General features: G+C 37.2%; 10 protein-coding genes, 1 long non-coding RNA gene, 1 other non-coding gene and 3 pseudogenes across 16 annotated transcripts; 9 read left to right on the top strand and 6 right to left on the bottom strand.

Annotated features, from left to right (window-relative positions):
• Positions 1–5,689: 5,689 nt before the first annotated feature.
• LOC137711863 (protein LATERAL ORGAN BOUNDARIES pseudogene) lies at positions 5,690–8,084 on the top strand (annotated as a pseudogene). The gene is made up of 2 exons (XR_015955433.1): positions 5,690–5,980; positions 7,082–8,084. The product of XR_015955433.1 is annotated as a protein LATERAL ORGAN BOUNDARIES pseudogene (transcript).
• Positions 8,085–16,449: 8,365 nt separating this feature from the next.
• LOC137712075 (uncharacterized) lies at positions 16,450–17,512 on the top strand (annotated as a pseudogene).
• Positions 17,513–18,892: 1,380 nt separating this feature from the next.
• LOC137712357 (lysM domain receptor-like kinase 3) lies at positions 18,893–21,646 on the top strand (annotated as a pseudogene).
• Positions 21,647–22,548: 902 nt separating this feature from the next.
• Positions 22,549–25,957, top strand: LOC137712547 (AP-1 complex subunit mu-2). The gene is made up of 11 exons (XM_068451624.2): positions 22,549–23,005; positions 23,204–23,350; positions 23,483–23,545; positions 23,640–23,816; positions 23,901–24,004; positions 24,346–24,453; positions 24,569–24,665; positions 24,858–24,955; positions 25,077–25,218; positions 25,331–25,453; positions 25,547–25,957. Exons 1-11 carry the CDS (start codon positions 22,877–22,879, stop codon positions 25,643–25,645), a joined length of 1,287 nt encoding a protein of 428 aa, XP_068307725.2. The 5' UTR covers positions 22,549–22,876; the 3' UTR covers positions 25,646–25,957.
• A 134-nt stretch (positions 25,958–26,091) lies between these two features.
• LOC137712548 (uncharacterized) lies at positions 26,092–29,053 on the bottom strand. Of its 2 annotated transcripts, none has more exons than XR_015955773.1 (2): positions 28,060–29,053; positions 26,092–26,284 (listed from the first exon to the last, which is right to left on the bottom strand). It is a non-coding gene; the product is annotated as an uncharacterized LOC137712548 (transcript). The 2 variants fall into 2 exon arrangements; XR_015955774.1 differs by having other exon boundaries at positions 26,092–26,801; positions 27,151–29,047.
• Positions 29,054–35,044: 5,991 nt separating this feature from the next.
• Positions 35,045–44,319, bottom strand: LOC137713221 (tryptophan aminotransferase-related protein 2). 2 transcript variants are annotated; one of them, XM_068452498.2, is made up of 5 exons: positions 43,492–44,319; positions 39,710–40,013; positions 35,993–36,273; positions 35,573–35,877; positions 35,045–35,468 (listed from the first exon to the last, which is right to left on the bottom strand). In XM_068452498.2, exons 1-5 carry the CDS (start codon positions 43,749–43,751, stop codon positions 35,281–35,283), a joined length of 1,338 nt encoding a protein of 445 aa, XP_068308599.2. In that variant the 5' UTR covers positions 43,752–44,319; the 3' UTR covers positions 35,045–35,280. The 2 variants fall into 2 exon arrangements, with proteins under 2 accessions (XP_068308599.2, XP_088540650.1); XM_088684524.1 differs by having other exon boundaries at positions 35,993–36,305; positions 39,706–40,013; positions 43,492–44,255.
• Positions 36,767–38,540, top strand: LOC148691101 (uncharacterized). The gene is made up of 3 exons (XR_015955824.1): positions 36,767–37,136; positions 37,907–37,975; positions 38,106–38,540. It is a non-coding gene; the product is annotated as an uncharacterized LOC148691101 (long non-coding RNA).
• Positions 44,320–51,985: 7,666 nt separating the features above from the next.
• Positions 51,986–53,228, top strand: LOC148691100 (uncharacterized). Its single transcript, XM_088683833.1, has 2 exons — positions 51,986–52,410; positions 52,493–53,228. Exons 1-2 carry the CDS (start codon positions 52,120–52,122, stop codon positions 53,090–53,092), a joined length of 891 nt encoding a protein of 296 aa, XP_088539959.1. The 5' UTR covers positions 51,986–52,119; the 3' UTR covers positions 53,093–53,228.
• Positions 53,229–62,468: 9,240 nt separating this feature from the next.
• On the bottom strand, positions 62,469–65,291 carry LOC137712930 (uncharacterized). The gene is made up of 3 exons (XM_068452134.2): positions 64,919–65,291; positions 64,309–64,590; positions 62,469–63,813 (listed from the first exon to the last, which is right to left on the bottom strand). Exons 1-3 carry the CDS (start codon positions 65,108–65,110, stop codon positions 62,761–62,763), a joined length of 1,527 nt encoding a protein of 508 aa, XP_068308235.2. The 5' UTR covers positions 65,111–65,291; the 3' UTR covers positions 62,469–62,760.
• Positions 65,292–67,848: 2,557 nt separating this feature from the next.
• LOC137712464 (galactinol--sucrose galactosyltransferase-like) lies at positions 67,849–73,017 on the bottom strand. Its single transcript, XM_068451533.2, has 4 exons — positions 71,574–73,017; positions 70,122–70,299; positions 69,127–69,491; positions 67,849–68,573 (listed from the first exon to the last, which is right to left on the bottom strand). Exons 1-4 carry the CDS (start codon positions 72,780–72,782, stop codon positions 68,001–68,003), a joined length of 2,325 nt encoding a protein of 774 aa, XP_068307634.2. The 5' UTR covers positions 72,783–73,017; the 3' UTR covers positions 67,849–68,000.
• Positions 73,018–75,315: 2,298 nt separating this feature from the next.
• LOC137713597 (D111/G-patch domain-containing protein) lies at positions 75,316–78,484 on the top strand. 2 transcript variants are annotated; one of them, XM_068452919.2, is made up of 9 exons: positions 75,316–75,652; positions 75,809–75,902; positions 76,110–76,170; positions 76,258–76,370; positions 76,464–76,562; positions 76,738–77,010; positions 77,138–77,358; positions 77,703–77,912; positions 78,137–78,484. In XM_068452919.2, the coding sequence occupies exons 1-9, from the start codon at positions 75,455–75,457 to the stop codon at positions 78,260–78,262; spliced, it is 1,395 nt and encodes a 464-aa protein (XP_068309020.2). In that variant the 5' UTR covers positions 75,316–75,454; the 3' UTR covers positions 78,263–78,484. The 2 variants fall into 2 exon arrangements, with proteins under 2 accessions (XP_068309020.2, XP_068309021.2); XM_068452920.2 differs by having other exon boundaries at positions 75,323–75,652; positions 76,470–76,562.
• A 7,921-nt stretch (positions 78,485–86,405) lies between these two features.
• LOC137713756 (short-chain dehydrogenase TIC 32 A, chloroplastic) lies at positions 86,406–89,591 on the top strand. Its single transcript, XM_068453107.2, has 7 exons — positions 86,406–86,620; positions 87,382–87,613; positions 87,725–87,804; positions 88,501–88,654; positions 88,744–88,822; positions 88,930–89,017; positions 89,110–89,591. Exons 1-7 carry the CDS (start codon positions 86,491–86,493, stop codon positions 89,337–89,339), a joined length of 993 nt encoding a protein of 330 aa, XP_068309208.2. The 5' UTR covers positions 86,406–86,490; the 3' UTR covers positions 89,340–89,591.
• A 940-nt stretch (positions 89,592–90,531) lies between these two features.
• Positions 90,532–93,157, bottom strand: LOC137711879 (kinetochore protein SPC25 homolog). The gene is made up of 8 exons (XM_068451036.2): positions 92,891–93,157; positions 92,613–92,678; positions 92,225–92,371; positions 91,899–91,997; positions 91,732–91,821; positions 91,505–91,627; positions 91,116–91,342; positions 90,532–90,945 (listed from the first exon to the last, which is right to left on the bottom strand). The coding sequence occupies exons 1-8, from the start codon at positions 93,057–93,059 to the stop codon at positions 90,934–90,936; spliced, it is 933 nt and encodes a 310-aa protein (XP_068307137.2). The 5' UTR covers positions 93,060–93,157; the 3' UTR covers positions 90,532–90,933.
• A 2,791-nt stretch (positions 93,158–95,948) lies between these two features.
• Positions 95,949–100,176, bottom strand: LOC137713895 (cell division cycle protein 48 homolog). Its single transcript, XM_068453247.2, has 9 exons — positions 100,011–100,176; positions 99,216–99,381; positions 98,894–99,122; positions 98,006–98,772; positions 97,686–97,907; positions 97,482–97,553; positions 97,115–97,396; positions 96,620–96,979; positions 95,949–96,373 (listed from the first exon to the last, which is right to left on the bottom strand). Exons 1-9 carry the CDS (start codon positions 100,067–100,069, stop codon positions 96,071–96,073), a joined length of 2,460 nt encoding a protein of 819 aa, XP_068309348.2. The 5' UTR covers positions 100,070–100,176; the 3' UTR covers positions 95,949–96,070.
• Positions 100,177–101,422: 1,246 nt separating this feature from the next.
• LOC137713667 (2-oxoglutarate (2OG) and Fe(II)-dependent oxygenase superfamily protein) lies at positions 101,423–105,022 on the top strand. The gene is made up of 9 exons (XM_068452996.2): positions 101,423–101,791; positions 102,186–102,356; positions 102,626–102,788; positions 102,901–103,018; positions 103,153–103,222; positions 103,318–103,398; positions 103,617–103,673; positions 103,786–103,897; positions 104,090–105,022. The coding sequence occupies exons 1-9, from the start codon at positions 101,582–101,584 to the stop codon at positions 104,530–104,532; spliced, it is 1,425 nt and encodes a 474-aa protein (XP_068309097.2). The 5' UTR covers positions 101,423–101,581; the 3' UTR covers positions 104,533–105,022.
• Positions 105,023–116,287: the final 11,265 nt, after the last annotated feature.

Raw genomic sequence — 116,287 nt, 5'->3', positions numbered from 1 at the left:
GTATGCAACATTTTCAAACACGAAAACGGATATTTTTCATTCTCATTTTTGGATGATAGACTTAATTCGACCCTGATAATTAAATGGCCTTCCTACCGACCTGCCTCCTATCTTAGGTTAGTTGGGCCCTTCAATTTGGGAGGAAAAACTGACCAAACAAAAAAATTTGGGAGGAAAAACTGCCTTCTATTTAGGAGAGAGATTTTAGATATATATTGAATATGAAAAAAATAAGTCATCAAGAAAATTACCAAAAAAAAATAAAATTGGGGGCATGTGACTGCAAAACAAAGAATCAAAAAGATAGGAGTAAACATTACACATCAAAGTGAATACCTATCCTCACAGCGTTTGGGGCATCATATTTTTTCTACACGAAGCTTCATGCTATCAATTTTTGTTGGAGTTGACTCACATGCTAGGTTGAAAATACCATGGTTTGAAAGGGACTCTTCTAGTGTGATATCTTACTTTGCTTTTGGTTTTTTTTCTCCTCCTTGATTGCTCCGGACTCTCTAGAAAAATTGTCTTTCTTATTTGAAGTACATGGTTTCCGTTGCTCTCATATATTTCGGGAAGAAAAGCAATCCGACCCTAACAAAATAGCCAATTTATGACTGCTCTCATCTTCACTATTTTGGCATGGGGCTCCACCCTTAACCTACGTTGTTGTTGCTGCTGTTGTTTTCAAAAACAGTTTTGGATGAACAGGCCTCCCATGTTCCACAATAGTTTATAGAGATTCATGGTCATAGATCGATGAATTCCCTTTTGAATATAAATCTGCGATCATTTCAATAAGAGTGAACCAACCTTCTCTCACCATAGGCTTTGCTTTGGGCGGGAGGGATCTAGAATCTATTATCATCTTTACGATTCAAGTTTACCTAGCCCTTCAAGGACTTAAAAAATAAAAACCCTTTAACTCAAACTCTTCATATTCATGAGTAAAAACTTAAATGTAATTGAGCGTATATTTCTTTTTTGTTATTATTTTTTAAGCAATTGTACGATATTTATTGATAATGAAATTGAATACATACGGATAAAAAAAAGGCAAACACAATATATATATTGTTTCTCTTCATATTGATGCACCTTACACTGACTAAATTTATATTTTCCTTTAAATCCATCTCTTCCTTCTATCTTTGTCGACAGAATGTGCAAACCCTAGCTACATACCTTTTTTGGGGTGATAGCTACCTATTTGACCAGAGCCATCATCATACAAATACCACCCTTTTCAGAGCTCTTCCAAAACTCCCCGTTTCTTCCGTTTCAGGTGAGCCTCACGGTCATAAATACTAAAGCTACTATTTGGGTTTTTGGTTCTTTCTTTATTTCTTTCAAATTTGAATTGCAATTAAACAGAGTATGTTTAATTTGATTAAACATATTGAATTTGTTCGTTCACAGTGTATGGTTGGGTTGTTTTGAGTGAAGGATAAAACTGAAATTCAGCTACTTTAGTTGAGAGAATTTGGCAATTTGGTCAAAAGTGGTGTTTTATTTTAATAATCGTTTTCAATTGGATTGAGCTTTAATATGAATAATCTTTTGAATTAGGGTATGTATTTGACTATATGATTTCGTTGAGAATGAATCTCATATTGATGAGATGAGGCACTGTGCATGTGCTTATAAGTAGTTGGGCTACTCTCATATTGTAAATTGGTTTTATGGTAGAACCTCAACTTTTTTCATGGTATCAGAGCAGGTTGTCCCGCGTATGAAATTCAACAACCACACGCACTCAGCGTCACCCTGCTGTGTTGTCCACGTGTTAGGCTTGAATCACATTAATGAGAGGATGAACCTTGCATGTGCTTATAAGTAGTTGAGCTACTTACCATATAGTCAATTACTTTTATGGTGGAATCTTAACTTTAAAAGAATTGGAAAGGGTTTATGGGCAGTCAGTATTTTCCTATCATAAAAGAAGCATATGTATAATGTTTAAACCTAATGTAAAAATCAACGAATGAGAGAACGAATTAAGCACTAGCCAGTAAGCTCTCCCTAATCATTATGGTTCCATTTTTAATTATTAATTATAATAACCAAAAAATAAAAAGGATCATGATAAGGAGATCATAATTTTAAATCAAATTTGCAAACCAAATATTATATCATAAATAAGAAATAAGCACGTTAATTAACACTCAATTAATAATTCAATCTCATTTGATTTACAAAATTTAATTTAAAATTTTGATCTTCTAGCATTACCCCGATAAAAATATTCAAGTTGGGTATTACACCCTCTCCATCAGTCCATTGGCCCCATGAGCCGCATGCATGTTTGAATATCGAGAAACCGCGGCAGGCTTTCAAAACCGATTTTCACCCTTATAAAAAGGAACAAATTAACAAAAACAAAGTTTCAGATAATACAATTAGTTAAAGAATATTGAGAAAAAGAAACATGAGAAAGATCAAGAGACAAAAATTGGAAATTGTCAAATTGATGGGGACTAACAACAAGGATAGTCCGAAAAACATTTCACTCTAAGGCCCCCGCCAATTTGGAGAGGCTACAAGCCTGTCTACATGTCCTTTTTCTTTGTGGCATACAGTCCTTTTATGGTACGTAATTTGCATACTAAACTAATTCCATATAGCAACCCTCACCGTTTGACCTATATTATTTACAGGGACACATGCAAGTTACTGCAGAAGAAGAATGAAGTGTGTGTGTGGGGGGGGGGGGGGGGGGGGGGGAAGAGAAATGTGAGACTGAATAGTTAATAATCATGTCATTTTTACTTTGATGAGAGTGATATAGAAGAAATGTATAAGAAAAAACGTACAAAATGAAAACAAAAAATAAAAAACTATTTTGAGTTTTTTCACTTTTAAGATTTGTTTTCATTCATCGTTTTTTTTCTTTCTTCCTCTCTCTCCCGTCATCGGTGATGGAGCCAATAGGGATCATTGGTTACTCATGACCCCAATAACTTCATAACTTCAATGTATATTTATCTGTATATTTTTGTATGAACTCTATTCATAATTGCGACAAACAAAAAGAATGAGTAAAAAACACTGAATTACAAACTGATGCTTCTTTTATGCAACCCCATGTATTGTTATTTGTAGATTTTCTTCTTCTTTCCTTTGTCTTTCTTCTCCTATTTCTCATGTTCAATAAAAAACTTCACTCGATAAGCCCTCGGCAAAATCAACATAATGCGGCATAACTTGGTATGTACTCACCAGAAGCTCGACAAAATGATCCAATGAATTTTTTTTTTTTTTATTATAATTATATGACCACATTGTCATGAAATTCTAGCTTCGCCACTGACTTCACTCAATAAGCATTGGCAAAATAGACATAATGCGACATAAATTGATGTGTACTCACTAGAAGCTCGACAAAATGATACAATGAAGTTTTTTATGTTAAAATTAGATGACCCCATTTTCATAAAATTTTGGCTCCACCTCTCCGCCACTGCCCATCATTCTTATTTATATCCTTCATTTCTACCTATGTTTTCATCATATCTCAATCTCAAAAACTAAAAATTAAAAAACTAAGAATAAATTAATTACTAAACGAGCTCTAATAAGTAAATTACTAAGATCACTTAATCTTAGATATTGATTGTCTGATCCTGTTTGAAAAGTGCACATTCTAGCCACAATGGAGTGCATGACTAAAGTCAGACTTCTTCTTAATTTCAACATATGAAGACCACTTGTAAAACTACCATTTTAACCTAGTCAAAGGTATGACTGAACCTTCAAGCACCCAATATAGATTTAGCTAAGGTATATGCATGCATGTTACCTTAGGGTTAAAGCAAATTGGGTTGTACTCGTCACAATCATGTGGTCACGTCCATTGTCACAAATCTGGATCGATCGATCTCCTGCAGAAAGCAACCAGTCTGCAAACCTTGGACCATCCTATTTCACTTAGAGCTGTAGATTTTCAAGACATATATATTCATGTTCAGTACTCAATTACATGCATGAATCTCAATGGATGAGGCAACTGAACTCGTGCCATACAATATTAAAGGACCGTCATTAGTCCATTGACTATTGGGAAGTACATATTTTTCTTCCTTTTTGTTTTTGGCATCTTTGAAAAATACGCGGAAAAATTGATGAAATGTTTAATCTCGAGCTACATAAATTTGAAGGGAGTACTAGTGTACTAGTGGCAGTTAAATTGAGAAGAAGATCCCCACAATTCGTTGAAAATGACGAACAAGTGTAATTAAGGTACCGTAGACAATATAATCTGATTGTAATTTCTTTTTTTAGCTTTGATACCTTTAATAATAGAATAATGACTGCAATTTCAATTGAAGAAGAAGTAATTAATTAAAAATATGGTTAGCAGCAATTATGATAATTATTTTTTCCGGAGAAAGAAGTGAATAAGGGCGAAGTAAGGATGGCGGAAAAAATGTGTATGAGTAATATTATTCCAAATGCTTTCACTTTCAAAGTTGTTTCAAACTTTCACTTTCAAGATTTAATTTCTCATTTCTTCCAAATGCTTTCCTTTTCTTTCTAACACAAAAAATGAAAACTAAAAACTAAAAATAGAATTGGCATCAAACAAGCTCTATATATTTCTAATTCGGGCTGAAGCTATATGAGTAATATTATTCAGTTAACTGCCGCATATTTAATGAGTGTTTGAGTTATAAACTTAGTTAAGAATGTGCACAATTATTATACTTGTGAGTATCATGCATGCAGCTGTGTTATGACATTGGATAGGACTGAGGGAGATGTGATATTCAAGAAATATTTAAAATTGCAGTGGGAGTGGCCTTATTGCTTACAAAAACCATTTTGTTGGACTCACTATTGCACTGTTTGTTGGTGATGTTCGATATATATCAGATGTTCAAACAATACATTAATTGGACTATTTTTTGCTCTTATCTAACCCTAAATATATCTCCAAGACATTTATATACACCAATGAATATGGTTCTTTTAAAGATCAATCTTGATGCTGAAGAGTTTTTACTATATGCTTTGACCTCTTGTCAAAATTACACACATATATACACTTCTCCTTTTAATTAGTATATGAAATAAATTTAATTAATTGTGCAGTGGGTATTAGCCAATTAGGGATATATGTGTGCGTATCATGTATACACTACATAATAGCAATATAATATCACCAAACCAAAAAGCAAGTGTATATAAGTATATATACATACATAGATTATCTTCGGTGATCATCAATATTATTATACATGGCTTAAGGTACTAATCATGCAAGATTATTATGGTATAGTTTTAATGTTTGTTTGCAACTACCCTCCTATTAGAGTCATGTTCCTCATTTGTAATAAATATTTTGTCTGCTTCTTTCATGAATGAAATATATCTTATTCTAATAAGAAAAGAAACAGATCATTGCTTAGTTATGATAATCATTTTTATATTTCTCCAAACGTAATAACTGAAATATTTCCTTTCTTGTCTCTGTATGTGTCTGTATATTTGTATGTGTGTGTTGTGACTGTTGTCTGAATGAATGAGATTAAAAGATGGGGTGGAATGAGATAGCTAGAGAGGAATTGGAGACATCCTCACATCCTTTGATATTATTATTAGATGCAAGGTCATAGTCATTCTTTTTTAGTGTACCTCCCATTTATTACTTTGTTTTTTGCCTTCATTCCTTCTCACATCCACTAAATACTCTACTCTTTGCCTCTTACTCCTAGCCTCTCCCCCCATTACCTTTTGTCACTACATTTTCAGCTGCTCTCTCTCTCTCTCTCTCTCTCTCTCTCTCTCTCTCTCTCTCTGTTCCCTCCAATTAGGGCTTCCTCTTTCAGGTATATCTCGCCTCCAGTAACAAATCTTTTATGCTTTCCCCTTCAATTGGCTAAGTCTAGCTAGCTAGTAGATATATATCCTGGAAGGAGCAAAGAACACATACAACTAGCTCTTAATTACTTGCAAGAGCTCCACAAGGGAAAGAAAAAAGGTATAAATTTCCCTTTTTACATGTTAATTATATATATTCTACATAATTCCATACTGTGGTTTCTATTTCTTTTGGAGGGCCTGCGGAGCCTGAAGGCTAATTAAAAAGATATATAACTAGATCGATCTTAATTTTGGGTTTAGCTTAAATTAGATCTTAATTTCCATGTTCTTGGACCTTAACTCCAAGATGTGTAAACATATACCTATGATGGGTGAGTTTGCACTAGTCAGATCCCAGTTTAACTGATTAATTTGGAAATTAAGGATTTATGATATCATATGCTGATGACCCTATATAATTTGCTCACGCATTTCAGTTCTGCGTCTAATGAAGTGGCTGAGTGGATGGTGGGAGAAGAGAGAGGGGGTAAAACTAATAATTAGAAAAGACAAAATTGGAAAACGAAATTAAGGAAACATGAAGATGGCCCTGCAGGTAGAGCGATCAAGGCAGCTATCACATGTAAGAAACTAAGAATTAACTAAACTACCTTAATTCTATTATTAAAAAAATGGAAAAGGCTAGATGATGAGAGCCAAGAGAAATTAATTGAGAATTTCCAGATTCAAGAGATAGCTAAGTTGCATGAATTAGTAGAATATATATATATATATATATAGAGAGAGAGAGAGAGAGAGAGAGAGAGAGAGAGTGAGAGAGAGAGAGAGAGAGAGAGAGAGAGTAAACTGAGAAAAGGGAGACGGTGGTGGTGTGGTGGGTTGGATGAGATGGATTTTTTTATTTCTTTCATATTAGTGTTTCATTAAACTCTAGTAAGCACATAGATTATATACACACCTATTTTTGTTGTTGTTCTGATCGTCCTTGATGCATCTAACGGATCAATTATACACAAAAAGGGAAGTTAAAACTCAGAAAAATAAAGGAAAATTATATAGTAAAAGTTTCAACTGAGTTAGATTTCTAATCTAGTTGTTATAAACAAAACGTTCACACAAAAATAAGAAAGAATGAAATAAATAGTTCTTTGGCATTAAAATAGAGAAATGTTCAGTAAAATAAAATGCATACATGTTTTTTTTTTTTTTCATTATCCTAAGAAATAATGGTGTACGGTGTTAATTGTTTAGAGATTAGTTTTGGTGTGCAGTGAAATATTTTAAAATGGCATCCTCCAGCTCCTCCTATAACTCTCCATGCGCTGCCTGCAAGTTCTTGAGAAGGAAATGCATGCCGGGCTGCATTTTTGCACCGTATTTCCCACCAGAGGAGCCCCAAAAATTTGCAAACGTCCACAAGATCTTCGGGGCTAGCAATGTCACCAAACTTCTTAACGAGCTCCTGCCTCACCAGCGTGAGGACGCCGTGAATTCCCTGGCCTATGAGGCCGAGGCACGTGTCAGGGACCCGGTCTATGGCTGTGTTGGTGCCATTTCTTTCCTCCAAAGACAGGTCCAGAGGCTCCAGAAGGAGCTCGATGCCGCTAATGCTGATCTTATTCACTATGCCTGCAATGAACTCACAACAACTGTGTTGCCTCCTCCTACTACTGCATCAATGGCCGGGACATATTCGGTAATTCAGCCGAATATGGATCCTCAGAGAAGGTTGGTTGATCAACCTCATCATCATCATCAGTATTACCAACAAACTAATACCACAACTAGTAATGCTCCTGGAGTCGGTTTCCCAGTACCTTATCTTCCATGGAATGGAGGAGGAGGAGGAGGAGGTAGTGGTGATGGAGGAGGAGAGGGCAGAATGTGATTTGAGATTTGGGGTTTTGAGGTTTGAGACCCTAGCTATAGCTCATCAAAATAATTGACAGAGGTAAATAAAATCCAATTTAGCTAGGGTTTGGTGGTGTCAGTCATGTGTGGTATACTATAGATATATGTTTATAATTTGTTGTAGTAGAACTCAGCTGGGTCTCTATGCCTAGCCTCACGTGTAGTAGTACTGCTACTGTGATCTTCTATATTTATAGCCAAATAGATGGCTTTAGTAGTTTCATTGTTTCCCAAGCATAACTTGGTGGGTTCGTTGCTAGCTGTATACCTGAATTATATATTCTTCCACCTAAATAAGGCTTTGCTTAAATCAATAATATTGGATCATCTAAATATGGCAATTGTGTCATTATAGTAGTGCAACTATACATATATGTGCAGATGCGCATGGCATGCAGGGTTGACATTCTCTGTCACAAATGAAGTGTTTATATGTACTTAATTATAACCAGCAATACAAGTTTGTATAAACATTAATTAGTATTGATAATTCTTTTAATAAAACCATTGATGATCATACGGATTAAAGAGGATTATCTTGTGTGTGTGCCTAAGTATATAGATGGGGTTATAAGTATATAGATGGGGTTAGTTCTCTTTTCACCCTATATATTCTTCCCATTGTTTCTGCTGCTCCTTTAATTGCATGTTGTGATGAGGACCACTTCACATGTTTAAATAATTTGAGTAGCTCTCACTCATGCCGCTGGTTTTTCAATATTAAATATAATTAACCTAACTAAGCTAATCATGGTCCTATTTATCTTTTGATCACAAGTTTCATTTCATGGAGTGTGTGTGTGTGTGTGTAGTGTGCATGTGGCGAAGCTAGTTGAAACTTCTTAAAAGCATTAGCCTTTTGGATATTTGAAAGAGGAACAGTGTGAAATTCAACCTTTTGTGCGTGCATATTCCAACTTGTTTGAATTGTAGTGTTTATCATGTAATTGACAATGTGAATCTGTTCCTCCTCCAAATATCAATTCAATACATTATTTATTTTGTATATAGAATAAGTATAGTTGCAGAGATATCTTAAACACTAGCACGTACAGTCTCTCCCTCATTGGATCCGATACATAAATCACTGTAGTTGTTGTCTTCCAAGTACCAACTGGTACTGACTCTGTCCCTCACTCATCTGCCCCCAAAGATTACCAGACATAACAGTAAAACCTTTGATATAAAAAAGTCTCAACACAGTACTAACATTATCATACCTCTCTCTCTCTCTCTCTCTCTCTCTCTCTCTCTCTCTCTCTTAATATAATGATTAGGTTAATTACACTAAGCAAATGTCTAATTTTCCAGTAGGAAGCAAAAATCAAAAAATATTTATAAACCCTTCAAAGCTGCTGTTGAAACCCTGCAAAGCAATCAGGTTTTCTTTTCAAAGCAGAAATTGGGGTTAGGGTTTAAAACGAATTAACTGACGAAGTCAACGAGCAGCATATTCTATCCTTTACTCAGTAAATTAAGGGTATGGCAACAATTGATCAACTAGTGCAAAATAAGGCATCATCATATTACGATTAAACTTTCTGAGATTCGACCAAATATTGTATGATATCTGATGGAGAGAGAGAGAAAAAGAGAGAGACATTGATTTGAATTTCCTTATATTCTTGGACTACTACTGTGAAATTCTTTTCATTCCATTCTCTCTCTCTCTCTCTCTTTCTCTCACATGCATACATTGATATGTTTTTCGTATTCTGTAGCGGCACCAAACTTTCATCATAAAAAACACGCACACCATCTTTTTTTTCTCTCCACTTTTCTCAGTCCTCTCTCTCTCTCTCTCCCCCCTCTCTAGAACAAACAAACCCACAGGAATTTACACTCATTAAAATCAAGAAAAGTTAAACGTGTCATCTCTCTCTCTCTCTCTCTCTCTCTCTCTCTCTCTCTCTCTCTCTCTCTCTCATACAAAACACACATGTACACGAACAAATACAAACAGAGAGTCTGAATGAATGAACCATCTGGAGGTGGGTCAGCAGTGGTTCCAGTGAGAGTCACGTCCATTGTCCTCCAACTATAGTCGTCGCCTCACCTTTTTCTTCCTTGGAAATTTTGGGCCAACCAAATCCAATCTTCTCATCTCAATTCCACATACCCCATATTCAATAATTATTTATACTTCAACAGATGAGTAATTGGCTGGTAACCTGGTAGCCTGATACCAATATCAAGTTACAATACGTTAGAGAAAAACTTGGGTAAAGGTATCAATATCACATGATTAGTGAGTGACTTTGTCCACTGAAATAACAGAAGTAGAAGAAGAAAAAAATCAAGTATATTGTATGTCACGTGATGTTACTAGCTAATTCATATGCGTGCCTGTTATCTTTTAACTAAGCAATGACTTGGACAACTAATCTTTCTATGTGATAGACAGGGAAGTTCTTACACTCAGGTGTTTCTTGACTAGTATACTAGTTTATTGACCAAATATAGTCAAAAGATCAATAAAAGATCAACTAAATATATATCTAACTGTTACCAGCTTCTGAGTTTGGTAAAGTAATCATCAAAACACTTTCTTACCATTTTAAATCATCTCCCAAATAACAGATTTGCAACGTAGGTATGATACTTGATCGATATAGCTACTGTCAACTGTGGGTTGAGAGGACCCCTCCGCTGTGGGGAACAAGTATGGCTTTCTGAAATCGTTGTTTGCCTTTTTTTTTTATTGGGTTGGAGTTTTTTGGGTGCAATAATTATTATTTCAGAATCCATCAACCCATCAATCTTCTTCTCTGCAAAGACGTGGAAAAGAAGCAAGGAGCTGGTGAAATATGGCAGGAGAGGCTTTTTACTATTAGCTATAAAGGACAAGGAAGACAACAGGACGTGGAGCTCCTATTTTCTGCCCCCACCAAAAATTCTGCATGTTCCTACCGTTCGATTCATGAGTTTTACCGAAGAAAGTACTGGTGCAGCGCTATAAATATACTCGGCGCATGTATCTTTTAACTTAGGTTGTAACTTCTTTTTCACCTTAAGGACGGCATACACAATTACACATTACCAAATCTTGAATGTTTTGCAGATATATATAAGTTATTGATTAAAGGGTCAAGAATGATTATTAGATTAAAGAGATCGTGAACGACTTCTCTTAGAAGATTATAGAATATCAGAAGTTTGAAAGAAACTCTCAACTTTTAATGAATAATGATGATAAGATCATTAAAATACGACAATGTTGTTTAAATAGTCATAATAATATGAGAAATTCCCAGACCTTCCAAGAATTCAGAAGTTAGTGGAAAATTTTAAAAGCTAATTCTGACCTATTAAACGTAACTAAAATCTAAAAATCCATCTCATATTATAGTAATACAACGAGTTGGAATTGTCTCGTCGTGCCCTCTAAAAGATATCATCGGCTAGAAACGGATACCAAAAATTCAAAATATAATATTCCCGGCCCGTACAATCACTGTTAGCGTCAAAATTTGCCACGTCAATATCGATTTCTAGAGTCATAAAACAAAATGACCTTGTCTTTGATCAACAATTATTAATAGGGTTGGGATTGGTGAACACTTATTTTTTTTACAACACTTTGTACTGCTTATTTCGTAATTTCATTTTAAACATATGCCTATATTTCAGTTTATCATTTATGAATTATTTTTATAAAAAAAATTAGATAAATTAATATCTAATTAGGCATTCTTTTGTAGTGCAAAAAATGGATAAATACGATTTTGCAAAGAAACATTATAATGATTATCATTCAATCTAACGGTAATATGATTTCAGATTTAAACGATTTTTGGTATACATGATTTTTAAGAGAATACTTAAAAGATAGACGATTGGATCAATAAAATACATTACAAAAAACAAAGAGTGCTACTATTGCCACCCCTCTATCTTATTTCTACACCCACTCTTTATTAAAAAATTTAATTACCAATTTATACTCACGTAAAATGTCAAACAAGGACTAAGGGAAAACAAGATCATATTGTTCACTTCCACCCACACTCCCAGCAACTCGTAATCTCAATTCCCAAACATCTCGTCGTCACTTTATTCCTTCTAAATTTTAATTTATGTTTATTGGATCCTAAATTATTGAATCACGAATTGATCTGTGTATTCGTCGAGTTCGTCATAATACAAATCCCAAGCACACTGAATGCATCAAGCCTTATATGGATGTCATCAAAGTTTCTTTCTCTACCGATTTCACTTCTTATTCTTTCGGTTTTGATTCTATGATTGGTTGAGCAACTGATTCTTCGTTCTATTGTTGCATCGCCTCCGTAGTCAACCATGGGGATCGTCGGGATGGTGGTAAAAAGTGCAGAAGGGTGGTTTGTTTTACTTCCCTCTATTTCAATCACATAAATATAATCATTTTGCTTATATTAAAATATTATTTAAATAATTAAAAAAATAGATGAGAGAACAGGCTAGAGAAGCAATATGGATGTCGGTTTCTGTGCTTCTCATCGGTCAATAATGGCTATGGGAAGGGGTAGGATGCGGTGGTGAACGGTGTCAAGGGTGGAGATTGGAAGGGTACTTTGGGGATAATGGTGGGTGGGAAGATAGTAGGTTATTTTTCTTATTTTTTATGGTGGGTGGGATTATAACGTCGGTGTAGAAATAGGACAATGGGATGAGCCTAATATGTGTGTCAAAAATTGTGTGTTCCCCATCCTAACCCTTATTATTGAATAAATGACTGCCATACACGAAAACAGTGAATTATATTTCATTTCCGTTGTCAACTCATCATCTTCATTTGCACTTCTCTATTCACAAAATGTTGAATACTTATTTCTTTTCTTCATTTTAATCAGGAAAAATGCCATTAGTAAAATGCAATAAATAAAGGTAGAAAAATGCCATTAAGTGAGTCAAGCTTCACTTTTGATCATGAAAGGGTGGCCCATGCAAATAATCATAGCCAATCCTATTTTCCATGCTCAATTATCCGGGTAGCCACTGTACCTAGCCATATGAACATGATGGAGAAGCTCAAAATCAAATATTATTGTAAAGATATATACCGGCGTTTTCCAGAGGCCGACATGCATATTTGCATCCTATTAAAAAAAAAAATTATATATTTGCATGCTTTCCCTTTCTTTCACTTTTTCAGTTAAAGCAGTTGATCCAACAAATATAATTAATTTCTATGGTCTTACCTAATTTTTCAAACTTATATCAGCAGCAATCAACTGGTTTGAATCTCACTTTTTCTAAATTTTCCACTAATTAAGCAATTATATGGAATGCTTCTGTCGACAGAACCATATTCAATATCTAACAGGGATGCAGAAATCGTTTTAAATTCAAAATCAAAACAAAAAAAGAAAAAACCAAAGGAAAAGTAAAGAAATAAGAACTAAGAGACGTGAGACCCAAATACAGTTAACATAATATCACAATTTCCAAGTTGATATATGGGATGCTTGGTTTTTACCCGTGCATCTCGAGTTTGAAACTCCCCACTCTTCCAAATTATTGAAAAAGTTTCGAACTATCTTCCCTCTCCTTAATAAAAAAAATGGTAATCATACACATATTTAGAGCCGCGAGTGCATCATGGCCTGAATCTAATGGATAATATATAACTACGATTTTTAAGAAATTTTTTAAAATTAATCTACTAACTTTTCTAGCTAAAATAAATAAAATTGATCATAGAGACACACACACATATATATATATATATATATATAGTACTACTCAATCATAGAAGTGTATTTAGGAATTAGGATACATATATCACAACACATGCACGAGGTTCTAGAAGAGGTGTGTGTATGTGGCTAACAACCACTGAATTGTAAGCACATCGATCGATCTTTACATTATTCCCTACAATGCTGGTGTTTATTTTATATGAATATTATAAGATGAAAAGTGCTTCTTGTTTCAGATTACCAATGATGGCAACCATGATCATATGGTGGCCTTCAAAGCGATTATAAACAAATAAACCCAAGATTGTGGGTTCAAGAAAAATTACACTTTCTTTGGGTACATATTCTGCCCTTGAGCAATCATTTTATCAAGTCAAACCGTAATCTTATGCCTAGATATTACACAAGAATCCCAGCTGATATATCTTCATATCTTAATCAAGAATATAAGTATATATTTCGTTATTCCAAAGTATATAACACATATCAAGTAGTGCTGATCCCTTTATAATTTTACTGTTAATTAAGGGGAATTAGGAATACTAGCTCTAGACTCTAGTCGTACGTTAAGTGTTACTTTCGAATAGCTATGGATCAAATTTTGACCAGGGAAAGAAACACCATTTGTAATAAAAATTGCATCAATCTAATAATATTTGAATTGTGTAGAGATTTACAAGTTTAATAGTAGATCCAACATAGTCCATTTCATAACGATAATTACTAGTTGTGAGAATGTGAGGATAAAGTCTTACATCGGTGAGGAACCAAATCATGTAAGAGCTTATAAGAAGTTGGGTTGGACCCCATATTGCCAAGTGATTTTATAGTGAAACCTCAACTTTCTCCATGGTATCAAAGCAAGTTGTCACATATGTGAAGCCCAACGACTACATGTGCTCCACATAACCGATTTATGATTTCTACGTGCTAGGCTTGAAAGTTCACCACATGTGAGGGGTGTGTTAAGAATGAATCTCACATTAATAGGAGGAAGGACCATGCATAGGTTTACAAGTAAGTTAGGCCACTTCCATATTGCCAATTGATTTTATAGTAAAACCTCAACTTTTTCAGTAGCCGTTATATTCCCATTATAAAAAGAAAACACAGTAATAATTTGAGTGGTACATGAATATATTTTCGATCTTAAGGAGAATAATGTGATGCAATTTGATGTCATCAAAAGGAGAACAATGTTTTTTGACATTAAAAAAAAATAAAAAAAAATAAAAAAAAGAACTATGCAAAGGTCAAGGCATGTACTGAGGGCCAAGCAGTATCTGTTTATGGATGATGCTTAAACTTGGATAATAAGTACATTCCCAAACGCAGCCCACCGACGGACTTGTGTTGAAGTAGGATCCGACCCAAATTGTATTTTCTCCACTGTGTAGCCTTCATAACAAGGGAGCGTAACTAGGGCGTAACGATGATCTATCAATTCACATTTCAATAGTTGAAGGAGAGATTAAAATCCAAATTTGTGTGTTTCTAAATTGTTTTTAGATTTGAACCCAATGCTAGCAAACTTCACATATCTGAACACAATTTTATGTGCTTTCACATTTTTTTATAAGAGATGAGAGAATATGAAGTGTAGGTATTGGATTCTAAGAGATGAGAGAAGGATAACGCCGGCAATGAACAATTTTGTTTGTTTTTTTTTTTTTTTTTTTTTTTTCCATTCCAATTCGTGTTTTAGGTTTTAAAACTGGGTGCTTTTGATCTGGTTAGACAACAACATCCAATGACTCATAAATCATAATATATTAACATATGAGTATTATACTAGGCTTACCATTGTTTTTTTTTTCGTTTGAAAATGAGGCTTGTTGATTTTAAATAAAACCAATTTGATGAAAATTATGGGATATTTTTTTCCTTTTTACAAGAGATTAAAAATCATCGGTTATCAGACCATGTGTTCGATATTCTTTGTAATTTCACACCAAGCTCAAAAACATGCAAGTTCCAAATGCACACTCTACAATTCCAATCCCCAATTTCACACCAGCAAATTGGAGCCTTCATACGTTCCAATTTTCTTTGGGGCTTAGGATCCTTAAGACGCCCGCTTTTTTATATATTTGGCACGTATTTTATAGGTCTTCTTCATAATGTATTTTAACGATTTGAATTACTATGTTTTAGTACATCATTCATAGATCGTCCTTACAAAAATTAGAAAAATCCAAAACCATTAGACATTCATTTATAGTGAAAAAAATATACAAATATGGTTCTACGAAGAAACACTAAATTTAATCTGACAATCATATGATTTTGGATTTGAATGATTTTTGGTAGATATGATCTTTGAAGTAAGACATAAAAGATAAACGGTTGGATCATTGAAGTACACTGCGGAGTAGGTCCACACAAACGTGTGTCAAAATATATGTCAAAAGCACGTGTCCCCGAATCATAACCCTTTTCTAGAAGACTTGAATTATTTATTTTTTAAAATAATAAGCATTCAAATGTAAATACACCTAATGTAGCAAACCTAAAAACATCAACAACCTATCAAGGCATCAATGCATCATAATGTGAATAAAATTTGGTTAGACAAACTATGTAATTCATACAGCACCTCTCTCAAAAATATAAGATTCAATCTCTGATTTTTATTAAATGTAAAATCTATCTAATTAGGGAACTTAACAGAAGTTTTTCTCTGTAATATAACACCATTTGCATGTCATTAAAAGTTAATTAAGTATGAGCACTAACTGAATTTAACTTGATTCGTATGCTTACCATTGTTGAAAATAAACCAATCGGTTCATCAAACCCTATTAGATTTGGGTGTTCCTTGCCAAAAACGCACATTGCCATTTGCACCAGACCACATTATCCATCCTTCACAAATTAAAATTCTAAAACGCAGAAACCAACGAAAGATTGATGACATATCACCGAACACTCCAGCTCCTCTCTCACCATGCAAAGCCTCACTCTCCATGCATCCAACAAGTGTCCCCCACTCCCTCCACGTGCCCCCCTCCACAGATGTCTTTCTCTTCCTTTAAAATCCAAACCCTCCTCCTTATCTTCCTCTCAGTCTCTCATTTCACATCCTCCACCGATCAACCAAACCCAGCAAACCCTAGCTCTCTCAATATCTCATACAATGGCTGATCAGCACCACTACCGCCAGCAGCAACCACAGCACCAAGGTTACCAAAGTCGCATCCAGTTCGACAACCCACAACACCAAGGTTACCAAACTCACTACCAGTATGACCAACAACAACGCTACCCCTTCGAAGTCGGGAAAAGCTTCCGTCCACAAAATGGCTCCTCAGCTTCAAATCTTTTGACAATTGCCACCCTGGTTCCAGTAGGGGGAACTCTGCTCTTGCTTGCAGGGCTCACACTGGCCGGGACCATCATTGGGCTGGCAGTGACCACCCCGCTTTTTGTTATCTTTAGCCCGGTTTTGGTCTCGGCTGTTGTGGTGGTATTCTTATCTGTGACGGGGATATTGACTTCGGGGGCTTTAGGGGTCACGGCCCTATCGTCTTTCTCTTGGTTGGCCCATTACTTGAGCCGGTCTCATCTGCCCCAGACGATGGGCCAAAAGGTGCAGGAGACAACGGGATATTTGGGCCAGAAGGTGCAGGAGACGACGGGGTACTTGGGCCAGAAGGTGCAAGAGACAGGAGACTTTGTGGGCCATAAGATGCAGGAGACTGGAGGTCAGGTGGGCCAGATGACTCAGGATGTGGGCGAGACTATCCAGAACAAAGGCCGAGGAAGTTGAAATGACCCAGGAAGCCAGGAAGGTGGCAGGGATCTAATAAACAGAAACTGGCAGGGCAAAAGAAGGCGGCCGGAGCCGCGACGGTGTTAATGTTACAGTCAGGACATGAAGATGGAGAGTTGATCATGCATATATATTATGTATATGGGCCTCAATGGCTAGTGTCTCTCTCTCTTTTGTACGTGGTTATCTTTTGGTGTCTGTGTTTGTATGTGTATATCTTTTTGGTGCTTGTGTTACCTGGTACCGGTATGTACTAACCGTTTGGAGTCGATAGTTGTGGTTCTATGGATTTATGATGTAATAAATGGCCGTGCTCTTTTTTTCAGCGCTTGGTTCTTTTGTTTTGGTTGGATTATGAATTTCCAATTCTTCCTTGTCACTTGCTAATGGATTTTGATGCAACTAATTTTTGGCTTGTATCTCAAGTCATGTTTGGTGATATTAACGTTACTCACACTAATCAAAATAAGTCAATCATCAATAATTACATAATTTAGTTTAAACATTTGGTCCTCTGCATTACTCAATATTTTAACATTTAACATTTATACAGTTATCCTAATATAAACAAGGAAGAGTCACTTAGTACTGTATAGTGATATTCTTCTTTACTTCTTCTTTACTTGTAAGTAAGTAGTTTTAGATTTGATTTTTGTCAAAAGCATATTTGAACCACGTTAGTGCAAATCCAAAAAGGCACTATGGTATTACTAGCCATTGTGAAGCGATTTGCACTATGGTATTACTAGTCATTGTGAAGCTTAACGGCCTTCTTTTAATGTAGATAATATTATTTGTTAGAGAAAAAAATTATATATATATAAAACAAGGAAGAAAATGAAAGATGACAAATAATAAGAGAGCAGACGCATGATCGCCTACAAACTTCCATGTAAACCCAGCCTGCTTTATTCTTTTTTCAGACCGATTAAACAAAGCACAGAACTTAATCCTCCTTTTTTAATCCCTTATTAATCCCAAGTCTATGTCTTAAGACATTCTTTATCTTCAACTACTTGCATGTTTGACATAAAAATATTTCGTGAGTAAGATTTAGCTCTGAGTACTTATCAAACAGACATTAAGATGCTGCCAATCCTCAGACTGCAGCCTATCATCATTTGAACACTTGTTCAAGTTTTCAGTTCTTTAGATTATTATTGGTTTTTATTACCTAATATCTTTGGAACTTTTTTGTTGGATGTGCTTGTTGTAAAATACTTTTAAGGTGTGAGGTCATTTTGAAAAGGAGACACCACGTTTGATTTTTATTTTTTTTCATTGCTATCTAAACAATTAAAAATTTAACAATTCAAGTTATTTTTGTTTCTGGTAAAAATCTGTGCAAAAAATATAATTGGTCTGTGGTGTGGCCGGATTGCCTTTCGAAGTTGGCCTCCCACCGGCCACACTGCTACGTGGTAGTGTGAATGTTATTCTTGTGTAAAGTGGTGAATACTTTAAGTAGTAATGCGAAGAAACTCAAAATTGCTTTTCGTTTTTCTTTTATACGAGCGATATTTTACACTAATTTATTTAAACGATGAGAAGGAAAATTCAAACTTAGGTGATTGAATCATCTTCACATTTCATTTAAAATTGACCTCAAACATAGTATAAAATGACAAAGCATGTAAAGCCAAAACCAGAAGCTATTCTTACTCACCTCATTTCCAATGCCAAAGATCATAATTTCAGCGTGGAAATGGCTCCTTCAAACCAAAAGTTCCATTTTTTTCTCAATTCTCCTGACCACTTTGTTCCACACAAATGTTCTCTCAGACAACACTACTGGAATAAGTTCACTCCATCTTGCTCTACTTCTCACCACACCCAGACTTGCAATTCCTCTCTATACCACGTCTCAAAAGGCCACACAACGGAGGAAATAGCCACCTTTTACTCAGTAAACCCATCCAACATCCACCCAATTGTTCATGACAACCAACACCCACAAGACTATCTTCTTTCTGTTCCTTGCACTTGCAAGAACATAAGGGGCACCCAAATTTACCTCTATGATACAAATTACCTAGTGAAAGAAGGAGACACTGTTGGAAATGTGGTAAGTGAGTTTTACAGTGGGCAGGTAGTGAAAATTGGGGGAGAGGAGCAGCTATTTACTGTGGAAACATGACTACTTTTCACCTTGTTTGTGGATGTGTAGAGAAAAAATCACAGGAGGTTGTGACATACACAGTTCAAGATCATGGCACTCTGTCAGATACTGAAAAACTTCTCTCTGCATATGAGAGTGAGATTCAGAATTTGAACAAAAACTTCATTCAATCCCCTAATTTTATAGATGTTGGGTGGGTTTTGTTTGTGCCAATGGAGCTCAATGGACTTCAAGCCCAGCAGCAAGGTAGTGCCTCTTTTTTTTGCTTCAAAATCGTAACGAAATTGCTATTGACACACCAAAATAGTCATACTTCACTCTTTGTTCTTCGATATTTCTCTTAGGGGGAAGTGCATGATGACTATTTTGAAGTGTCAATTACAACTTCTTGTCATAAATGCTCATTTTCTTTAAATGAAGTACGATAAATTGACCAATTTTCTCGGTCGAACCAGGGAAGACACTCAGTTTGGCTGCAATTATAGGCATAGTGTCAGTTGTTGGGTTTCTTTTGGTGGCGACATTCTTCATATTTCTTCTCATAAGATACAGAAAAGGTAAGATCACAGAAGAAGAAGAGGAAGAAGAAGAAGAAGAAGAAGAAGAAGAAGATGTGAACCAAAATGCAAAAAGGCGCTTTTCAATGAAGCAACAGTTTTTCAAAAGGCAAATGGAAGGTAAGACAAATATCTCAACTCCATCAGAAAACAATTTTATTGGGTTCACTCATATCAATTTCTAGATTAATATATTAGCATAAGAATGTGACACAATATTTGCGCTTGCTACAGAAACTTTTGAGAATGAAAGGCCAGTTATATATACGATGGAGGAAATCGAGCAGGCCACGAGTAACTTTGACGACACCAGGAAGATTGGAGAGGGCGGATATGGCAGTGTTTATTTCGGTGTATTAGGAGAACTGGAGGTAGCAATTAAGAAGATGAGATCTAGCTGAACAAAGGAGTTCTTTGCTGAGCTCAAGGTTTTATGCAAGATCCATCATAACAATGTGGTAAGAAGAAGAAAAAAGAATGTAAAAGATTTTGGTCCCATTTGGGACTACTTTCCATAGGATGCACTTTTGGAAAGAAAAAGAAAATGATTGTGAGTAGAAGTGCTTCCTAGGTGCTTCTCCAAACGCGCTTCTAACATCGAAGCACTTTTAAGTTTTTCTGCCAAACATAGTCAGAAACGCTATTAACCGTTTCAAAAAATTTTGTAAAAGGAAAAGTATGTAACCGAATCTTTATTCTTAGGTGGAACTGCTGGGATATGCTAGTGGAAGTGAGCATCTATGTTTGGTATATGAGTTTCTTCAGAATGGCTCTCTCAATGATCATCTCCATGATCCATTGCTGAAAGGAAACCAACCGCTTTCATGGACAGCAAGAGCACAGATAGCACTGGATACTGCAAGAGGAATTGAGTGCATTCATGATCACACGAAGAAGCGCTATGTTCGCCGTGACATAAAAACGAGCAACATTTTACTTGATCAGGGACTCAGAGCAAAGGTAGCAGATTTTGGCCTAGCAAGGTTAGTAGAACGGTCAAACGAAGAAGATATTGTAGCAACACGCTTGGTTGGGACGCCGGGTCACATTCCTCCAGAGTAAGTAATGCAGGCTAGTGGTTGTAGTTTTAATTATGTACTTACTTGTCAAGGGATTAAACCTATGAACTCACCCTAAACCACTACTTTTTTTTTTTTTCTGCAAGATCTGTGCGGGAGCTACAAATGACTGCAAAAACTGATGTTTATGCATTCGGAGTGGTGGTAGCAGAGCTAATAACCCGTCAGCGTGCAATTTTTTGTGACAACCGAGAACCGAAAAGGATGAAGTCACTCATCTCAGTTGTAAGTCAGCTAATTAAATTCTTAATCAAAGAACCAATCTTTGTTCCAAGTGACTCGGAATTAGCAACATTTTTCTGCTTTTTATGCAGATATACGCAGTTTTCAAAGAAGAAGATCCAGAAGCTGCTTTGGAAGCTCAAATAGATGGTAACATGAAAGGAAGTTACCCTATGGAAGAAGTCTACAAGGTTTGTGCAACAGAAAAACGAAAACTAAAAACTTATAACGAAATAGTTAACAAACGGACTCCAAGTTTATGATACGTCTATTGTATATGTCAGATGGCGGAAATAGCGTTGAGGTGACCAGAGATGAAAGACATTGTGCAAACACTCTCCCAAATATTGACGTTCTCAATTGAATGGGAAGCATTGCTTGGAGGGAAGAGCCAGGTCTTCAGTGGCTTACTCATGAGTGGAAGATAGTACTTGAAGGTCAAGTACAAATTGACTATTTGAGCAAAGGAGGTGTACAAGTGTTTAAAGGTCGTTCATGTTCAAACATGCCAAAATCTTCAATTGATATGTTGAAAGTATCGTTCTTTTTTTTCAACGGTCCAAGGAAAACTGAAATGCTAACGTCACATCCAGTTTAACAAAAATGTAATACTTGTCTCGTTCCTTTGAGAGTAGCCAGTACTACTTATATGTCAATCACAATTTGACATAATTTTTGCGTAAGTGCCAAAACAATGATTTGTTGGAAGAGAAAACAACTCGTTCTAGAGAATGAGCCGAGTAGTGTTCTTATTAGCATCCAGAAATGAAAACTTCAAATTAGAAAAAACACCGAGTCCATTAAACAAAAAAAAAATGGTGTCTGCATCTTATATAACAAAATGGAAAAAAAAACACAAAATTTCGCCATAAATTTATAACTCAAATAGTTAAAAATAAAGATGGTTTGACCATTGTTGCTGGAGCTAGAAATCTGGGAGAGAACAGCATCTCTGTAGCTGAGGCTTTAGCTTTGAGGGATGCTCTTTGGTTGGCCAAAGTAAAGGGCTTCAAGAACGTTTGTGTGGAAGGTGACTCTAAACTAGTCATTGATTAAAGGCTTCTGCTCAACCCCTTTCCGATTGAAAAACATTGTTGAAGACATCAAGTGGTTGACAACCGCTTTTGACTCCATTTCATTGAACCATGTTTACAGGGAGACAAATTTTGTTACGAATGCAGTCACTAACATTGCTTTTAACTTTAATAATTTCCATGTTTGGGATATGACTTTACCTTTAGTAGCAAGAAAAACTTTCTTATTTGATTGTTTTGAAATTGGATGTGATTCCCATCATACTATCTAGTAATTTATTTTTCCATGTAAAAAAGTTAACACAAAACTTTTGCATAAACCCACTATAAAAGCCCACATAATTTGCTAAGTTGGGCAAAAGAGAAACCAGTTTCATTGGGCTTTTCTATATATGGCTATTCAGAAGACTGAAATATGAAAAGTATGACTAGCGGCAAGATCCATTGAATTTCATCACCAACAGCTCAAATTTGCCCGACTTTTATTTTAATTGATTAATTACATTGCTCTTGATTAATTCAAGCTTCAAAAATTCATATCCAAAATTTCATTGCTCTTGATATGTATAGTGTTTATGCCATAGAAATCAGAACCAGAGAACAAGATAGATTGGTTTGAATGATCCTTGGGTGGTGGTGAGTACTGGGTCGGATCCAAATCTCTCGATCTTCAATCCGATGGCCGGCGCCGCCTCGGCGCTTTTTCTGTTGGACATCAAAGGACGAGTTTTGATTTGGCGCGACTACCGTGGCGATGTCTCTGCTGCTCAGGCTGAACGCTTCTTCACCAAGTTCATCGAAAAAGAGGTAATCTTTTATATGTATATATACACACTCATATATATCTATATCTATATATATATATATATATATGCACACACGCATATATTCAGCTGCAATTGCAATTGGGTTGGCATCAATTTCTCAATCGGAATAAAAAGTTTCAAACTTTGGCAAAATGTAGCTGAATCGTTTGCGTTTACTGGAAAATTTGTATTTTTTCAGGGCGATCCGCAGTCGCAAGATCCAGTGGTGTACGACAATGGAGTCAGCTACATGTTTATACAGCACAACAATATCTACTTGATGATTGCATCGAGGCAGAACTGCAATGCTGCTAGCTTGCTGCTGTTTCTGCACTGTGTAATCGATGTAAGCACTCTTCAAACTCTCTCTTGCTAGATTTTTTTAGCTGTCTTTGGTGTAATGTCGCCGCCATTTGTCATAGATTATTGCCCGTGTGGAGGTTTTCATGTGTTCCGATATGTTTGTTCATGTTTTCAGGTGTTTAAGCACTATTTTGAAGAGCTTGAAGAAGAATCGCTAAGAGACAACTTTGTCGTTGTGGTAATTGACTTGTAAGGTGTTTATAGGTAGAATGATGCATAGAATTTTGATGGTGGTATGCGAAATTTCTAATAAAACCCTTGTCTGTTGACAGTATGAGTTGCTCGATGAGATTATGGACTTTGGTTTCCCGCAATTCACTGAAGCGAAGATTCTTAGTGAGTTTATCAAGACTGATGCTTACAGGATGGAGGTGACACAACGTCCTCCCATGGCTGTTACAAATGCGGTGTCTTGGCGCAGTGAAGGGATACAGTTCAAGAAGAACGAAGTAGGTTGATCCTCTTTTCATGTTTACCGTTGATTTATTAAATTGCAACTGCAGTGTCATGAATCTCCGTTCATTTTCTATCAGGTCTTTTTGGATGTGGTGGAAAGTGTGAACATACTTGTCAACAGCAACGGACAAATTATACGGTCAGATGTCGTAGGAGCCCTAAAGATGAGAACATATTTGAGGTGCAGTAACTGCATTTGCTACAAAGCCCACTGAATGAAATGTTCTTGGACCAACCCTTCGTAAATGATTAGGATTTGGAGATTGCAGCTCCAGCATAATTATTAGCATGTTCCTTCTTGAGTTCGTCACTTGATTGACCTTTTTTTACATACGTCACTTGATTGACCTAGATCGCACCTAATTATAAGGCTAGTGATGCTAACTTGAGCCTGGAAAATGAGTAATTATTGAAAAGTAACCTAAAAATTTGTAAAGACTATTGGATTTTTCCCTGGGATAGTGTAATGTTTACTAACGTCATGTCGGAAACTGACTGGTTAAACTTTCTCCATTTTTTTAGTGGTATGCCCGAGTGTAAGCTGGGATTGAATGATAGAGTGCTGCTAGAGGCGCAAGGTCGAACAACGAAAGGAAAAGCAATTGATCTGGATGATATTAAGTTCCATCAGTATGTTGCCTAACTTGCTTTGCATTACTAATTCATGTCTCTATTGCTTCATTCATAAGCCATGTTACATGCTTGCAACCTTTTTGATTTACTTTACTTTTTCCCACCCTATTAGGTGTGTGCGTTTGGCTCGATTTGAGAATGACCGGACTATATCCTTCATACCCCCTGATGGAGCATTTGATCTGATGACATACAGACTCAGTACTCAGGTACATTTCATGTTTTATTCACCGCTAATAATATACTTATTTCCCCATGTTTATAGATTCTTGTTAAGTTTTTGGTAACTAAAGGGAGCATAAGTTAATCAATTGCGGAGATCCAACCCCTATTTACATGTACGTTTACATTTGCTCAAAATATGAAGCAGAAACGACCATTTGTTCCTTGGATGATTTCAGGTGAAGCCTCTTATCTGGGTGGAAGCACAAGTTGAAAATCATTCTAGAAGTCGTATTGAATTCACGGTAAAAGCAAGGAGCCAGTACAAGGAGCGCAGGTAAAAAGAACATTTGTTGGGTTTTCCAGCATAATGAAAACTAACATTTTTACACATTCAAAAGTTCATTCTCGAGTGCCACTATCCGGTTCTCACTGTAAGCTATGGTTACTTCGAACAGCACGGCTTCAAATGTCGAAATTGAGTTGCCTGTGCCCGCTGATGCTACAAATCCTAATGTCCGGACATCAATGGGATCTGCTGCATATGCTCCTGAAAGAGATGCTTTGGTCTGGAAAATTAAGTCTTTTCCCGGTAATAAGGTAACAATTCGTCTAAACCTCCATATGCTTTCTCCTCCCCTTAAGTGTATTATTGATTGCAAAAACGCTCGCAAAGATAATTTTGACCTTGTTTCTGTATTAAATTGCTTAGGAATACATGTTGAGAGCTGAGTTTATGCTCCCTAGTATAACCGCTGAAGAAGCGGTTCCCGAAAGAAGAGCTCCTATTCGAGTGAAGTTTGAGATACCGTACTTTACTGTCTCAGGAATTCAGGTACGATATGAGTTTCATTATTGTCTCAAATGGGTTCCATGGTGTGATTGGTTCAAACTAATGTGCCTATCCCCCCCCGTTTGAATCTTTTAGGTCCGATACCTAAAGATCATCGAGAAAAGTGGCTACCAAGCTCTTCCATGGGTGAGGTACATAACAATGGCTGGCGAGTACGAACTGAGACTAATGTAAACGCAACTTACATATCTTGCTGCATTCAATCGCGTAAATAGAATACATTGCGTGGAGAGTTTTCTTTCGATACTTCTACTGTTACCGGTACAGTCCTGTATCCGGTGATCTTTCTTCCAAAAATACACAGCATCGATGTACTAGTTTCTTCATTCAAATTTGTTACAATCGATAGCAGGAGATTTTGTTTCGGACCCAAAACTTGCTTTCCTAAAGTAGGTTATACATCGTGTCGAAGAGTTGTGTTTTTGACTCAGTAATTTTGTTATTGTCATGCTTGAATTATAAATGAAAAGCTCTTATTTACTTTCATGTGAAGCTGTTTTTGGTTATGCTTACTTGGAATACAAGCTACATGATGTACCATTCCACGTGTTTTCAGCGGAATAGAAACCCCATTAAGCCGCGTTATGGACACACCGAAAAATTGCTCTGAGAGAGAGAGAGAGAGGAAAAAGAGAGAGGCATTTCAATATTAATTGGCAAACCTACAAATATCTTTTAGGGTCAGTAGTTTAGCTACATATCATAGCACTCCAAAGCTACAGGATGAGGAAGGTCCGCACAGGCTCAAACCCATTACAAAAACTGAAACAATATGCAAGGCAGCAGCATTCCTCAAAGTCACATCTAATAAACCTGCAACACGAAAAAAAATACAAACAATGGGTTCAAGTCAACTTCCAAGCAAGAAGAGAATGAAAGATCAATCTGACAAAAAAGTGTAATTTTCATAAATGAAAGTGGCAACAGCAGCAATTCGTTAAATAGATAGTAGAAACGATCTTACAAAATCATGATTGTAATGGTAATATAAGTTATACAATCGCGCTTCTTTACTTCAACTGATTTCTCCAATTAAAAGAGAATGTTTGGAAAAAAAATTGTAAAGCTAAAAGAAGCAAAACGTCTAATCTAACAAAATCGTTTGACAAAAAACAAAAAACAAAAAAAAAACAAAACAAAACGTCCTAACCTCAACTCCTATGTAAAAATAAAGATTCACAAGAATTTTATATAAACCTAAAAACTAAATGCTGAAGTTTGTTATGACTATTACAACTGCAATTTTAGTGCCCGAATCTTGAGTTAAAAAGGATAAGAAGTTGTGAGGGTCGTGTGTTTTGACTCTTGAACGATGACATATTGGGGGTTACTAAGGGCTGGTTTGGTATTGCTATGCTTTGAAAAAAAACTGCTTCTGCTGTGCTGTGAGAATAAGCAGCTGTGAAATAAAGCAGCAGAGTGTTTGGTAAACTTTTTTGTAAAAGTGCTTTTGAAAAAAAAAAAAAACAGTATTATAGTGTTTGGTAAACTTTTATGTAAAACAGATGTGAAAAAAAACCAGTTTTTCAAAGCTGGGTTTTGCAGCTTCTTATTTTTGGCTTTTTTTCATTCAAAACTATGAAAAAAAGCTGAAGCTGAATGTTTACCAAACACAAAAACAGCTCCCAGCTTTTTTTGATACCAGCTTTTTTCAGAATCACCTCAGTACCAAACCAGGCCTAAGAATCAGGATATTTGTATCATGATTTATTTTTGTTTGTTCGGGTGTTTCACCCCCACCCCCATTTTACCAAGACTGGACATTCTTACAGCAAATAGAGGGACAATTGTACAGCAACGTTCGCTAAACATGACATCCAACAGCTATTCTATTTTCTAATCACTTAAAAGTTAAGATGAACAAGCCCAAGACTTAAAAACAGGATGTACTAACTGGTTCTACAAAAAAGGAGAGTAAAATTAGCATCTAAACTTTACAGTGACAACTAGAGGGAGAGTAAAATAACATACCAAGACTACTACACAATGATGTTGGACAATGACACAACTTTTTGCAACAGCAATACGACCAATACCATGCGATCATACCCCATTTCTATAGACTATAATATGACAAATCCTTTATATATGTTACGCATATAAGTGCAATTTTCCCATTAGTGGACATCAAAGGCTGTCAACTTGTGAGTATTTAGACTAGAACAGTGATATAGGATGGAATATCGAGTTCCAGATGAGTTGTGTGCAGCAGAATATAACATCATACTATTTCATAAAAATACATTATGGCATTCACAACACAAAGAATAGGCTTGCAGGTCTTGAGATTTGGTGTTAAAGAGGAGAAAGAAATCTCCTTCAACAAACAACATAGAATTCGGCAGCAGAACTAAAACAAGAATAGTCTTGGTAGTTCTCAATGGTCCCTCTCGTCGCAATGTCATAAGGTTCCATTCAATAACTGAAATTGCTATAGAAACCATTAACTTTAAAGACTACCAATGACACACATAGCATATGCCAAACATCCAACACCACAACAGGAGATTATGTATATCATCATTCAGAAACAGATGCCAAATCCAACGGTTCAGAATTGAAACAAAACAAATGAAGTGAGGAAGTACCAATCACTGTTGCTGCTGATTTTGCTGCTGGTTCTGAGGGTTGGGTGGAGGTGGCATTCCAGGACGAGGCGGTCCAAACATATGCATTCCACCGCCAGGTGGAGGAGGCATTCCGGGACGGGGTGGGGGAGCTTGCATTCCGGGGCGAGGTGGAGGCGGTGGACCCCTCATCATCTGCCCAGGCGGCGGAGGTCCCATAGGCCTCTGCCCAAACTGCATCTGTGGCGGGCCAGGGAATTGCTGAGGTGGACCCCCACCAGGAGGCCTAGCAAACTGAGGGGGCGGAACACCAGGAGGTGGACCACGACCCATCGGAGGTTGCCCGGGATATCCAGGCATCTGCCCGGGTGGACGAATCACTGGAGCGGCCGGGTACGACATAGGCGGCGCGGAGAGGTTCGGAACTGGCGGACGCGAGATCTGGGGCTGCATCATACCTGGGGCTGGTCCACCGACGCCGCGAACCGAGCCAGAGAGACCGGGCTGGGCCTGGGCGAGAGGAGCAGTGGGGATACCTCGTCCAGCGGCGCGGCCCAATCCTGGACCAGCCAAGGCGGCGTTACTGGCTGCCTTAGCTCGAGACTCTTCCTGAGGAGGCGGGCCCTCGACGGTCATTGACACGACCTCTTCGCCCCGGAGGAGAACGAGGCCTAGTGTCCGGCGGTCGTCGCGCTCCTCGTTGGTCTTCTTGCCTTTCAGTGGTGGCAACTTCCGGAACTCCTCGCAGTCGCCGAGGACGAGGTTCATGTGGCGATCGAAGGCCATGAACTTGCCGACGAGCTGCCTGCCGTCTTGGATCGTCACTCGCATCCGATAGTTTATGAATTGCAGCATCTTGGAGCTCTTTGACATCGACATGGTGGCGGCGGATGGTGGCCTCTGCCGTCCTCCGCGCTCACAGCTTCTCGGGGTTTTGGAAACGGAGAGGAAGAAAAGAGGATTTGAAAACCCTAGGGTTTTGGATGGGGGTTTTTTTTTAATTGAATTTAGATTTAATCCAAGATCGGAATGGATTTAAAATTCAAGTTAATTGTGCAGTTGGTTGACCCACGAGAAGGATTTGGGCGTACAACCGGCCCAGGATTTGGGCCTACAAACCCCAACTCTTTTAGTTAAGAGAAAATATTTGTGGATTTGGATTTATCTTTATTGAATTTACATTGCTTATTTTCAAGGGTAAATTACATAATACCCCTTTAGGTTTAAGGTCTATTACAATCACATACAATATCTTTAGGGGTCTGTTATCCACACATCCCATTTTACTTCTCACACACCTCTTGATAATTTATATCCGTTGATATTATTCAATTCATCCGATCCGACGGTAAAAATTTGAAAAGGTGTGTGAGAAGTAAAATGGGATGTGTGAATATCACACCCCATTCTGAACCCCAACAAGCTAGCATGTTCCCAAAAGGATATCCAGCTAGTAGCAAAATAATAGTTCCTACTAAGCTACAAATCCAATTGAGAGCAAAATAACAATTCATAACTAAGCAAAAAAAAAAACAGTTCCTAGTTGCTGCCAACATTCACAAAAAATTCCAGCCACTAGCAAAAAATTCCAATATCAAAAAACCCAGTTTGTTCTTGTATAGCAACACTTTTCACTTTCTTGGTTGCCTTTTCTTTCTCTTCTTCACTCCTCCATTTGTTTGAACCTCTGAATTACCTCATCCAGCTATGTTTGATGCCTACATCCAATGTTCAGTACAACATATCCAAATCAACAACAATATAGGCCACAAGTTATCACAAAAGAATATGCACATCCAATGCATACAAGAGAATCCCTAAGTTATCACAATATAGGCCACAAATTCATTTACAAACCCTAAGTAAATAAAACAAGTGAAACAGTGCTTACCTTAGGTTTCATTCCCCTCTTCCTTGGTACACCACCTGGATTACTAGATGCTCCATGTGCAGAACTTGATGCCTAAAACAAATTAAAGGATTTCAGGATTAATAAAGTCTTAAATCAACTTAGAAATCATATAACTTTATACAAGGTTATATGTCACCTCTTGTCTTGTAGGAAAATGCCTATAATGAGTCATGGTATTGTGGCCCTTTTTTTTACATATTCCACATTTGACGGTCCCTTGGCCTTTCCTTGAGAGCTGTTGTGACTGTGGAATATCTCCACTTATGTTAGTGGCCTCATTTTGTGTAGGATTAGCTTCTTTCTCCTTTTCTACAGCCTCTTTGTTTCTCTTCTTCTTGGGTCTTCCAAGTTGTCTAGTATATAGAAGGGGCTGGATAGGTGGATTTTCAGTGACCTCCCACATTGACATCCTATTCATTGGCTAGATCAAGTGTCCATATATTTCTAAGTACATGACCTTGGGATAACAAACATCCACATAGTCTTCACCAACTACTTCATCACCCATTTCATTAGGCACTTCTTCAACAACTTGAGTCACACATTGGGAAGGCACACTGCATTCACCACCAAGGCCACTGACTGGATATTCTATGGCTAACTTGGCCTTTCCTCTATTCACTTGCATTGGCCTTTCCACTATCAAATTGCATTTGCCATCCTCATTACCATCAAGTTCTTCAATAACCACCCTACTCTGAGCAACCGGTTCAAATGACTTCATAAACTCCATCTCTTGAGAGACATATTCTTCATGTGTTATCTTCTCAATACACACATCATTCAAAGTGTGGTTTGGCACAAATGTGCACATGTTGATAACATCTTAATCTATCATCAAAGGCTTCAACCCATTTCGAATTTCCATCCCTGGGATCCGATACTGGTAACTCATGAAGACATTTCCATATCCCAGTTCCTCAACCATATTGTCAACCTTGAACAATGACATGAAATCTTTGTCACAATTATCAAAGAAATCCACATTCGCTCCAACATAGAAGTCTTCACTAAGTTATCCACCGTGATACATTTTGATTGTGAATAGTTCATTATTCCCTGAAATTGTAGCATAAAAAATCTTATTATAAACTAATGAAATCCCAATTTCTCCATAAAAAAATTCCTATTTTAAAGTGATGAAACCTAAAATTCAAGACCTAAGACCACAAAACAATTCACAGATAAAGACACACTACAAATGACAATGTGGTGTCCCAAATAAAGGCATAGCTAAATGCATAGATAAAGGTATAAATAAAGCATCATACACACAAGACACAGATAAAGGTATAAACAAAGCACTGCCAAACATACATAACCCACAAGCTTTTTTCCAACATGATTAAACAAAGACAAAAGTCCTCCATTAACCGACAACACCAAACAATTTTTAGTTCCCCTCCATTTTCGAACAAAGCAATTTAAAATTAGGAAGTATAGATCCAAAATTACAAAGTACACACAATTTCATATCCCCAACATTTTCGAACACTCCAACCATTTTTGAATAGTCCAAGCATTATAGAACAACACAAAATAAAGAAACCAAAAAGCACTAACCGTATGTTAGGAATGGATCCAACGGATCCTCCCTCCTTTCCTAGGTCATTTTCAACCTTCAACTTCGAAGCACTTGATTATCGTTGCAATCGGGAGTTGGTTCTGGGTTGTGGATTGTGGGTTGTGGGTTGCAGGTCGCGGGTTAAAGGTTGTTATGGGTACTGAGTACGACGCCAATAGGACATCGACGGGTAGAGAGTGATGGAAATAGAGTTTCGCAATGGAAGTAGGGTTTCACTACCGGGGGCTAGGGTTACCAGAACTTTATCCTTCTCGATTCTGGGTTTGGGAATGGTGGTGTGCTCGATGATAGTGGGGTTGTGTTGGTTATTGGGATGGGAATAGTGGGTTAGAGATTCAAGAAACTTTTTAATTTTAAATTTACCATAATGTCAATCCACGTGGCTCCACGTGTGCAAGTTTTGGAGGGAGAGGGCTAACGTGTAACAAGGTCCACTAATGCCATGTCAGCATTTAACGGACAAATGAATGGAAAATGTAACGGAGGTGTTATTTTGAAATAAAATGGTATGGGATGTATGAAAGTGAAATGTTTTAAAGATGTTCTATGGGGTTGTAATAGACCTCAAACCTGATGGGGTATTATGTAATTTACCCTATTTTTAGCTACAATACTTAGAACTCCATTTTAATCTCATTTTACACTCTATAATTCAAAAATTACCGTTGTACTCCTTGAAATTCAAAATTTGTCCCCCCTTGTGGACTCTCTCTTCTACCTGAAATTTATAGGTTGTCTCATAAAACATATATGAGACCCAACACCCAGTAAAACTATATTACATATACAATAAATTTGATTATAAATTTTCATTATGCATCAATATTCAACCATCAGAGAATAATAAATTTAAGGAAACGACATTAGATTGAAGAAATCAAATGAAAGCCAACAAGATAAAGATGAGCATGTATCACTTGCCTTAATATAAATATAATTTTCATTTCTAAAGGTGTTTTTCAACAACTTTTACTTGGAGGATTCCATCACGTGAAAGTGACATAAAAATAAATTTTATTATCAATTACCATAATTCATTTCGACTAATTATCGTATTGGAATTTTGTAACTATTATATACAGTGTAATCTCTTCTGTCATTTTATGTGAAGCTGCTGATGCTTTTTTTTGTAGCCAAATTAACTTTATTATTAACATCAAATGAATTGATAAGAAAATTAATACGTGTATTAAAAACTGTTTCGGTTAACTTTTACTTATATAACTATTGCTTGCCTTCTATGTATGTACACGTGAAACAAGTTAATGATATTTAAATTTTGTAACTGTTACATGCATGTGTCACCTCTTCTGTCAGTTCACGTGAAACTGTGGACGCTTCTTTTGTCGTCAAACAAACTCTATTATCAATATCACGTGAACTAGCAAGAAAATTAATACGTGTCTCATAAACTGTTTCGTTTAACTTTTACTTTCTGTAGCTATTGCCTGCCTTCTATGTATCTTCACGTGAAGAAAGTGAATGATATTTAAAATTTGTAACTGTTATATGCATGTGTCACTTGCTCTATCATTTCACGTGAAATTGTTGATGCTTCTTTTGTCACCAAACTAATTTTATTATCAACTTCACATGAACTAACAAGAAAATTAATACGTGTGTAAAAAATTATGTCGATTAGCTTTTACTTTCTGACACTACTGCATGACTTCTCAGTATGTTCGTGTGAAACAAGTGAATGCTATTTAAATTTTGTAACTATTATACGCATGCGTGACCTCCTCTATCATTTCACGTGAAACTGGTGAATGTGTTTGTCTGTGAGTAAATCAATTTTATAACCAACATCACGTGAACTGACAAGAAAATTAATAAATGTATCATAAACTGTCTCGATTAGCTTTTACGTTTTGTAACCATCGTTTGTGTTCACATGAAACATGTAAAAAGAATTAATTAGCTTTAGCTAAACAAGTTTTGACCCCATATAGGTTTCATCGTCCAATTTTCTATAAGTACCTCTCAACTTTCTTTATGAATGTGATAAATATACTGTTCACAACTAGTCTTTTCATTTTATCATGGTCGTCAACTTAGAGAGTAGGTGTTTAGGTTTTTGAGGGAGAAGGAGAGGGAGAGAGGTGAGAATAGTTGAGAAAGAGATATATTTGAGAAAAGTAATGGAAACGTACTTTCACTATAGAAATGAGTGGCATGGGAGAAATTTGACCAAGTTTGCCATGGCAGTTTTCAGTCCCCGGCAGAATTCGTGAACCATGATTCAGTTGGTGGAAGTACTGAAGTGGCAAACCGTTGAGGCACATCATTCTTTGCTCTTCGATCGCCTGATTATGTTAACGGCGGTGGCTCCGTCACGTTAACAATGCATGCAGATTTTCGATCATGCAACTTCCAACAGGAAAGTGCATGATTCTTATGACTAGAAGCTGCTAACTAGTGAATCGTGGAAGAAACTCCAGACGAGCAGCAGGCACATGAAGCAGCCCAAGCTGGTGATGTGTGCTCATGAATTTACTTATCTAAATTGAATTCTTCTAAATTGGGGTAAGAGGATACGCAGACTTGTGGTAAATGCTAAAAGAGTTTTGCTTTAGACAAGTGAAGCCTGGGAGGCCAGGCTTCAATTGTATGAAGCATCTTGCTGTTATTGTTGATGATGAATGAATAACTGGAGAAAGGCCAAGCAATATGATATCCTATCACCAAGATATAAGCGGCATGCATCACTCAGTGCATGCTTGACTTCATGGAGTCAGACTAGAGATGTGCAATGGTTATGGCGAGCGGATAACGTTTAAAATGAGGAGGGAGACGTAGGACATGGACCAGATAATTATCGAGATTTTTTTTGTATCTCTATTCGGTTTGATATTTGTGTAAGCAACATGAAATTAAAATTGGTGAAATATTCGTCTCTGCATATATCGTAATCTCATTTAAAGAATTTATCCCCAAATCATTTTACATAATTTTGTTAAAGATAAAAGATAAAAATAAATAAAAAATAAAAAACAAACAAACAAACATTTACACAATATTCATTAGTTCCCAGTTATCACTTTCTAGTAGTGTTTTAAAATATAAAGAACAAAAGGGATTTGTAATTCAACCACACTGATTGAACACAATCAACAATTGTTTATACATGTGTGATTTCAGATTTCACGTGAAATCAGTAAATTTTTTGTCTGTAGCTGATTAGGTTTGATTTCACCATCGTTTTTATCGGTCGAACTTTTGTCATGGTTGCCAACTTAGAACCTTGAGTCGATTTCTAGGTTTTAGTGGAAGAAAGAGAGGGAAGGAAAAGCCTAAAGAGAGGAAAACTTGAGGGAGTTGAAGTTGGGATTGTAGAAATGAGTGGCATGGGAGAGTGGGAATGCGCTCTGAATCTGATGGTGGGCATGTAAGGAGCTACAACCTCCTCCTTGGCTGGAAGGTATATTCATTTACTTATTCATGGACTTCTTGCTTAAGTTTTTCTGCAAACTTAGTCCAAAAACTTCATTCTTCGAAGGACCGATGAATTTGGACTCGTAAATTTCATTGAAAAATCATATCATTTAAATAGATGAATACAGTTTGTATTACTTTCCGTTACTACTCTACATATGAACGAATATGTGACACTCCCCTCTCCTTCCTCTGCAACAGGTCCACATCAATATGTGACACTCCCCTCACCTTCCTCTGCAACAGGTCCACATCCACCTTTGCGCCAAAAGATAGAACATGATGAGGAAGAACATAGCGTTCCATTCTGTCATGACTGGATCATGGACAGTCGCTTAACAAATAAGTCGAAGTTGTTGTCCCGATCCAACATGCTTATGCGGACGTACTTTGGACCAACTCCAAAGTGCCTTCCTCCTCTTGTTAATATCTTGTATCCTCTTAAGAAGCTCTCACAATCTTCCACGTGATCGTCCTCACATTTTAGCCATGCGAAAGCTGCAAAAGAGGTAAACAGTAAAGTTCACTTTAAACGCTTCAGAAATGTTTACAAGGTTATGTATGGTGACTCTTAATTAATCGTTTCATGATTTTTCACTTACCAGGTTGAGGCTGGGAGTCCTGGTTGAGGAAGTGGCAGAACCCTGGTGTAAAGTCGGGCAGACTAAACTCTCTGCTCCTGTTCACCGCCGCTCTAAGTAGCTGCCACCTCTCTGCCATGAGGTGGTAGCTAATCTTGAAGAAGGATTCGTGGGAATCAAAGCTGCCAAGGTTTTCAGAGGTGTTGGTCATCACCTCTAAAATCTTGGCAGCTCGGAGCTGCGAATCCCTGGACACGCCAATGGTGTTGAGCTCTATGAATTTGATCATCTTTTTTGCAACTTCCAGATCTTTAACAAGAGCCCACCTGGAAGAGAAATTCAAGTAGAGATCATTTTTTCGTAATGCGAAAACTAGTGTTCGTAGAGCAACACAATCAGGACACAAGAACTAAGACTCTGTGATTACAGCATTGAGCTTACCCAATGCGTGTCCCCGCATGGCCAGTAGCTTTGGAGACTGTGAACAGGGTCAGATCATGGTCTGCGGGAGAAGAAATCGGGGTATATTGTGGCCAGTAGTAGGCCAAGTCATGAACCAATATACCCCCTGTTCGATTGACCATGGAATGCCTGACGAATCCATCAGGGTTGTTTGGGGAGGTCACTAGCTCTATATAAGGCACCTCTTTGTTGAAGCTTCGGGCATCACCGGCCCATTTGTACAAGCCAGACTTCAAGCAGTCTGTCATAGAGGGGTAAGACTGCAAAGAAACCATCAACAGCCACCTTACATCTTAGAAACATTTACAAACGAGCAGCAAAGAATGCAATTTCAAATTATCGCCAGCACGCGATGAATTATCTTTCTAGTTTCCAAGGAAAAAATGAAGTGTGATCTTCGCTAAAACTAGACACACTAAAATGTTACGGATTTGAGTTGATAGCAGACTGTAAAATGTGATGTAAATTTAAAACAAAAACAAAAACAAAAACAAATATATATATATATATATATATATATATATATATGAAAGCTTAAGATTCCAAAAAATATATATCTGAAATGTTAAGCTGAAATTAGAAAAATATTTAAGATTGCAAAAATCAAAAGCTTCAAAAGCAAGGCAGGCAAATTAAATACCATATTATTAATGTCACACAAGTGAACTAACTCAAGCCTTCTAGGGATGAATACTCGTAACTAACTAAAGGGGGTGTAGTCAAATTAGGATCTGATAGGATTTTAATAGACTCTAAAATCTGAATGTAGTCAATTAAAATTTTAAAAAGGATTTTAAAGGACTTTGAAATCAGGATGTAGTTAAGTTAGGATTTAGCAGGATTTTAAATAATACATTCAAATCCATGGGTAGTCAATTACGTTTTAAAAAAGTTCATCCAAATCTAGGTGTAGTGAGAATACTAAAGATTTACTAGGATTTTAAGGAATGGGGGATTTCAATGGATTTGAAGATGGGTAATTTAAATACCAAATGCTATCAACAATCCAACCCTCCCCCCCCCCCCCCCCCCCCCCTCTCTGATTTCTTTCACGCCAGACAACAGAAGAGGAAGAGTCATGCTCGCAAACTGAAGATACATCATCCTGAATCCACACCTGCAAGTACGTTTTTCTTACCCATTTCTCATCTACTTGGATTATTCTTTGCATTCTGTTTGTTTGCCGAGAAAGTTCAGGAACCCATACAGAATATTGAAAGTTCAACAATAACAAGAAACCAATTGGAATTCAGCGCTAATAAAGCAGAAATTTCAATACCATGATCTAATTCAGTACCAAGGTCTGTTAGCTTTCAGCGCTAATAAAGCAGAAATTTCCAACCCTCCCCCCTTGAATGTATGTGTAGAAAATGTAGTGCAGAGATAAAGGAACAATGTTATCAAAATGAGAATTTGTGGAAGACTTTCTTTCTTCACTGATACTCACAGTATATGTAGATTTCAAAGGATGAGTCCTAGACAAAGTGATACATATCTAAACTGAATTATCTACAATTACAGTTAAATGCAAAGCTGTTAAGTAATTGAATAGGACTTTCATGTTGACTTGGTTTCTTGTTTAACAGTATGATCCACTTGGATTATTCTTCGGTTTATGTTTGGTTGCCGAGAAAATTCAAGATATAATAACGGTCATGGTTGAATTGGTTTGCCTGGAATAGCTCGCAGGCCTTGAGCGATGGTATTGAGTTTCTGCTTTATTTGGCTACCAAATTAGATCATGTTTTCGATATGAAAAATTCATGGTTGAATTGGTCTTTGGGTGTTTTATGAATTTGGTTATTATGATTAGCATTTTTTCATGAATACAAAATGACGTGTTTTTAGCTCCTTAAAATTGATAATTGGTTTAATTGTGGTTTGTGTTTTTAGATGGTAAGAATAATGGGAAAGAAGAATTACTAGGGCTTACTGTATTTATGGTCGGCTGGAGCAACTGAGGTTTCTTACTGTTCTTAATTATTTTGTGTCTTTGACGTTATCTATATTTCTTTATCTCTTATAGTTGATATTATATATATGGTTTTCAGTTTGTTAACTTCTTTATGGTTTTGTTTATTTGATTGGGTAGTTTATGTAATGTCTCAAACAAGCACAAAAGCCGAAGGTGGGGAAGAAATGGAAGTGGACGAAGTGGACGAAGTGGATGAAGAAATGGAAGTGGAGCAAATGGTGGAAGAACAAATTGAAGAAGAAGAAGAAACTGATGAAGAACAAATTGAGGAAGAAGAACTTTATGAAACCATTAAATATTCATTGATGGCAATTCAAGCTGTAGTCCACGTGCTAAAAGAGCTTATAATTACATTTGGACAACCTATTGAACGTCCTTTAAATCGACGATCAATTACTATGGAATGATACAATTATATACATAAAGTATTGAAAGAGGACCGCCCAGAGGATTTCCGACAAAGGTATAGAATGTATCCTGATGTGTTTGTGAAGTTGTTTGGACCCAAAATTACACCATCGGTTCAAATAATCGAGGTCGTCGGATGATTAGAGATTTTTCTTAACATTACTATTGTTTTTTTTTATCATAGTAATTATCTTGAAAATATCCTTAAAGTGTACAAAGTTGTGATACGTATAAAGCTCCATGCAGAAGAGGTTATGTAAAATGCCGTGCAACATTAAAGTCCTATCTTGCATGCAGAACCACGTGGAACAATACCACAAGGATGCAATTAATATTGGATGATCAGCATGTGGATATGTCTTTTGGATTAGTTAAAATAAGGTGATGTGATGGGATTAGGATGGTTTTGCAGATAATGCAAAACTATCCACAATGGTATTTTAATTATCATGCATGCACGGTTGCACTTGGACCAATATAGTGGAGAAAGAGAAGTTTCGGTTGGAATAGGATGCATTCATTTGGTCAGGCCACGTATGTGGGAAGATATATTTAATCTTTTCAAGGAAAATTACGAGATAGCCTTTATCATATCTTGAAGATATTGGACGGCTAAGGTGATGGGACACAAGTTTGAGTCAAGTGATGTTCTACAAAGTTATAGCGACAATTGGACTCTACCAAGCTATCAAGCCATGCCAAGCAAAAGACAGCTACTATAAATATAGAGTCGCAGACAACATTTGAGGGCCCCTCCAATTCCACACACAAATTGCACTGCGTAAACCTCTCAAACATCTTAACTAATAAATCCTAAGAAATTCACGAAAGAAATCCATACAATTCCATAGAAATCTATAATAGAAATCCATATAGAATTGAGAATCTTTTAAAATCCTTTGAAATCTGTCACTTAAAAAAAAGTCTATTAAAATCCCATGAAATCCAAATTGACTACACCCTCTAACTTACAAGCTTCTTGCAGATGCTCTTTATTATGCACAAGAAGCCGAAAGATTAAGGAAGATGACGCCATCACTTTCACACTAAATATCTGACTTATGGTAATTAATTTTCTAATTAAAGTGGACGCCATTGAAAAAAAGCATGTCCACAAACAAAAGTGATTATATAAACAAACAAAAAATTAGGAGAATAAACAATGTGGTTTCATCACTGATGCATTTGACTTTGCCTTGATTTGCCAGCAAGTGAACAAGTTCCTAGTGACCTTAAAGAATTCGAAAATCTAAAAGTTTAAAGCACCAAACAAAGCAAAACGCGGTTAAACACAAAGTAACAAACAAGCTCACCGAGTAATATGGGGCTGCCGAAACCACACTCATTGGCTCGGATCCATCTTTTGGAGCTAGGGCATAGAGGGCAGCTAAAAACAGCTGGGATGAACCTGTCCCGACCACGATTTGGCGGCCGTCAGTGACGGCGTTGCCAACCACATTGTGTAGTCTCACAACTTGTTTGGCAAACGCTGGCTCCAAAAACCAGCAAGGGTTTTTGACATCTGAAAAATAGCTCATAGACTGCCACCCAGGGATCACAACCGTGGTTCTTTCACCCATCTGCTGCCAGTAATTTTCGTACATTGTTGGGTCACCACTGCATTCACCAAAAGTTAAAAACAAAGTAACATGTAAACTCATGGTTACAAAATAAAATTACTACAAACTACAAAGCTGGCAGTTTGATGTGGGATCACTGTAAAGTCTTCAATTTTTTTCTAAAATTCACCTTTTTCCATGTCAAAAGGTTGAAAAAAACACATAATGAAAGTCACAAAAAGCAAAATATTGCGCGTGACTGTTGTAATATCTCTTCTATAGAATGATTATCTATCACTGTCACATGATGAGATACATAAAAATAGAAGATACTTCAACAATTATATGGTAAAATCTCTCCTCATAAAACCGACAAAAGAGTAGAAACAATGATCATAAACATAATGTCCCAAAAATTAAAGTCTGTCACACTGCAATGAGATTCTCTAAAATTGCAAGGAGCCAAGGAGGTAGATCAGCAGCAGCAGATCAATGATTAGTGTATCCATCTAACGTCAGACCTTAATCAGATGGGTTAAATCTTTTGTGGGTCCCAGAGGGTGGTAAGATCCAGACAATCTTGATATGGGGACTAAAATGAAAGGCCATGAAAAGTAGATTTACAACTTGGGCGGCCAAAAGTTTTACAGATCTCAGACAGCCCACGGCGCACTTTAGTCTTTTATGCACTTCCCAGAAGGCCTAAAGGCAGCCCCATATAGTGCCTCATGCCAACATGCACTTGGGGTAAGAGTTGCCATAAAAAACATGCACATCGGGGACTCCAACTTTGGCAGCTTTGCTATAAACTCTAAAAAAAATTGGTGAGAAGAACTTGGGTGAAACAAGTCGGTATTTTAAATTACTCAAACATGCTATTTGAAAAGTTATAACACATGATATTACGTGATTAACTTTAGATATCGATACAGTGATATTCCGACAATCCGATAATCAACATGAATTTGTCTCAATTACCACCATCTATTGTGCATGTTGAAATCTTTAAAAGGATTCTTTAGATATAGACCCTTGCAACTATTATTTCCTATATAAAAACTCACATAATTATAAACATCCAAATAAAACCCAAATTTAAAAGTGATTGTTATGTAGGAAAGTAATTTACCTATTAATACAAAATATTTACAACTTGTACCACAATATTCAAAATAAATTAATAAATATTATTGCTCACCTTAATTACAATGAACAAATAATTTATTGCATATTATTACCCCTAACACACATATATATACATATATACGTTCAAATGTATATAGTAATACCATAAGCTCAATATATATATAGTTTACCTATATATATATATATACACACACGTTCAAATATATATATATATATATATATGTATGTATGCACAGTACTACATATATGATCAAACATATTATACTAATTAATCTACCTATATGTAAATTTATGATGAGCAAATAACATATATTTTGTAGGTATTTTATTTTGTATGCATCATCATATATATTGAGCACATTTTATTATTATATGTACAAAATAATGGGTACAATAGTATTGAATAAAATAATAAATTTTTTGTTTATGTAGGTACATTATTTTGCATGTATTTTGCATGCATTGGGTTTGCTTTATTATGTAGGTAAATTATTTTGCATGTATTTTACATATAGTGGGGAAATTATTTTGCTTTTTTTTAAGCAATCTAACATTTTAAAATTCAAATAGTAGGTCCACTGAATCAAATAACATTTTCTGTAGGTAAATTATTTTGCATGAATTTTTACGTATACCAACCATGTTTTTTTTTGGTTATATATATGTGTGCGAAATAATTTACCTACATTTATATGTAAAATATAATTTGTAGACTTAACTAAGCATATATTATTACATATATTAGGCATGTTTTGTTGTTATTATATATTAGGCAATAAATTTATTGTTTTTTTTTATTTTCGTTAAACCATTAATTCTCCCCCTTACAATCGGTATGGAACTAATTGTGTACATCAAACATTCAAATAGGAGTGTTTTGGGCATCAAAAATTTTTAAACGTGTAAAGTCAAATATAATTAATGAATTTGCTAATGCGGAATCTAATCAATGAGTTTTATTTAAGTAAAAAACTTATGACGGCTTTTATGTAGAAAAAATTAAATTTCAAGGTTAAAGTTATATTTTGAGATCTTTAAAATACAAAAGAACTACCACCCCTATAGCTTGGGAACAGGAAAATGACTGACAGAAAAACAATGATCGAGTACAAAAGGGTTGGCCAACTCTAACATGCGCCATGGGAAATCTCTACCCGAAACAAGGACCTCTCCTGCCTTTTCCTATCCTAGCCCTAAATTGTCAGCACAGTACACAGTAAGCAAAAAATAATCAGAAAAAAAAAATGAAGAAAGCAATAATATTTGAGTCAAAAACTGAAAATTGCTAATGTTTTGAGGTCTTTTTCGCAAAAATATCAGTGACGTCAAGTGAGGTTTCTGACATAATATTCCATTATTTTGACCCCCACCCCTTTATTAGATTTCATATGCCATCACACACTTGCTATACCTGACACTTCCCCATGCCTCCCATTTTATCACGAAATTCAAAATAACAATTTTGCCCCTGGTCGAGCTATTCATTTTGACCCGAATTTGGAAATGAAGTGTTAATATATCCATTCTTTTTTACTTCTTAAATATCTTTATTAATTTCTGTTCATTGATTTTTTTCAATTTATCTAATACGACGATCAAAAATTAAAAAAGCATGTGAAGTGAAAGGTGGGTATGGATATCACATCCCAATTTGTAATGTGCTTAATCATAGTGTTAATCTTAATTGTTACTTAATTAAACACCCTCACAACCGTACAGAGGTCATACACTCGAAACAAGTATGACGTAAGTTGAGTTGATTATGACGCAATTTTACTATTAAAGACTAAAGTAGTGAAAAGATATTTAGAATAGGATTCTCTCCGAATCTTTTTTTGTAGAATTCGAGAGATCAATTAATCATGTATGTTTATTATATATTGTACGTTTATTATAAATTATACAGTTAAAAATTATTTTAAATTTTATATTTAAAATTAAATATAAATATTACCTAACGAAAACTGATTGGCTCACACTGAACAGTCAAGAATGATTCATCTCTCGGATACGGAGAGAATCCTTGTCCCTTAGAATATGGACCCCTGTTTGTTTGTGGTCTCGAATTTTTACAATTTAAAATGCTCGAATAAATAGAATTGTGCATGAGAAGAAAACGCGTATGTAAAAATCACTTCACAACTTTAAAACATACTTAAGAAATCTTAGTGGAGGGATTAGATGATATAATTGAAAACAAATTTAAGGGTGTGTGGATTTTTATTTCTTCTATACTCCTAGTTAATTTTTACCCGTTGATCTTCTTCAATTCATCCTATTAGACGATTAAAAATAAAAAAAATATGAAAAAAATAAAAAAAAATATATGAGGATATCACATCCTCAAATTTAAAAAGTTAAAAAAGAAAACTGAGTCTTGAAGCACTTACTGGTCGAGATTGATAACTTTCTCCATTACATCTTGATCAGAAGATGAAGAAACAGACAGACGCGTCCTCTGCGTCGCCTGAGCTTCCTTCCCAAAACCCATGTCCGCCATTGACGGCACTCTCTGCTCCTCCACAGAGAACCCATGTGGGCCCCCATCCTTCCCGCCCTCGTAAACCACCCTCAGAACCAAGCTCAGATTAAGAGCCAGAGACAGCACGAGCAAGTTCCTTATTGTAAAAATCCCCAGGAAGCTGGCCATTTTTGCAAAAACAAAGAAACTGGAGGACCGCAAAAAAAATAAAAACAAAGTGAGTGAGTGAGTGTGTGTGAAGAACTCAAACACTCGAGGACGGATTTATAGCAGAACCCAGATGAAGAAAACCGAGTTTGATCGCCAGATGGACGGTGAAGATTGAATCTTTAACGCAAAGGCCCCGGGTTGTCAGGGTTGCGGTTCAAATCGAACAGAACAGATGAATTAACAAAGGACGGTTTTGGAGATTTGGAAGGACTTTGAAAACGTTAATTAAAGTCGCGGGTTCAAAAGTTGTAACTTTTGCTGAAAATTTGATGGAAGTGGTCGAAAGTTTTTTTTCTCAGAAAACGAGAAATCCCAGAACGATTTTCCACGAAAATTGCAGGTTTCCGATGCTAGATCTCGAACATAATGAAAACCCACTAAGACTGGATTTATATAGTTCCATGTTTGCGCGTGCGTGTATATATATAGATAGATAGATAGATATACGGGTTAATAAGGAATCATAAAAGCTGCTCTTACTTCATGCTCTGTCTCCATCTTTCTGTTTGCCTTTAATCTGCACTTCTTTTGATTTTCTAATTTTTAAATTTTTTAAATTTGTTTTTGTTTTTATTTTAGTTTTATTGATTTGATTTTGAGGATTTTGTTTTTAAATCTGCTTTGTTAAGTAGTTTAATAAATAAAGTGTTGTTTGATTCGGTAACAATTCGAAGTTATGATTTGGACTGGGAACTAGAAGACATGGTGGTGACCACTCAGAGACTGAGAAAATTTGGTATCCATTTCGGATTTTTGCTAATTACGTTTGAAAGTGAAATGGTGCTTTTTCTTTTTCTTATTTTCCTGCTTTTGTTTTATCTTTTCATTGAAGTGGGTTTTTATCTTTCTTTTTTTTTTTTTTTTTTTAATGATCAGTTGGTAGTTTTACTAATAACCTTCATGGCCATCATGTAATTCATTAACATCAATAATCGAATTCATAATGTGTCGTGTGAAATACGGGTCTAAAATTTATCCACAACAAATAAGTCACCTCATGTTGATTATTTAAGTGAGTTTTTATGTTTACATAGATTAAGATTTTTCATGTTTAAAATATTATAGAGTGAGTATTTTATCTATGAATCATGTGTTCTTAACTTCTTAGATTACATTAGCATAATCTTACAATTAACCATATAGTATCATTGTCACATACAAAGATTTAGGGCAACTCTTACAAAAACATTGTAGCTTGCAATCGTAAAATTCCAACTTCCAAGAGAATTTGTTATATATAGGTCAATCATTTACAAAATATCGAAATAAAAAGTTGTCTTACCTGTATTATGCTTTCGTATCCTTTGAGTTTTTTTTTTTTTAAGTACATCTATTTTTTTACACTAAGGGAGGGGAAGTTCGGAAAAATCACACAATGGACAATTTAATTGGGTATTGAATTCGCCATCTATGAGATTCGAACTTAAGACCTTTCACTTTCAAGTGAAGAGGAATACCATCAGATCATACATCGTGCAGCCAATTTTCGTCAGGTACTATTTATATTCAATTTTAAATAAAAAAATTACAATGATTTCTCACTACACGATGCATGATAAACGGATGTAATTTGAGAATCTTCAGAATCCTCACAAAAACGATTCGATGAAGATCCTCAATCTGAAAAATTAGATTAGATGGAAAACTTATGTCATGTCATGCTTACATACTAAAAATCGATAACTTAAATAAGAAGAAAGCTTTTCAAAATTTATAAACAAGGACAAGATTTCACTAAGAAAAGTTGATTCCTATCAAAAATATTTTTCAGTGTTATAAAATCATATAAAATTGGAATGCAATGAGCAAAACTACGCAAGAAAATGACGCGAACTGAGCTGAAAATTGGTTGACCAACCCTTGGGAAATGCCGTCAAAATCCTAAGTCAAATGTTTGCCATGACCATCATAATGCAAGACAATAGCGTAGCCATAAATTATTCAATAGCTGAACTAAGCCAAAACTATTACTACGAAATCAAATTTTTAATCCTATGTTGCCTACATAAAGTTATATAATAGTAAAAACTTGAATGTAGTAATTTGAAGTAAGAATTTTATGCTATGTTTTCTAGGTTTCTAGCCTTCAAAGCTTTTAAGTGAATAAAATAAGGAACCATTTGTAATAGGGAAGTTTTAATTTATTACTATTAAATATAATATTGGTTAAAGTGATGAGTTTATTTAACATCTATTAGCTCTTATTATTCTTAAAAACAGCCTTAGTAATAAAAAATTTCATTTCTTAAGCAAAATATGACAATTAAAAAATCATAAACTAACCCAAAAATTAATATTTTTAAGTTTGAAGAACTAAACTCTCTCCATGCTATAGCCTAGGAGAGCCTTGTACTTGGCTCCGCCCTTGATGCAAGACAATATTGATGAACTAAGAAAACTCAATAAGGAAATAACACTGTTTTGCAAGAAAATGACACAAAAAAAATTATTGAGATAAATTTGGAATAGTATTACGGATGAGTTAAGTCTAGTAATTTGTTACACCACTCATTAATTCGACACGAAAGAATACAAAAATAACAGGTTTTCGGTCAACCCGTTAAGGAATCAGTTCATTATCGGATCACCTGTTAAGAACCTATTAATGAGTTGGATCGTTATCGGTCACTTGTTAAGAATTCAATATGATATCGTTTGCCTGATTTAGACATTTTGCATGATAATTTTTTGCATGATCCATCAACTGGACACAAAATGACACAATCCTAACAAATTGTATTGTTAGTGGGTTATCTATTAAGAACTAGGTCTAGGTTGAGTACTGCTGATTTATGTGAGGTATATACTTATATATGGTACCTCCTTGATTAAGTAAACATGTCATACTTAAAAGTTTGACCTCGATTAATTGTTGAAAAGCAAAATCTTTATGGATGTTCCAAATGTATATCACGTACATTTGAGATTTCCAATGAGAGATTTCTCTGTAGTTTTAGAAGTTAGAGTTTAATCCTTTTGTAATCTTTTAATTTTTCCACCAACTAATTTTTAGCTGTATAAATTTCAACTTGGACTAATCATCTTCGTTGATTAAAATATTTTTCTAATCAACGAATGAGGAATAGTTCAACACAAAATCTTTTTTAATTGTGAAGAGAGAATCATTACTAAACTAACCGCTAGTTTATCAGTTAAGATAAGTTAATTAACAATTATTGGTCATATATTTTTTGTGTGTGTTTTGCCTAGTGATATATGATGAAGGCATTGATAGACACAAGTGCCCTAAATCTATGCTGTTGGTAATGGTCGCAAATCATATATAATTAAAGTTTTTTTAGTCAATTTTTGTTTAGATTGGAGTAATTCCTAAAATTATGACAACTCGAAATCTAATTTTACGATTTTATTAATTTTAAAAGAGTGAATTGATGAAAATGCCCGTAGCGGCGAGATTGTTGACTTTCATTGACCGTCATTTCGTTACTTGTACGAGCTACTATTTTATCATATTCTCGAAGTGCTCGATGGTACGAACGCGTAGGTGCAAGCAGAATCGAATTCGGAATTACGATAAAGATTCTATGGAACTATGAATCCGAAAATACTTTTGTATAAAATTACTATTTTATGTTTTACATATTTCTTTTAATTATTATATTAATATATTATTATTTTAATATTTTTCTGTTGGGATATTTTAATTATTTTAATTTTTTCTAGCCATGGGGCCCACACCCACATCCATACCAAACCTCCACTTCTGTCTTGCCAAGTGTTCTTTCTCCCACACACTCATCTCTTTCTCTCGACACTTTTTCTCTCAGGCCGTCTCACCTTCTCTACTCTTTTGTCCCCTATCTCTCCTCCGTGTGCACCAACACAATCGCACGCGTCGCCGCTTCGGCGAACCTCACCACGCGTCGCACTTCCCTTTTTCCTCCTGATCCTAAACTCTCAGTGTTCTTCCCCTCTCTATGCTCACTGCACATGAACACTGACAAGAACCCAGTGAGTTCACGGCGTCTCCGATGTTGGTAAGTTTTGAAAACTACCCAAATCTTCGGGGATCGTGTTTTACTATATGTTCCTAGTGTTTTTTTTAAGGATTTTAGTGATGTTTGAACACAGAACCACGTCTGGGAAGAACTTCCCAAATTTTCGGCGAGAAACCCAACGACATTGAGCCATTTTTCTGCCACGACAGGACCTCGTGCTGGTATATTTCTCTTCTTCTCATCTTAAGCTTCAATTTCATATATTATATGCTAGTTTTAGTTGAGTTTTGAAACTAAACGGAGCCAAAGAAGTTTCCCGGCCAAAATTCCCAGTTTTTTGCTTTCTCCTTCGTTGGGTCCAACAACCTACGAGTCCAAACGGGTCAACCCTACCCGGTACAGGAAAAAAAAAGGGGCTTAAGCCCAAACATTTCGCCTGCTGTTCCAGCCTAGCCCATTTCAAAAATGGGCTCATAATATTCTTGAAATATTCTCTAAAATATTCTTGGAATATTCTTTGAAATATTCTTAGAATATTTTTTATGTTGACTTTTTCAAAATTTTATCGGAAACCCTCCTAAGCTAATTTTGATGCCTCGAGTCCGTTTTTGACATCCATTTAGTGAAATTTCGAAGTTTTAACATAGTTGACAGCTGGGGTGTCTCGGTTGACTTTTTAGGTTGACCGTTGACTTTTTCGTTAACTTTTTATAAAATTTGCTGTGGACCCTTCTTAGTGTATTTCGACACATTGATTTTAAATTCATCGTTTATTTCTCCAAATTCAAACGTTTTAATTGAGTTTAACTAATGAGTCTCTATTATGCTTAGGTATGATTAGCATCAGCAATCCGTATCTACTCGTCTGAACGACTACGACTTGCAAGTATTTGTGAGTGGGTATTTTCTTATATATATTATTGGTTTAGTTTCCATATATATATATATATTCCCAATAACGAATTTTATAGGTGATGTAATGATGAGAATTAGGAAATCATTATAAATCCTACGAGATGATCTTAATTAGATTTACGGCTATGAATAATATTATGTTGACTCGAATTATTATGGCATGACTATATTACGGGTTACGATAAGTATTTTCATGCCATACGAAGTATGTACTATTTTGGAAACCATACTTGTTTTACGACGAGGGGTTATTATGTTTTCAAAAAGGTTTTTACAAAACTTTATTTTTAGGCCCACTCACCTTTTTTTTTCACCCCTCCAAGTTTTAGTGGCAGTGTTTGCGTGTCGATGAGGATTCCTGGCAAATCTTGGTTTAGAAGATTACCTTCGATGGTATAATTCTCATCCTAGCTCTACTGTACTTTACTTATGCTCTGACATCACGTGTGAAATGGGTTCATTTCCGCTCACAAGCGTACTCTTATATTTTGTCATTTTTAGGGTTAGATTTATTCACATTTTTCACATCACTACACTTTATGGCTTCGTCACCTTTATGGTGTCGGCCAGCACAGTTCAATTCGGAGTTCAGGTGGACATTCCTAGTCAGGTTGTGTCAAAAATCGATAGAAGCGGTCTTTGAATTAGTACACCATAAATCATTTTAATCTTAGCGTGAAAAATCTATCAATATCTTCGTTAAGTGGAGATGTTGGTTAGACAAAAATACCCTTAAAAAGGTGATCACGTGGTCGTTCACTAGACAATTTAACGAGAATATTGACAATTTTTTTATGAAATGACCAAAATGATTTCAGTGATGAACTCAAGGATCACATCTATCAATTTTCGATGTCAAAGACTAAAATGAAAAGTTATGTCAATGTCAAAAATCATTTTAGCTAAAAAAACCTTGACTAAATTAAGCAGTTGTCGTTTTAAGTAAAGTACTGGGAGCACATGCATCCTTACTATCAAGTTAAGATCTGCTGGAGATGGCATTGTGGGTGTGGTACCACTTGCATCCACAAAGTTTAAGCAAGCAAAGCTTTCATGGGTCTTTTCTCACTTGAAATAAAGTGCAAATCTTTACCACTTCGGCCAATGAAAGATGCTGGTATCTGAAAATTTGATCAAGATATTGACATTTTATGTGATGAGGGACACATATCATCTCCGGATCTGAGCCTAGGGATCAATAAATTCGGGCCATTGAAATTTGATCAAACGACTACAATTATTATAACTTTTAGGGAGGGCTCTCTTTTGTAGTCATTGGATCAAATTTCAATGGTCCGGATCTATTGATCCCTAGACTCAGATCCGGAGAGGATCTGTATCCTGTGATGAGTTCAATGTTTTTCAGATAAACTGAAGTATTGCCAAGTTACTACAGTAACTCTTGAATTTAGTGTTGATGTATCATCTCTGTCAATCCCCGTTAGGAATTCATCACGTGTCATTATGTGTTGCGCAAGTAAGAATATTTTTCATGTGTATCTTTACCGGTCCAAGACCTTTAAATGGCTTGGAGTAAGAATTTTGTTGACTACAACTCGTCTTTGAAGAAGCAAAACATGCATCTCACGAGCTTTAGCCAATCGAATTTTTATAAAAGTAATCTTAAAAAAAGAGTTCACGTGCATTGCATATGATATATATTTTGACTAAATTTTTAATTGGTAAGTAATGGAGATGGTACATTCACACTAAAACACGAGTTTGGATAGTATTTGCGCACACCTCAAATAGTGTAGATATGTTTCTGCAATTCTCTCTAAAGATCTGTGGGTCACAATAGAAGCAGTTATTTAGTATGATTGTCATATTACCACATGACATTATCAATCTACTTACATTATATCAAGTGAATTTATTTATGAATATTATATTCAAAATTCATGATGCATCACCTTATTTTCATCTATACCAAAGGCTCATCAGTTTAAGAATGAGGCTCTGCTCTCAGAGAGGCCATGCTGGGTGTTCTTGAGGGTGGTTGCCGCCCTCTCTGAATGGCGGTGGAGCCGATGATTTCCACACACCCGACCTTATGTTACTCGCACCCAAACAACTCTCTCTTCTCCTCCCTCCACTTCATCATCAACATCTATACCAAATAGCGGTGTGACAAGACAACCTATTAAAAAACATGTTTAGTTTACACAACCACACCAATTTTTTTACCTTAAAGTCCTTGAATCCCAAAACATCCTTATTAAATACCTTAAAAAGAAGATATAAGGCATTAAAACTTAAGAGTGGTGGTGGTGGTAGATGAAACAAATTATATTTGTTGGTTTTGGAAAAAAAAATAGAGATGGAAGGGGATGAGACACATACATTCCTATACTCTATCACCTATTGGCTTATTTCATAGGTCCACAAAATCAGCACCATCAATAATAGCTGAAAAAATAAATAAGACAATCCGCTTTGTGCCTGTAAATTTTTGGGACCATTATTATTTAGGTTACTTAGAGCTCAGTAATTTTGGATTGAGATCCATTCTGATTGAGAGATTTAAACTACTCAATTTCAACTCTACAATTCCCATTAGCTCATCTCAATGACCTACTTCACAAAAACTCAAATTTGAACGGACCCAAATCTCTGTGCCTCTCTCTTGAACAGTCCAAATCTCCAAGTCCAAATAAGATCTAGAGTGGAACTCATTCCAGTCATTGTAATCTAATCTAATAAGAAATCTCCCCTTCTTCCCAAAGGGAATGAAAGATTGAAAACAAAACCATCCTTCCTAGTTCACATGAGCATACTCACCCTCACGGCATTCAAGTCTCTGATCACTATCTTTCTTCCCCCCAACCCCCCTTAGACCATCTCCAATGGTGACTTATAACCTAAAATTTCCCATTTTTTCCCCCCAAAATCCACTCCAACCCATGACCCAAAATTAACCTAAAACCTAAAACTCATTTGAGGGTCAAATACCATCCCAGTTTTAGGCCACAAATCAAAATGGGCCCCACCAACTGAGACTAAAATCGGGGTTGTGAAGCCCAGTTCCCTTTCCCTGCTCGCCTACGCGCTGCACGCGCTAGGCATTTTTAGAAAACCAACAGCTCACGTGGGGGTGTTCCCTCGCCTGTCAGTGCAATAAGTAGCCCAACGGCTACTTTTTATAATCCAACAGCCACGTTTAAATGGGCCGTTGGTTAATCCAACAGTCCAGGTTCAAATTTTTTTTTTAGTTTTATATTTATGTATTTATTGAATCCAACGGCTTAGATCAAATATAATTAAATATAAAACGGTCCAAATTTAAATCCAACGGCTAGAATAATTTTAAAAAATTATTTAACTTAAAATTCAACCAAAAACTCTATAAATACCCATGTATTTGTTCAAACATCCACACAAAACTCACTTTTCTCCTACAATTCTTCCAATTTTTCTTTATACCATTTCTTCTCATTTCTAGAATTTTCAAGATGGCAAAAGAGCATGTTAGAGGTCGTAATTGGACCTTTGACGAAGATATTGCTTTATGTTTGGCATGGATTTCGGTTAACCAAGATGGTGCCGTCGGCACCAATCAAAATAGAAAGGTTTTGTGTGGTAAAATCATTGATAAGTTCCATGGAAACTCCAACACCGGTCGAAGGGAAGTTGGCGGTTTTTATGATCGGTGGAAGATTATCAACAAAGCGTGCACTTTGTGGAAGGGAAGCTTGGAGAAAGTCATGGTTGACATGCCTAGTGGAAGGGGTGCCTCAGAAATTGTGAGTTTCTTTGTTAATATTTTAGTTGTCATGTACATAATAGTATTTTGCAACTAATTGTTTTTATGTATTTGTTGCATAGGGTGACAAAATAATGGCAATTTACAAGACAAGAACTACACCAAAAAATCAAGTTTTTAAGTTGCATCATGCTTGGAACATCCTCAAGGATTGTCCGAGGTGGGGAACCGATGCGAACCAACAATGTGGAAGATTATTTTATAATGAATCCACACCCCCAAATGATGTCAATGAAGGTGTGAATTTTGCTGACAATGAAGGTGTCGACCAAATGAGCCCAACTTCTTCTTTTCCAAGGCCCCCGGGTAGAGATAAGCAAAAGGAAGCAAAGAGAAAAGGGAAGTCCCAAGATCCAATATGTGCACAATTTGCTGGCGAAATGGCAAGAATAAACGAAAACCAGTGTCGTCAACAAGAAAAATCGGCCCAAATATTTTTGGCCATGAAGGAAGAAGGGGATAGGGAGCAAGAAAGGTACGAAACTAATTTGATCATGGAAGACCTCGACAAATACACTCCAGAGAGGAAGAAATACTTACGTGGTAAGCAAAAGGAAATTTTACGAAGGAATGCCACAAAGAGTATATTTCAAGATGATGATTCATCTCAAGACTATCACCCAAGTCCATCACAAAGTCAAGATGGTGGATATCATTATTAAGTTTATGTAGTCTATGAGTTTTCGATTGTATTAAGTTTATGTGGTTTGTTAATTGTCCTTTTTTTTTTTTTTTTTTTATTTTAGTTTATGTGGTTTATCATGATTTTCATGTATTGATTTAGTGATTTTTCAAAAATTTATTGGAATTTAAATATTTTTAGGTTAAAATGTTCATAAAATTAATTTATGATAGTCTACATAATTTTTTTTTTTTTCAGAAGTTAATTTTAAAAAAAATAGCCTTTCATTCTTTGATAATTTGGGGCTAAAATTTTAGGCCAGAAGGGTTGGAGTAAAGAAGCTGTTTTTGGACTAAAACCTAAATTTTTTGGGCTAAATAATTTTAGGTTTTAAGTCACTATTAGAAATGGTCTTAGCAAATTGTGGTCCTATTTTTCCAGCCATGAAAACCTCTCCATTTTCTAGCAATAAAGGACATGGTCCTTTTTCCCGATAGAGGAAAAATGACTTTATCATCAATAAGAATTTAAGATGCGTGACAGAAAATGATTTCCATGATGTTTATTTGTTCATGGCTTTTGTTGTATCATTGAATTTTATTAGTGGAAATTGAATTTCTTTTAAAGAATAAATATGATAAACCAATCGAGACTTTTAATTCTTAATCAGGAGAAAAATTTACATGAAAAAGTCTCATCTTTTAGTCTCTCTTATCACATGACTCGCGTAAAAGAGTAAATTGCGAAAACGGATGCTTAAGAGTAGAAGTGTAACAACACTCAGTTTACGGTCTGATGGTATTCCTCTACTTAAAAGTGAGAGATCATAGGTTTGAATCTCATGGATGACGAATTCGACACCAAATTAGGTTGCTCATTGTGCGACTTTACCGAACTTCTCCTCCCCTTAATGTAAAAATATCACTGTATTAAAAAAAAAAAAAAAAAGTGAAAGTGTAACAGCACTACGTAATGAGATAGAGGTTACATGAACCTGTATTATGATCTGCTATCAACCCTCAGTTTTTATCATAACTTCACTTACCCATTTATTTAACAATCTAACCCTAACTTACTCACAATCCACTTACATTGTGAATTTGTGATGAAAGAGCATAATGAACGAACAAATTGACATATATGACGAAGAAACGATCAGACTTTTGAGTGTATTACAACTTTTAGTTAGGTTTTTGAGTTTGAAAAAAAAAGTATGTGTTAACCAAAGCCGCAAAAACCTTGCATTTAGTTGTCAAAGGAGATTGCACATTGCTAGGAGGTTCGAGGGAGAGGCGAGATGAAAGATCTAGGTTTATCGCGAAAGAAGTGAGAGTAGGGGTGGGTTCAAAAAACTGAAAACTGAACCAAAATTGTTGTACCGAATCTGATTGTGTTTGGTTTGGTTTATGGGATTTGGAAACCGAACCGAACCGAAATTTTTATAATTAATTATAAATTAATATTTTTATTACTTAAACGGTGTCGTTCTTTCAGTCTGAAAGGTGACCCACCTTACCCTTTTACCCTTCGGGCTTTCTGTTTGGACCTGATTTTACATTATTGGCCCAAGCAATCGAGGTCGTTGAATGAGCAAAATTTTAGACCATTGAATGACCAAATGGTTGAAATAATTTTCAATTATTATTGAGAAATAATATTGTGATTTTAATCATGATATCATCTTAGTAATATATTAACTTATTTAAACCTAATATGTGTCTAAATCCCAATTAATTTGAATGATGGTGGAATATTGGGATATGCACTGCGTCAGATAATGAAGCAAGCAGTACAATTCAAATTGATTTGGATGTCTGGCAGTGGATGTGTAGATTGAAATAGCTTGGAGTGGAGATCAGCATTTGGGATTTGATGATCTTAAAATCGTGGTCTTGGATAATGATGAGATAAGGAACCTAGGTAGACTAGGCCTTTTTGCATGATGATGAATGTTGTTAGATGGGTTTAAAAGCTACTGATGGAGTTTTGATGATAAGAAGCCTAGGTTAGCTAGGTTTCTTATGAGATGTGATAAACCCAACTTTTTTTAGGTTTGAAAAGTCAAAGGAAAAATCCTATGGATCAATTTAAAGGATATGCCTTGGTTTCTGATGCGGATCAAGTTCAGTTCCGCGAATTAGAGTTGTAGTTGGACTCTTCAAAATTATCTGGTCATGCCCAGTAGAAGATATGAATGCTATAGATACAGGGGCAATCGTAACGAGAAAAACTCTCCAATTCAACACACAAATTGCCCTGCGCAAACCTCTCAAACATCTTGAGATTTTTTTTTTAATTTTCTTTTTCCGCCAACACATCTTCAATTTGGATAAACAGTACTGTGAAGGCAACCGGTGACATCTTCAGTTTGGATAAACAATACTGTTGCCGTAGAATCAGCCCTCTCGAAGCACCTTCAGTTTGGATAAACAGCACTACGTCGAAGCCGATTGGTTATCTATCCAAGTCTTGGTCGAGAAGGATATTTAAATCCTTATTGGTAGAGGTCATCTCATTAGCAATCTCGGTGAAGTGAGGTGTTACAGGTTACTACATTCGGCACATTGAAAGTCGAATTTGATATTGAACTTCGCAGAACTAGCAGCCTTGTCTTCAGGCTCTAGAACCCGAAAGCCGAAGCGTGTTTCTTCCTTGGCTGCAGTCACAAGATCAAGAAGTCAGCAGCGTGCTCAACGCAACATCAACAAATTTTACTCCTCGGCCGAGGTCGATGGATGAGTTGGCACGCCCCGCATCAACCGAAGGACGTAGTTAGCTCATTAGTTACTCGGCCTGCGCGCCACGTAAGCATGGTAATTTTTAGGGTTAACATTTTGGCACGCCCAGTGGGACCCAGTGCTAAAACTAAGAAGTTCACATGATATATCAAGATCATAATTAGGATGAGACCCGGCGCCTATTCAAGGAAATTGTCGAGCAACAAAAACTCCTTGACCGGATCGTTGAAGTGAATGAAGAAAGGCAAAAATCATTCTCTCAAATGATAAAGGTGAAGGTTCATCACAGCTTACAAGATCAATGGTTAAATAAAGATAGAGCTCGATTTTATGAGTGGCTGATTAAAAAAAGGCCATTTGGGTTCAAATCAATTCCATTTGAAGAATGGTTGGATCAGAAGGCCGGGGGGCAATTTTTTGCTTCGACCACAACCAACATTTGGCCTAAGAAGATTGTCGAGACGGCCGAAGAAGAACCTAGGCCACCTGTTTTTTCGGTCGAGATTGAAATTGTGGTAGGCCTAGAAGCAGAAGTTCAAGTTTCTAAGCCACAAATCGACTTAGAAAATGATTCGTCAAAGGAGTGCTCTAATAACGAACAAGGCCGAGACATAGGCCTAGCCGAAGAAACCACGACAATCGATATGATTATTGGTGATAAAGCCGATACGGAGAAATCTCATTTGGTTAAGTTGTTCGAGTCAAAAGCTGAAATTAACGGAGTAATTATGCCTGGAGGGCATAATAATTGTTCAACACATTCGGCGATCGAAAATGAAAAATATTTTGCCCAGTCAAAAAAATTTGGAGAAAATTCTTTATTCAGCCTGGAGCAAAATCAATTTGAAAATTTTGTTATTACAAGATCTCGACTTGGAATAAAGCATCGTTGGCTTCCTTCTTATGGTGACTATTTTCATTTTCTTTTGCTAAAAATTATTCGGTCTTTCAGGCCGATACATAAGAATAACGGGGTGCACACTGTATGTTCAACGATTAGGCAATTAAAATTTAGTCTTGCCAAGACTACATATTATATAGAGTTTTGGTGTTGGACATATATTATGCAACATTTGTAGGTTTGTGTGGTAGTGTCAACGAAAATAAATTATTTTCTTAATCTTTCAGCAGTGCAGGCTGATGCTTAAGAACATAAAAAGGGGTTGAGGAACATCCCATGCGGCACACTTAGTCAGCCTACGTGATTGACAGCCGTGTAGATCAATTCACACTAGACTTGTTTAAATAATGGTTGTTCTACTGAGTCGAGGGTCATCTTGTGCGGCATCGAATTATTCGTTGATATTCAGGACAAGCTCCTCGAGATTTGGTTCAGGCAATCATGTGCTCTACACACACACACACACACACACACACACACACATCACACAAGCTGAGCTTGGCACAAGTTCATGTTATATATATATATATGTATGTATATGCCAACGACATGGCCGACAAGTCATATCAGGCTATCGGGTTACCTATATATATATATATATATATATATATATATATATATCTTGAGTACCATGGGAAGCAGTGGGCAAGTCCTCGAGACTTCGACCCCAGTTGGTTTTCCTCGGCTCAAATTTTTGCCGAGCCTTGTATAGAATTGTGGCAGCCGAGGAAGACCACAACGTTGGCAACACAGAGATGTTATTGCCGAGGAACAAAGTTTCTTTTTCGACGATACATGATTTTGCTGGCTACAAAATAATTAATTTCCTTGACCATTCGGCTTGCGCGCCGAAGTCCAAGGAAACTGGGGGGGTAATGTTTGGACCCGATTTTACACTATCGGCTCGAGCAATCGAGGCCGTTGAATGAGCATAATTTTATACCATTGAATGACCAAATGGTTGAAATAATTTTCAATTATTATTGAGAAATAATATTGTGATTTTAATCAAGATATTATCTCTAAGTAATATATTAAATTATTTAAACCTAATATTTGTCTAAATCCCAATTAATTTGAATGATGGTGGAATATTGTGATATGCACGGCGTCAGATAATGAAGCAAGCAGTACAGTTCAAATTGATTTGGATGTATGGTAGTGGATGTGTAGATTAAAATAGCTTGGAGTGGAGATCAACATTTGGGATTTGATGATCTTAAAATCGTGGTCTTGGATAATGATGAGATAAGGAACCTAGGTAGACTAGGCCTTTTTGCACGGTGATGGATGTTGTCAGATGGGTTTAAAAGCTACTGATGGAGTTTTGATGATAAGAAGCCTAGGTTGGCTAGGTTTCTTATGAGATGTGATAAACCCAACTTGTTTTAGGTTTGAAAAGTCAAGGGAAAAATCCCACAGATCAATTTAAAGGATATACCTTGGTTTCTGATGTGGATCAAGTTCAGTTCTGCGAATTAGAGTTGTAGTTAGATTCTACAAAATTATCTGGCCATGCCTAGTAGAAGATATGAATGTTATAAATACAGAAGCAGTGACAATGAGAAAGACTCTCTAATTCAACACACAAATTGCCCTGCGCAAACCTCTCAAACACCTTGAGATTCTTTTTAATTTTCTTTTTTTCGCCAACATATCTTCAGTTTGGATAAACAGCACTATGAAGGCAACCGATGACATCTTTAGTTTGGATAAACAACAATGTTACCGTAGAATTAGCCGTTCCTGGAACACCTTCAGTTTGGATAAATAGCACTGCGTCGAGGCCGACTGGTTACCTATCCAAGTCTTGGTCGAGAAGGATTTTCGAATCCTTATTGGCAGAAGTCATCTCATTAGCCATCTCGACGAAGTGAGGTGTTACAGGTTACTACATTCAGCACATTGAAAGCCAAATTTGATATTGAACTTCGCAGAACTAGCAGCCTTGTCTTCAGGCTCTAGAACCCGAAGGCCGAGGCGTGTTCCTTCCTCGGCCGCAGTTGCAAGATCAAGAAGTCAGCAGCTCGCTCAACACAACATCAACAAATTTTTCTCCTCGACCGAGCTCGGCCGACAAGTCGACACGCCCCGCATCAACCAAATGACGTAGTTAGCTCATTAGTTATTCGGCCTGCGCACCACGTAGACTTGGTAGTTTTTAGGGTCAACAACTTTCCTTTGTACTTTGTAGTCTGTTACTTTTCCCTTATCATTCCTAAATCCCAGGTTCCTCTTCATTCTCATCCACCATCGCCACCATTACTACTGCCACCACCATGGTCTTCTCCTTTCTCCCACAAAATCTACGATCTGATTCTCTCTCCTCTTCCTCTTTCTCTCTTTCGCTCTTTCTCTCACCTCTTCCTTCCCATCTAATCATGGCTGACGATAAGGTACTCTCTTAGTCCCTCATTACTTTCTCTAATTTTTGTTTATGTTTGGTTGCGAAAGGTAGAAACTTTCTCAGCTGAGCAGCAGTTCTGTTTCTTTTTCTCTGATCTGGATTTTTGTATGAGCTTGGGTTCTTCAAATTCAAGGTTTTTATTGGGATACTTCCAGTTTTAGCTCAGATCATAGTGATGTGAATCAACTGGGTTAGATTAGATTAAAGTCGGAAGGTTTTGTGTAATTTGGGTTAAATTTGGAAGTTTTCAATTTGCATCGCACTTACATCATGTGCTACCGATCTGTGAAAAAATAGCAAAATATTTGTTTATGTTTTGGGTGATCTTTTAGGGATTTCATTTCATGAAACTTTTGGGTTTTTTGGGGTGATCCGTGGTGTGTTTTGCATGTTTCTGGTGGCTCTAATGGTGAATTCCATATATTTTGTGGTAAATTTGTTTACTTCAAAGACTTTAACTTTATGTGTTGTGCAGGAAATTTCTGCTTTCGTTGTAGACGGTAGCAATCCGACCGGTCACATCATATCCACAACCATTGGAGGCAAAAATGAAGAACCAAAAAAAATAAAAAATAACCGAAACCAAACCCAAAAAAACCAAAACCGAAAAAAAGAAAAACCAAACCAAACCGATTTGAACCGAACCTAGCCCTAAGTGAGAGGGCTTGAGGGAAAGATGTGTTGCTACATATGGATGAGACGGGGTTTAATTTTTAGGAAAATGGTAGAGCGACCACGCATGATGTGGCAGCTTACATGTAATGCCACATCATTAAATTTAATGAGTTAACATATAATTTTATTTGTTATTTTTAATCAACATAGTTTATCCCAAATTATTTTCAATCCCCTTGTTCTTCTCATCTCCAAACCCTAATCTCTTTATCATCCTTCCTCACTAGCCGGAATCACCCCACCCTAGGGGGTGGGCATTCGGAACAGGATACCCAAACCGAACATGGACCGTCTAGTACCGAATGAGTATATAATGGTACGATATCAGTTCTGAATTTTCAAAATTGAAAAAAAAAAACTGTACCAAACCGAATAAAGCAAATGCATAGAAGAAGAGGCAGGAAGCAGCATGTGTATTGTACAGTAGCGACGACGGAAGGCGATGAGAAGTCTGGAGGAAGAAGAAGAGGTTACTAGGTTATGCAAGACGTCGTCGTTCTGCTTGCAAACATAGAGATGGGCTTCATTAAAAATCAAGATATAGATGAGCTTTTTATAAGGTTCTACGGGTCTAATAGATTTATAAGCTTTTTATTTTTATTTTTTGTTTTAAATTCTTTTTGGAACATCTATTGGCCACTTGGTACTAACGTTAAATGGTATTCCTCTTCACTTGTAAGTAAAATATCTTAAGTTTGATTCTCACTAAAGGTGAATTTGAACCACATTATTGTCACCGCTACCATCTCACAAAAAAAATCATTAAATTGAGTAGTCGACTCAATCTCTAAGAAACCCAAATCACCTCCAAACTGAAGAAACCCAAATCAATCCCAAACCGAAATGTCAGTATGAAACCGAAATATTCTCAAGACCGAACCGATACCATCGGTATATTCAGTACAGACTCTTGAACCGTACTGTATTGATATAAAATTTCGGTTTTTGTCAGGGACAAAGCTAGAGAGGGGCATCCTCAAACAAAAAATTTACAAATTAAAATGCTCAAGAATTTACTTAACAAAACACTTTTATATATATATATATATATATATATATATATATATATATATTATTACATAAAACTAAAAAGTAGAGGTCTCGAGTTCAAAACCCATTATGGTGTGGAAGCCAGACTTGTGGCCAAGGGGAGGCTGAAATGCACCATAAGATTTTTCATACAACATATTATAATATTTCTCGACGCATTTTCATGTTTTGACAACATTGCATGAAAACTTCATTACCAATATCATAAAATATCTCTTTTTTTAAAAAAATAACCATGTAATAATTCATCCATTGATCTTTTATTTGATATTTTGTAGAAATTTCATAACTGAAAATGTTCTATCATGTGAAATTATTGCATGCAATATGTACAATTTTGGGTAAATTACATTTTCATACCTCAGGTTTGGAACCTATTTCAATTCCTTACAACATCTTCAAAACATTTCACTTTCATATCTTAAGTACTATTTTATTTCAAAATAATACATCCGTTACATTTTCCATCTATGAATCCATTAAATGCTGACGTGACTGACAGATGCCAAATGTTTGTCACGTGGCAAGTAAAATATTTTTTTTAAAAAACCTGAATTTTTTTTTTCTTCTTCTTCTTCTGGGTTGCAGGGGATTCCCTTTTTTTTTTTTATTCCGTCTTCTTCTTCCTTCTTCTTCTTCTTCTAGGTTGCAGGGGGTTCGAGTTCCCTTTTTTTTTTTTTTCTTCTTCTTCTTCTTCTTCTTCTTCCTCCTTCTTCTTCTCTTCTTCTTCTTCCCCCTTCTTCTTCCCCCTAGCGACCCACATCCCTGAAGAATCCAAAAACCTACGAGAAGAAGAAGAAGATGAAGAAAAATAAATAAATAAAAAGGGGACCCGAACCCCCTGCAACCCAGAAGAAGAAGAAGAAGAAAGAGGAAGAAGAGGAGGAGGAGGAAGGAGGAGAAGGAAAAAAAAAAAAAAAAAAAAAAAAAAGGGAACCCCCTGCAACCCAGAAGGAGGAGGGAGAAGAAGGAGAAGAAAAAAAATTTTCAGCCTTTTAAAAATAAATTAAAAAATTATTTTAGTTGTCACGTAGCAGACATTTGGTAGCCGCAGTCACGTCAGCATTTAACAGATTCATGGATGAAAAATGTAACGGATGTATTATTTTGAAATAAAATAGTACTTAAGGTATAAAAGTGAAATGTTTTGAAAATATTATAAGGAATTGAAATAAAGTTCAAACCTGAAATATGAAAATGTAATTTACCTTACAATTTTTCACCAAAAAACTGAGTCGGGGCCAAAGTTGGCTCTGCCCATGGTTACCGTACAACTCCCATCTCGAACCCAAATCGTACCATGCCCAGGCTGTATATTATAACTCTGCAGCCACTAGCACGCCCCTAAAGTCTGCACAGCTTTGTGAATTAAAAAAGCCCGGCTGTCACTCCTTTCAATGCTTCAAAGTGTTCCTTTCCAGTTCAGGTCCATCTGCATCACCCCAAGCAACACTACAGATAGCCCACCATAAGATACTCAAAAACACCAGGATATAGGCTCCATGCGTGTCCTTGAAAAACCAATTGGTTTTGGGTCCTTCCACCCGTCATCGTCCAGTCAATCGGTCAATTGATTTTGAGTTGGATGCTTATGTATTGATAGTAACATTCGTAATTCAACTCAATCGACCGAAATCAATCCAAGTTTGAACGATTTCCTCGTGAAAAATCCATTACAAAACATCCAAGCAAACGTTTGGTGAAAGTTACATTCACAAATACAACACAACAAATTTCAATGTCACCAACCATTTCATATTTACACGCTATTTAGTATTTACATTAAGAAAAAAGGAGAGAAAAATGAAAATTGGAGGTAATTAGACATAGCACATAGAAAAACAGCAGATTAAGAAGAAAAAAGAATTGAAATAAAAGCATACTGTTGAATATCACACTCATAAATCATGAAGCAAAGTATAAACGGCAACCACGTATTACCGGCCAAATCCACCACTTTGAGGCTGTTCTCCATTGTTCATCAGCTTGTCCAGCACAAGATTGACGTCCACCGACTGCCCATTCTCAGTCATTTTCCTCACTGTTGCTCTGACCATGTCCCTTCGGAATCCCATTGCTACAACCTTATCAATGACATTATCAATTGGTACTCTGTTTCCAGTCCCACTGGAACTCGATTCCTTATCCACACTAGCAGCCATGGGTATTGCATGTGGCAAAACCTTGGCAGTTGGCAGTTTCGAAAAGCTGCTTCCACCAGAACGGTCTAATGAGGCTGGCAAGACTAGTGAGTGTTTCATGTTTGGACCGCTGTTGTCAGACGGAGATCCACCGTGGGAACGAAAATCATCAAAATATGAATGTTGAACTGGCTGCATATGGCCAGGGGAAAACTCCGGGTACTGATTGCTTGCGGTTTGATCATGCGTATACTGAATGGAACCCGCATATTGCTGTTGTTGGGTTGGGAGAGCCATGCCAGGTGCATTAGAGGTCTTGTGGAAGCTTGGAGGATATCTTTGAGATGGCGTGGAGGTTTCTCTGGGATTATGAACCAAAGAAAACTGGGCTTGTGGGTCAACAGCATTGAAAGGAGCGTGCTGTTGAGGCAGCTGCTGTAATTGTGAGGTTAGTGAAGGATGTGGTGCTGGAGGAGAAAGATGATACGGTGCAGTGGGCGGCGGTTGAGACTGCTGTACTTGAAAGCTGTAGTACATCTGAGGTGTGGGTTGTGGATTTTGCACAGGTGACTGGGTGGGGACCTGTGCTGGTGGAAAATTCTGATGGGATAGAGTTTGGGGATCATCAGTAGGAAGCGAAGGAACTTGTTGGGTAGGACCCTGAACTAAATGCGGTTGGTAGCTTTGCTGAGGCGTCGAGGACAGTACTCCTGGAGCTGAAACTGTTTGTACATTGTTCGTTTGGTTTTCTGATTGCTGGTAACCCTTTAACATTTGAAGCTTTGCAAGCTCCAACTGAGCCTCTGTTATCTCTTGTTTATCTCTCAAATCCTGCATACCACCGTCAACCTGCAGTTTATTTAAAAGCAACACAAACCATGTCAAGAAGCTGTTGGCAGGTATTACAGAATCTCCTGCACACTACTTTCTCCATTTTTTTGTTTATCACTTGCAACAAGAATTAAACCTAGTTCCCTACCGCCTTCAACATGATTTTAATCATTAACATCTCACAGTTCAAAACGAAAAATCCGACAACTACTTGAACACTATTGTCACAGTTGTTGCTCCAGTAAATACAATCATGGTCACTTGAGTACATTGTGCCTCGTGTTACTGAAGTCGAGCTTCTCACATGCACACATTTAAATCAGATAATTTCAATTATCTGGCTATGGACCTGCTAAATACGAACTTCGACGTAATAAGTTTGCCATCAATATCAATTCTGTGCCCCTAGGATCCAATATGTACCACCCAAGTTATCCATCCGCTAAGCTTGACTCATACAACAATGCAACCTAACTGACCGGATAAACGACCAAACAGATAATTTCACAATACCTCTCTTAGCATATTCTCTAGTTGCCTCAGTTTCCCATCAGCCTTCCCCTGGTTGATTTCAGTAGAATCCTTCAAGTCGCCAACAGAATTCTCCAGCCGGCGTAATCGAGTCTCCAGCTGAGAAATTCGCGCACTGAGACCCTCCACCCCGTGCAACAGATTGCCAAAATGCTCGTCCATCTTTCGTTCTATCACCGAAATCAATGCTGAATCCTCGGAAGCCCTGTCAACATGCTTGCTTCCGGATTTTGCAAGGTTGAGGAAGTCCACAGAACTGCCACGCTGTGATTCATAACAGAAGCAAGCAAGCACTCACTTGAAACTCCACAACAATCACGAACACCAATCGAAAGATAAAACTTACAAAATTCAACCACATCTCACTTCAAATTGCAATTTTTACATCGAACAGAATTTAAAATTGCATCAATGTACAATTTTACATTGAACTGAATTTAACTTGATTAATTAATACAAAATTAAACTAATTAATTCTATCCAACACCCACAAATAATTTAACTAAGAACAACTAATTCCAGTTAAAATTCAAAATTTCCAAGTTACCTACAGAAAGGTTAAAGCTTTAGCTGAAACTTGAAATGCATATACCTCGAGAGCGGAAATACGCGGCTCCTGCGAGACGACCCGTCGTCCGGGGCGGAACTGAAAGCTGGAAACGAAATCTTCGTCGTCCTTGTCGTCGTCATCGAATTGTTGAGGGTACGAAAGCTGATAGAAATCGTCGGAGTGGGATCGAGAGAGGTCCATGATCTGCTTGTCCATGAACTCCGTCGTCTTCATCGTGCTCGGATTTTTCTCTGCGATTTTCCGGTGCTTTCCGTCATGTTTTCTGAGCTTCCAAACAGCTGATTGTGTTGGGGTTAGCGCCGCGACGGAGCTGCCGAAGGAAAATTGACCAGCGTTTGAAGCGGAGCCGCAGAGGCTGATTCCTCCACTGTTCTTGATATGTTTCCTTTTTCTTTTTGGGTTGGATTGCGGGTGGGTAAAAGCCCAAATAGTAAAGTTTTTTTTTTTTTTTTTTTGGGGAAAAAGCCCAATAGTAAGGGTTGATTTTCCATTTTTTTCCGTAAACAAAAGAATTGTGAGCAAGTGGTGGATTATCATAGGAGTTAGCAATTTTTTCGTCAACCTATTACATTTTGTTTCAAACTTTCCTCTTTGTTTTAATGTTGATTAGTGTAGAATATGATTTTAAATACAAAAACAATTGGGAAAAGATGTTCAAAATTCCACTAAAAGTTTAGTTAATTTTGACGGGCTTGAAATTCATGTAATTAAAGCATTGATTGTTACACGCGAGATGAAGTGTTTGCATTTGGAGAATAGAGTCTCAACATTAGAAATTTCACAACTCAAATTATAACTTATATTAAATTGTTCTAATCTTATGTGGGAGGTTTTGAATTTGATGCTTCGAGTTGGTGAGTCTACTTGGCTATAGGCAAGGTGAAATTCCCCCACCTCTCCAAACCAAGAGGAATGGATAATCGTGGCTCACCACCAATTGTCCCTTTTTTTTAGGGAAAAAAAAATTCTAATCCTAAGTGCAACTTAACTTTTTGTGATAAAATACAACACATGCTTAACACCTTGGTGTTATCTTAGTTGTTCATCTTATGCCTTTTATTAATTAATTTTTTAATTTTCTTCCGAATTTTTTATACCGCGACTTGCAAATCTCTTTTAATTTTTTTTTTTATAAACATACTCGACAATGTGTTTAATTTTTTTTGCCCATATGGTCGTTCGTTATTTTCTTTGTATGCAAATGGATGAAGAAAAATATAGCACCATGGAAAGAAAGAAACAACCACCCACACTTGTAAAATTTCATGGTTCTTTCATGAAAATTTAAAAATGGAAAATTTATGAAGTGATATAGAAATGAATATTTTAGGAAATCCCACATAAAATATAATTTTCTAATTTTCAAGGGCAAAACCATTATTTTCTTCGTACAGTCTATCTACCTAATCAATTACACATTTATCCTACGATATTGAATATAAATATTAAACGTTAGTCGTTCAATTGTTTTTAAATAATTTCGAAATTGGTGGATAATTATAGTTTGTCATCAGTTATTTCTTTTTAGAAGAAAAAAAAAAACCTACTTTTAAACAATAGTATAGCCTGAGACATAAGAAAATCTCATTCTTTATGGACATCTTGTACACTTGAGACTTTGTTTTCAAAATAGAGTTAAGGGTGCCAAGTCAATTACAGCTTTTCAAGAACTCATTGGTGAAGAAAGGTACGTGACCTCGGTGGTTTCAATGAGACATTATATATAGTGATTTGAACATGCAGCTAAAGTTGGAGGAATTGGATGTCATCCGGGTTCACTTTGTGGGAATCTTAGAGATCTTCACATCTTAGTCCGTTATCGTATATCGTGCGATAAAAAATCATTTGACTTTTTTTATTTAAAATTAAACACAAATAATATCTGACGAAAACTAGTTACACGATGTACAATGAATGATTAGAATGTGGAAATCCATAGGAACCCACAAAATGGATCCGAAGAGAATCCTCTTCCAATGTTGGAGGGCTACTAAAGTTCGTCAGGATCCAAAACAATTACAGTCAAATGGGATCTCATTTTGAAATTGATTTTCTTGAAGCTTGCTGCTACACTACAACATTGGCTTATTGGCTTATTCTCTACTGGCTGGTGAATCCATTAATTGGGACGTACATTGATATCAATTCTAAAGCTTCGAAAAGAAAAAATGAACATCTTCACGACCGAAGGAAGACATTGATGCTTTTCTGTCAACCAACTGAAAGAAAGACATTGATATTTTTCTGTTGACCAAGAGGGATTTGCCGCCGTAAGTAGGTGGTTGATATTGAAAATATTTTCAGGAGATACAAACATCCTATTGTTAAAACATGTAGTTTAGCAATTGTAATTCGTTGATGCACAAAATCGAGACTTTGGAATAACGTAAAGTATCAAGTTTGTGACATTTGCTCAGTTGCTTCGTCACTAGTGAGGATAAATATATAAAGAGATAGAAATAGGGAAGCAAACACAAGATGTATTTGGTTCACCCTAAGTTTGATTACGTCCACGGAGTAAAGGAGTTCTCATTAATAGTGAAGGGTTTACACAAATACATAGGTTTAAGCATAATCATCATTAGTGAGTTCTAATGAGTAGTTTAAGTACAATAATGACATTAGGGATTTGTTGTTGGGGAATGGTCTTCTTTTATAGTTAAGGAGAGTCTCCAGCTTTTGTCTGCAGTCGATGTGGAACTCTATGAGTTTTATTCTAACATTGACATGTGTCGTGTTGTGATTAGCCTCTTGGTTGGAAGAAAACTCTTGTGCTTCCGCAGGGGTGCCTCAGCATGAACCCCTCAGTGAATCCTTAAAGGTATGAAGTTTACCGGTGTTTGGTAATTTCAAGATTGGTCAAGTATGGTGCAAACATAATCATTATTACTTTTTGCTATGTTAATTGTCCTCCTACATACTATCAAATGTAACATATTGAACATGTTATATTAGCGTAAATTTAAAACACATTCCTCATATAAAATCCAGAGTTACATTACCAATCTGAGAATCTAACATATCAGATTGTTTGGTGAAAAAAAAACTCATTTGAATTTCAGATTGAAATTGCAAATAGCAAAATCAATTTTTTCCTATTCGCTCAAAACAGGTACTCAACTAAAGTTGACCTTGAAGAACTAAGCCATGGCACCTGGACTTTGACCATCTTATCAACGTAATGAAACTTCACTCCCTCCCCATCGATCTTACAAGCAATTGGCTTTTCTGAAGCAAACATTCTCATTTCTCCACAACCCTTCATTCCAATTCTCACCAAACTAAGGGAATCTTCATGTTCCTCAAATTCTACTATCTCAATTGCACCGCCAGTGTTAAGCATGTTGACCAATCCAATCGGAGCAAATTGGATTGGTTTCTTCGGCAAGACCCTCACCGGCGAAACGGTGAGGAGCTCAAAAGTAAAAGGCTCAAGTGAAATCTCTATGTTCTCTGATGGCTGCAAGAGCTTCAGCTTGTTTTGCTGGAACATATACACAGCAAAAGTGTTCACTCCTTTCATTGAAATTGGATTCTTCCCTTGATTCCATTCGACATCTTTTGGGCTAGCCAAACAGGTCACAGACTTTGAGCAGTCGGGGGCAATTTTGTTACTCCTGGATTTAGAGCACCATCCTCCGCCTTGACAATTAAAAACACCTAAAACTCCAGTGTACTGTAAATACATGCAGGAAAACATTGAGTTGGCACTACAACTAAGAAGGGTCAAGCATTTAGGCTAGGGAAATGATTTTCACCACTCATTTTCTTCCTCTTTACATTCCTCTCAATCTCTAGCATTTGGATTGAATAAATCAAAGAATGATCAAGGAACATAAATTAATAACGTAGGTGTTCAGAGGGGTTTGTGAATTTCATTTCCCTAGGGTTATATTGTTAGTTAGCTTACGAAACATTACTACATTTTGAAAGGAGAAAAGCCAATGTCAGTGGTCACAATACTCACAACCTATAACAGTTGTAAGTCACACAAGTACAAGACTTACAACCATTAACAGTTGCAAGTTACGCAAGTACTCACAAGTCATATGACCGACACTAGCTTCTCTCAAGGAAATAAGTTTTAAAACATTTATTTTTTCTGTTCACGCACCAATGTTTATTTCTATTCTTTAAAAAATAACACATGTATGTAAAAACGAAAAGAAAAAAAAAAAAAAAAAAAACTGTGGCGAAATGACTTCCCTTATTTCTAGAGGGTTTCTTACTTTGTTGAGGTTCCATATCTTGAGCATTGTTTTCCCATCATGCACAGGGTCTTCAAATAGGCAATCCCTAGAAGGAAGGGCATAGTGTTGGCATCGCAGTACGGACCCATCTGGCAACACCAGGTTCTTAAGAAGCTTGAAGTTGTGCTTTCCAACAGAGTCACTAATGTAGATTGGTCCTCCAGATATGGCTCTTGATGCAGCGTGGAACTCAGCGCACGGGTGCGTAGATTGAAACATGTCCCAATCTGGCTGTATGATGTTGCCTATCCAAAGGCTATTGTAGGCGCAGTGCACCACGTGACACCCTTGCAACCAATATGTCCCACCTGCTTGCTCCATCGTCTCAGAACAGAAATCATCTCCTATACAAAAAAAATAATGTCGTGTAGACGTTAAGAAATTAATTAGACCTTCGATTTATTCTCTTTTAACTTGTACCACTCCATTAATTTTCACAATAAACATTCATTTCAGCTAATTACGATCCTGAAATTTTACAAATAGTCAATTATCTCTCTATTTTTTCAATCAATCAAGATTACATTGAAAATTCCATCTAAATTAGTAACGTGTTTTGCCGCATGATCACCATTCTTCCTCCATTGAGGTTGAACACGATCACCATTCTTCCTCCATCGAGGTTAAATACAACTTTCACCTCACTAAAACCCCTCACGTGAACCCAATTCTTCTTTGTACAGGTTTGATATTGGCCTTAGAATAGCAACAAATATTTAAGAGCGGTAAAATGATGTTTTCACCCGCTTGATAGGCTCATGCTTTGTCCACGTGACAACATTTAAATGGAAATGTAAACTCTAACAACGGGAAAAGATAATTGGTTATTTATGAACGTTCAAAAGAATAATGGACTAAAATAGAAGTTCACAATGAAAATTGACCACTTACAAGTTTGGGATGTAAATCAACACAAACCTCAAATAAATTTCAGAGTGCAGAATACATGCTTGGAATATAAAGAATCTACATACCAACACGTCCAAGGGCTATGGCCTCGGTTCCGAGGTACATAAAGTAATTGCTGTGCTGCATGCTAGCAATCACCCCATTGCCATTGAAATGCTTCCTCCCAGAAGCAGTCAGTGCCTTGTAATATGCTTTAGCCAACTCAACTTGACCGCCAAAATCCTCGGATAACATCTCAAGCAACTGCACCACGGCATGAAATGCTTCAACTAGAAATTAAATCTCACGATTTAACTTCCCAATCTGATATACAAATTCATCTTTGCAATCTGACATTACCAATGATGATGATGTTTTTTTAGGCACTACAAATGGTGCACTAGTGACCCGTTAGTAATAATGGATTATTGACCCCTTAGAGCATCTCCAAAGGAGATGTCAAATATAATATGTCAAAATTTTATTTGATGGCTGATGTGACAAATTGAATACAAGTACTAAATTCTCTTCTTTTCCAATGGATGTGTCAAATATTTATTTTATTATTTTATTGAGCCTAGAGTTACATTAACTATTAAAAAATAATCAAAATTAGTTTTAGTTTTTGTTCTATTGGTTGTTAATGAGACCCATGCATTAAAAATTAAATTAAATATATTTGACTCCTTCTTTGTTTGCTGTCAAAAAAGGCATCTACAAAACAAGAAGTCAAATGACTCACATACCACATCATATATGGTATATTCATTGGAGAACCCTTAAATGTCTTTTAATCCTATTTGACATCTCATTTGGAGATGGTCTTATACACCTTTATTTGTGACTATTGATCCCCAATCGTCACCTTTGCTGCTGGCAACTAGTACCATTAGTCACCATTTAGTCAATATAGAGTTAGTGACCCTAGGATATATAGTGACCCATTTGGTTTGTCACCAACTTTCATAAACTTGGTGACAAGACAATAAATTTGAGAAAATACCAACAGTCATAAATAAATGTGAGAGAATACCGAAATACTCACTAACGGTTAAGAAACTATGAAAAATGCCATGTTTTCTACCAATCTCTAAGTTCATCTTGATTTGCAGGGGATAGAAATTCAACATCATATAGTATAATGACGATGTAAACTAGGTTAATTGGTGTCGATAAACTCATGAAATGTCGCATGACAAATATCAAACGCTATTAAGTAAGACATGTGACTCGTGTCCAAGTAATTAAGTTATAGAGGCAATAAATTATTGTAATAGCTTCCGCCCATGCGTGTTCAAAAGTATAGTCACTTGTGTCTTAATGGATAATGAATATGATTGTGTCTTAATGGATAATGAATATGATGTTGGTTTCTACTCATAAGTGTCTGCTTCAAAACTCCATCTTTCTTAAATTATTGTAATAATTTTACACTCACCCTCCTTTTAGTAATAATAAATTTAAAAAAAAAGTTGCAAGAGGCAAATAACAATACCATAATTAATAAAATAGTATGTAAACAACAAAAGAGAGCTTACGTTTATGACATCAACCTTGACACCATCAATCCCCACCGACTGAAGATGAGAGTGAATCCCCTCATATAGCTTGTGGGCCACCTCCGGCAGAACCAACCCAACTCCATTCCTCACAATCTTGTCCACCGCCGGGTCCTCCATTGTCCTCTCTAATCCCGGAGACAACTTAGGACTAACCACCCTGCAGCACTCTTCGGGCATCCCTGGACTATTAATCCCAGGCTTAATCCCACCCCAATACCCACAAAGCGCATGCCACACATACACATGCTCCACACTCCCAAATTCCTCCTTCAAATCCTTAACAAAGCCACCCAAGCCCTTGCCAGACGCCCCCTCATACTCCTTAAATTTATAATTCTCTTTAAAACTAATCAGCCTGCATGGCATTTGTTCCCCAGCTGATATCCTGGCCATGCCTTCTTGGCCCTCCACTGAGTCCTCGTCGGGACAGATTGATTGCCACCCATCATCAATGAGGACCAGTCCTGGAGGGCACCCACCCTCCACCAGGCCCTTCACACCTTCCCACACCCCTCTGGGGTGCACATTAAGATAGAATGCATCCCACGTACACCACCCAAACTTGTCCACTATTTTTGGTACGGTTTTTTCCTCTAGGAGCTTGAACGTCCCCAAGTGCGCCCTCACCACCTTCATTGCCTCCTTGACCAAGCTATACGGGTCATCACCGCTACCTTGCATATACAAGCAGCTCCTGAAGTTCGATGCGCTGACACGTGTCGAGCCGCTTTCCATGCAAATGTCCACGTAGTCATCGTTTGCATGACTGGGTTGGAGAGAGGCTCTGAATGGTCCTTCCAGAAGTGGAAGAATCACAACGTAAGGGAGCCCGGAGTCGTTTTTGTCCAAGAGCATCATCTGGGTCTCGTGCTCCAAGTCGTTTCCGGTGGTTCCGGTCCAGCGGGTGGCCCACCAGACCTTGAACCGGAATATGCTCATGAACTTGATCGAAGTGAGTTTTCCGATATGGACCACGTGGCGGCTCCTAGACTCGTCGGCGTCGAAGCCAAGGAAGCAGCCGGAGGGGGTCTTGTTAAAAGGTGACAGGGTAGCTGTGATGTTGAGAGGGACTTCAGTGAGGATTGGGTGGCCATTAGCGAGAAGGTTGGATCCTTTGAGAGTTAGTGGGAGTGGTGACGTGTCATTCACAAGGGCTACATTAATCTTAGTTATGCTTGAAGCCATGGAAAGCTAGCTAGCTTGTTTTTCCTCTGAAATCGATAAGGTCGGATTGACCAAAACAAAAAGGTTGGAGATGAAGATTGAGAGCGATAGCGGTAGGTTGGCAATTAGAAGAAGTAGTAGGGGGAGGATTATAAAGAGAAATGTTTTGTAAAGAGATTGTGATAGCTTGGTTATAACACTCGTAACTATAAAGGGAGGAATGACATAGGCACATTGGGTGAATATAATATCTTATAAAATATACATGCTATTCCTCTTCTAATATCACAGATTTTTTTTTTATTTGCTGTATATATATATATAACACCACACGTAGTAACAGTGGACGAATATGTGCATTCTCTCAAGAGGAATACAATTATTCTCTTATACAATTTATGTATGTGATGCTATTCCTAATAACACTGATACTTTTGTGATGTACACCTAATAAGAAATAGTTAAATTGAAGACAATATCAATTATGTCGATGGTGGTCATGATGACTAAAATTTTAAGCTTCTTTAGATAGAGACCTACAACTACTCATGATTTCTATATAAAAAACCACCTATCTATAAACATTCAACATACGCTTACATTCACGCCTTTGTGGATGATCTCATTCTCCTAGTTGTAAGTAACGTATCTTCAACATAGATTTTTCATAATTGGAATCGTTCAATCTCTTAATCTTTATTTGAAGATAGTAGGGCAAGCTAAGGTGACTCCTTATCTTCATCGAAGAAAGTGAGAGAAAGAGCATAGCCCAGGAATGAACCATATCGATCCAGCGATTTCAAAGAAAGAAGGAAGGTGAACTAGATCATAGGGATCTCTTAACACCTTGGATCCGCTTACTTACACTGCAAGACTCTAAGTCATGTGACTCGTGTCCCACAACCCTTGAGTCTAGCTCAAAGCTCTGATATTAAAATGATTGTGTTTCTGCTCAGTGAGACGATATAGACACAAAAGGTTTAAGCTAAGCTTCAAGGCAATCTTTCTATCAGGCCCTACTGCTTCAGTCTCTTTCATCCTTACAAAAAGTCATTCGAATCGGTGATCCTTTAGCTATCCAATGTATTAAGCATACAAAAGATGTGTGCATCAATATATTTGGAGGACTACACTGTCACCAATGTGAATAATTTTCTATGGAGATAATCTTCATGAAGATTAAGAGATTGAACTATTTTGATTATGAAATTTCTACGTAAGATACCTTATTCAACAGTGGAAGAATGAGCTCGCCTCCCTAAAGAAAATGGTATTGTCCAACCGAACACCCTCCACCTTATGCCACATAATATGCAAGTATTTGCAACTCATGCTACGACCCGTCTATCGTTTTCTCACCCAGAAGCCTTCAATTTCAATCATAATACCCACATAATACGGGCATTAAAGTCTGATTACTCCTTACATTTTTCCTTTTTAAGCTACCTATAATTATATAGTTAGAATTAATCCTATACTCGAGCGCTATAAAATTTTGGAAGGAGTTTGCCTCAAATTAACTACCACATGTAATCCAACACACGATGGAACAAATTAAGTAGACAAAGTAGTGCGTAGTGTCTATTGTCTGCTAGCTCGATGAAGACACGTGTGTGACAAAGATGTTGCTCTCAAATTTTCAACGGCCTTTATCCATGCATGGTAAACATTAGCTAATGCCACGCACAGACACATCAGCCTACACATGGCACCCCAATAGCTTCTCCACACACTCCCACGTCCAAAAGCCAACCGCCCACAGCGGTGCTTAACACCTCAGCACATTGTCATGATTTGGTTATCTTTAAAATAGATAATATTAAAGAGATCAAATTTAGAGACTAAATATACAAACTAAATTATGTATCACAAATAAAAATAAGTATGTTTATCAACGTATAAATAATAAATCAGTCATCAACTTTTATGTCCTTTAGATTTCAAAATTTTGTCTATAAATTTAGTCTTTCTGACATTACTATTTTAAAACACTAGTAGATTGCGTACTCGTTAAAGAAGTGTTTATAAAATAGTTAAAAGGGTTTATGTTGAAAACGTTTTTATAGCTAATTCTTACTAAAATACAAGTAAAATCTGGAAAAAAAAAATCTTATTAAAGGAAGTATTTTAAATACTTTTTAAAATTTAAAAATATTTTACTAAAAGCATTTTTAATTATTTTAAAAGTACTTCTAAACAAATCTGAATCTACTAGTATTCTAAACATAGCCTTGGTGGTTAATATACTCCTTTGTAATCCTTTGTGTCTCTGTTCAAAATTTCTACTCTTTTTTAGTATAGGTTAGTACCTATTAAATGCCGTTTGTATTTTTTTAACAAACAATATTATCTATATTAAGGAGATGGGGAGTGAGATAAGTCTCACAATTAGCTCAAATAACGAGAATCGATCTTAAAATATCCAATTTATAAGTGAAGAAAAATATCATTAAATCATAGATAAATGGTCTTGTATTAAAAAACAATAACTATTCTCCTATCAGAAAAGAAAAAAGTTTAAAGGACTTAAGGCTGGCCCAGTTATAGTCAACATGGCCCAACTTGAGCCCAAATTCATCATCTTTCCTTTGGCAGGCGGTTCGTGCGAGCATACCGTCGTAGAAAGAAAGCCACCTAGGCCGCTCCGACGGGTCTCTGCTGATCTCGAAACATGCACGTATAGAACAAATCAAATGGCGAGTCCGAGTCCCTCAGAATCCGACCCGCAAGACGCCCACAACTCCTTTGTTTGGGACGAAAGCTCTCAGCTCTATTTCCATGCCGGTAGTGGATTTTACCACGACCCAACAGCCGGCTGGTACTACAGCACCCGAGATGGCCTTTACTACAAGTTCGAAGATGGAAGTTACGTCCTTCTTCCCTCTCCCCAGGTACCCTCTTTCGCTTTCCGCTCTTTTAAGTCTTGGGCTGACTGAAATTTTTGAACTTGTTATTGGTGTTCTTTAAATTTATGATTTTTGTTTCTTCTTCTATCTGTCTGGTATTAGGTGGAGTGATTTCTAGTTTGGTTGGAAAATTATTTTCAGGATGGTAATTTGGAAAATCCCAATCAAGAATATCAATTTTCACATGAAAATCAACGCATACAAACTGTTCCGCAGGAACCCAATGAAGTTGCAGGTGTGCCATTGCAATTCCTATTGCTTTCTGTTTTTGTGCGTGTATATATATGTGTGTGTGTGTGTGTGTGTGTGTGTGTATGAATATATATATATATATATTGATTTACTACTATTGGAGCATATTCAAAGTTTTAGACTTTTAGTCGTTTGGACGTGTAATGTTGATCTTTGGTTTGGGGCAGTGAATTAGTTGTTTTGTAAACAGGGGATACAGATTGCCGTGGTAGCAGTGATGTACCCGGAATTCCCCCTCCTGCCTCGGAATGGTATTGTTGCTCTCGTGTTGCTCTCCCTTAGTAGTTTGATTGATTGGTTAAATGTTTTCCTAACTCGTGTTTTATACTTTTTTCTAGGTTGGAAGATACGCTTATTGATCTTTTCTTGACGGGTTATTCCAATTTAAAACCCAATGCTGCTGATGATATGACATTGTTTCCAGAAACAGATGTTGAGTTGCAAGCAGACGGTTTGTCCTGAATTCTGCTATCCTTTTTTTTTTTTTTTTTTATAAAAGATTGCTGTGGTTGGAGCAGGATTTAAATGGTTTTGTTTGGTGTAGTTGCAGGGAACAATGATAGTCACGAGCTCAATGAACGTGAATTGACTCCCGAGGACCTTGATGCTGCAATTAAGTCAAAAGAAAACGTCTCTGATGAAGGTATTGCAACAATGTTGCGGCTCATTACTGATGATTTGATATCCACTTTCATTTCAATAAGTAGCAAGTAGGTAATCTGTAGGACTTTTGGTCTGTCTGTCTTTCACTGCTATATAAATATATGTAAGTGATGATACCCCAACAATATTGAAACATATAAGCATATCTGGCACAGGTGCTTCATGGGACGAAGAGAACTGGCGAGCACAGTATGGTCAGGTCATTCAATCTGAAGAAGCGTCTATCCCAGAGTCTTCCCTTGTGAGTTTATGGGACTGGGAAATGATCACAAAGCCCAGAAAGGATGGAAAAGGTGAGGAAGCAAGGCTTGTTGGGAGATTAGTGAGACAGTCTGCTAAGCTTCATCCTGCTATGCCTTCTGGTGGTGGCCGTCTAAAAACTGCTCCAATATGTGAAGTACATCTTGATCTGGTACGAGTTATAACAGGTTTGCATTTTCCTCTAACATAAGACCTACTTGTATTTTGTTTTGTGCTGTGTTCTGCCTGCTTTTTTCAGTTACCAATTGCAAAATTTGATTGTTACTTGCAACCACCTTCTTGTGATTCTTTCAGGACAAATCTATAAGTTGCGGAGTCCCAGTAGACGATACCTATCTTCCTTGCCAACTTATGATTCTTCAAATCCAACAAAAGATTGGGGCTTCCCTGAATTATCAGTCAACAAACAAATTCTCCCCAACTCAAAATCCAGTGTAAACTGTGAATCAGAAACTTTAGATGGAGCGGCAGTTACCAAGGATTCATCTCTGTTGCGTGGCCAAACATACGAAAGGGTAACTTACACATTTCAATTTCTGAAGTTTTACCCTTGTTAAATATCATTTTTTAAGTAGTCCACGTAGAGCTTTGAAGTTTTGCCTTTTTGCCCTTGACATAACCAATCTACATAAGCAGTCCCATTACATCAATAGATAACTTTCAACTTCAAGGAAGATGGTTTTAGACTATCGCTCGTATGCTTGTTTGTCAAGTAATTACTAGTCAGGTGCAAGAGGCTCATAGCCGAGTCTGTCAAACTGTTAACGCGTTTGGGCTGAGTGATTTAATCCTCATTTGTCTGTTCTTGTCTATATGAATCTGCATTTCCCTGATAATTTGTCTCCTGTCAATTTGACAGCATGAGAGCTATGCATATAAGGATAGAGCTGCTGATAGAAGAGCCTTGCATGGTGGTTTCGGAGTGGGTCCAGGACAAAAGAATTCAATAGTTGGTGATGGTGATCTACCAGATGTCTCTACGGAGGAAGCCGCGGCAGAGGCCTTGAACATGTCATTTGGAGAGGGTAGTTATGCGAGAAAAATTCTAGAAAGCATGGGCTGGAAAGAGGTATTTGAATTTCTGAATAGTATAGAGCTGCCCAATAAATTATAGTTATAAACTTAGAAATGGCATAGAGCTGTCCAGTGAATAGAAGACCCGTTTACTTGTTTTAAACTCGTATAGCAACGTATCTCCTGGTTCGCTCGGTGTCTTAATTCGGTGATAGCCATGTTTGTTCGCCGTTTTTAAGCCTTGCTCATCTTTTGTCCCTCCGATTCGAATGTGCGCAGGGAGAAACGCTTGGCAAAACTACAAATGGATTGGCGGAACCTATTCAGGCACACGGCAACATTGGTAGTGCTGGATTAGGGTGGCCTCAGGGAAGATTTACGCACCACGACAGCAGGGCCTTGTAAATTTACTAAATTAATGTCTTTTGTTGGCTTCCGACGGTTGCTTAGATAACACAGCTTTTCAATCCCAAACAACGAAGAACTGTGCTGTTTCTCGGTGCATTTGTGACAAAAGACCACTTATTTGCATGTACATATCTTGGCATCGAAAATGTCTGTCTAGTTAAGCATTGCAAGGACATTCTACACGTTCATTGACGAACTTTTCGTTACGCTTTTATCAAATTAGAGTGTCAATAACAGCTCCTAGAAAAATAACTCATTTTACCTTAGCACTAAGAGATAGTTTCATTATTATCCAGTGCTTGAGGACGTTAAGAGTGACAGCTCTTTTTAAACGTGATTGCAAGGTCATTCTACACGTTCATTGACGAACTTTTCGTTACGTTTTTATCAAATAACAGTGTCAATAACAGCTCCCAGAAAAATAACTCATTTTACCTTAGCACTAAGAGATAGTTTCATTATTATCCACTGCTTGAAGACGAGTGACAGCTCTTGTTAAACTTGATCTTCAATATTTGTCCAGTATTAGTGCTTCGAGTTTGAACTGAGACTAGTATGCTCGCTTTTCAGCCATCTTCGATAAATGGGTCAGTTTTACGCGTTTGGGTCGATTTCAATCGGTTTTATGAGTTTGCGTCGATTTCTATCTCACCTTTTTAAATCAATGGGTTACAAATCCAACCCCTTCTACCAACGGGTCACTCAAATCTAATGAATTATGCTAATAGGTCATCCGTTTCGCCTTTTAACACTCGTTCGCAATTCTTTTTGAAACTTTAAAGTTTCACCCGTTAGTATCATGATCCTCATCATCAATATCCATTTGCATTAGGCATAAACAAAAATCATTTGTTTACTATAATCATGCAAACACCTAGACTAACCATTCAATTCATTAATAATCAAAGCAAAGATATACTTAGACACATAATTTTTAGTACCAAATAAATAAAAACCCTACTTGGAGTTAAAAAAAAGGTACGATTCCTCAATCAAGAGAGACGCACACCTAACAAAAAAGATAAGCTTCAAAGGCCTAACACTGGACCATCACCTGAAGACTGCAAAGACACAAAAGTTCTCCTCGACAAAGCGAGAGAGTGGCCCCTACTAAAAACTAGAAAGAAAGAGAGGATCAAGAAGGATTGTCGACCTCATAGAAAACTACCAGCCTCATATCGCTGCTGCCGGATTTTCTTTTAACTTCTGCTCCGTAAATTTTGGCCACGCCCTCGTCAAGCACCTCCAATCTTAGTTGTTGAGTGAAATATTCAAAGGAGCGCCGGTCAAAAGCAGCAACAACTCTCACAAGATGCAGGTTGGCATTCTTTTCCTTGTTAATCTCATCCACGGTGAAACTGGCAGGAGCCATGATCAGGTGATGATCCACAGGATATGGAGAAGGACGGGGACGAGGAAGTAAGAAACCGTAAGTTGGCAGTTTCTATAACACAAGTCCGTAGTGTTACAACCACACACAATTAGACAATCCTCTGCAAAAAACAAAAAAGAAAAAAAAAAAAAAGCTATACCTCGATAGCGAGGGCCAACGTATACTTAGAGTCACACATTAAAGTTGAACCTGTATCAGAAGCAGCGGTTCTTGAAATTGTAGAATCTGCTACAAAGTATGCATCTGCTCTTAGAAAACATAATACAACAACAACAACCCGGTCTTATCTCACTAAGTGAGTTCGACTATATGAATCCTAGAACGCCAGTAAGTGGGTTGGCTTTATTGATTCACTTGTGTTGAATGGAGATAATTATTCATATGCGTTGTTTTGCTCGCATAGTTAAATTGATAGTTAAGGATGAATTGGATCTGAATAGGAATAGTATTAATTTGATAGTTAAGGATGAATTGGACATAAATAGGGATAGTATTGAGACTATTCGGAATGGTGTTGCAATATTGGTTTAGGTAGCAAAAAGATAGGAAAAATCTGTTGAGATAACAAATGAGAAAATTAGGAAGTTAGTCCTTGACTGCAAAACTAGACTAGGTGGTATATAAGGACGTATTTCCTCGTTTAAAGCAGCTTGAGCCCTCATAAAAATGTTCCAAGTATAGAAGATTGGGTGAAGACCTAATATGGTGGATAGCAAGAAGTTTGGTCGTGTGTTTGTTGTTATAGTCAAAACTCAATTTGTAATGATAAATTAACAAGCTAATTGAACATATATATAGCATAAAACAGTTACCTTCCACTTCCAGAAAGTTTACGAGCCTCATATCGTTGCTGCCGGATTTGGTTTCAACAACTGCTTCGTAAAATTTGGCCACGCCCTCATCAAGCACCTCCAATGTTAGTAGTTGACGGAAATAACCACACCTGAGCTCCTCCAAAGCACCAACAACTCTCACAATATGCAGTTTGGCAATTCGTTTCCTTGTTAAACTCTTCCACGGCGAAACAGGCAGGAGTCACATGCACGGGATGATACACAGGATAAAGAGAAGGACGAGGAGGGTAGACACCGTAAGTTGGCGGGTTCTGTAACAAAACTCCGTAGTGTTACAACCACACACAATTAGACAATCCTTATTGCCGAAAGAGAAGAAAAAAAATGGTAGTACCTCGCCGGCGCGGGTGGAGACATGTTCAGTACCTGCAATTCCAGAATCTGCAACAAAGTTTGGATCTGCTGTTGGAAAACATAATGATCTAGTTTTCCCCGTATTTCCAGCAATCAGAACCAAGTTTTTTTTTTTTTGGGGGGGGCGGCCGTAATATTTGTTGCCCTAATAATATTCATATCTCTGGTATACGATATACTACATACAGGATTTCTTTTTTGGTGAAACAGCAGGGAAGGGGATATACATATTAGATTTTGGCTCATCGTCGTCATCATATTAATAATATGATAGAGGAAGAAATCAACCAAACAAATCGAATCGGTTAAACCCTAAACCCCGAAAGAAACCTACTCAATTTTTTGGATTAACAAACCAAGCAAACACACACTACAAATAACGATTAAAAATCACCCAACTGAATCGGTGAATTAAAAAATTACAAACTCATCCATAGAGACGACGAGATCCGAAACTGCTTTCAAATTTTCTCCCTATTTCTTCAGGCAGTCGTGTCGTCTGCACTGTTTTGCTTGCTATATATACATCTTTTGTAGCTTGTTTTTTGCATTTAAAAGTATTGTGGTCGGTTGGGCTTTCCTAATACCATTAGATTTGGGGGGAAAGAGCGGTTATCGCCTGCCCGCGGTTCCATAGTTTCAATGCCATTAGTAAACAAGACCGGCCCAGATTATGACCGCCTAAGTGGAGTCTTGATAGGCCCGTTATAAAACTATAGCCCATTTTACTGAAAGGATCCATTAGGCTTTAACCAATAACCAGGTCATTTTTTTTTTTTGTCTGAAATCATATTCAACGGAAAGCGAGGGTTTGAACCCAAGACACAAAGGGTTGAAGAGAAAAATCCCTATCCACCAGGAAATTTCATAACTTTGCAGCACACGCAACACCTTCGTGGATAGCACACAAAACACCTTACCAACTAAACCTTGGTGGGACTCGAACCTCAATTGGTAAGGTCCCTATTTTAATTGTCGTCCCACTCAAGTTCGAGTCTCGCAGCTAGCAGTCCTCATTGGTATGTGATTGGTAAATTTCTATGTAAATCAATACCAGTGGACAGTTAGGTGTCTCCTTCCCGCTTAAGGTTATGGGTATGCTCTGGCGCTGGTGTGTGAGTAACCAATCTCACCCTAATTTTTTTGTTACCAAAAAAAGAAAAAGAAAAAAAAAAAAAAAAAAAAAAAAAAAAAACTCCTCAAGATGAAGATTGGTTTTACTTTTAATTGATGTTTATGGAAGAGCCATCTACAAGATCAAACACAAAAGTAGTATAAAATCAATTAATATCATCATTTCCCTGCAGAAAATTTGTCTTGAATTTGCTCCATCCTAGTTCCTACATAGTATAATCCACTCACCAAGAATGGCAAACACCATGTACTATGCTTGTCTTTGGACTTGATTGGTCTCGTTTCATGTCTCCTTTCCCACCACCCCTAGTACTAACAACCAATTAATGTGATCCACCTGTGCTAATCACAGATTAAAGTATGTGTTTAGTGAATTTTTTTAATTAGTGTTGGTGGGAAGGAGGTATGTCCATGTCTTCAATCAAACCCTCATGCTAGATAGCTGTGTTTTAGGCTTCCATTTTAAAACAATCCCACGTCGTTGGTCAGATATGGTTCACATATATATGGAAGATGAAGACAAACTACCTTTTGCTTCAAATCTCGCATAGATTGGCCAGGCAAGAAAAATATTTAGGTATACAGAGTAATTAATTAGTGAATTAACTTTTAAATATAGGTCATAGATCATAACTAATAATTACTGTTAATAATCTAGCTTACAATACAATTATCCCGTGATTTGTGAGAAATTTTTGTAGGTACTCAAAACACAAGTTACGTAACATACTTTTCACATGTTGAAACAAAGTTGATAACATAATTGATTTATTATGCATTAGTGTATATGAATAAAAGATGAATTCACGTGTTGTAACATAAGTAAAATAATAACATTGTGTGATCATGTCATGAGCACACAAAATTTCTCAATTTTGAGGGTCACTTAAATTTGTAATCCCATGGTTGGCTTGTGAACACGTGGGGGTGGCACTCATCAAGATGAACTATACATTTCTTTTTACGAGTAAACCCTTTTTCCCTAATCTTCATGGATGAGAAAAAGGTTAGGTTGATATGATTGATATGAGGAAAAATTAGGGTTTGTCGGCAATGGGAATTTACAGGTTTAAAGAACGAATCAGTTCAGGCATGAAATTTTTATGGAGGGAGGAGACATCTTTTCAACATTTGGGCCCTTAGGCTTAGGTTTCTTTGGAGTCATTTCAATTTTCTTCCCTAGCAAGAAAATGTGGTTCAAATAGTTTACGTAAATTATGGGTTGTCGAAATAATAATAGAAAATCATTTTCTTAGGTTAGGTGGAGGTTGTGCTTAAGCTCTCATAGACTTCTTTTACAATATTAGTAATCGTGGAGTTGTTGGCCATTTATTTGGAATCGTAATTAAGTTGACCAAAGAAATTAAAAGATGATTAGGAACTAAGTTATTAAACTGATAACCTTATTTTAATAGATTTTCATCTACTAAATCTAATTTTTTAACGTACAACGTGTGCCACATTCCTTTCACTTCTCTTAATTAATCTATCATATGAATCACAATAAGTAGGTTACGTATCCATCTCCAAAAATTAGAAAGAAAAGAATATATCAAGTTGTGTTTTTCTCCTTTATTTATTTCATAATTTTGTGCTTAGCATAAATAAGAATGGGAAAAGAATAAGTCCAAATTTTCGACTAATCGACTAGGTATTTAAAAAAAAAAAAAAAGACTCTACAAGCTTATAATATTAATTAGAACATAGAAGTTTAGTGATCAACAAAAATTAGTCAAAATTTGATATTTGTATTTTAATAAAACGAGTTCACATGATCTTGCATTAATCTAGTTTTATACATATACAGATGTGTCGTGTGAAACTAATATGTTTATGGTTTAGATTTTGAGGTTGGTTTAGCATTAAGATAAACCCTAAAAATGAATTATGATGGTAATTAAGTAAGTGCTCTACCATTACACCGTAAATTTGAACGCTTAATTAATCAAGTAGTTCTTAATTATTACTAGCCTATTGTGAGGCTAGTTCATCCCTTCTTCTTTAATGTAAATAATATCGTTAATTAAAAAAAACACCAATATAATTATACATCTTAGTAAGATATTTTACAATTGTCTTGTACATGCAGAAAGTAAAAGGTGATTCTTCTCCGACAATTATATGTAACATGGTACAGTTGTATAAATGGCTCAAAAAAGCATTGTTCTCATAGGTCAAGGCCACGACAAAACTACATGCAAATAGTTTAAATTCGAAAACAAGTTTAAACCATTCACATTCACTCATCCTAATTTCTTTTGGTACGAGTAAGCTTTTCGTTCTTTACCTTTTATCCCCAACAAGCGACAAGCGTGCGTGTATGCACGTATATATATACGTACAAAAAACAAACGGCTTTTTGACTCCAACATATCGACTCTAGTGTAATTTTACACTTTTTAGCATATATACCATGCCATGAATATGAAGCAAATAAAGCTAGGGCAACAATACTTGGACATAAAAGTACATGTGATTTATTCGCAAACACAAAACCAACGCACTTGCTAACATACTTTTTAATACAGGTGAATTCACATATAATGATAAGGATCACATTTATTGAACATTGTGTTAATAAATGTATCGATTTTGTGCATTCGAACATTGTATTAATAAGTGTATCGATTTTGTATATTTGAGTAGTTTTGTTGTAAAAGTACTATATATGAATATTAGATGTGAATGGATAAAGTGGAGAGAAGTGCTTCTTCGTGTGTGGCATGTCATGAGAGGTGTATGCAAGTTTGGAAACACAATGGGACCCTTGTGCAATAGCCAGTTCACACTCCATTGTTGAGGAGTCAACCTCATTGCTCTCTTTTAGTCCATCAAAGATCCAACACCATCCATCATAATTATTTCTCAACACAAAAGGTTGGAAAAAAATGAAATGGCTATGGGGACAAAAAGGACTAAAGGAGAGACGTGAGAGACATATGGCACGCAACAAAGCATTGTTGTCTATGCCACTGATACATAAATGTGGCCTATACAGGCAAAAGTCTACTTGTAAAGTGGTAAATTTCCTCTTGTCTCATAACATTCAAATTCTCAACGATTGGTTGTAGTGTAATTATCATCTATAAGATAATTTATTACATGTGCACGTGTACAGGGCTTTATAATTCACACCATTTTTCCCAAATTTCTTAATTTGGTGCATTAGTGTGAGTATTATATACCAAGGAGGTATACTTAAAGTTACTGTCAACAAACGAGATCATATCAAAATCATCTCTAACAAGCGAAGCCACATCACTCACTGTACGATGTATATATCAACCACTAACGGTGGTATATATGGACAAAAAAACTTACCCTAATCAACCATGGGCCACGCCAGCAATATATATGGATGATGCATCAGTGACATGGGTATACCAAATGCTGTCATGTTTTACTGTGTGTATTTGTGACATGGGTATGCCAAATGCTGTCATGTTTTACACTTTTACTTTTACTCATGCACAGTAAGATTAGACTTCTCAAGTTAGCATGCATTCATGGTTGATTAATCTTAATTTATACTTAAACAAGCAATCAAACACCTAATAATATAAACACAACATCATTATTATTACTTTTCTTTAGCTTTGGCCGGCATTAGAGGACATTGGTTTCTCCGGAGATGATTGATAAGAAGAAATTATCCAATACGCAAAGGTTAATTGTGGCCATCGAAATCGATCAGATCCAAGTTTAAAAGATACAAAAAGTGCCGGCAACATTCAACCACCATTTTACTTAAGAATATCCTACATTGATACTTTTTCTTGTTGTGAATTGTGATGGATATGATGATGATTAATTATACATAATGGTAACTTTAATTCTTTAAATAAGCAATAAAAATCACTTGAAATCAGAAGTCATGCCACTGGAAAGAATAATACTAGAATGATTAAATTTGTAGACAAAGTTTTGGAAACTAAAGAACATGGAAGTTAATGATTGGTTTATTACTTAAACGTTGATAAACATGCTTATTTGTATTGATGGCACATTATTTAGTTTGCAAATTTAGTCTCTAAATTTAGTCTCACTAACATTACTCCACTGAAAATGACAAACTCACATCCTATCCATCACAAAATATAATGCAAATGAAAGCCATTGAGTGTGAGGGGCATAGACAGTAACAATTAGATGAGACAAAGACAAAAAGCAATGGGTGCATTTTTTTTGTTTATAGGGTTTCCCCAGAACCCCAAAGTTGTAAATACTCAAAAACACTTAGCCCACCTTAATCAATCATTTTCATTTGACTGGTATTAGAAAATTCAACAAATTGAGTTCATTGGTTGACAAATTGTGTTTATTGGTTGAGACCACCTTAACTAAGGTGGTCCATTTAGTACCCTAGAAATACTCAATTCTTCTGTATACATGCTACTATAAATTTATGTGATTTTCCACTTTCCACCAAAAGTAGCTCTTTCTTTGCAGAATTGCAGTTCTAGCTACGATTATTTGTTTTTGAGAGCCCCATGAAGGAGACACTAAGGTACTTGGCAGGAATTGCAGGCCCAAGTGGTTATGGCTCAAATTCAACTGCTGAGCAAGTCACCCAAGATTGTTCTTCCTCAGTCCCTTCTCAACTCACTGCCATAATCACTGGTAAGTTTATCAGAACCATCCAGTTTCTCTCATAAACCAAAGAGATTTCTGATCAGAAAAACATTGGAACACATTGAATATATAGTATAGTTGATTTCAGATTTCTCAGGTTCTCTCTCTCTGTTTGTTTACCGGCTTTTACTACGTACGGTTACATGAAAAATGGTTTTTACTGTTTTCTACTGCTTTCTCTTGCTTTTTCAGTCTCATGAAATTAAGTGATTGTTTACTATTTCCAGCCATTTTTCTCTTCTTGCTCTCATTTGATTTTGCTCTCATTTGTAGTAATCCCATAGATATGATGAAGTTTCTTTTATGTTTTTGTTAATTTTCAGTGGCATAATTCAAAGATTTCTTCTTTTGCTAACCCTCTGGCTCTATATCTCTCTCTTTAACTGATTATTTTTCTTCCCGATCTCATTTGTTTCGCTTCATCTTGACATGAAAAATGAAGGGTTTGCAGAACCCTTCAATCCATGCTTTCTTGGATGGAAACATAAAGTCATCGCCTGGAAAATATATTAAAACATTTATCAATCCCACCAAATTTTGATACGCTAGAATATTTTATTTACTATTTTATATTAATTTCTTGTTAGTGGTTCTTTTTTGCTCTAGCAAGATATAGTTTTGTCTCTTTTGAATAGTTTTCTATTGGTTCCGAGTTGCTCTCCATATCACAAGTGCTTTCTGACCATTTAACTATGCACTATCCCTAAGGTTTGACCTAATTAAATTACTCTATTACCTGGGAATTACAGGAGCAACTTCAGGGATCGGAGCTGAAACGGCAAGAGTGCTGGCAAAGAGAGGAGTGAGGGTCGTGATTCCGGCGAGAGATTTATTGAAGGCCGCGGAAGTGAAGGAGGGGATTCAAAGGGAGAGTCCAGAGGCTGAGGTTATACTCTTAGAGATTGACCTGAGCTCACTCGCTTCTGTTGATAGATTTTGTTCTGAGTTCTTAGCTCTAAGACTTCCCCTCAACATCCTCATGTAAGTTTCTTCAAAGTTAACATGTTCTATTATACATATGTATATATGAATACAGTGTGTGTATTTGTGTTTGTGTTTGGTACTAATGCATGAAATCTTCACAATTTGCAGAAACAATGGTGGGATGTTTTCTCAGGCTTTGGAATATTCTGAAGACAAAATTGAGATGACATTTGCTACAAATTACTTGGGTAACTTTCTATTTCACTATCCATGAGAAACTTTTGTGTTCGACCATCACACTCACACATCCACCTGGTGTTCCAAATTTACTCTTGCTATAACACGTGCATTCATTTATTAATAGGGATGTGATATCCACACACCCCATTTTACTTCTCACACATTTTTTTAATTTTCAGCCGTCGGATCGGATGAATTGAAAAAGATTAACAGACAGAAATTATCAAGGGGTGTGTAAGAAGTAAAATAGAGTGTGTGGATAGCACACCCCAATTAATATTATATTATAAGTTCAATGACGGCTAAACTATGTCATTTAGTTATCACTAATACTACAATCTAATAATATTTTTCGACGATTGTAAGAAAAAAAACATATACCATCTACTCATATTAAAATATGTTAATTAGTAATATCACGTGAAAATAACTGTGAACTAGCCAAAGAAGAAACCCTAGTTTAGGACATGAATGAGGTGTTCGCATACAATCAATGACCTCAATTGCTCTACAGCTCTGATACAAGTTTCGCTCCTTCCCAAACGATGACCAGAAAAATTGGGCCATGCTCATGTGCCCTATAAATTGTGTGCAATTATCCACAAGACACGTTTTTGGATTTTCCACAAGAACACGCTTTTGATTCTTGTCATAAAGCCCATTTGGGAAAGCGCATGACCGTTCAGTCCTTTCCTTGCTGGCAGGACATCATTTTTTGACAGAAAAGCTGCTGGAAAAAATGGTGGAAACAGCAGCTCAGACCGGCATCCGAGGGAGAATAATCAACGTTTCTTCTGCGATCCACAGCTGGGTTAAGAGAGATGAATTCCGCTTCAACCAATTGCTCAACCCTAAGAAGTAAATTAATCACACTTAATCCTAATTAACCATTACTAAACCGTGATTAGTAATATTTGTACAAGCACTAATCATGTTTGTTCTTGCAGTTATAATGGTACAAAAGCTTACGCACAGTCCAAACTGGCAAACGTATTGCACGCCAAGGAACTGGCAAGACAGCTTAAGGTAGCTAGTCTTGTATATTTTGTTTCACCTTTTTGCCGAAGAATTTTTTTTTGTATGTGCCGGTTATATATAACAATCTCTAACCAGAGCGTTTCTTGAACATACAGGCAAGAAATGCAAGAGTAACGATTAACGCAGTGCACCCGGGAGTTGTAAAGACCGGAATTATAAGAGCTCATAAGGGCTTCATCACAGGCACGGATTTGTCCCTTTGATCTACGTTTAAATGTGAATTAATGTCGCAGCAAAAAGAAGTCTAATTTTCTGGAACATTTCTTCCCATGCAGATTCTGTCTTCTTCATCGCGTCCAAGTTACTAAAATCGACATCTCAGGGTGCTTCAACAGCTTGCTATGTTGCTTTAAGCCCGGAACTGGAAGAAGTGAGTGGGAAATACTTTGCAGACTGCAACGAGAGCGACTGCTCGAAACTAGCAAATGATGAATCTGAAGCTCATAAGTTATGGAAGCAGACTCGTCTGCTAATCCATAGACGCCTTTCCCAACCAACAGCTTAATAAAAGCGAAAATGTGTAGTCCATCCCTCTGCCATTCAGCCATGTATATAAGGGGATTTATATAAGCAAAAGATAGAGAGGCCTAGTACATCAGGACTACATAATAAACAGACTCCGGAACCAAATAATCATGATGCGGCATGTAGTATGTGGCAGTGTGACCGTGACTCTGAAATTTTTTCCCACCAAAAATTAAGAATGGTTGTATAAATTCCAAGGTGATTTAATAACGGAAAGAACTTAAATACCGTATGTTGGCACTGTTTTTGTACAATAGACTCGATATTTACATGACAAGATTGGAAATTCGGCTGCTAGATGCAATTCTGGCTGCTTGTGTTTGCCGAAAACATGATAGATTCAGTCCATAAAACAATGCATGTTTGTGGAAGCATATACAATAAGAGAAATTCCACCCCTAAAAGCCCTCTTGAGCTATAGGCAACTTAATCCCCCAAGTAAACCGTAACTGCCTAAGTGCATCTCCCTTCCCCTAAATTGAATAACCTAGACTATTAGTATTAAAATATTATTTTTTTTTTTAATAAAATAATAAAAGATAATTTTATTTTTAACTTCGGATATAATTTTTAACCAAAAGTGAAAGAGCATGGTTAGGGTTTTTCTTTTTAATTTTCTGTATTTTTAATATTTAGCTGATATCATGTTGATGTCAACCTTGCGTCACAGCCTAGTCGCTAGGCCGTATATTCCTGTCTAGTGGAACAATCAGGCTCCCTTGGCCTAGTGTGTGCTGGAGGGGTTTTTTTTGAGAACTTAACGAAAAACTCTCAATACTGTTCACTTTAACCAAAAACTACATTTTTACACTAAAAAGTCAATCTTGGTACTAATTGCTTTACCCTTTATTTTGTCCATATCGGTAAAACTCAAAATTTTCAAGCTATTTTTATTAGTTTTCCTCTCTTTTTTTTTTTGGGGGGGGGGGGGGGGGTGTGGGGGGTGGGGTTGGGATTTAAAAGGCCTATCCTAGGGGATTTGAAGGGGCTAGAGATGCTCAAACAGATTTGAATCAAGGACTTTGTACATTGAACCATCTGAAGTTGAGAAATTTCATAACCAAAATCTTAGATCCTACTAGCATATAATATATAATTCTTGCAAAACCCTGAGGGGACATATCCCTAATGCATCGTCAAAACTTAAAAAAAAAAAAAAAAAAAAAAAGAGATACCGGAAAACATCCTCTATCATGGCACACTTGAGAAGTGAAAGTGAAGCTACAAATGAACAAATTGTGAAGAAGAGAAACGAAGATACATCCCCATAGCCGATGCCTCTACTACAAAGAGCAAAAACACACACATCGAAACAGTTTTAGGGATTACAACAGCGAAACAGTTTTAGGGATTACAAGCCTTACATATTCATTACCCATTAGCTGTTCAGTTCAATGAAGGCGCTGAAGAGAACACAAGTGAAACAAACCCAGCAACAAGGTGGTGCTGTCATGTTGGGCTGTTTCTGTCTACTTAAGTTATATGAACACAGAAATCAATTTTCTTGTCCTACACGTCAAGCATTTGTGGTTGCCAATTATGAACATCAACCTCATCAAGTGTCTCCTCCGTCTTCATTTCTTAACCTGCCATAGTTTTCAATATATTTTATCAAAAGAATTTTGCACTAACGGTTTTCTTTTACAAAGTAAATAAAAACTTATTAAGAGCATTCAAGCACTGTGAGTCATGAAAACAAATAACAAGCCGAAACTTGGAAGAGAAGGAAGACTATAAATGTAAAATCAGAAAATACCCTTAAACGAGGAGACCGACGCATAGATAATGCAGAGGCAGGAGATTGAATTGCTGCTTTACTCCCCTTCCCATGGTTGGGTTTCTTGAAATGTCTATTTTCTTCTCCATATTGAACTTGGTGGTCATAGATCTCGGCCAGAGATTCACTTCTCCTAGTTGAGACAGACAAAACTGGAGCAGACCCAGAAATTGTGGAAGAATCTTGAGGAAGAACAGTTGGTAATCCTGTTGAATCATAATGAACACAAAAATCAATAACATACATCAATACGTGCACTAGAGTCAGGAAATATGACAGATTTTGGAATAATATACAGGGCCACTATTTGAGGATGTTCCCTTTCCAGCATGGAAGATTTTAGATGAAATGCAAGAGAGAAGGTCTACCTTGAGCCGCGGCTTCTTGAAACTTCACTCTGATATCTCTGACAAATTTAAATAACTCATTGGTTCTGTTCAATTCATGAATCATCTCTTTGGTCTCGTTCAAGTACGGATCACAATCTACCACTAGACATTAAAAGAAAGGGAATATTAGAAAGTTTGAGATACACAATATAAGATGTATATTCAAGATTAAACTAAACCCTACAAATAAGAGGTACAATACTTACAGGTGTAAGTATCATTTGCATGGCGAACGGTGAAACAGAATTCCTGATCTGGATTCTTCAAACTGATGTTCTTGAATGTGAATTTTACACCTAGTCACAGAAGGATGTATGTCATTCCCCATAATAGATATATGAGAAATGTTGCACAATCAAATAACTTCAATTACCATGTCCGCCTTCAATGTAGAAACCAAGAACCCTATTATACCACGAGATGGCCTCTTTTATTTCATCCTTTCCGTCTCCGATACAATTTTCTTCAGACTCTGCCAAAGTTTGAACATTACTAAAATTAAAAAAAAAAAGTAACGAAATTTGGAATCACAATCATATACGATGTCCTTTGAAAAACCGAGTCCCCCTCCAATAAAAAGCCAGAATGCAATCAAACAAAGAGCAAAAGTTTAACTATTAATAAGTACATATAATGATAGAAAGCTAAAACAACAAATCAGCGATGGTGCCAATAACTGAAATAATCAGAGGAAATTACCAAAAGATTGCTGAGAAAGGATTGCAGCATATTCATCCCTCTTAGCCCTTTGATCTTGCACTGTTCTCTTAAGTACTTCAATCCTAGCTTTCCTAGCTTCAATGGCCTCCATCAATGCCATTCGCTTGGCCTCTTTACGGGTCTTCACTACAAAGAACAATAAGAAATATAAACTAACACAGATTAATTTGAAGAAGGAAAAATATATCTTAAAAGAAAAAAGATTTCAGCTAATCACAGCAAAAGCAGCAATTAAATTGATTAGCTTTCAGGGATATTACTACTAAACAATAAAATTAGTGTAATTTCTTTGCAATTTTAACTTCAAATTTTCCAAGTAATTTCTAATTTCCATCCAAATTATAAATACAAAATGCAGAGTATATACCTGCTAGGGCTTTAAACAAATCATCCTCAGCTTCCCTCAATTTAGCTTTAGCCTCTCCTAACTTACCTGCAATTATTCGAAAGAAAAGAAACTTCAGCCAAATGAGATTTACAAAAATTTAAATCGGAAACCCTAATTTCGCACGAACCACGCATCCTCACTCGACTCAAGAACCCAAATTTATGCACGAATTACAAGAAAACGCAGATATAAACCCTAAATCGAAGTAAATTTATGAAAAAATCAAGTAAATAAAAGAGTTAAATGACAAGCTGGACCTTGGGACCGGAGGGTTTCTTGTGCGGTGGCGCGGGCGGAAGCCAGGGAGTCCCGAAACGACGCCGCGAAGGCATCCAAATCCTGCTGGTGGATCGGAATCTCACTCTCGCAGGCCATCCGTAGCGACTCCATCTTCGTCCGTACGGACTCCTCTGGTTTGCCGTCCATTTGCTGAAGACTGAGGAGTGAGTGACTGAGACAGAGGGAGAGTCGGTGACACAGTCGGAACTATTTTTTGAAAAATGAAAGTGTGCGCCAGTTTTCAGTTTTGTTTTTTTTTTTTTTTTTTTTTTTTCAATGAGTCGATTTAGGCAGTTAGCCAGTTACTCAGTGGGAAAAAATGTGGGCCGTATTGGATCTGGGTGCAGATATATTGGGCCTTTAGGGTAATGGCCTTCTTTATTTTTATTTTTTTCTCTTTGTTTTTGGTTAGTGGACTGATCAAAATTTTGTAAGTGTTTTTCTGACAGTCAAAAGCACTTCCTGCGTTTAGTTGAAAACCTTAATGGCACGTTTACGTACCCGTAATCGGAATCAATTTACGGAATTAGATTCTGATTACGGGATACATCTTTGTTTACGTAATCTTGTGGAATCAAAATACATGTGGGGTCTACACACATTAAGGAATCCAACTCCTAATTTTGAAGGAATTTGACTCCCTGCATGAGGGAGGTATTTCAATTTCTTGGCACTTGAGGAATCCGGAATGGATTTCTTCTGCCAATTATGCCCTCACTTGTTTCTAATTATTCCAACATTGCCCTTTATTTGACACTCATTATGCCATCTTTTAATAAATAAATAAATAAAACTTATTTATATATTTTTATATAGGTGAATTTTATTATATAAATTTAATTAAGAAGTTAATTTAATTAATTAGTATGAAAATAATTTATTTATGTAAGGGCAATTTAGTAATCAACCTAGTTTTCATTCCGATTGAAGTAAATTAGTAAACAACTTTTATGGACTCAATATCATTCCTGCCATCTTTTAATAAATAAATAAATAAAACCCATTTATATATTTTTATATAGATGAATTTTATTATATAAATTTAATTAAGAATTTAATATAATTAATTAGTATGAAAATAATTTATTTATGTAAGGGCAATATAGTAAACAACCTAGCTTTCATTCCGATTGAAGTGAATTAGTAAACAACTTATATGGACTCAACATCATTCCTACTCCGATTCCAAACATTTTTAGTAAACAACTTCAACAGGAATCTGATTCTGATTCCTCCTCATTTCAATACCTCCTCAATCCAATTCTTCCTCAATTCAATCCCTCTCAATTTGATTACGGATTAGTAAACGCGCAAAATGTTTTTAACGCAGCTTCGTTCTAAAAGGTAAAGAACAAGCCTTTTGCACACAATTTTTGTAATCCATTAATGTATGATAATGAGAGAGAAAGAGAGAGAAGGGGGACAACAAAACTAATATTGCTTGAATGTGAAGTCATTTTCCAAATTTCTTTCTCAAAAAAGGAGAGGGGATGTGTTGATGGATGCGTATTCTGTGTGCATGCAGATTGCGAATGCAATGTCTTATTTTATTTTAATTTGTTGTGCCTGCAAACTTGGTAAGGAGTTTTTTTTTGGGTTTTTTTTTGGGGGGGGAGGGAGGATGGGTTGGGTTTGAAGATTTTTCTCATCTCGTTTTATGTGTGTGGCGGAGAAATGTAGGCTGCTTAATCGTAACCAATAAAGGATGATGATATTCGCACACACCTTGTTTTATCTTTTTTACATTTTTTTCATTTTTGGTCGACAAATTAAATAAATTAAAGAATATCAAATGAAAAAAATTAACAAAGATTGTGCGGAAAATAAAAATAGGGTGTTAATAGAACCACCCTAAATAATTTCAAACTCTTTATCCAATCATAGTTATAGCTGCATTGTTTAGAGCAGTTGCGCTTGTTAAGATATCAAAGAGGGGATCAAAGGTCCACTACTAATGCGTCAAGCACTTGTGTATATTCCCTCAACTTAATTATTTGTTAGCTTAGTAGTGTGAGTTTTTATCGCAAAAGACCTAACTGTAATTAGAAGTGAAACTACTCATTATAAGTTATGTTTTATTCTGTCATGTTTTCGACACGGGATGTTTTGCATTCTTCAAAAGTGCTCCCTTCTATATAGATACACCCAAGTTCGAATTTCCTCTTATGCAATTTAGATTAAAAAAAACAGTATTATAAGAGTATTCTGCATTTTAACTCTATTGAATTTAGCATTATCTTCCATATTTGTGCAGAAGGGTAGACAGCAAAGAAGAAGAAAAAAGCCACCTCTCTGGTGAGCCCTTTGATTGCTTGAGCTCACGTGGTGCGCTGCTAGATAATGTCCCATGTGAGATCTGAGATCTCTCTTCTGTTCTTGGTGTTAATATACACTTTTCTTTTTATAGTACACATGAAAGATTCTCAGTGTAGATCATGAGGGACAGAATTGTATATATATACAGCAGACCCTAAAATATAAAGATTTAAAGGTTAAAAGATTCAGAGTATCGGATACTTCGGAGCACTCAAGTGCCCATAGGCCAAAAGAAACAAGGCAAGCAAGCATGATACGTTTGTTCTTTGTCATTCACATTGTATGGAAAGGGAAACGCCAGGAACAGTTGTGAAATAGCAAGCGTTAATTCTAGGAACCATGCGTTTCAGCGCCATCTTTTGAATTTTCGCCATTCATGCTTGTGGGACGCACAAAACATGGACGCATGGGCATTTCCGTCCCAAGCGCGAGCGTGCACGACTAATCATGTAGCACCATTTGATTTGGGCAATACTTGCACTTCAGCTACAAGGTAATTAGTTGGCCAACTTAGGGTTTTGTGATCATACTTGTCTGCAAATCTCTAAGAAAAGCAGTGACTCCATCTGCAAGTAACAGTGCTACCTTAATTTGACTTGTGAATTTCAATTTGTTGGGAGAAAATTTACGTCTGAAAATTAAAGTTATTTTTACTTTACCCAATTCAGTAGTACAAAAAATGAAGTCTGTTTTACTTTTCATCCAAAAATTTACAGCATAGAAAATATAACCTCAAATTTAAATATTTAATTACCTTGAAATTTACAGATCTTCCACATCAAAATATAACCTCAAAGCTAAAACATTTACCTAAATTATCTAAAAGGCATTGGTTGTAGTTCTCAATCATAGAGATCAGCTTCATCTCCAGCAACTGCGGCTGAAGAAAATGGGGATAGAGCAGCTTCTCCTGCATTGTTCTCTGTCTCTTGAGCAGGAAATCGAAATTCGGATCCAAACCCACGAGATTGCTGCAAAGTCTGAGCAAATAGCTGGTACTTCTTGATGTCTGCATCACTCACACTTCTTCGGGCATATTTCATTGATTCCTCAAAGTGTGCTGGCTTGATCTCGGCTACCTCATTAATTTCATCTTCTTCCATGGATTCGGGTTTAGCATTCTTTCTTCTTTCCCTCTCAATATCCTATAAATGTTTGAAAGGAGGAAAAGATTAGTACAATTTTCAGGAACGTGAAGAATAAATTTCAACAAGCATCTATGAATCATGTTAATGCTGCAATTAGGTTTCTTGTATGTGAAGGAATGTTAAGGGAATTTTGTCTTAGAAAAAAAAAAAAAAAAATCTTTTAACGAGCATAAATTTTCTTCTGCAATTAGGCTTCTTGCTTGTGCTGCAAGTAATTAATTCAAGTAGGAGAAAACCTCTTACCTTCTCAATGTCTTCTCTGATGGCATATTTGCAGGCACGTTGACATATCTCAGTGATATCTGCACCACTAAAACCGTGCGTATAACGGGCAAGAGCTGCTAGGTCAATATCCTTAGAGATGGGGGACTTGCGCAAACATGCTTTAAAAATCTGAAGGCGCGAAGCCTCATCTGGGAGTGGGATGTAGATAAGTTGGTCAAGACGTCCAGGCCTGAGCAATGCCGGGTCAAGAATATCTGGCCTGTTTGTTGCCCCAATGATAAAGACGGTTTTCTTTGCGTTCATTCCATCCATTTCAGTTAGAAGTTGGTTCAAGACTCTGTCTCCAGCACCACCGGCATCTCCCACAGAATTTCCACGCTGATAGAGGAGGGGGTTCGTGAGTTAGTTCAAAGCGAAAAATAGTTATTCTCAAAATAAACAAGTAAATTAACCAATAAACATAAATTTGAATGTGATTGAAAGGAAAATAAAAAAAAATATAATCTCAAGTACCTGAGTTGCAATTGAGTCTAGCTCATCAAAGAAGAGAACACAAGGAGCAGATTGGCGAGCCTTGTCAAATATCTCGCGCACATTTGCCTCACTTTCTCCGAACCACATTGTTAGCAACTCGGGTCCTTTGATACTGATGAAGTTGGCCTGACATTCGCTGGCAATTGCCTTGGCGAGAAGAGTTTTCCCACAGCCAGGCGGTCCATAAAAGAGAACGCCTTTAGAAGGCGACATGCCAAATTTCTCAAACATTTCTGGATGCTCCACGGGCATTGAAACAGTCTGCAAAAGGTAAAGGAATTGGTAAAAATTTTGGTCCATAGAAATTATGCATAGAAGAAGAAGAAGATGAAATCGAATCACAAACCTCTTGAAGTTCTCTTTTGACGTTGTTCAACCCACCAATGGCATCCCACGAGACATTTGGTACCTCCACAACCTGTAAACCAAGAAAACAAGTTTGTCATTCTCAAGTCCATAGATTTTCTGAGTAGCAACTTCTAAACAAGTAAAGCTTGCTACTCCTAAACTTAAAAATAAACAAAAATTGAAATAAATACATAAAACTTACAGTTTCGCGCAAGGCAGAGGGATTTGTAGAGGACAACGAGGCCTGGAAGTGTTCATTTGTCACAGCCATCGAATTCAACACCTCAGCATCAATCGTTTCGTCTTCCAAATCAATAACATCCATTTTTTCGCGGATGCACTGGAGTGCGGCCTCTGTGCAGAGAGCAGCAAGATCTGCACCAACAAAACCATGGGTATCTTTTGCAACTCTTTCGAGATCAACCTGTTATAGTAACAAAACACCACATTAATTATCATGCTTTATCGCAATGCAAGACAAAACAATATGATATATCAAAATTTGAGGATAGAAAATCTTACATCGTCTGCAAGTTTCATCCTCTTTGTATGGATTCGTAAAACTTCCAATCTTCCAACTTCATCCGGCACACCAATGTCAATCTCTCTATCGAATCTTCCAAATCTCCTCAGAGCAGGGTCGATGCTGTTTGGCCTATTCGTTGCTCCCATGACAATGACATGCGCACGGGACTTAAGGCCATCCATTAAAGTCAGAAGCTGGGAAACTATACGCCTTTCCACTTCACCGTGGGTCTTTTCTCTCTTTGGAGCAATAGAATCTATCTCATCAATAAAAATGATTGAGGGTGCATTCTTTTCGGCTTCCTCAAACGCCTTCCTCAAGTTACTTTCACTTTCACCTGCCATCTTGGACATTATTTCAGGTCCATTAATCAAAAGGAAGAACGCTCCAGTCTCATTCGCTACAGCCCTTGCAATCAAAGTTTTTCCAGTCCCGGGTGGGCCATAGAGTAAAATGCCTTTAGGGGGTTTTACTCCAATCGATTTGAAGAGCTGCGGATGTCTAAGAGGCAGTTCTACTAACTCGCGTATCTGGGCCATTTGCTTTCTAACACCTCCAACATCATCATATCCCACATCCTCTAGTCTTTCCTCGTCTTCACGTTTGACAGGCTCTCCCTCACAGAAAATCTCAGTATCTGGCGCAACAATGCAGTACTCAGCAGGGTCTGTCTCCATGACCTTGAACTCAACGCTTCGCATCATGCCCCGAACCAGGAAAAGATCACCCTTCCTCATAGGCCGGTAAGATTCAACGAAGTATGCTGTGAACCAAGTAAGAATGTAAAGAAACATGTCACAGAAGCACAAAGTCTAATTGTAACAAAATATTGATGTGTGACACAAACAATTAATAAGGAAATAAATTTCAAAGAGAATACTCACGCTTCAAATATGCATCGAATAAGCTTCCTGTCACTCCTTCAATTGTATCATCGATTGGAAGGATGTGAACCTTCTTTCCATACTTGACATCAGGGCAGGGATGAACAGACACAACATCTCCAAGGCGAACCCTAAGATTAGCTCTCACAACTTTGTTCATTCTGATTTTCGATTCCTCGCATTCATCATCGGCAATAATGATGCAAATTGTGTCTCTCCTTTTCTTGCCCTGTACACCCCCAAAAAAATAGTGAGATTTAATTTCTAGGCATTTAGACACTTAAGTTCGACGCATTCAGAAACATAGAAGAGCAAAATATACCTTAATTAAAACAGTGTCTCCGCGGAAAAACTGAAGCTTCTCCAGTGCAGCAGGGTGCAAGGAAATCACAGAATTATCATCATTGACAGCTTCATCGACAACAAGTCGATTAGGAGACTTCTTTCGTTCCAAGATAGCAGTCGAAAAATCTTTCTTGTTGCTCTTCCTGTATTTGAAAATAAAAACTTTAGTTTCTCGTAACGAAGTACTCATCAAAACCAACAAATAATCAAATCTTCTCATTCAAAACTACAATCCTGCAATAGAAGACTTCTGCCAAAAGTTAAACAAGAACTCTCCGGTAATTTTGCGCTACAAACTTGTAATGGTGTTATATCCCCCTACCAAAACCAAACAATGCACACATAGCGGTACAGGAGTATGCTTTGGAAACTAATCAGTAAATCATCCATGTGTATAGAGCATATATCTTACTTAATCCCGGTGTAACTGCATAAATATGGTTCAGAAAAAAAAAGGTTGAATCTTTTGAGTTCAAGATTGGCTAAAGCAGATGTGCTCCCACCATGTGCACTGAGTTTGAATTCCCTCACCATAGTTAGATTAGTTTAAAGTATAGTATCGCTTGTATCAAATTGACAAAAAATATACATATATATATATAACAATCAACATAGCATCCACACATGTACACTGCCATAAACCCTAAACCCTAATTAACCCTATTCATTATTCAGTTTGATAAAAGTTTTAAAAGTTGATTTATTTTTTGAAAACAAACAGATGCTAATACGAACTGCAATAGCTATAACAGATGGCTATAGGAATACGTACGGGTCCGAAGACGAAGAGGGCTGAGAACGATCAGGAGCAGATGGACTCGGAGGCGCCATTGTTATTGCTTCTTTGGTTTTGGATTTTGGCGGTTTCGTCGATCGTCAACAAAGGTTTTGGGAGTTTCAAACGTTGTGAAGAGTGAACTTTGACACGATGCGAGGGGCTTTGGTATTTTATAGGCAACTAGAGAGATGGACCTATTCCGTTTAGGAGTAGGATTGTGAGTTTTATTTCGGTTTCGTGCGGGAAAAGATACATCTCTGCCGACAAGGAAAAGGACTAATCAGTTCTGGAGTTTGCACATGCTCTAAGCCAATCACGCACAACCACGTAAAAAAATTAATTTTAAATTTCGCCACAACGGGTACCCGTTGGAGTCCCTTTTTGTCATTCACTTGGAATTTTGGAGAACAATGAGTTATTATAATTTGGTCCTTGTAGTTTGCCAAAGTTCACTTTTATTTGTATGGTTTCAATTGATGCAAATAAAGTTATTGTAATCTACTAATTGTTACAGGTAAAGAACAACGCTTAATTATTATTTTTTATTACAAATTAAGACATGTGAGACATAGGTGAGGGAAAGTTGGTATTTTAAAAGAAGTTCTAGCCCCTAAAAAGATGGATCGCCTTAGCAAAACCATCAACTGGTCATTTTTTTAAAAAAGAAAAAAAAAATAAGAGATGTAATAGTACTGCATTACGTCTCTCAATTCCTAATTTCATAAGAAAAAAATTGAATTGAGAAAATTATTAAATTACAGATTCTTAAATTTATACATAGTAACTTCAGACATAAAACAATACATGACTCGAAATCAGGATGGATTATGTGTTGAACATTTTATGAGTTGTCATGCACACTATATAAATAGAGATTCGAACTCACTATTTACATTTGAACCTAAGACCATCTTCAAAAGACATGTCAAATAAGATTAAAAGACATTCAGGTATTCTCCAATGGATATGCCAAATATGATGTGGCAGTTGAGTCATTTGACTCCTTACTTTCTAGTTGTCTTTTTTGACAGCAAACAAAGAAGGAGTCAAATATTTTTAATTTAATTTTTTTAATTCATGGGTCCTATTAACAACCAATAGAATAAAAACTAAAATTAATTTTGATTATTTTTTAATAGTTAATGAAACTCTAAGCCCAATAAAATAATAAAATACATATTTGACACATCTATTGGAAAAGAAAATGATTTAGCATTTGTATTCAATTTGCATCAGCCATCAAATATAATTTTCATATATTATTTTCGACATCTCCTTTGGATGCTCCTTATAAGTGAAAAATAATACCATTACACCTTAGTACTAAATAACAACCTGATCACAGCCGTTGTTTTTTTCTTTGGTAAATAGATCACAACCGTTGTTACCCCTCGTAAAATCATTCTTCGGCCAAATTGGGGCCCTTTAAAAGCACTTTGGGCCTCCCCGGCCCGGCCTGGCCCAACTCAAGTCGTCTTCCCCAAATCAAAGAGGGCGAGCCGAGAAACCGAACGTACGAAATCCGAATTAACTCGCTGGAGTAGCATAAGCTGGGAGAAGAAAACATGGGTGTTCAAATTGGGGGGCAAATAGAGAAGGTGAGCGGGAAAAAAGTGGGGTACAATGAGTTCGTGGAGAGGTACATGGAGAAAAACCAGCCTGTGGTGCTCACAGGTCTCATGGACGATTGGAGGGCTTGCAGAGATTGGGTCACCGACAATGGCCAGCCAAATCTTCAATTTTTCGCTACCCATTTCGGAAAATCCAAAGTTCAGGTACTAGATTTAGTGAAATTAAATATGAATTATGAAGTGTGTTTAGAAGGAATTAATCACAATTAAGAAGATTGGCTATGTGGTAATTAGATATTAGCTAACCTATCAGCCCCTGTTTTGGTTTCTGTTGCTAAAGATTCAGGCTTTGAATTTTTGGTGTAATATTGCAATGTTAAGTAGTTTTTTAGGTGTTGTGTGATTGTAATAATAAGAAGTATGTTAGATGAATTAATCCTAATTAGAGGAATCAATCCTAATTAGGCTTATTAGCTAACTCACCGCCCCTTTTATTTTGTTTTGTTTTCTGTAGTTTTGTAGTAGAATTAATGCTTTAAAGGTTCAGTCTTTGTATGTTTGATCTTTTTAAGGTGAGGTGATATTTTGTCACTTATAGGTTGCAGATTGTGGTACTAGAGAATTCACAGATCAGAAGAGAATGGAAATGACCGTTGCGGACTTTGTTGAGCAATGGCTTGGGGACCCCGTTCAGGAGCATAGTAATGCTTCAAGTCATGAAGCTACGAGCAAGGAGTTGCTATATTTGAAGGACTGGCATTTTGTTAAGGTGCTAGTTAGAAACTTTGAATTCACCCCTTATTTATGGGGAATTATGGAGCAGTTGAGGAGTTAGTTTCCTGGTGATTTTATGCTTTGACATCCTTGTTACTGTCTGCCTTGGGTGTATGGGGGCTTTGTATATTTAGTTGGGACATATCAGCTTTGAGAGTCTATCGCTTTGCCCATATCAGTGTGTCTAGTCTAAGGTAACATCTCAAAATTTTCTAGCATAGTCGCCTGACTTGTTCTATCATCCTTTGGTATTCTGATCTCCAGGAGTACCCAGAATACGAAGCCTACACAACTCCGGTGCTCTTTTGTGATGATTGGCTCAACATGTATCTTGACAATTATCACATGCATAATGATCCCAACATTTACTCAGAAAATAACGAAATAAGTTGCTCTGATTATCGTTTCGTTTACATGGGAGCAAAAGGTTTGAGAATATTTGTGATACATTCATTCGGTCTCTCTCACTTTCTAGTCATAGATATGATCTAAGTCAAAATTTTCAAGGAGATTTAGCTCCCTTTCTGTGGTTTATGCAGGCACTTGGACTCCTCTTCATGCTGATGTTTTCAGGTCATATAGCTGGTCAGCGAATGTGTGCGGCAAAAAACGGTGGCTTTTCCTCTCTCCTTCTCAAAGTCATCTTGTGTTTGGCAGGCAAGTTTACAATTTCCTGCGCTAATAGGAATCAGAGATATCTACATTGGGAGTCTGGGACATTTGTGTATTGCTTTGATTAATGAAGCATATTTTAGAACTCTCTCTCTTTCTTACCCTTTCTTGACCTTCAGGAATATGAAAAGCTGTGTATATAATATTTTTGATGATGTTAGTGAAACTAATGTTCCTGGTTTTGCAAAGGTAAATCATCAATCTATATCGTCAAGTTTTCTTTTGTCTAGTTGTATTTTTGCAGCTTTTTTGGTGTTGAAACCGTATATTCTTCTATTGAGCAGGCTATCTGGTTGGAGTGCATTCAAGAACCAAATGAGATTATCTTTGTGCCTAGCGGATGGTATCATCAAGTCCATAATTTGGTATTTCTTCTATTTCTTCAAGTTTGCTTCGCCCAATCATAAAATAGAAGTCTGAAAGTTTGCAATGATTATAAGAGGTTTTCCGAGTAAATTACTCTCCATCACAACTTTTCTATTTGTAGGAAGACACTGTAGTCTGTATGTCAATCAAAACAAAACTATCTTCATGCTTGATGAACGGAATTTTTTCATCTTATTTGTGTTCATAATACTTTCAGGAAGATACAATTTCCATAAACCACAACTGGTTCAATGCTTATAATATTCGTTGGGTGGTAAGTGGAACACTACTGCCAGAGTATATTGTGTGTTAAATTTCTACCGCTCCATGTAAAACTAATGATGCTAGTGTTCTAGTGGCACTAATTTGTATCTATTAAATTATAGTGGGATTTACTTTTGAGGGACTACTACGAGGCTAAGGAGTACATAGAAGACATCAAGGATATATGTGATGATTTTGAAGGTCTCTGCCAGCGGAACCTTGCCGCTAATACAGGTAAATTGCAAACTGAACATGCAATAACTTAAAGCTTGTTTAAATTTCCCAGTGACAAATCCGAAGCACTTGGACATAATCATAGCTACTGAATAAACTTAGCGTCTGGAAGAGAGGGGGGAACAAGGGGTTTTAGAAAAAGAAAAGGAAAAAAATCCTAATCTGCTTGCTAATTTTTTTCTTTTAATGCAGGCATGAACTTTAGTGATTTCTTAATCTTCCTAGCACGGTTCTCTCTGGCCAACTTGATCCAACTTTGTTATCTTGCTAGAAAGAATGGAAATCACACTCGGAATTCATCCCCAATAGCTCAGAACTTCACTTTCAACCTTGCATCAATTCAAAAAATTGCATCGAATATAAAATCTATGGAAGATCAGACAGGAAGTCATGGATTTCATTTGGATTTCCGGGAAGCCTTAAATGATCCCGAGTTCTTTAAACTTTGTACTGTTTTGGGAAGACAATATGGGATGGTACACATGGAACCAGACTGGAATTACAATACAAAGAAAGCTTGGTTAGATGATATGAGGTACATGGAAATTCTAGGAACTTGTAGCTCTGAGGTCTCTACTGCCAGTGATCTTGTTAAATTTGTAGAGCATGCTGTTGCAGAATTCGTGGGTGTTTGAACTGCAAGATTTTTCGCTGTCTAATTTAAAAATGAAAACAGTTCAATGAGAATTGGTATCCCGCTACAAGATGTCCAAGGTGAACTACTTGGACAACGCCAAGATATAAATCTGCCTGCAGCACTGCTTATTTGGCTTATGAACGTCTGACAATCTGCCTGCAGCACTGCCTACTTTGCATATGAAGGTTTGATAATCTTCCTGCAGCACTGCCTATTCGGTTTATGAAGGTTTGATCTTCGGTTGTGGGATCCAAATAACAAGAACAGTGGTTGGAAAACCCTATGAGTGGTATTTGCCTTTGAAGTTGCTGATTCTTATTGTCTTCGTGCTAACTCACTGAAGTTTGAACAACTCTACCGAGTCGGTGAATTCACTGGTGTCATTCTATGAATCTATATTTTCTTTTCCTCCTTGCACCTCTGTATATATGTTCTACTTGACTGAAATTCATATGATGATTAAGCAGTTCAGCTTGCTTTACTTTGAATCTTGCTTTAGACTTTAATGATGTTTAAACGTGGTTAATAGGAAGTGGTAAATCTTATTAACGCGTTTCATTACTTGCTTTCACGTTAACCGTCTTGTGGTGTTTTTACATTTGCATGTATTTTGTAGGCCAAACATTGACTTTGTTGTCTGTAGTTTGTCAAAATTCCACTTTTGCCCGTATAATTTCGCCTTTTTTTTTTTTAATATATCGATATTTTTACATTAAAAAGGAGGGGGAGTTCGGCTGAGTCACACAATAGGCAACCTAATTTGGTATCAAATTCGTCATCCATGAGATTCGAATCTAAGACCTCACACTTCCAAGTGAAGAGGAATATTTAGACTGTAGTACCGAGTGACTTATAATTTTGCGATTTAAGTTATGTAGTTTACTAATGGTTGTAATTTAAGGATAATAGCTTAATCCCGTCAGGCTTTTTGACAATTAACATGTATGAAAATGTGAGGGTATACGTATAAATAAACATACACGCACCGTGCCGTTAGTACACTGGCGCTACATTTGATAGAGAGGATTAGGCTGATAAGATAACTCACTATAATGGATGACGTGGATTGGTTCGGAGTGTTGTTTTTATTGTGGTCCCATGATGCAGACCATCGAATACTCGTAACGTTGAAGTGGAACCGTCTTTTTTTTTTTTTTTTTTTTTTCACTCAATATGTCTTGAATATAATGAGTTATTTTATCCAAGCTAATGTTTTCCATCAAACGTAATGTATGAAACTTAAATCGCGACAAATGAAACTCTGGTGATCAAAGTAAAACTTTGTCCAACCCACATGGACCAAAGTTATGCTTTGCCCTATAATATATGGCTGGTTTTATTCACACACTTATTTTTACCTTTTACATATTTTTTTTTCAATTTTCGATCATCAAATCAAATAAATTAAAGAAGATCAATTACAAAAAATTACCAAGAATGTGTACGAGATAAAAAGAGACGTGTGAATATATCTTTCCTAATTTATAAGTTATGTCCTTGTTTCCATGCTTAAGCATGAACAGATGGTGATGTGTCACTAATCATTTGTTGAAGTATGGACTAGGTAGGTTTTCCATCCACACAACTGAACACCGGTCCTCAAGTAGGTACACTCTGTGGTCATTTTCAACCAATAAAAAAAAGGACCACAAAAACAAAAAGGAAAAGATAAAAAAAAGTGTTGTTAGGAGCAAAAATCTTGGCTGGGAATGCAAACTTATACTATTTAGCAGTTCTTGGGGTTGACAACTATATGTTAATGTCACAAGAACTTTTTTAGTATGTTGAGAATACGATCTTATACGCTAAGTGTTATAATACAATTGGTTGAATTTTTTTTTTTTAAATTTTCAATTTATTACGCTTGTTGTACCAGACCGTTTTTCGTTAACACTGAAAAATCTCTCTAATGTCACCAATTTCCTTCAATGATTTTATAATGGTAGAAAAGAAGTTCCAAGTAGCTGTTAAGTGGTTGTCATGTGTGCTGTTTTTGTTCACACTTTGCTTCCTTGTTGCTACCCATCTGCTTTGGCCTTGGATTAAGGATTTGCTTTACCTATAAAATGCATAAAATATCATGCATCAAATTTGCTTGGGAGCAAGAAAGTTTTGACTCAAAAGCAGTGTGGATTTTTCAAGAGAAATACTTCCTGCACACGCTTTTTCTATACACGTTCTTGTTTTTAGTTATTTTGTTTCTTACTCTTTTGATTTACTCAATTTAAAAGTTGGAATAAATAATAATGTGCAAAGTGAGAGAATAAGTGTGAGAAATCACTTCTCGTTTTCTAAAGAGCTATTTTGATAATCACTTTATTTCCAGTTTTTATAATTTTCACTTTTTGGCTTTCAATTTTCATTTTCTTGAAAACAGAAAATAGTTATCAAATGTGCCAAATCAAATCTTTACGGTTTTTAGTTTTTTTTTTTTTTTAAATGAAGACTAAAAATTAAAAAGTGAAAACAAAATGATTATCAAATGACCTCTAGATTTTTAAGTCCCGCTCTCCTTTTATTCTGATGTGTTCATAACCTATGCTTGACACACCCCGACCGAGATCAGGGCGTGCTGGCCGTCACGCGAAGGTGACGTAACCATGTGCGCGTGCGGAAGCTAATGAGAAGGTAATATAAAAGTACGAATAATTAAAAACCTAATAACATACAAAGTACTAGTGTAAGTGAGACACAATTCAGAGCAAGTCTACAACAGTCCAAAAGGAAAGATACGAGATATGTACACCCGAAGGTGACCCTACAATGGTGAATGTCTGTCAGAAATGCCGAGACGCCCTCTGGGATAAACCACTGAACTCGCTAGACCACTAGAACCTGGAGGGGCGCAAAAACAAAAGCGTGAGTGGGCAAAAACAAAGTTCTTTGAAAACTCTTTAGCAAAACACAATCTAACCCCTCGCCGTAAAACCTGTATACTTCCCAGAAAATGAACATATATACGTATGTATAGATATGTCAATCATGCTCCATGATATGCCATTCATGCTCCATAATATGCCACAACATAATCTCATAATCAAATATAAATGCTCAAGCGTAATTCACATCAAGAACATATAATCTGGCAGCCGGGAGTCACCTAACGTGACATGTACCGCTGCATATAGAGCTCTAATCTCAACTCAACATCTGAATCTGCACACAAGTCGGAGCCACCTAACGTGGTCTGTACGACAAGACTGGGTGTAATATATACGCTCTAGTGCTACGATCACGTGAAGACTGTGCGAATAATCGCGGGTCACCTACGAGTCGGAGCCACCTAATGTGGTCTGTACGACAAGGCTTGCACCTAACTTGGATCCAAGGCGAGCGTGTGGTGCTGGTGAACATACACGTGAAGGACTCTGCCCCTCTCTGGGCGGGAGCACTAACACCGGGGGTGCAGATTATGAGCTCTCTAAGCATCTCAAACTACTATTGCATACAAACATAAATACCACTTACCTGGCATTTACCTGTGCGTCCACAGCACCAATACACATATATAAATGTATGCCGTTACTAATGCATGTGATGATGCATAAGTATTAATAATAAAATGTATGGCATAAAACAATTATTCTTTTTAATCTATTTCTGGGAATTAATATGTATATAGGTATATACGGAAAACAAAAGCCCACTCACTGATAATTAGAAGGGTCGTAGCCCCCCTGCCTCGAGTGTGAGCGCTCGTCCTCGGAGAACGAATCACCTATACGCGACAAAGTTACGAAAACATTAATTTAAAAGCACCTAAGCAACTTCTCGTAATAACTTCTCATACATTGCTCAAATTGGACAAATGAATATACCAACGTGATCTACACAACCTCAGGATCACACCCATATTTTTAGAAAAATTTTTGGACCACGCACGCGCCCCCACGCGCCTGACCCCGCACGGACCTACGCGCCCCCACGCGCGGCCCACGTGCATTGCACACTGACGGCGTCAGTTGACGCCGTCAAGAATATTCCGTTAACTGACGGAATATTCCGTCAAATCTAACCGGATTCTGTCACTGCCGTTAGGAATATTCCGTTAGACTTAACGGAATATTCTCCTTTCTTCTCCGGCGAGACGCCGGCGCCGGCGACGGCGCCGGAAAACTGGGTAATTTTCAAACCTTGTTTTCTCCTTCGTTTTTCAACCATTTTTCACGTTCTTTATACCAAAATGAAGCTTAGGACTAGTAGAATCACGTTAGACTAGTTTTAAGGCCTAAAAGTTGCTAGATCATACCTGTCCACGACTTCAAAGTTCGGCCAACTTCGAACCTAGCCTTCCCGACGTCCAAATTCACCCAACGAACTACTCCGAGGCTCCTTGGGACCTCACAAGCACAACTACAAGCTTAGAAATTCCAAAAACAAGCTAGTTTAGGTTTGCATGAACAGTGTTCAAATCGGACCTCGTGATATCGACGTGAAAATGGTGTTTTCCTTACCTGAAAATGGCACCTTTGAACTCCTCTCAGCTCCACGAACACGATGGTGGTCTTAGTTTCTTGATTGGTGAAGGTTTGAGTTGGGTTGTATATATGGTCCGTGTGTTTGTATGAAGAAGAAGAAGAAAATGGCTCGGGGAGGAAGAGAGAGAGAGAGAGAAGACTGAGAGACAGAATGAGGGAATGAGGGAGGGAATCCCGGGAAGAAAAAGAAATACATGATTGTGTGTGGTCCCACAACCCACACAACACAACATTTAACGTACACAAACAAACTAGGGTAAAATTGTAATTTCAATGTACGTTAAAATGAAATTTGGGACGGGATGTTACAACCTACCCTCCTTAATAGAATTTCGTCCCGAAATTCAAAATAACTACATATAACCCCTAATAATCGAAGAACAATCTAGGATACAAGTCCCTCATTCTATTTTCTGTCTCCCATGTCGCTTCTTCAACCGAGTGATTCCTCCACAAAACTTTCACCAAATTCACCGTTTTATTTCTCAGAACCTTCTCTTTCCAATCTAAGATCGTTAACGGTTCCTCGTCGTACGTCAAATCTGGATTTATCTCTAACGGTTGAGGAGGTATCACATGCAATGGATCAGCAACGTAATGTCGGAGCATAGACACGTGAAAAACGTTATGCACTTTAGCCAACTCCGGAGGCAACTCCAACCTGTAAGCTACCTCACCAACTCTTTCTGTGACTATGTACGGTCCGATGTATCTGGGACTCAACTTCCCCTTCTTTCCAAACCGCACCACACCTCTCCACGGTGAAAGCTTCAGAAATACCCAATCTCCGACCTCATACGTTCTGTCCGTAGCATGTCGATCTGCTAAACTTTTCTGTCTGTCCTGAGCTGCTTTCAGGTTAGACCTAATTACCTGAACATTTTGAGTAGTCTCCTCGACAATCTCCGGACCTACCAAAACTCTTTCGCCAACCTCTGACCAACATAACGGAGTGCGACAAGATCTACCATACAAAGCCTCAAATGGCGCCATGCCAATGCTCGAATGGAAACTGTTGTTGTAAGCAAATTCCATCAAATCTAATCGCTGGTGCCAAGCATCACTGAACTGTAACACCGAAGCTCGCAGCATATCTTCCAAAGTCTGAATAGTTCTCTCAGACTGTCCGTCCGTCTGTGGATGATATGCCGTACTGTAGAGTAGTCTCGTACCCAAAGCTTCTTGAAAAGCTACCCAAAACTTCGATGTGAATCGTGGATCACGATCCGAGACAATACTTACAGGGACACCATGGTACTTCACAACCTTTGAGATAAACAACTCTGCTAACCGGCTCAAAGAGTACTTCTCTCTCACTGGAATGAAATGTGCCGACTTAGTGAGTCGATCAACGATCACCCAAATGCCATCAAAACCATTATGTGTACGCGGCAACTTGTACACAAAATCCATAGTGATATTTTCCCACTTCCACTCTGGAACGGGAAGCGGCTGTAACAATCCAAACGGCTTCTTTCTTTCTGCTTTAACCTGTTGACAAACAGCGCAACTACTCACATACTCAGCTATCTCCCTTTTTATACCCGGCCAATAGTAAAATGGTCGAATAGTATGATACATTTTAGTTGCCCCTGGGTGCATGGCATAAGCCGAGATATGTGCTTCATCTAGAATTTCCTTTTTCAGCTCCACATTACTAGGCACGAACATTCTACCTTCTAACATCAACATGCCATCAGAATCACGAACTCTGAGATCTCGCCTCCTTCCTTGATCTCGAGCTCGAATTAGTTCTTGAATCTGTTCATCAGCTACCTGAGCTTCAAGCACCCGATCAACTAAGATTGGCCTAACTTGAAAATTAGCAAGTAATGCCACTTCTCGATCTTCTGCTTCTAACCTTACTCCTGTAGCACGCAAGTCTACCAAAAGAGGAATACGACTAGCGTACAACGCATTGATACGGCCATGTGACTTCCTGCTAAGTGCATCGGCTACTACGTTCGCACGACCAGGGTGATAGTCAATCGTGCAATCGTAATCGCTGAGCAACTCTAACCACCTCCGTTGACGAAGATTAAGTTCCTTCTGGGTGAAGAGATATTGAAGACTCTTGTGATCTGTGTAGATCCTACACTTCTCTCCGTAAAGATAGTGTCTCCACAACTTCAACGCAAAGATAATAGCAGCCAACTCCAAATCATGTGTAGGGTAATTCATCTCATGGATTTTCAACTGCCGCGAAGCATAAGCAATCACCCTACCATGCTGCATCAATACACATCCCAGACCATTCAAGGAAGCATCGCTATAAACCTCGAAATCACCACTATCGTCCGGGAGTGTCAAAACAGGTGCATGAGTGAGACAATGCTTCAACTGCTGGAAACTTTGCTCACACTTATCATTCCACTCAAACTTAACATCTTTCCTTGTTAACCTCGTCAGTGGCAAGGCAATTACCGAAAAATCCTTAACGAATCTCCGATAATATCCCGCCAAACCAATGAAACTTCTCACTTCAGTGACGGTTCGTGGTTGCTCCCAACTCTCCACAGCTGCAACCTTTTGAGGATCAACCAGAATACCTTGAGCAGAAATGATGTGCCCCAAAAACGCGACTTGATCTAACCAGAACTGGCACTTGCTAAACTTAGCATACAATTGGTGTTCCCTCAACCTTTTCAACACCAATGTAAGATGTCGGACATGCTCCGCTTTGGATTTAGAATACACCAGAATATCGTCAATGAAGACAATAACAAATCTATCCAGGTAAGGCTGAAATACCCGGTTCATTAAATCCATAAAAGCTGCTGGTGCATTCGTCAACCCAAACGGCATAACCAAAAACTCGTAATGACCGTAACGAGTCCTGAACGCCGTCTTAGGAACATCATCCCTACTAATCTTCAGCTGATAGTACCCAGACCTCAAGTCTATCTTAGAAAATACACAAGCACCTCTCAGCTGATCAAACAAATCATCGATACGAGGCAATGGATAACGGTTTTTAATCGTCACCCGATTCAATTGTCTGTAGTCGATACACAGCCTCAAAGTCCCATCTTTCTTTTTCACAAACAACACTGGAGCGCCCCAAGGTGAAGTACTAGGCTGGATGAATCCCTTATCCACTAATTCCTGTAACTGCACTTTCAATTCCCTTAACTCAGCAGGAGCCATACGATAAGGAGTTAAAGAAATAGGATTGGTACCTGGAAGCAACTCAACATTGAAATCCACGTCTCGATCCGGGGGTAAACCAGGTAAATCCTCAGGAAAAACATCAGGGAAGTGTCTGACCACTCTCACATCCTCAATTTTACTAGGAACGGTCTCCTCTAGCACCACATGAGCTAGATACCCCTGACAACCTTTAGTCAACAACTTCTTCGCTCGCAAAGCCGAAATAACACCATGTCTTACTCCACTCTGCTCACCCACAAAAGTAACCTCGGGTAATCCAGGGCGGTGAAACGTAACTACTTTCCCGTAACAATCAATGTTGGCACGATAGAAGTGCAACCAATCGTTGCCCAAAATCACATCAAAATCGACAATATCTAACGGGATAAGATCAGCGGGCATAACAACACCCTCTACTATCACTGGACATCCTGGGTATAAACAATCTACAACACATCTCTCTCCTCTAGGCATAGCGAATTCTAAATCGTACCCTAGAGGTGTGGGGCGAGGTTGCGTTACTTGAGCAAATGTATGAGAAATAACGGAATGTGTAGCTCCACAATCAATTAAGACTCTAGCAAAATAACCAAGAATGTTTAACGTACCCATTATCAAGTCCGGGTTGTTCTGAGCATCTTGCAGGGAAATATTGTGAATACGCCCTTGGCCCTGCTGTCGTCCGCCACGACCTCTGTTCGCTTGAACACCGCGACCTTGAGCTCCACGCCCCTGACTGGGTTGACCCATCTGTCTTGAAGACCCTGCACTACTAGTGGCATTCTCACCCTGTTGATACTGTCCTCCTTGGTACCACTGAGAACCACTCGTTGGAGCTGGAGGATACGGCATGTAGTTGCTGGGATACGGGGGATAACCACTTTGTGAATACGGGTCCTGGGGGTATTGGTACGGTCCCGAAGCATAGGGAACAACATCACCCTGATAGTGATAGGCACCACCTCTACCTGCTTGACCATAATTACTCGGACCTTGGATTTGTCGAATTGGTGCAGGTGGCGGCATAAAGGTCTGCTGTGGCTTCTGCTGCTGACCCTGGGGACAATTCACCGCTATATGTCCCATCTGTCCACATGTGAAACAAACACCGCTGCCACGTCTGCACTCGCCGAAATGTCGGTTATTACATCTACGGCAAAATGGGATTCGGTTTCGGCCACCATCACCTTGTCTCTGGCCTCGAGCACTTCCATAAAACCTACCTCCACGTCCTTGTCCAGAGGCACTGAAACCACCGCTAGACGAACTCGAACTGGCACCACCCCTTTTAAAGTTCTGAGTTTGGCGAGGCCCAAGCGACACTTGACTTTTCCCTCTGTCATCTTTCTTTTCGTCACTGTCACTAGACATATTCTCAGAGTCCTCTATCCTCAACAGTATCTCATAAAAATCCTGGTAGGACTCACAGTGAGTAGTAGTGGCCATAGAACGCCATCTCTTCCTAGTGCCCAAGCGAAAACGACGAAGCATCTCCGCCGGATTACCAGCGACATCAGGATAGTAACGAGATAAATCGGTGAACTTACGATAATACTCGTTAGCCGTCATTTTTCGCTGTTTTAACTCAGTGAATTCCTGTTTCTTACGGTCGATATACTCAGGGGGTACAAATCTCCTTTGAAACACGTCTTTGAAAACATTCCAATCGGTCCTCTGAGCTGGAGTCAACCTCCGAAGTTCTTGTTCCCACCAAGCTGCAGACTCCATCTCCAGAAACCAAGAGGTTGTCTCAACCCACCTATCCATAGGAAGGTTCCCCTGGTTATGTAACACACGGAAAGTCTTCTCTATGTGTTCCAACCAACGTTCTGCGCCTTCGTGACCCTCATTACCTTTAAACTTATCCAACTTCAGGTTATACATAGTCTCCAGAGGAGTCCTCTGGGGAGGGCGCATCACTGTTTGAAGGGCTGTAGCAATCACTTCCCCCAACTGAGTAAGATCAGGGAAATTAGACTCATCTGAGCGACGTGGTTCCCGACGAGGCGGCATGATTCTGACAGAAGACACCAACTATTAGAATACTCACAAAGACACAGGACTGCCAAACCTAGGCTCTGATACCAAGCTGACACACCCCGACCGAGATCAGGGCGTGCTGGCCGTCACGCGAAGGTGACGTAACCATGTGCGCGTGCGGAAGCTAATGAGAAGGTAATATAAAAGTACGAATAATTAAAAACCTAATAACATACAAAGTACTAGTGTAAGTGAGACACAATTCAGAGCAAGTCTACAACAGTCCAAAAGGAAAGATACGAGATATGTACACCCGAAGGTGACCCTACAATGGTGAATGTCTGTCAGAAATGCCGAGACGCCCTCTGGGATAAACCACTGAACTCGCTAGACCACTAGAACCTGGAGGGGCGCAAAAACAAAAGCGTGAGTGGGCAAAAACAAAGTTCTTTGAAAACTCTTTAGCAAAACACAATCTAACCCCTCGCCGTAAAACCTGTATACTTCCCAGAAAATGAACATATATACGTATGTATAGATATGTCAATCATGCTCCATGATATGCCATTCATGCTCCATAATATGCCACAACATAATCTCATAATCAAATATAAATGCTCAAGCGTAATTCACATCAAGAACATATAATCTGGCAGCCGGGAGTCACCTAACGTGACATGTACCGCTGCATATAGAGCTCTAATCTCAACTCAACATCTGAATCTGCACACAAGTCGGAGCCACCTAACGTGGTCTGTACGACAAGACTGGGTGTAATATATACGCTCTAGTGCTACGATCACGTGAAGACTGTGCGAATAATCGCGGGTCACCTACGAGTCGGAGCCACCTAATGTGGTCTGTACGACAAGGCTTGCACCTAACTTGGATCCAAGGCGAGCGTGTGGTGCTGGTGAACATACACGTGAAGGACTCTGCCCCTCTCTGGGCGGGAGCACTAACACCGGGGGTGCAGATTATGAGCTCTCTAAGCATCTCAAACTACTATTGCATACAAACATAAATACCACTTACCTGGCATTTACCTGTGCGTCCACAGCACCAATACACATATATAAATGTATGCCGTTACTAATGCATGTGATGATGCATAAGTATTAATAATAAAATGTATGGCATAAAACAATTATTCTTTTTAATCTATTTCTGGGAATTAATATGTATATAGGTATATACGGAAAACAAAAGCCCACTCACTGATAATTAGAAGGGTCGTAGCCCCCCTGCCTCGAGTGTGAGCGCTCGTCCTCGGAGAACGAATCACCTATACGCGACAAAGTTACGAAAACATTAATTTAAAAGCACCTAAGCAACTTCTCGTAATAACTTCTCATACATTGCTCAAATTGGACAAATGAATATACCAACGTGATCTACACAACCTCAGGATCACACCCATATTTTTAGAAAAATTTTTGGACCACGCACGCGCCCCCACGCGCCTGACCCCGCACGGACCTACGCGCCCCCACGCGCGGCCCACGTGCACTGCACACTGACGGCGTCAGTTGACGCCGTCAGGAATATTCCGTTAACTGACGGAATATTCCGTCAAATCTAACCGGATTCTGTCACTGCCGTTAGGAATATTCCGTTAGACTTAACGGAATATTCTCCTTTCTTCTCCGGCGAGACGCCGGCGCCGGCGACGGCGCCGGAAAACTGGGTAATTTTCAAACCTTGTTTTCTCCTTCGTTTTTCAACCATTTTTCACGTTCTTTATACCAAAATGAAGCTTAGGACTAGTAGAATCACGTTAGACTAGTTTTAAGGCCTAAAAGTTGCTAGATCATACCTGTCCACGACTTCAAAGTTCGGCCAACTTCGAACCTAGCCTTCCCGACGTCCAAATTCACCCAACGAACTACTCCGAGGCTCCTTGGGACCTCACAAGCACAACTACAAGCTTAGAAATTCCAAAAACAAGCTAGTTTAGGTTTGCATGAACAGTGTTCAAATCGGACCTCGTGATATCGACGTGAAAATGGTGTTTTCCTTACCTGAAAATGGCACCTTTGAACTCCTCTCAGCTCCACGAACACGATGGTGGTCTTAGTTTCTTGATTGGTGAAGGTTTGAGTTGGGTTGTATATATGGTCCGTGTGTTTGTATGAAGAAGAAGAA

This window comes from Pyrus communis, chromosome 14, assembly GCF_041283825.1.
Source record: "Pyrus communis isolate YQ-2024b chromosome 14, ASM4128382v1, whole genome shotgun sequence".
Lineage (NCBI taxonomy): Eukaryota > Viridiplantae > Streptophyta > Magnoliopsida > Rosales > Rosaceae > Pyrus > Pyrus communis.
Note: the sequence above shows the minus strand (reverse complement) of the source record. Positions and strands in the feature narration are given on the sequence as shown.

Bases quoted from the DNA above. Each gene is read 5' to 3' on its own strand.
- LOC137713667 (XM_068452996.2), top strand. From the start codon at position 101,582: ATGGGTGTTCAAATTGGGGGGCAAATAGAGAAGGTGAGCGGGAAAAAA. The intron at 103,019-103,152 runs GCAAGTTTACAA...CTTGACCTTCAG, and splicing joins AGTCATCTTGTGTTTGGCAG to GAATATGAAAAGCTGTGTAT. The intron at 103,674-103,785 runs GTAAGTGGAACA...ATTAAATTATAG, and splicing joins CTTATAATATTCGTTGGGTG to TGGGATTTACTTTTGAGGGA.
- LOC148691100 (XM_088683833.1), top strand. From the start codon at position 52,120: ATGGCAAAAGAGCATGTTAGAGGTCGTAATTGGACCTTTGACGAAGAT. The intron at 52,411-52,492 runs GTGAGTTTCTTT...TTTGTTGCATAG, and splicing joins GAAGGGGTGCCTCAGAAATT to GGTGACAAAATAATGGCAAT.
- LOC137712464 (XM_068451533.2), bottom strand. From the start codon at position 72,782: ATGGCTTCAAGCATAACTAAGATTAATGTAGCCCTTGTGAATGACACG. The intron at 69,492-70,121 runs GTATGTAGATTC...TTTTTTGTATAG, and splicing joins CATAGCCCTTGGACGTGTTG to GAGATGATTTCTGTTCTGAG. The intron at 68,574-69,126 runs GTAAGAAACCCT...ATGTATTTACAG, and splicing joins AGATATGGAACCTCAACAAA to TACACTGGAGTTTTAGGTGT.
- LOC137713597 (XM_068452919.2), top strand. From the start codon at position 75,455: ATGGCGAGTCCGAGTCCCTCAGAATCCGACCCGCAAGACGCCCACAAC. The intron at 75,903-76,109 runs GTGTGCCATTGC...TTTTGTAAACAG, and splicing joins GGAACCCAATGAAGTTGCAG to GGGATACAGATTGCCGTGGT. The intron at 76,171-76,257 runs GTATTGTTGCTC...ACTTTTTTCTAG, and splicing joins CCCCCTCCTGCCTCGGAATG to GTTGGAAGATACGCTTATTG.
- LOC137712547 (XM_068451624.2), top strand. From the start codon at position 22,877: ATGGCCGGCGCCGCCTCGGCGCTTTTTCTGTTGGACATCAAAGGACGA. The intron at 24,666-24,857 runs GTACATTTCATG...GGATGATTTCAG, and splicing joins CATACAGACTCAGTACTCAG to GTGAAGCCTCTTATCTGGGT. The intron at 25,454-25,546 runs GTACGATATGAG...TGAATCTTTTAG, and splicing joins TTACTGTCTCAGGAATTCAG to GTCCGATACCTAAAGATCAT.
- LOC137712930 (XM_068452134.2), bottom strand. From the start codon at position 65,110: ATGAAGACGACGGAGTTCATGGACAAGCAGATCATGGACCTCTCTCGA. The intron at 64,591-64,918 runs GTATATGCATTT...TATGAATCACAG, and splicing joins CGCGTATTTCCGCTCTCGAG to CGTGGCAGTTCTGTGGACTT. The intron at 63,814-64,308 runs GTATTGTGAAAT...AATAAACTGCAG, and splicing joins TAGAGAATATGCTAAGAGAG to GTTGACGGTGGTATGCAGGA.
- LOC137711879 (XM_068451036.2), bottom strand. From the start codon at position 93,059: ATGGACGGCAAACCAGAGGAGTCCGTACGGACGAAGATGGAGTCGCTA. The intron at 91,998-92,224 runs GTAATTTCCTCT...AAACTTTGGCAG, and splicing joins CCTTTCTCAGCAATCTTTTG to AGTCTGAAGAAAATTGTATC. The intron at 91,628-91,731 runs GTAAGTATTGTA...TTTAATGTCTAG, and splicing joins TGCAAATGATACTTACACCT to TGGTAGATTGTGATCCGTAC.
- LOC137713221 (XM_088684524.1), bottom strand. From the start codon at position 43,751: ATGGCCAGCTTCCTGGGGATTTTTACAATAAGGAACTTGCTCGTGCTG. The intron at 40,014-43,491 runs GTAAGTGCTTCA...TGGTGAATGCAG, and splicing joins AAAGTTATCAATCTCGACCA to TGGTGACCCAACAATGTACG. The intron at 36,306-39,705 runs GCTTGTTTGTTA...AATGTTTCTAAG, and splicing joins AGCCCCATATTACTCGGTGA to ATGTAAGGTGGCTGTTGATG.
- LOC137713756 (XM_068453107.2), top strand. From the start codon at position 86,491: ATGAAGGAGACACTAAGGTACTTGGCAGGAATTGCAGGCCCAAGTGGT. The intron at 87,614-87,724 runs GTAAGTTTCTTC...CACAATTTGCAG, and splicing joins CTTCCCCTCAACATCCTCAT to AAACAATGGTGGGATGTTTT. The intron at 87,805-88,500 runs GTAACTTTCTAT...CCTTGCTGGCAG, and splicing joins ATTTGCTACAAATTACTTGG to GACATCATTTTTTGACAGAA.
- LOC137713895 (XM_068453247.2), bottom strand. From the start codon at position 100,069: ATGGCGCCTCCGAGTCCATCTGCTCCTGATCGTTCTCAGCCCTCTTCG. The intron at 99,382-100,010 runs GTACGTATTCCT...TTTCAAATACAG, and splicing joins CCCTCTTCGTCTTCGGACCC to GAAGAGCAACAAGAAAGATT. The intron at 97,397-97,481 runs GTTTGTGATTCG...TACCTTTTGCAG, and splicing joins TCAAAAGAGAACTTCAAGAG to ACTGTTTCAATGCCCGTGGA.